The following is a 121,896-nucleotide window of genomic DNA, read 5'->3' on the forward strand; positions in this document are numbered from 1 at the left end:
GAAGTGAAAACAGTCGCTGAGAGCTTCAGGGGAAATTGTGTCCCCAGGGGAGAGACAGGTTTCACTTAGAGCAAAACAAGCAAACGAAGCTTTCGAAAGGATGAGTATTGGGGGGATTTCTTACTCTTGGTAAATAAAGCTGTTTCAGTGGCTGTGGTGCAACTGGATTGGAATGGGTGGGTCAAGGAGCAAGTGAGAAAACAGGTTGACAGAAAAGTGGGTAACGCTTTCAAAAAGCTCTGTTGGAAAGGTGCTGTGCACATGCTTAGTTGCTCAGTCATGTCCCAACTCTTTGTGACCCCATGGCTGCAGCCCACCAGGCTCCTTTGTCCTTAAGGATCCTCCAGGTAAGAATACTGCAGTAGGTAGCCTATCCCTTCTCCAGGGGATCTTCCCGACCCAAGAATCGAACTGGAGTCTCATGCATTGCAGGTGGATTCTTTACCAGCTGAGCTAGCAGTAAAGATGCTGGAGTTAGCCAAATGATTGAAGGCAAAGTTTATGTGTTTGAGATGAAAGGTTATCACAGCGCACTTTTATACCAATGAAAGAAGGTAAAAATTGACAATGCAAGAAAGAAATGGAGTAAAATGTGGGGATCTTTCCAGCGGCAAAGCCCTTGAGGTCAGCAGGTGCTGGGATCCAAGGCGTAAGTGGAAGAACTGACCTTAGAATTCAGTAGAAGGAAAGTGGCAAAGAAGGCTGGAGGCAGGAAGGCTGGCAGAAATGTGAAATGGGGAGATTAGTTAGTTCTTTGAATCTATTTATCTCTAAAAGTCTGAGGAGGTTATCATCTGAGAGGTGATGTGGGAAGGTTGGGTATTTTATGTCAGATAAGTAACACTGTGAGAACTAGTCACCAGAGAGAGAAAGTGAACTTACTAGGGAATTACAGGGCATCCCAGGTGGTTTAGCGGTAAAAGTATCCGCCTGCAATGCAGGAGACACAGGAGATGAGGGTTCGATCCCTGGGTCAGGAGGATCCCTGGAGTAGTAAATGGCAACCTGCTCCAGTAGTCTTGCCTGGGAAATCCCATGGAAAGAGGAGTCTGACGGGCTACCGTCCACGGGGTCACAAAAGAGTTAAATACGACTCAGCAACTACTCTACCTCCAGGGAATTAAAGGTTTGTTTGGCAGCAACAAGTGCCCACCTGAGAGGTGTGGTCAAAAATCTGAAGTGAGATCAGTCAACATACTTGTGCACTTCTTCCCATCAGGCCTTGCTGCTTGGGTACAGGTGCCAAGAAAGTGGGTCTCAAACACCGAGGGTTTTGACAGGGATGATGGAGGGGACAAGATACACCGAGTTAGGATGTTTCCAATAATGTGGTGCAAATGCCATCATCCATGCTTCGTAAGGAAGGAAGCAAGGACGTGAAAGGAGTCACGGACAATGATAAACGGTAGGATCAAGGGACTGGAAGTCTAGATGAGGCTAAAGACTTGCTGGAGAGAAAGAACTGAGGTAAATGAATTCGAATGGTTGAAGATGATCAACTGAGGGGGCTAGTGGATGAGATGATGATTTTGGAGATGGTGCATTATTTTCTCTCCCAATTAAATAACAGTATTAACCAAATAAAACCTTACGATCAAGATGCTGCTGCTTTTGGCTGCATTAAAAAAAAAAGCATTTTCTGATTACATCTCTGGGTTGGTCACAGTTTATTTCATCAGGAGAGTTTGAGTGAATATCACTTGAACTTTACAACTGATCCCACTATAACATGACTGCTCTATGTCACAATATAGGGAAATCTGCACAGCATAAAGAAGAAATCTATAAAACTGATTTGACATTAGCATTGAGTGGCACATCTGGTCTTAACTTTACATGTAAATTTATGTTACCAATATTAAAATAAGAAAATGCTCATTCTTTAATTTCGTGGAAATTTTCCAATGGGTTCTATTATCACCAACAACTTTAAAGGGTAATAGGAATTCTCTGGGAGTATATACAAAAAAAGATTAATTCAAAGGGAAATATTTTGCCATTAAGGGGTTTAGAAATAAACATAAAAAACATTCATGGGACCTCTTGTGTGTTCAGACTCCTCGCTTCCACTCTAGGGGGCATGGGTTCGATCCCTGACTGGTGAACTAGGACCCCATATGCAGGACAGTGCAGCCAAAAAACCCAAAACACATTCATTATAAAATTTTTATTTCATTGCATTGTCATTTAAAATTATAAGAACGTAAGCAAATATCACCCAGTGTCAGAAGATCTGCAGAGTTTAGTGACAAATCAAAAGTTTCATAGATACTTTCAATTCATTTAAAAAAACAGTCATGTCATTTATGTAATAATTAAGATAAACTTTATCTCTCTATACAGTAAACGTCCACTTGACTTATACAATTTCATTTTCCCCAGCGGGAAGCTGTGTAGGGTCCAGCCCTACTTGCTTCATTGATACAGCAACATCAAACAAATAGTCGTAACATTCACACCTGTTTAGAAAAATAAAAAGCAAAAAGCATTAAAAGTGTTTAGTCAGAGTTCACCCCTTCTAATAATCGCATTTTTCCTCTGCATCAAGTGAACCCTGTTCCCAGTAATTTTTTTCCTCTCCTCAATTCTATGCAAAGAATTTCTTGTCTCTTAACATTATTAAAAAAAGGAATCATACCATACCATGCCACCATACTATATACTTCTCAGGAAATAAAAGAGAGTTTAAAATATACTACTTAACTAAATTTAAATTTTTTATTATGTGCCATTTTTGTAAATAAACGTAGCAAATCATTCTAGCCCTCAACTGAGAGAACAAGAGCTGTTGCTCCTTCTTTATATCAAAGACCACAGTGCCTTGCCAAATAACAGCTGATCTGAAAATTATTTCTTAACAAAATAATATAGAATATAAATAAAATATCTAGAAATAATAACGATAAGCTATCAAATCGGTTTAAATTCAGATTAAACCAATTTGACCAGTGACACACCAAAAAAGTCATACTTCTTTAAAGTGTGGTGACTGGCCCCAGTGTTCTCTGGTTTACACTTACATGGTTTTAGCCTTCTCCCACGTCTCTCCCCAGACGTAGACTCCATGCCGTCTGACTAGCACTGCGCAGGAGTCTGGGTAATCATTCATTGCCTGAGCCATGCGCTCTTTGAGGTCCTTCTCCTCAGGTGTATTCTCAATAATAGGTACTACTAACATATCGTCATATCTGTAAGACAAAACATGCCGTTTGTTCTCCTTTTTAAAACATGTATGGATGTGAGAGTTGGACTATAAAGAAAGCTGAGGGCTGAAGAGTTGATGCGTTTGAACTGTGGTGTTGGAGAAGACTCTTGAGAGTCCGTTGGACTGCAAGGAGATCCAACCAGTCCATGCTAAAGGAGATCAGTCCTGGACGTTCATTGGAAGGGCTGATGTTGAAGCTGAAACTCCAATACTTTGGCCACCTCATGCAAAGAGCTGACTCATTTGAAAAGATCCTGATGCTGGGAAAGATTGAGGGCAGGAGGAGAAGGGGACAACAGAGAATGAGGTGGCTGGATGGCATCACTGACTCAATGGACATGAGTTTGGGTAAACTCCGGGAGTTGGTGATAGACAGGGAGGCCTGGCGTGCTGTGGTTCATGGGGTCACAAAGAGTCAGACACAACTGAGCAACTGAATTGAACTGAACTGATTCATATATAAAACTGATAACTTTTTCAAATAATAAGTTAGACATTCTTTTTATATCAGAGAAGCCACTCCAAATTATGAACAAGATGTTGCATGTTAGTCTGTGTATCCTGCATGAACAACTATATCAAAAGACGCCTTGGGATTCTGGCAGGCATTGTTCTAATCCTAAGTAGAAGTGGCAGAAATTTGTACAGGATACCAACACCTAACAAAGAAATTATCAAGATCATACAACTATTTCTGTGAAGCATAGAGAATCATAATGTTTTGAACATAGGAAGGATTAACAACTGAACTACTTAAAGCAGGAATTTCCCAACAGTACGAAATCATTTTATTCTATCTCTGCAGGACCCCAAAGTGTATTGGATAGGCAAATAAATAAATAGATGTGTGGTTTATGGTCCTGGGATAGCAAAAACCTTTGGAGAGAACCATTAAGGGTATGATAACATTTTTAGAAAGTTCTCAAATCTGTGATGTTAGAACTTATTTTTACCTTATTTTTAGTAAGTACATGTGATGAAATCAAAATATGCAGTTTTCATTTTTTGTTTCTGTAATAATACTTAAGCAAATAATTTGTCACTGGTAAAGTTACAACTATTGCTGAGATCATTTACAACCAATCAAAACTCAGACATATTTTCCTTTAAACATGAACTTCTCTTGCCTTGTTAATGTATCATCTGCTTTTTCACCCCCTCTGTAATGGCTACATTTAACCAAAATAAGTTCTATCAATAAACTATCAGAAATTACTACTTTAGGGAAGGTACAGAATAAATAGCTGCTGCTGCTGCTGCTAAGTCGCTTCAGTCGTGTCCGACTCTGTGCAACCCCATAGACGGCAGCCCACCAGGCTCCCCTGTCCCTGGGATTCTCCAGGCAAGAATACTGGAGTGGGTTGTCATTTCCTTCTCCAGTGCATGAAAGTGAAAAGTGAAAGTGAAGTCGCTCAGTTGCATCCAACTCTTAGCGACCCCATGGACTGCAGCCTACCAGGCTCCTCCATCCATGGGATTTTCCAGGCAAGAGTACTGGAGTGGGGTGCCATTGCCTTCTCCGGAATAAATAGCAGTCATGTGATAAAGAACTTGGCCAATCATTATCATTAACAGAATGAGGTTGCCCATTATTTCACTTAAATAAAACAGAGGTAATTATAAAGTATCCTTAAACATGGAAGGAAAAATTGCTAGTTGCAAGTCTTTCCTAGTATTGGCCATGAAAACCACAAATTTATATTTTCCTCTACCACACACCAAACAGTCAGAAATAGCTCCAGGTGCAAAATAATTCCACAGTAAAAGAAGACCTGAAAGCTAATCCAGTCCGATCTACTCCTTTTACTGGAGCAGAGCTGGGGGTAGTCCTCCAACCAAAGAGTGTTCTTTTCACCCTTCCATAGGCATTCACTTTCAAAAGGGAGAACAATTACATTTAACATGGTCACCTCCCCAGTAAGAATTAGGCATTTGAAAGTTACCATTATTTTTAAGATGCACTTAAAATTTTTAAAAAGTAGAGAATGTAAAAATTCCATCCTTTTTCCTACTTCATCCAGTTTTTTTTGCCCCTTCTTTTGACCAGATACTTAAGATTCTACCCAAAACCTGATGAAGTACCACTGCCCATGAACTGTGATAATGATCCTGTTACTGATTTACCAGCCAGGGTCAAACAGAATTGCAAAAACATCTCAAAAAACTTTGTACTCTTTAAGTTCCAAAACATTCAACATAATACACAAAAAGTATATATACTGTGATGCATAACAAATGGCATCTTTGCATTTGCATCATTCTTTTTTCCACAAATTCCAAAGGCTCTCTGCTGTGCTCCGCTCCTCTACCCACCGTTTCATGTTCTTCTGACCTATTTTTATTTCTTCACTGAAGCAATCAAATGCCGATGAAATTGATAGCACACAAATGCCTCTCCTTCAAGACCCAGATGTGGAAAAGGCAGTATGTGGCTATGCTTTAGAATGTACACTTTCATAATTTAAATATTTAACTTCTGTAAGTAGGTGTTTCTCAGTGCTGAGGAATGCTTTAGGTGCACAATAAATATTAACTAAAATCAAGTCAAATGAACTTCTCGGCACACTAATTTAAACACGTACTGTCTATTACGTGCAGTAGCAGTAACATACTGCTGTAAGAACACTTTAGTGAAACTGGCACCCTTTTCCTCTCAACAAGACAAAGTGGATTCAGCCCCTTTAGGAAATTAAGAAGGGTGAAGGTTCATGAACAAGAATGCCCAAACATTCAGATGAAATGCTGAGCCTGTCCCTGAGTCCCAGGAACATGTTTCTTCATGTCACTATATTCTAGATTGATGAATAATGGCTACATTTTTGTGGGCTGGTAGATTTAGCTGATTTTGTCTAAAGGGCCTCTGTTCTATATTATCTATGCCCCTTTCCACACTGAAAATTATAAGCATATAGAGATCTAAATTAAAATAATTATACTTTTTTAAAAAATGAAAATTTTACAGAAATACTGCATGAAATCCAAATGAAGCATAAACTTCAGTTAGAGCTGAAACTTCCTGAAAACAAAGTGGAGGTGAGGAGCACTTATTCTTGGGTTGTTTCAACAGAGGAACTCAGTCTTTCCGTCTCTACAGAAATCGCAGCCAAGGCCTTTTCTTTTCACTCCAACAAACATTTCGTTATTCATATTGGCAATAATTTACCAAGGCTGGGTTGGGAATGGGGAGAAGGAAGGGAGGCATCTGATATGTGTCACTGAGAATAGATCAGCAAGTATAATATTAAGTGGGGTATTAACTAACACAGATCCATAACACTGCATTAAATACATACAAAGATCAGGATCCCGTTTATCACACGAAGGGGAAATACTGTTCAAATTATTTAAGCAAAAAAAAAGGGGGGTGGTGGAAATACCTGTAATACCCTCCTGAGGTACATTTCTTTATTCCTTTGATCATCTCTTGATGTGTAATTTTAAATTCCTTTCCTGGGAAGACAAGGGTGGCCATGACAGCAGCTTTAGAGTGGGTATGGATCACAGCGCCTGCTCCTGGGGTGGGGGTGGGGGGGAAGATTATAGTCACATGCTCAGTGAAAAGTAAATTACCTTTTTTAAAGAGTTTATATACACACACACACACACACACACACACACACATTTATATATGGTTATGGACTTGTTTTTTTTGGCATGGAATAATAAGTTGGCAGTGGGTAGGAGAGGAGGAAGGGAGGTAGGAAGAGAAATACTAATAGACGAGTCAGAAAGAGAAAAGAAACATTCAACTTTATCCAGCAAGTGGACAATGCGTGCAATATTTTATACATGCTCAAAAGCATTTTTCAGATGGTCTGAAGTACAGCTATTATAATAATGGAGATCATTATCATAATACTATGACCACTCAATTAGGGATTCCTATGTCTCCTTTAATGGAGAAGGCGATGGCACCCCACTCCAGTACTCTTGCCTGGAAAATCCCATGGACAGAAGAGCCTGGTAGGCTGCAGTCCATGGGGTCGCAAAGAGTTGGACACGACTAAGCGGCTTCACTTTCACTTTTCACTTTCATGCATTGGAGAAGGACATGGCAGCCCATTCCAGTGTTCTTGCCTGGAGAATCCCAGGGATGGCGGAGCCTGGTGGGCTGCCATCTCTGGGGTCGCACAGAGTCGGACACGACTGAAGCGACTTAGCAGCAGCATGTCTCCTTTAAAGATGTTTTCTCTTTGTATCATCACAACAACCATCTCTCTCATTTAACGGTCAAGACTGTGAGGCTCAGAGATTGTTAAATAACTTATCCACAATTATTTAACTACACTGTCCAAATTTAGACAGTAGTTGAAAATTTGGATTTGAACCCAGGTCGGTCTGACCCTTGATCAAGATAGGCTTTATAGTGTAGGCCACATCTTGGTGACGTAAGGGATGATTGGGATTTTAAGATACAGATGCAATGGGTTTACCTAAAAAAGAATTTGTATGTTATAAAACTCAGTAATGGCCATTTTTGCAACCGGAAGTTTATTTAGCTTTTCTGCTAGGAAAGATTCTTCAGGCTGGCAGAATCTGCTGCTGAAGTTTCACTCTGTCAATAGTAGCTGGTGATGTCTGGCAACAGAACATAGCATGATTATTCACTGTATACTGATTTCATTCAGGGGCTATACTAAAGCATGGTCTTTATGACTTCGTTGCAATGGCTAAGTCATTACTTCAGTTATACTTTCTTATTTTTACAGTGTCCTTTAGGTTCAACCTTTCTGGGTTAGTTTTCTACCACAATTTGTGGGAATTACTAATAAAATGAGCCGTACTTTTGTCATAGAGTAAATTTTTCAAAAAAGAGGATCACTCCCACTGAAGTGAAGGAAAGACCATGATTTTCCCTCCTTTGTAGTTTGATTAACTTCTGCTACAAGTTCGCAGAGGTATAACTCTAAGCTCAGAGTAGGAACTGGATTGTATATATAATAGTTAGTTGGTTACTGTGACAATCTAGTGGAGTCATACTCATCTAGATTGGAATTCTGGCCCCAATACTCACTAGCTGTTTATTTTGGGAAAATCTTCCCAGAGCCTCTGTCCTCTCATGTATAAAATGAAGTACCAATGGGCCTTCCATGGAGGCTGATGTGAGGACTGAATCAGTTTACACATTTAGAATTCTTGCACATAGCAGGTATTTAAGAAATTTGAATTACAACAATAATTGCCATTATTTAGGGAGGAGTTTTATTGTTTAGTCACTAAGTCATGTCTGACTCTTTTACAGTCCAATGGATTATAGCCTGCCAGGACTATAGTCCATGGATCTCCCAGGGAAGAATACTGGAGTGGGTTGCCATTTCCCTCTCCAGGGCATCTTCCCTACCCACGGATTGAACTTGTATCTCCTGCATAAGCAGGAGGATTCTTTATCACTGCGCCAACCAGGGAAGCCCATTTAGGGGAGCCTACTCTGCACATATTCTTTATGTTAAGTACATTTTCTACCGACCTCTCATTGTGTAAGCATTCATGAAAAGAGGAGTACACTGGCTTTTTTTAAGATTCTTAGATGGTGGAGGTCCACTTATGTCCTTTTCATTGATGTCACAAACAAACATGTCTTCAGGCTTTTTAGAGAAGGAAAAAGAAAAGAAAAAGGTTCATAAAATATCAATGAGAAATGTCTTCTTTCTTGTTTTATATAGTGTATATACAGAGTGTTAACATGCGTGTAACTCATTTTAAATATTTATATAATTATAGTTTCTTCCTCAAAAATATGTAGCCATTTTGAGAAATAAAAAAATGTTTTCTACTAACCAAAATAATCTCAAAAGAGTTAAAAAAATCCACCTTTAGAATGTGAAGAAAAAAACTGATATGGAAAATTTAATATGCAAGTATGAGGTTATCATTTCATTGATTTAATTTCTCAGTTTTGCCATGTAATTTCACAACTATATTTCAGAGAGACTATATAATCACTATTTTAAGATGGGTATTATAATTTTTTTTCATATTTCATAATATAAGAGGAAAAATAGAGAATAAAATTTTCTTATTCCTTGAGAATCTTACCTGGTACTCAGAAATGCTAATCTTGATGAGGCACATTAGTTTTTAAGATCTAAGGAATTATGTAGATCCACAGGTTTTTCCTAGTAATACACGCATATTTCTGACTTGTAACTTTCATTTGCCAGGGTTTACTATAAACTACAATATAAATTCTTTATTAATGAAGCATTATGCCTTAGATACAATTAAGTATTATGTAGTTGTTTTAACTCTATTCTGGGTATCATTCTAGGGTTAATACAGAAGGGGTCTTCTCAAAATTTTGCAACGAAGTTTTATAACTCTGGAAGAGCTTTGCCATTATTAAATATGAGTCAACTTGGTCCATTTGGTCCAATCTGATTACCCTATTAGCCTGATAAAGATGGTGTTATAATCCTGCAAAGTTATAATCATTTTTTATTATGACTTAAGACTGCACTATTCACTTTTGCCCTCTAGAGGCTGAAAGAAAATTTAGGACACTTGGTGACACGCAGGATCATTACCACCTTAAAAAAATTTAGTAGTTACTTAACAAATGTTTGTTGATTAGTTATTTAAATTATCACAATATAATTTCCCTTCAAAACTAAGATTTCTTTTAATATTAATTCCGTTTCACAAAACAATAATCAGGTAGAGAAGAGCAGACATTTAGGCTTAAGAAGGATCCCTTTACCATACCTGAATCCGTTCCTTTTGCACTCCTGAAGGAGCAATGTAGATTTCATTGCTGGTGATACAAAATATAGAAATTGGTATTTATTTAACTCTAATGTTCTGCTTTTGCAAAAAGAAAAGTGTATCCTTGCAGTCCAATCGTTAATCATCTTTATAAATCAAGTCATACAAATAGCAGCTTTATTCAATCAATGGAATAGGCTATGTAGCAAGAGCAGCAAGCTACTTTAATGTCTTTATAACACTGGTGACACAATAAAATGTTGATAGTTGCTCTGTCTTCTACATTTTCATATAAAGTTCTTTATTTCTTTTTATGGTGTAAAATTAATGGTAACCAAGCTTTCATCTAGTTAGGATAAATACAAATCTGAAAACACAAATCTTTAGCATCTTTAAGGATCAATAAGCAGAGTTGATCTTGCTAGACATGGAACACAGTAATTCTAAAATCCAATCAGAGGAAAATATGCTCACTCAAAGTCTTGCAAGGAATCAGGTTTAATTTTATTGTTTGAAAGCCTCTTATTACAAAACATGAAGTTCAGAGACCTCTGCTGGATGGCTGGTTAAATTACAGCTTTAACCCTGGGCTACTTTTTGGGTGGAACAGGATGCTTCCTAGTTGAAAAATACTTCTATCTTGTGAAAACACATGGTAACAAAGCTAAAACAATTGCAGAAAGTTAAAAATGTAAAAGGCATGGTTACATCTGGAGATCTCTGTTATACAGACGTTATAAGGGAGGATGCTACAGCATTACCACAAGGTGCTTTCAAATTAGATTTAGAAATTAATTTCAAAATCTTCTCTAAATTCTCTCCACTCTCAACAAAGGTCCTCTGGCTTGTGTATCAGTTTCAGTTGCTGCCAGAGGGTGTTAAAGAGCTGCCACATAATGCAAACGAAGGAAATTATCAGCACCTGCATGCTCCAGCTTCTGCCACTGAGGCATGGACTAGGGACACTAAATAAATATTCACTGTTTCTGAAGGAGACTCCCAGGGCTTCCCAGGTGGCACTAGAGGTAAAGAGCCCACCTGCCAATGCAGAAGATGTATGAGACCCGGGTTCAATCCCTGGTTAGGGAAGATCCCCTGGAGGAGGGCATGGCAACCCACTCCAGTATTCTTACCTAGAGAATCCCATGGATAGAGGAGCCTGAGGGGCTACAGCCCACAGGGCTGCAAAGGATCAGATAGGACTGAAGCAAATTAGCATGAACACACAAAAGAGACTCACAGACTTAGAGAACAAACTTACGGTTGCTGGGGGAAAGGATGGGGGAAGGGACAGTTAGGGAATTTGGACATGTACACACTGCTGCTGCTGCTGCTAAGTCGCTTCAGTCGTGTCCAACTCTCTGCGACCCCACAGAGGGCAGCCCACCAGGCTCCCCCGTCCCTGGGATTCTCCAGGCAAGAACACTGGAGTGGGTTGCTATTTCCTTCTCCAATACATAAAAGTGAAAAGTGAAAGTGAAGTCGCTCAGTTGTATCCAACTCTTAGCCCAACCCCATGGACTGCAGCCTACCAGGCTCCTCCGTCCATGGGATTTTCCAGGCAAGAGTACTGGAGTGGGGTGCCATTGCCTTCTCTGCATGTACACACTACTGTATTTGAAATGGATAACCAACAAGAACCTACTGTATAGCACATGGAACTCTGCCCAATGCTATGTGGCAGCCTGGATGGGAGGGGAGTTTGAAGGAGACTGGATACGTGTATATGTATGGATGAGTCTATCTGCTATCCACCTGAAACTATTACAACATTGTTAATTGGCTATACTCCAATATAAAATAGTTAAAAAAATATCAACTGTTTCCCACAGAAAATGAGGATGACTGGCTATACTGCATCAAGCTGCTGAAGCTGGGGTTACAAATAAAGCTATAGTCTTGGAACTGACAAAATGTAAGGAAGTTCCTTTAAGGTCTACTCATAAATTAAGGTCTAGAAAATAAATGCCGGATATGAAAGTGAAAGTGTTAGTTGCTCAGTCGTGTCTGACTCTTTGTGATTCCATGAAACTGTAGTCTACCAGGCTTCTCTGTCCATGTAATTCTCCAGACAAGAATACTGGAGTGGGTAGCCATTCCCTTCTCCAGGGGAATCTTCTTGACCCAGGGATCAAACCCAGGTCTTCAGCATTGCAGGCTAACTCTTTACTATTTGAGTCACCAGGGAAACCCAAAATGCCTGATAAAGGGAGTAAAATCCAAAGCACAGTAAGCTTTGTTCAGGCATTCATTTTCACAAAGTAGTTACTGCTTTAGAACTTTGTTGGCTAAGAAAATCATACAGTGGCATTCCTCTGGAACCAGCGGCAATGCATAGGGATCATATTGTTAAAAAGGACTCCTTATAAATACCAGAGATCCAAATCTTTTGTCCTCATGTAACATGAAGAACATGAAAGAGACCCTGGAATCATGTGTGGTACATAGTCCAATCACCTCTGCTGGTAAGTGGACTTGTAGGTCTTCTCATGCAGGAAGATATTTTGCAGCCCTGGGAAGAGACCCAGATAAAGTTTACAACAGTCTACTGTAAATAAGCCCTCAGTAGTGAAAGCATGGAATCCTAACCACTGGACTGCCAGGGAATTCCCTGGTATGCTAAATCTATTTTTATTACTACCTTTGTAAAATTATGGCCAACCTAGATAGCATATTTAAAAGCAGAGACATTACTTTGCCAACAAAAGTCCGTCTAGTCAAGGCTATGGTTTTTCCAGTGGTCATGTATGGATGTGAGAGTTGGACGGTGAAGAAAGCTGAGCGCCGAAGAATTGATGCTTTTGAACTGGTGTTGGAGAAGACTCTTGAGAGTCCCTTGGACTGCAAGGAGATCCAATCAATCCATCCTAAAAGAGATCAATCCTGGGTATTCATTGGAAGGTCTGATGTTGAAGCTGAAACTCCAATACTTTGGCCACCTCATGCAAAGGGTTGACTCATTGGAAAAGACCCTAATGCTGGGTAGGATTGGGGGCGGAAGGAGAAGAGGACGACAGAGGATGAGATGGTTGGATGGCATAACCAACTCGATGGACATGGGTTTGGGTAGACTCCGGGAGTTGGTGATGGACAGAGAGGCCTGGCGTGCCGCAATTCATGGGGTCGCAAAGAGTCGGACACGACTGAGCGACTGAACTGAACTGAACTTGTAAAATAGAAATCAGTTGAGACTTTGGTCAATTTTGATTAAACAATTAGCTAAATGGATTTTAGAAAAAAATATATTTATACCTACAAGGAAGGAGATATCCGGATAAAAATACAAAGATGATAGAGCTTTTATTTTGGGAAGGACACATGCTAAAGACTAAAAGTAAAGTATTTCTTGGGACTGTAAGCCACAAACAGAAAGCATGTGGAGTTTCAAGGTATTACGTTGGGAATTTATTTTCTCCACACTCCCTGCTCTTTCACTATGTGGTGAGCAGGGGGACAAAAAGCAAGGGTTCATAATACGTGTACATGTACTCCTTCTACTCTTATTTACTTAAAAAAGTCCTGTAAATCTTACTATGCTTCAGTTATCTTGTCTACAATATGGGTTTATTCACTTTAATTCTAGTAGCGTACAACAGGGTTAGTGTTTCTGACACACAGAAACATTATGCTGTGAGAACAGGAAATGTTAACTGTGAAAGGTAGGAGCCCAACCTAAACACCATGGCTGCTAAGTATTCTGGAATAGCCTTGACTATTGTTATTTTCTTGGTCCTCCATTTCTTCCTTCTGATTTAACACTCATCTGTGTCTTAAGCTGTCTTTTCTTGTTTGGCACCATACATCAGGAGCATATAAAACGGACTGATAGCAGCCAAACCTTGGAAATGTAAATAATTTCATTTTCTCCAAAGGGCTTATCGCCACACTTACTATGGAAACATAATCTATTGGGTTTGTGCTTCATTCCAAATATAAGTGCTCTGAAGCATCAGAAAAAAACTTTCACTAACATGAGAATATTAATATCATTGATAAAATTATTGATATGGGTCTACAAACTCATTTAAATATTAGGGAGAAAATTCAACATTTTACTACAAATTACCCATTTTACTCTATAAAGCACAAATTTAGTAAGATCCCAAATGCAGTGCGGAGAAGGCAATGGCACCCTACTCCAGTACTCTTGCCTGGAAAATCCCATGGACAGAGGAGCCTGGTGGGCTGCAGTCCATGGGGTCACTAAGAGTCGGACACGACTGAGCGACTTCACTTTCACTTTTCCCTTTCATGCACTGGAGAAGGCAATGGCAACCCACTCCAGTATTTTTGCCTGGAGAATCCCAGGGACGGCGGAGCCTGGTGGGCTGCCGTCTATGGGGTCGCACAGAGTGGGACACCACTGTAGTGACTTAGCAGCAGCAGCAGCAAATGCAGTGACATACAATAGTGGCTGTTTTCACCTGTGACCTCCAGGCGGCGCTCCTCACCTATTAAGAATCTAATAACAAGCATTTTACAAATACAATGCAACTTCCCTACAAATTGACTGCAATGCTACAAAGGCAATTAATTTTAAAATGTGCCCCTCAGTGCTTTAGCATAACCACACACAATTTTAGTGAATGGTTCTACATTTTAATTACATAGTCTTTTATATCTTTATGATAAAAAAAATTTCCTCTTGAGATCTGCAATGGCCCCTTGCTTACATTCTATTTTTAATTTTGCTATTTTTTTTTAAAGAGCCAGTTGGAAGTTATTTTAATTCAGTTTGGTAGAAAGCTCTGTTTCTTACATATGTACGTGTGTATGTATGTGTTCAGTTGCGTCCACCTCTGTGACCCCATGGACCGTAGCCCACCAGGCTCCTCTGTCCATGGAATTTTCCAGGCAAGAATACTGGAGTGGGTTGCCATTTCCTAATAGTGGGGATCTTCCTGACCCAGAGATCTAACCCGTATCTACTGTGTCTCCTGAATTGGCAGGCGGATTTTTTTTTATCACTGTACTGCCTGTGTGTGTGTGTGTGCGCGTGCGCTCAGTCATGTCCAACTCTTTGTGGCTCCATGGACCTGCCAGGCTTCTCTGTGCATGGAATTTGTGGACTGCAGTCTGCCAGGCTCTTCTGTCTGTGGAATTTTCAGGCAAGAAATACTAGAATGGGTTGCCATTTCCTACTCCAGGGGATCTTCTCGACCCAAGGATCGAACCTGAGTCTTATGCACTGGCAAGTGGATTCTTCACCACTGTGCCAGCTGGGAAGCCCTTATTCGTACATGTACAAACTAGTATTTCTGCCAATGCAATTAAAAAGCAGGTTACTAAAGGCAAGGTTTAGAATATGATTTATTATAAATAATACAGCTCAAAAACAAAATTACTAGGACTCAACTCCTAAATGAAAAAATGAAACAACTATAATACAAACAGGCTTCCCTGGTAGCTCAGATGGTAAAGCATCTGCCTGCAATGCAGGAGACCCAGATTCGATGCCTGGGTTGGGAAGATCACATGGAGATGGAAATGGCAACCCACTCTAGTACCCTTGCTTGGAAAATGTCATGGACTGAGCAGCCTGGTAGGCTACAGTCCATGGGGTCGCTAAGAGTTGGACACGACTGAGCGACTTCACTCACTCACTCACTCATAATAAAAACAAATGTTGTTACAGGACTTTGTTGTGAACAGGTCAACTTGAAAGTTTTGGCAAAATACTCTGAAAACCTGTGAAATACTGATTGACACACCAGCACTGGGTTGATGGTAAGAGGACCCATGTAATGGAGGTACCATGTACTACGCGGAACGGGACCTTTCCAGACCAAGAGCCTCCCTACATGTGAACTCTGACAGCTGTTGAGTAAGCCCTCTCCTACCGTTTCCCACAATTTAATTATATTTCATGAGTTTCTTGGTAATTTGAAGCAGATGAAGTTTCAATGGTATCATCTTGTGGTATGCCACAAAGTCCCTTTTGTCCAAAATATTCTGATTATGGAAACTCCCCTGGTGGTTCAGTGATTCAGAAGCCGTGCTTCCAATGCAAGGGGTGAGAGTTCAATTCCTAGTTGGGGAACTAAGATACTGCATGTTGCAAGGCCAAAAAAAAAAAAATGTTTACTGATTACATTACACATTTCATTCTTTTCTAAACAATGCAGCCTCCTTGGACGTGTTACTCTATATATTCAATATCACATAAATATTGTAGTAGTCCAATTTTGTTAAAGAAAGTGAATTAGTAAGGATAAAGAAATAAATCAAGTTACTCAATTTAATATTCAGCCTCCAGACAATTAATATTCCTAAAACATTTCAGGAGGAAAAATATTAATCCTGTTCCAGAAACACTTAAGGGAATGAGATTCTATAACCTTTATTTTCACTGTAAGTACGTTACTTATTTTTTCATCCTCTTAAAGGAATGACACTGAATAAATCTAATGAACAATTAAATATTATTTATTCCTTCTAGTTCAAGTCAAATACCTCTTGTTTTGTCCTGTAAGCAACATGGACCTGCAGGTATTAAGTCCATTAATTAACAATACATGCAAGTAGAAAGGCATATTGCCTTTTTTTACTCAAAATGTAATTTTTAGCATTTTTGGATGGTTAACAATCTGTATTTAAGTGATTCTGAAATATGTATCTGAACTTTTGAAACAAATCCTGTCTACCCAAAGGGGATTCTTTATAGTTCCAGACATGAACATATCCAGCAGCATGTTAGTTAACTTTGGTACTCCAAAGACTGAGGACCAAATTATTTGCATTACAAATTGTGGTTCTTAAGTCCACAGGTATTTATTATATATGCAACATCTGGAGTACACTTACTCCATTCGGTTATGCAAACACCTATTTCTCTATTTAGAAACTAAATACCTTGAGTACCATAAGAAACTGAACATCAGCTGTTCTTTGACATAATACACGTTAGGCTCTTGGTGGTCTACTTATATGGAGAATCAGCCAGGAACTTACCCATGCTTCAAGCTAATTCCTCCTCCGGTCCCAGTGACCCAGCCCAAATGGTAGAACTGCTTGCAAAGCTCTGGGATCAGGTATCTTGGATGTTCCTTGTCCTTAAAAAGAAGATAATGATTTCTAAATAGACATTATTTTATCAAGTAACTATTACAGTAAGTTACTTGATATCTTACTATAACATATATAATATATACTTACATACTATAATATACACTATATAATATATACTTACTATAATATATACTAGATATCTCTAGTAAAAAACCAATTTAAGGAAGTTTAAGAAAATCTACCACAGAGAGGGTACTTGTGAGGGAGAAAATTATTACAAAATATACTTTGTTTTTAATGTTTGGAAAGTGGATCTACCATATTGTTTGGCAAACTAGAATCATTCAGTCAAGGGCCACACAGTCCAATACTATGGAACAAGTTATAACAATGAGGTGGGGAAATGCCAGATTATGTTACAAAGTGTCTTACTGAAATGGTTGAAATAAAATAGAATCTAGTGCTGAAAGAGGCACATTTCAGTCTACCCAGAAGATTTCTTTAAACAAAACATCTTATTCAAAACACCTCATTAAAACATGATATACATGATATATACTATGATAGTTATTTGTCCATCTTCTCTGTGTTGGTTCAATTTTATCTTTTTTTCTAAAAAAAAATGTCCTTTTTCCATAGTAATTATACTGTTTTCTATTATTACAAAAGTGATGTATACTCATTATGGAATATAAGTCAAGAAAATGACATAAAAAGCACTCAGAAGCAATCATAATTAATATTTTCTAGGCCCCATTCTATGAAGATATATGTTGGGATAACATCTTACTGTTTAAGATGTTATATAAGTAATATATGAGATATAATTGACACATAACATTATGTTTCAGATGTACAACATGATGATTCCACATTTATATAGATGGTGAAATTACCAGCACAATAAATCTAGCTGAAATAAAAGCCCCACTTTTATATATGTCTGGTGATTATTTGTTTAGAAAGAGAAAGCATTTCCCCCTCTTTGGTAAAGCTAAAATGAACGAAAACAAAAACAATAATAAAGAAATACCATGCATTCCATTTTGGCAGTAATGATTTACAACCCTTACCTTGAAAACAACTAAAACAGCTGAATAAATTATTTTAAAAAATATTTCAAAATATATTGCTTAGCTGGCTTGAAAAGAAGGTTTCACAGGGGCCACTGAAGAAATGAGTGAGTCTACCTGGGAGGTAAGTGAGCTCTTATAACTTCCTTGAAGGCATTTGCAAAACTCTGGTGACCTAGTGCTTCAATTTTGATAGGTATGCAAGTCACTAGAAGCACAAGATAAAACTAAGGTGTGCTTAAAACGTGGCATCCAATAGAAAATCCCTTCATACACATGGGACCCCAAGGGACTACACTCTCCAGATTAAAGCGAACAAGAAAGATGCACTGTGCAGAAAGCACAGTCAGCAAACCTGCCTATAGAGATCTCAGCACTGGGTAAAGGGGAAAAAACATCTCTGAGTCCAAAGAGGGGTTTTTATTGAACAGACTACATTTTCAGCTACTTACATGGACATCTGAAATTATGGTATTTTCCCATATTCACTGTTAATATTTTACATAACGTATTTTATTTTAGATAAGTATTGCTAATGATAATTTGATGGAGCAGACTTAAGAATATAAAATTAAGGATATGGGAAAGTTGACATTTTTTAAAGTTCTGATTCAGCACAGGCTTCAGGGTGAATTGCTTACATGACCTTGGGCCTCAGTTTTGTTGTTGTTTAGTTGCTCAGTCATGTCTGGCTCTTTTGTAACCCCATGGACTGTAGCCTACCAGGCTCCTCTGTCCATGGGATTCTCCAGGCAAGAATACTGGAGTAGGCTGCCATTTCCTTCTCCAGGGGCTCTTCCCTACCCAGAGATCGAACCGGTGTCTCCTGCACTGGCAGATGGATTCTTTACCACTGAGCCACCAGGGAAGCCCAGTCCTCAGCTTACTCATCCTTTAAACGAGAACATGCTGAGGATTAATGGATATATCTGATCCCAAAGAAAGATAATGCCAAAGAATGTTCAAACTACCACACAACTGCACTCATCTAACACGCTAGCAAAGTAATGCTCAAAATTCTCCAAGCCAGGCTTCAGCAATACGTGAACTGTGAACTTCCAAATGTTCAAGCTGGATTTAGAAAAGGCAGAGGAACCAGGGATCAAATTGCCAACATCTGCTGGATCATCGAAAAAGCAAGAGAGTTCCAGAAAAACATCTACTTCTGCTTTATTGACTATGCCAAAGCCTTTGACTGCGTAGATCACAACAAACTACGGAAAATTCTTAGAGATGGGAATACCAGACCACCTGACCTGCCTCTTGAGAAATCTGTATGCAAGTCAAGAAGCAATGGTTAGAACTTGACGTGGAACAACAGACTGGTTCCAAATTGGGAAAGGAGTACATCAAGGCTGTATATTGTCACCCTGCTTATTTAACTTATATGCAGAGTACGTCATGCGAAATGTCAGGCTGGGTGAAGCATAAGCTGGAAACAAGATTACTGGGAGAAATATCAATAACTTCAGATATGCAGATGACACCACCGTTATGGCAGAAAGCGAAGAGGAACTAAAAGCCTCTTGATGAAAGTGAAAGAGGAGAGTGAAAAAGTTGGCTTAAAGCTCAACATTCAGAAAACAAAGATCATGGCATCTGGTCCCATCACTTCATGGCAAAGAGATGGAGAAACAGTGGCAGCCTTTATTTTGGGGGGGGGGGGGCTCCAAAATCACTGCAGATGGTGACTGCAGCCATGAAATTAACAGACGCTTGCTCCTTGGAAGAAAAGCTATGACCAACCTAGATAGCATATTAGAAAGCAGAGACATTACTTTGTCAACAAAAGTCCATCTGGTCAAAAACAGAGAGTCAATTCCTAGGCAGATTGATAAGAAGTCCAGGGGGTCCCCAAGGAAAGAGGGGTCTGGAATTCTCAAGGAGGAGGAAAGGACAAACTTTGGGTTTTTTTCTTTTTTCTCTCTACATTCCTTAGTCTTAGTCACATAAAATTTTCTTTTTTCTTTAAGCCTGGAACTGATGATTACACAACTCAGTTTAAACTGCACTAGGGATTATATAACAACAATGTATCCTACTTGAGGACAGTTTCCCCTTCATGAAAACCTTCTGGCTAATCCTGTTATCTTAAAATGCAAACTATAGAAGTGGGTCTAGTAAGATCTTTACAACCTTGAGACATTCTTTGGTTTATAAAGTATATAACTCCCTTGCTAACACTAGTGAGGGGGGCACTCCGGCCCCCTTCTGATGTCTGTGTCAGAAGCTTCCTCTGTCCCTTTTCTCACTTTAATAAAACTCTGCTACACAAAAGCTCTTGACTGATCAAGCCTGGTCCCTGGTCCCGAAGCTAAATCTTCTTCGGAGATCACGAATCTGCTATCGTTCACCAAAAGCTATCAAAGCTATGGTTTTTCCAGTAGTCATGTATGGACGTGAGAGTTGGACTATAAAGAAAGCTGAGCGCCGAAGAATTAATGCTTTTGAACTGTGGTGTTGGAGAAGACTCTTGCGAGTCCCTTGGACTGCAAGGAGATCCAACCAGTCCATCCTAAAGGAAATCAATCCTGGGTGTTCATTGGAAGGACTGATGCTGAAGCTGAAACTCCAATACTTTGGCCACCTGATGCAAAGAGCTGACTCACTGGAAAAGACCCTGATGCTGGGAAAGATTGAGGGCAGGAGGAGAAGGGGATGACAGAGGATGAGATGGTTGGATGGCATCACCGACTCGATGGACATGAGTTTGAGTAAGCTCCAGGAGTTGGTGATGGACAGGGAAGCCTGGCGTGCTGCAGTCCATGGGGTCGCAAAGAGCTGGAGACGACTGAGCGACTGAACTGAACTGATAATGGGTATAAAGCAGGCAGCACAGTGTCACCATGTTCACTTCCTCTCCACTTCAATAAATGAAAAAGTCCTCAATTAAAATGAATAATAAAGCTATGTTGTTTTTTCTTATATTTTTCCTTTTTAAATCCAGTCAAAATTACTGATGCCTTGTATAATTTGCTATTTCCTTTTTTAGGTATATAAATGATATTTTAATTACATATTATAATGCAGCCAATGAGAAGCCTCCTGCAGTTTTCAATCCTTAAAACCATCAATTTGGATAGCAAGTTGCAAACATTATAGGAAACAGCCTGTTATTAAGGGCCTCCCATTTCTCTTTTGTCTTTCCAGTACTGAGGTATTAGAACCATTAGCCAGCTTCCTGTTACAGGAATAACAATAAGGCAGTTTTGTTAGTAGAGCTTCATTCAAACCCACAAAATTACAATTTCAAAAAAATAATCACTTAGCAGCAGGAACCAAGAGAGGTATATTTACTAAAAATGCAGTCATTTAAGTTGCCCAGAATGGTAAGAAAAGTGAAAATCAGAATACATATTTTAATAAGAATTGGTAAGAAAGAAAAGATTTAGTCAATATTTAGCTTTCCCCTGAATGTCAACTGTATTACTTGTTTGTTATTGTTAAGTCTGATTTTTCACTTAGAATAAGGATTTTGAAAGATATGTTTAAAGATAGGGTGCAATCAACTTCTTACAGTAGAGCTTCCATACAGTTAGGGGGCAACATTTAACAGTATTTTGTAAAAATATATATATATGTTTTAAATTAATTTATTTAATTGGAGGCTAATTATTTTACAATATTGTGGTGGTTCTTGCCATACATGGACATGAATGAGCCATGGGTGTACATGTGTCCCCTCCGTCCTAAACTCCCCTCTCACCTCCCTCCCGACCCCATCCCTCTGGGTCGTTTTGTATATATATTAAAAACTAAGGCCTAAATAGTTTTTCAATCAATATTTCATTTCCCCAATTTTTCAATCTAGTTATTGTTGTGACCCAAGGACGAAAGAGCAGATAAAACCAAGGAAGATCTTGGACTGCAGGAACAGAAAAACCAGACCCTTATTGTCCTTCCCTCCTCCATGTTTTAACTATTAATGGATTTCAGGTCCTCCAGAGCAGTATAACCTGTCTCCCCTCCTGCCCCACAGGGAGAAGGTGTTTGCCTTCTCTTCGCCCCACCCAGTATACGTGCCTCATCCAATCAGCAAAGGACCCGCAAGACCCTTATCCCACTCCTTGTACCCTGGGTATAAAAGTGGACTAAGGACCCCGTTCAAAGTTGGTTCTCCCTTGACCTGGCCGGCTGTTCTAATAGCGTCTCCCACTCTAATAAACTTTATTTCCCTCTCAGTCTGTCTCATGTCTGGAAATTCTTTTCCAATCCAAGCCTAGACCACAACAGTTATTTTAAGGAAATCAGCCTTGAATGTCACTGAGATACCTGCTCACAACCAGCCATGGCTCTAATCTCCTCCATCTTTTAATTTAAGCATAATAGAAGCATGTATTTCTCAGAGGTTTTCCTGGGGGGGGACTCTCTTACAATCATAAAATGAACATCTGTCAAAGGCATTTTAGCCCATCAACTAATGAGGGAATCAAAAAGATGGTACAATTGTGTGTACCAAGGAGAATTCAAAACACATATACAGGAAAATAATCAGGAATCCTGGATTTACAAATAAATAGTAAAGAGAAACTGGATAATATCCACTACAGCAATAAGTTGAATCTCTCTCAGTTCAGTTCAGTCGCTCAGTCGTGTCCGACTCTTTGCGACCCCATGGACTACAGCATGCCAGGCCTCCCTGTCCATCACCAACCCCTGGAGCTTACTCAAACTCATGTCCACTGAGTTGGTGATGCCATCCAACCATCTCATCCTCTATCATCCCCTTCTCCTCCTGCCTTCAATCTTTCCCCGCATCAGGGTCTTTTCCAATGAGTCACTACTTTGCATCAGGTGGCCAAACTATTAGTTTCAGCTTCAGCATCAGTCCTTCCAATGAATATTCAGGACTGATTTCCTTTAGGATGGACTGGTTTGATCTTGCAGTCCAAGGGACTCTCAAGAGTCTTCTCCAACACCACAGTTCAAAAGCATCAATTTTTCATGCTCAGCCTTCTTTATGGTCTGACTCTCACCTTCATACATGACTACTGGAAAAACCATAGCTTTGACTAGATGGGCCTTTGTCAGCAAAGTAATGTCTCTGCTTTTTAATATGCTGTCTAGGTTTGTCATAGCTTTTCTTCCAAGGAGCAAGTGTCTTTTAATTTCAGCGCTGCAGTCACCATCAGCAGTGATTTTGGAGCCAAAGAAAATAAAGGCTCTCATTGTTTCCCCATCTATTTGCCATGAAGTGATGGGACTGCATGTCATGATCTTCGTTTTTTGAATGTTGAGTTTTAAGCCAACCTTTTCACTCTCCTCTTTCACTTTCATTAAGAGGTTCTTTAGTTCCTCTTCGCTTTCTGCCATAAGGGTGGTATCACATGCATATCTGAGGTTATTGATATTTCTCCCGGCAATCTTGATTCCAGCTTGTGTTTCTTCCAGCCAAGCGTTTCTCATGATGTACTCTGCATATAAGTTAAATAAGCAGGGTGACAATATACAGCCTTGACGTACTCCTTTTCCTATTTGGAACCAGTCTGTTGTTCCATGTCTAGTTCTAACTGTTGCTTCCTGACCTGCATACAGATTTCTCAGGAGGCAGGTAAGGCTGTCTGGTATTCCCATCTCTTGAAGAATTCTCCACAGTTTGTTGTGATCCACACAGTCAAATGCTTTAACATAGTCAACAAAGAAGCAGTAGACGTTTTTCTGGAACTCTCTTGCCTTTTCCATGATCCAACAGATGTTGGCAATTTTATCTTGTGTTCTTCTGCCTTTTCTAAATCCAGCTTGAACATCTGGAAGTTCACAATTCAGGTACTGTTAAAGCCTCTCATTGAAAAGATTAACACAGTCCTTCTGAAGGCTGGACATTCCCTTGGAGATTTTTGCAAGACTGAAGACCCATTCACTTCACTTCCCCACTGCACCTCCCTCTCCATTCTGCCTTTCGACTTTAGTTCCTCCTTGCTTCTTTCTCTCTAAACTATAAAAGAACCTGGCATCCAGACCCCAATAAGATGGTTATTTTGAGGTGCTAGCATGCCATATTATCAGGCTGCTGGCTCCCCAGTTAAAGTCTCTTCCTTGCCTCAACACCTTGTCTCTCGATTCATTGGCCTATTGTATGGTAAACAGAGCAAGCTTGGACTCGATAACACAAGGAGCCTGGCTTTAACTCTTGATATCCACTAGCTGAGTGCCCTATGGCAAGTCAGTGACTCTTTCTGGGTATCGAGTTCCTTATATTAATAATCTGGATGAGTGATTCCTAGACTTCTGAATTTCAAGACCAGTAGCTTTCGTTGCTGTTGTTCTTTAAATTTTAGGGACTGACATAAGATTGCCAAGTTACGGTATTAGTTATAATCATCTATTATCAAATTCTTCAAAGAAGAAAGTCCATGTTTAACATAAGAGTAGGAAGGATAATGTCAGAATAAAAGGCAGTCCTTTAAATTGAATGCAGTTAATTTTGTGGAATTCACTTTCCCATCATCCTAGCTTTTCTTACTTTATAATAGTAGAGTGTAAAGCTCTCATGGACTCATATTTGGCAAGGATGAACATTATCTTACTTGCCCTCTTTGCCTACCACTTCTCTGTTTCCCTCCAGCTTACCCTTCACTCTGTTTTTAGTACTAATATCATACACGACTTTGATGACTTAAAACTCCCTTCCTCAAATCATTTAATGCTCAAATACCATGTCCTGGGTCTGTTCTTTAAGTCCTTCTGCTTTCTTGCTCCAATTTAACTTTCAAATATTTTCTTTCCATTTTTTTACATAAATCTCTCAGTTCTAGTCCAGCTATGTAGTAATCAACCTCCAGGATGGCCCTTAATGATGATCCCAGCTTCCTGGTTTCCACATACTGGTGTAGAGTTCCATCCCAAATTGTATGGGGCTGGTCTGCGTGAAGACAGACTGAGACGTGATAGTATGTCACTTCTGATATCAGGTTACTAAAGACTACAGCTTCTGTCTTCTGTGCTCTCCTCTGGATCACCAGCTGCCATGTTACACAGTATTACCTACGCAGAAGATCATTCAGGGAAGAACTGAGGCTTGGGCCAATAAAATGGGAGGAACAGAGGCCTGCCAGTAACTTTGTGAGCTTGGAAGCACATCCCAGCTGCAGTCAAGGTTTGAATGCCTGCAGCTCTAGCTGACAGCTTGACTGACATCTCATGAGAAACTTTAAGCCAGAACCCTGAGCTAAATTCTCTTGCATTCCTAATTGTCAGAAACTGTGTGAGACAATGATTGTGTGTTATGCCTAAGTTTTGGAATACTTGCTATGCAGCAATAGATGACTAAGGCACATTATCTTGACAGCCAAGAATACATCTTTTTCTCTTTGCACTGTTATTGCTCATGCTGCATCTCCAATTATCCCAATTCTAGCCGTCAAATTCTTGCTTATCAGCCTTCACATCCACTTCCCCTACGATTCCTTCTCTCAACCTCAGGCAAAAGTGATCCTTCCTCAAACTCTGTGTCATGGCAATTGCCCTTTGTACCTTTTTTGTGTACCTACTGAATAGCCTTCTCATTCATTCACTTAACAAAGCTTTACTGAAGGCCCCAAAGAAATAAACATGAGTAAGATGAAATTCTTACCCTTGAGGGCTCAAACTCTAGTAATGAAATCACAAAACAATATATAACAAGATGGTCCAGGGCATTATGGGAGTAGAAGCTACTGGTGGAAGGGAGCAGGAGTTGGGAAAGACCACAGAGGAAGGGATGCTGAGCTAAGTTTTAATAAAGGATGTGGCAGAGTATGCAGGTATGTGAAGAGGAGAAAGGGCATTTCAGTCGGAGAGAACTCTAAGTACCTGCAACCAGAATTAGATACAGTGGAATGGAGGCAGGTAGGGATAAAGACTGTAAGGATCTTTCATGCCATGCACTGGAGTTTGGACTTTATGTTACATATGGTTGGTAACTGCTGAGTCATTTTAAGTAGAAGATGATTGGATCACATCTTGTTTTTGAAACATTTCTATAGGGGTAGTAAAGAGAAAAGGCTGAAGGATGACCAAGGAAGCAAAAGACCAGACTAGACCCAAACGGCTGTGCAAAACAGTTTCAAAAAGAAATTTTAAAGTGTGATGGTGGAGAGGATTTGGAAGATAAAGAAGTTCAAAAGGACAGGCTTTGGGTAAGAAAACTTAAAAAAAAGAGGCTTCAAGGAATTCTAAGTTTTCAGTTGGCTGAGTTGCTAAGTGGATAGTGATACCAGTTTTAAGTATTCCTTGCCTGTGTACCATGCATGAAACACTTCTGGGAATTCAGCCATGAACAAAACAAAGTCACTGAATTAACGGAATTTATACTCCAGGGGATAGTTTTTAAAAAGCTATGTTGACTGAAAAAAAAAAGGCACAACCTCAAAGTTAAGTTTAATTGGGGGCAAAATGAGGACTACAGGCAGGGAGACAGCCTCTCAGTTCTGAGGAACTGATCCAAAGTGGTGAGAAGGGAGGTCAGTAGATAAATTATTTTAGTGAAGGGGAGTTACACGGAATCAAGCCCACATTTTGGCCAAGGGTTGATGTTAATCACCAGAAGGTTGATGCTAGTCACGAGGAACAGACGTCTCCGTCAATTCTTTTAGTGCTTTTCTAGACAGGAGAAAAATGCAAGAAATTAAGACTCAAAAAATGTTCTCTTGAAAACAACTGTCTGACAGCCTGCTCTGCCAGTTTTTCCTAGAGTATCTCATTCCTGATCTCCGCTCTCTACTCCTTTCAGGGTGTGCTGAAAGTCAGTAACTCCAGCAGGTACTGACCAAACCCTTGTAGAGGCAGACAGTGGGCAAGTTTTTAAATGGCAGTGAAATGAGGAATAAACAAACTGTAGTACGCGGGAAGGAAAAGGCAATGGCACCCCACTCCAGTCTCTTGCCTGGAGAATCCCATGGACAGAGGAGCCTGGTGGGCTGCAGTCCATGGGGTCGCAGAGAGTCGGACACGACTGAAGCGACTTAGCAGCAGCAGCAGCAGCAGTACGTGGGAAGAAGAAAATAAGCGACTTTGCTAATCTGTGTTACGTCACTTATTCATACAATAGTGGATGCCAAGAATTTCCCAATAAAACCTGCCACGTTACTACTTTTTAATTGGGACCTTCAGTCCCAAGAGATAATAACAGGAGAAATAAAGGGGCGAGTTTCGGGGCGGGGGGGCTTTCCCTCTCTCCTCTTAATTAAGCAAGGCTTCTCACATTGTAATTGTTTATGCCTCTAGATCTCCTCCATACCCAAGGCCAAGCCCTTAATCATCACCCTGAGCACGTGGGTGTTCCTGAATGAAAAGGGATGCGCAGCCCAAGGGTGGATTTTCCTTTTTAAGATCATTCCATAATCAATCTAAACCGAGGCAGTCAAAGAGCAACTGCGCGAAGTAAAAGTGCTGGCTACAGTCCGAAGAGACGGCTCCGCGGACGTTTTCCCACTGCCTACTGAGCGGCAAACGAAGGGATGGATGGTCGCCAGGTCGCAGGAAAACAGCTGTAGAGAACGGTCCTAGCTCCAATTCCATTCCAGAGTTTCGCGTTTCCCCGAAGGTCTGTCTTTATGTTAAATGGTTTTGAAACACACATTAAAAACGCCCAATGCTCCCCCTCAGTTATTTTTCCCTTTTCAACGTCTGGTGCCCAGCCCTTGCCGCCGAAAAAACCCCAGCGCTGGAGCAGAGCTCGCCGTGTAGGCCGGGGCCTCAGGTCCACCCGCGGGGGGCAAGCGGCAGCGCACGGTGGTCGCGTGCGATCCGGCGCAAAGCCCCACCCGGCCGGCGCCCCGCTTCCGCCGCCGCCTCGCCTCCTGGGAATAGAGGGCACCGGCGGTTCCGCCCCTACCTGCGCGCCGCACTGCCATGAGCAACAGTCTCCCTCTGGAGCGTGAGAGCCAGACATGGCCGGGACTAGCGGTACCCGCGCCTGGCAACCTTCGCACGGCTCTGCTTCTAGCGCTCCGCCTGGGCCAACGCGACGAGGCCCGAACTGCAATCAGGCGGCTCTGAGGGCAGCCTGGGGGCGGGGCGGACAAGATGAAAGGCGGGTCTGGGAGGGCCTCACTGACCCAACCGCGCAGCCTCCGGGCCGGGAGGCGGGGCCAGCTAGGTTGGAGGCGGGGCTAGAACTTGGCTCAGAGGCGCGCTGGCCTCTAGGGGGGCGTGTCCCCGGATGGGAGGCGGGGCATGGGCGGGCCTTGATGACTGGGCGATCAGGCTGTGCTGAGGGCAGCCCAGGAGAAGGCCGGGAAGATGGCGGCCTCCTGGAGGCTAGGCTGTGACCCGCGGCTGCTGCGTTGCCTTCTGGGCTTTGGCAGTCGCAGAAGCCCAGAGCTGGTTAAGGGGGCTGCTAGGTGGTCTGTCGGCCGTGGAGCTAGTTGGAGATGGTTTCACAGTACGCAGTGGATGCGGGGTGAGTGGCCGGGGCTTGCTCAGCTTCTCTGTACCTGAGCAATGGGCCTGGGGCAGGGGCTTTTTGATCGAGGGCCTGCATCTCGGTGTGGAGGCGCCCGGAGGTCACCGTTCCCTAATCCTTTTTTCTGGGAGAGGGCCTGCTGACGTGGTCTAGTGCTTGCCGCAAAGGGCTTTCTTGGAAGCTAGGAGAACTTGACTCCATTACTGGCCGCCTGGCTTCTTCGTGACCTTGCCTTGGAATTTGGGTTGTGAGGCCTGTCTCAGGCCCCTTCCCAGTCATATTTCAGGTGTCTTTCGAGTTGACTAATTGCCCAAGTTTGCTGACATTCAGACGTCATCGTTAGCTGCTTTTATTCATTCTCCTGATCCGTCTCAGTTCGGAGACCTTCGAGGCCACTGGGATTGCTCTACGCCAGGACTGGTGAAGGACCTCATTTGTAAATGTCTAGACATCATCAGACATAGGTCCAGAAGAATGTTTTAAGCAAAACATGAGCTTGAAAGAGTGAAAATTTAGGGGGGGAATCTTACGAAGGTGTCGACTTAAAGACACAACGTAAGAGTTGTGAGTTTAAGTTTTATTCGAGGTCTTACTGAGTTTTATAGCCCGGGAGACAGCCACTCAGCTCTGAGGAACTACTCTGCAGAGGTGGAGGTGGGGGGGTGGGGGTAAGCCAGATTGCATATAAATGTTTTTGGCTAGGAAATGCATGCAGTCAAACGTATACCTTAGCAAAGATTACTGCCGATCATAACAGATATGTCAAGTTAATGATTTTAATGTTTATTATCTTAGTGTTTTTCTATGGATGGGGAGATGTAAGAATCTAGGGTTATTTAAATTTTTCCTGGGATGTGCTTTGAACTATGCCTGTTATCCAAAGCAGAGTGCTTCATCTTGAATTCCTCTCAGGTCTCACTGTTGCTGGGCAACTGCAGTGAGTTGTGAATTAACCCTTGTGGAACTTGGGTAGTCCTTGAAATTCCTTTTTCATCACAAAATTTATTATAGAAAGTTGTCATTAAACACAACACAATTCTCCCAGTATTTAATAGTTTCCAGTGTAGTGTGCCAGGCATTATTTTTCTTTACAAGAGGGGGCGAGTGCATACTGAGCATGATGTATAATTATTACCTGCTGACCATTCAATTCCTCCATATGATGAATTGTAATATAAAAAATTTGGCGTAGGCATTTGCCTCCATATTCTGAGCTACTTGAGGCCCAGAAAAAAATGTTACATGAAGTTAATGGCATGGTGAGTGCACTGAGATTTTAAGATTTAAGAGAACAATTTTAACTTCTTCAGCCTAATGTTTCATAGCATTCCCTGTCTTCTTTTCCCCCAGTTGGTTAAATAATGAACTTTCCTACAGCTGCCAGAGATTCTGTCTGGGGTGGAACTCAGCAATCTACATTTTACAAACAACCTTTGGTGAATTTTCATGTACAAAACATCAACGTTTAGTGTTTGATGGGCTACATTTTGCGATTTGCTCTCTTAGAAAATCATGAAATGTTAAAAGCTCACTGTTAGGAATAACTGAGAAAGAATGTTCTTATTAAACAGTTCCTTTTGAGAATCTTTGAACGTTTTAAACTCTACTGAGAAAGGGAGCAAGTGTTGCATTCTCAAAAATGTGCATGCCATTTCAGGGGTTTTGCTTAGACCCTACTCGACAGTCCTTATCTGAGGCATCATGACATTTTACCTACCCCCCAACACACTGTGAACAACTTGTCTATCTGCTTGAACTTCATCTGTAAAGAATCCTAGGAAAGCTGTGTTAGCTTCCTAGCACCTCCCTCTTTGATGTATACAGGACCCTGGTGATTATATTGGGCCTGCCTCAGTGATCTTATTTCCCTGTTTCAAGATCAGCTGTTCAGTGGTGGTCCTCAGGAGTTTACCTGGTGAGCCAGTGGTTAAAGGACTTCCCCCGTGGCTCAGCGGTAAAGAATCCACGTGCAATACAGAAGCTGCAGGAGACACGGGTTCTATCCCTGGGTCGGAAAGATCCTCTGGAGGAGGTCATGGCAACCCATTCCAGCATTCTTGCCTGGAGAATCCCACGGATAGAGGAGCCTGGTGGGCTGCAGTCCATAGGATCACAAAGAGCTGGACACAACTGAAGCGACTTAGCATCCACACATGCACACACACCGGTGGTTTAGACCACGCTTCCACTGCATGGGGTGTGGGTTCGATCCCTGGTCAGGGAACTAAGATCCCACATGCTGTGCAGTGTGGCCAAAAAATAAATGAATAAAAAAATATGCTAAAGTCATTTAAATTTTTTTGGAAAAAAGGTCAGCTGTTGAGCAATTCTAATCTCTTTTTCAGCCTTAATTCCCTCTTGCCATGTAACATAACATATTCATAGGTTCTGGGGTTACAACATCTTGGGGGTGGTGGGGCACAGGCATTAGTCTGTCTACAGGGAAGCTGATGACTATGTTATTGGATAGCTGTAGGTTATTTGGAAGCCTTACATTTTCTTTCTAATGCTTAGCCAAAATTTGTTTTCTGACTTTTCACATACAGGTTTTTGTTTTGCTATGATAAATATACATGACATTCCTTGAACTATTTGCTTTACAAAGCATGGATTACGAGGTGTTTATTGGTTTTTCTCGAGCTTGGTAGAAATTGTAGTTTCATAAAACTAAGCAACTATTTGGTAGTCTATAGACTATGAATTTGACACAATTATTGAATTATTTCCTCTTTCACTTAACTGTCAAGGATTTAAAAATCAGTTGTGAAGTCACTTGGAGTATTGGTTTCTTTAAAAGGTATTTGTTGGCAGCATATATATGAATTATAGCATATGCCATGTGCTTAGCCCTTCTTAGAATTCCTTATTCACTTCTCACAACCGCCTAGTAAAGTTGGCATTATCTGCGTTTTTATTGAATAGAAGATACTAAGGCTCAGAGAAATTAAGTGGTACTCCCAAAGCCACACAACTATAATGGTAATGAACTGAAAAGGAGCCATGTATTTTTTGATTCTGTGTTGAACAAATCCTTAATCGTTTCATTCTCTGAACTACAATGCAGTGTGTACTGAGAGGGTAGAGACTCATTCACCATACTATTATTGAGTGAAGAAATGAGCCCTAGTTGCAAGGTACCGGGTAGCTGCTAAGAAAGTGGTTGGCCTGCTGAAGGAACAGATTCTGTGTATTCAGGCGCATGGCCCATCTGGTCATGCTTCTGGAGATGGAATCCTGTGTTCTGTATAGGCTTCATCCTTTAAGTATGGGGAGGTAAACAACAAGGGCATGGTTTCAGGAGTGTGTGTAGTGAGCTCTGAGGGGCTAAGTTCAGGATGATAAGGGAGAACATAAGAAGGCTTCTGGAGGCGGCAGCCCTTCCAGGCTGAAAGAGTAGCAGACATCAAGGCCCAAAGGCTAGCTATGATATTTACAGAAGTGGCAAAGCATTTGTAAACCATTTTTCATCACACCCTAGGCATTTAACTTTGAAGAGTTTCCAGTGCTGCCCTTTCAGAGAAAATGGCTTAGTTTGGAATTAATTAATAATTAATAAGATGTTAATACTGTTGGTTTTAAGTTGTTTCTGAGGAATAACATGTTGAATGTAGAATAACATGAGAGGAGGAAAATAAATGAGGTTCAGTCTTTGTAGTGCTTTGCCCAATATCTGACTATAGGCCTTGCGTATATAGATGTTAAATAAACATATCTGGGGAAGCTAAAAATCTCGGAAGTTACATTAAAAAAAACAGGTCTACAGTATTGCACGTTTGCAGCCAGTGAACCAGTCTGTGTCATTTTAGGAGAAAATTAAATTTATTGACAACATTTAAAAACTAGGAACTTTTAGATAAACAGTCTAAATTTTTGTCTTCCTTTGAAAATTTAAAGTGAGGACCTATATGGTGACAGACGATTGAGACTGAGTAATGACTCTTCTCTTCAGGTAGGAAATTATATACTTTCTAGTTGACCATTTTCTCTTCTCTGTTACCTCTCAGCCAGCAAGACTGAATGTCCTTTGAAATTTGTCATCACCTCTAGTTGTTCTTTTCTTGTACTCTTATCTCCATGGAAAGCAGAAAACGAGAGATAGTTTAGGAAAAATGGGAAAGGGCAGTGCGTGCGTATGTGTGTGTGTGTGTGTGTGTGTAAAGGAAGAAATTTATTGTAGATTTAATATGAAAAGCACGACTGGATCTGAAGAAACTCACAAGGTGCTGCTAATCCACTTCTTTCTCCTGTTTCTACTAAGCGTCTGAGTTTTTGATGGTGGTTCTATAACAAGGAGAGGACTTCTTTGTTAAGAGTCAGTGGTTTGGCATGTTGACCTATAGTAGACTACCAGACATTTCTTAAGCAAAGATGGATTTATTTGGGATCTGCGGAGAAGAGCAGTTTGGGGTCTGCAACCATGGGGAGCCACATGCTAATCCCTACAAGCTCAGGGAGGAGAACACCTAATACAGAGGGGCAGAGGAAGGTGGGAGGCTACAGTAAGCAAAGAGTCCACGGCTTTTCATTGGCTGAGTACTCGCCAGGAAAGAAGAGGAATCAGTCTTCTCCCTGTTGGGCTTTGCAGTTATCACAGGGTATGAGAGGTCCCCCTTCTGGTCTCCCAACTCTATTTAATTGAAGTTTCTGTTTATTAATTTTGACAGTTATTTTTGCCAGAGTGTAAATACTGTTTTAGGCCTGGCTCTAATTAAATCTTTCTACACTTATATTGATGAGACTATTACTGTTCTTTGAGTTGTTTAACCATGGAAACAAGACATACAGACTTGCTGAAATAAAGATAGGATTTCTTAGAAGGGTACACCACCAGAGTGTCTGGGCCATATCCATTTCTTGTAGGGCTCCTATTGTCTGCTGTCTTTCTCTGATTTATGTTGGTTTTCTCCACAGACTTGCCAATCTACTTACTCATGGTTTTTCTTTCTGTCGTGTCAATTTGCCTTGCCTTCATGCTGATGCCGTTCCTTACATTCGTTGCTCTTTCAGTTTGGTTTAGGCACACACCACCATTTTTGTGATCTAATTCCAGATCCCCTGGGCAGAGAAGCTGATGACCCAATGTAGGTCAGTTGTGGTATAGAACACAGGGTTGATTCCATCAAAGACAGCAGTTTGGACATTTTCTTCAAAAAGGAAGTGTGAGTTGGGAATCAATGCTATCTGTTATTCTGACTACTTGATTAGAGTAGAGTAGTGAAGTCCTTCATTTTAATTGTTTTGGGGTTAAGTATTGACTAGAGAAAATGGATGATCAATTAAACAAGCAGAATAGCCTACTCAGTAGTTAAGATCTGTGGTCATCTAAGGAAAATAAAAAGGGGATGAATGAGACCTTAGTAGAAGCAGCAGCAGGAGAATCTGGTAAGATTTGGATTATCGGGAAGTACTTAGTACGCATTGCTTTAAAACTTTTCATTCACAATCTGGAAATGTGATATTCCAAGGAACCATTACATACTGAACATTCACTATTTGCCAGGCTTCATTTTAGATTCTTTTCAAACTTCCCTGGTGGTTTGGTGGTTAACAGTCTGCACACCAATGCAGGGGACACAGGTTCGACCCCTGGTCGGAGAACTAAGATCCTACAGGCCACACAGTGCGGCCTGAAAAAAAAAGATTCTTTACCTCTATCACTTCTAATCATAAGAACCATGCAAAGGTTAGTTGTGTTTTATGGATGAAGAGATAGTCTGTGAGGTTTAGTGGTTTGTCCAAGGTTAGTAAGTGAATGACTACTTTGGAACTATGCACATGATAATATACAGAGGAAGAAAAGAGAGCCTTGCTTGTTGGATATCTTGGAGTAGACTGACTTTGACTAATCATGAAGTTGGGAACTATAGACTGAATATTTGTGTCCTCCCCAAATTCATACACTGTAACCTGATGGGCAATGAGAGGGTATTAGGAGGTGGGGGCCTTGGGCAGGGGCCTGGGTCAGAGTGAGGGGCGCCCTCATGAATGGGGTGCCCTTATAAAAGAGGCTCCAAAGAGCTGCCTCACCCCTTCCACCACGTGAAGACACCATGAGAAGGTGCTCTCGGTGCTCCAGGAAGTGGGCCCTCCTCAGCCACTATACCAAATTGGCCAGCATCATGATCTTGGACTCTCCAGCCTCCAGAATCGTGAGAAATAAATGTTGTTTTTAAGCCACCAGTCTCAGGTATTTTCTCATAGCAGTCTGAATGGACTAGGACACTAGGCATTGGGCTCATCAACTCAGGGCACGTGTTTATAAGAAAGGGTTACAGCCAAACAGAATCGGGTCTCTGCCAGCCAGAAAAATTGGTAAAGTGGGTTTGGAAATAATACGTAGCATTTATTGAGAGCTTACCATTCCCCTTTCTCAGCCCTTTATGTGAATTCACTCAGTACTTACGACAGCTAATGCTGTGCTCTGGTGATAGAAATCTAGTTTCAACCCAGGCTGCCTGACACCAAAGCTGGTTCTTTCCCTAACCACAGCCTTCTTCAGTGCCAGGTAATAACTTGACTGCAGACATCAGCAGAACAGTCAGCGTGCTGAAGTTTTGTTCACTCTGTATGTTTTAGCGAACACCTGCTTTTTTTTTTTTCGATAGGTGAGGCATTTGAGTAATATCTACATTATGAAATGTTATTTCAGTAACAGTTGTGATGGCTTGCTACTGCTGCTGCTAAGTTGCTTCAGTCGTGTCCAACTCTGTGCAACCCCATAGACGGCAGCCCACCAGGCTCCCCCCCATCCCTGGGATTCTCCAGGCAAGAACACTGGAGTGGGTTGCCATTTCCTTCTCCAATGCATGAAAGTGAAAAGTGAAAATGAAGTCGCTCAGTCATGTCTGACTCTTCACGACTCCATGGACTGCAGCCTACCAGGCTCCTGCGTCCATGGGATTTTCCAGGCAAGAGTACTGGAGTGGGTTGCCATTGCCTTCTCCTGTGATGTCTTAAGTTATTTTAAATGACTTAAGATACTAACATTCTAGACTGTGTATAAAGGATATTAGGACCATTCAAGAGTTAAAGTATATGTCAATGCCCTCTCTGTAAGTTTCTAAGATGATCCACTCTTGAATATACATTATTGTTGTCTTGAGCATCAATTTGCCTTTATGACAAAATGTGTAAATCCCCAAATGAACATATTAGTCATATGTTCATTCTTCCACTACACTCTGGAGTGGTGATTTCTTTTTGCCTTTGTTCCAAGATTGCAAAATTAAATGGGATTCATGTAGAATTTAAATTATCTAGTTTAATACCAGGAAGACCAGTGCTGCAAGCTGAAACCTCTTCTGAAGTGTTTGGTTTATTTCACTCAGGAAATGGTTCTTCAGCCATACTGACATACCTTCAAATCACTGAAAGTGAAGTCTCTCAGTTGTGTCCGACTCTTTGTGATCCCATGGACTGTAGCCTACCAGGTTCCTCCATCCATGGGATTTTCCAGGCAAGAATACTGGAGTGGGTTGCCATTTCCTTCTCCAGGAGATCTTCCCGACCCAGGGATTGAACCCGGGTCTCCTGCATTGTAGGCAGATGCTTTACCATCTGAGCCACCAGGGAAGCTCAAATCACTGGGTGGGTACTAAGTGTTTGAAGGAATCAATAGGTTCTGTAAACAAAGTGGAATGTATCATGCCTCTTTATTTTTTGTACTTGGTAAGCAGTCCATTTACTGTAGCTGGTGGTCTACTAGATATTTTCCTGCAATCACGGTCTGTCTTGTATTAGCAAAACATTTCTAGGGAAAAATTAAGGTTGGTAAATTTATAATTCAGGAGTATTTCTTTGGGAATCTCTTAGCACTGATTTTTTTAGGGGGGTATAAATCTATTTGAAAACTGAAAAACTCTATCACTTCTTCAGAAAAATACATAATTTTATATGTGATTCCAGGGAACTTGTAGATCTCCCTGTAATTTATGATGCCACCTGGTCTCCAACCTGTTACCATGAACATTTTGATTATTTCCTATAGAAAATATTTGTGCTACTTTGCAAGGGTATTTATCATATCTGAGAACAAGAAAGGTGTTAGGCAAGAATACTGGAATGGGTTGCCATGCCCTTCTCCTGGGCATCTTCATGACCCAGGGATCGAACCCAGGTCCCCCACATTGCTGGCGGATTCTTTACTGACTGAGCCCCAAGGGAAACCCAAGAATACTGGGGTGGGTACCCTATCCCTTCTCCAGGGGATCTTCCCAATCCAGGAATCAAACCAGGGTCTCCTATATTGCAAGCAGATTCTTTACCATCTGAGCCACCAGGAAAGCCCCCCTCTCTGCTCGTGCTGTTCGTTCAAATGGAGTGACCTGCCTGTGGTTTGAAATTTTTCTTGTTACTTAATGCCACCCTCCTAAATCTTCTTATATGGTCCTGTCAGGGCATGGATGACACTCCAAAAATGGGTAATTTGAGTGGAGTTTAATAAGTGAAGTTGCTCAGTCATATCCGACCGCATGGACTATAGCCTACCAGGCTCCTCCATCCATGAAATTTTCCAGGCAAGAGTACTGGAGTGGGTTGCCGTTTCCTTCTCCAGGGGATCTTTTTGACCCAGGGATTGAACCCAGGTCTCCCACATTGCAGGCAGATGCTTTACCATCTGTGCCACCAGGGAATAAGTGACCATATTTGTGAACTTAGGGTATAGAGATGGCACGGTACTAAGGGGCTTTTTGAGTAAGATTCTGTGATCACCCTCAGCTTGAAGAGGCATGGACAAGGAACACTTCATGGACTGGGAAGTGGGGAGCCTTTGTGATCTCCGATGGAGCTGTGCCCTTCAGTTAAAGGATCCAGCCAGGTCAGGCGACCCATAAGGAGGAAGCTGAGGAAATAACCTGACCTCACTCTCCTCTCTCCTTTTCGGTCTCCTTATGCTGCCTATTGGTGGAACCCAACTGGAGGCCAAAGCAAGGAAGCCTATTAGTGTGGGGGAGGGTTGACGAATAGATCTGGAAGGGCAGATAGGAGACACCTCGCAGGCCCACCTGACTTACACCCGTTAGTCATTACACCTATACCTCAGGTTTAACACTGATGCCATCAAATACTGGCTCATGTGTATGTATGTGGCAGGTCTCATGCTAAGAGGGGAAGAGAGTGAGTGTAGTTTCTACACTTGGAAGAACCAAACGAGGTTTCCTTGGACTGTTTCCCCGGCCAATGCTTTGCCAAGAGCAAGGACAGGCTCTTCATAACTTACCTGATTTTTAACAGGATTTTTCTGTCTACATTTGAATAGCTGAATAGGAATCAAGGCTATGTAGGCTTTTAGGGCACTTTTTATAGGAAGAAGAATGTTGTTTTTGAAGAAGAGGCATCTAATTTGGATTTCTGTTTTGTTTTGTTTTTTTTAACTGGTACTCCTAAATCAAGTCATCCTTGATTCCTAACTTTGCCATGCCACATCTGAACTACCAGAAATTCTCACTGGCTCTACCTTTAAATGTAACCTGACCACTCCTCACCACTGTTCCACCAGCTAGCCTGACCAGGCTACTAGCACCTCTAATCCGGTTTATTGCAGGAGTGTCCCAGTAGATGTCCCTGCCACACCCTTCTTGGCCCGGTACAGACTGTTCTCCCTGCAGCTTTCAGAGTGTCACGTTTAAATTATAAACCAGGTCATGTTACTCTTCTGCTGAAAACCCTCCAAGAGCTTCTCAGTAATCTCAGAAGAAAATCTGAAGTCCTTACTGTGGTTTACAAGGCCCAATATGATACAAACCCTCCACCTCTAGGACTTCAGCTCTGACCATACCTCCCCTGACACTGAGTCCACTCTAGCACACCGGCTCCCTTGGTGAATTCTGAACATACCAAGTATGCTCTCGGCTCATTGTTGTGCTTGCACTTTCCTCTGTTTAGAAGGCCCTTCTGTCAGAGATTTGCATGGCTTCTTCCATTTGGTTCTGCTCACTTTGTCAGAGAAAGGCTTCTCTGATCAACCAGGAAAATTGTTCCTCCTCGGCAACTGGGTCCCCTTACCTTCCTTACTTTTCTTAGAAGGATCTGGTCCTTTACATGCTTTTTCAGTCTCAGGACAAGTATTCTAAGTCAGTAAAGGAGAACAGGTAACACGTTCATGGATATCTTCACTTAGTATTTAAAATCCCATTATTTTAGCTTTATAGTTGTGACCATCTCAAAGCATGTGCAGTTTTTCTTTTCTTGTCAGTTATATCCTTGTGAACATAGCTATGCCTATGGCACTGCAAACAAGTTCAGTATTTTTATTGTGTTTATTTCTTTTACTCAAAATATTTTCATGCCTTTTCATTGCTATTTATATAATGCAAACCCATTAACCATGTACTAAAGTGTACTGGAAGGTACTGTGGCTATGTACTATTAGGTAGTAGTCCCAGCATACTTTTTTGAACTTCCTTGACCCACTTTTCATTTTCATTATGTCCTACTCTTTAGCCAGACTAAGCTATGTTTCCTTCCTCTTTGTTTACATATGATGTTTCCCTGTCCTGGAATATCTCTGTTGGTCCTTCACCATTTTTTATTTGCCTGGCAGATTTTTTTTTAATTAAATGTTATTTTTTAATTGTAAAAAAATATATTAAATTTACTATTTTAACTATTTTTAAATGTATAGTTTCCAGGGCATTGAGAGTGTTTACACTGTTATATGGCCATTACTGTGGTCTCCAAAACTTTTTCATCATCCCAAACTGAAACTTTGTACCCATTAAACAGTAACTCTCCATTCCCTCTCCACCCAGCCCTTGGTAACCACTGTTCTACCTCCTCTCTGAATTTGCCTGTTCTAGGTAGGTACCTCATTAAAAATGGAATCATAAAATATTTGTCTTTTTGTATATGGTTTATTTCACTTAGTATAATGTCTTCAAGTTTCATCCATGTTATTGCAGGTATCTGAATTTCATCCGTTTTGGAGGCCGAATCACATTTTATTGGCTGTATATACCACATTTTGTTTATTCATTCATGTATCAGTGGATACTTGGGTGGTTTGCACGTTTTGGCTACTGGGAATAGTGCTCCTGTGAACATGGTTGTGCAAACACCTATTCTTGTTCCTGCTTTCATTTCTTTTGGGTATATAGCCAGAAGTGAGATTGCCTCATCAAATAAATGATCATTCAATGTTTAATGTTTTGAGGAACCATTGGGTGGTTTTTCCACAAAAGCTGCATTGTTTTACTTTCCCTCCGGTAGTTCACAAGGGCTTTTAATTTCTCCACATCTTGCCAACATTTGTTTTCTGTGTTTTTGATAATAGCCATTCTAATGAGGGTGAGCGGTACTAGCACACAGATCAAGATTTCCTTTCCTGATCAGCTAGAATCTCGTCTCTCAGCTCTTTGGCATTCTGACGGCACGGTTATCTACTACCCTCTAGTGCTTGTATGAGAGAAGGCAATGGCACCCCACTCCAGTACTCTTGCCTGGAAAATCCCATGGACGGAGGAGCCTGGTAGGCTGCAGTCCATGGAGTCGCTAGGAGTCGGACACGACTGAGCGACTTCACTTTCATGCATTGGAGAAGGAAATGGCAACCCACTCCAGTGTTCTTGCCTGGAGAATCCCAGGGACGGGGGAGCCTGGTGGGCTGCCATCTATGAGGTCGCACAGAGTCAGACACGACTGAAGTGACTTAGCAGCAGCAGCAGCAGTGCTTGTATATTTGTCTTGACTTCCCATTCAAACTATAATCCTTTGAGGTCAAGATTCTGGTCTTCTATGGGTTGAGGGCTAGGACAGCAGGAGCTCTGTAAGCATTTGTTAAATGCCTCGTTTGCCCTTTCGCTTTAGTAGGCAGTATTATGACAGCACCACAGGAGGTACAACATCTTCCAATGACATTAATGAGAATTTGGTTTTCAAATGCACCATACAGTTAAAGAGTTCAAGAGTTAGTGTACTTTAGCAATGAGGACAAGGCTGGATAAGGTAAAGAATAGAAAGGGAACCTTCAGGTTTAGGTTGGGAAGGTGAGAGGAACCTGTAAATCTGTCTCTCCTTACCTGAATGAATTGTGAAGTAAGATATTGTCGTGTGTGTGCTGGGGGCGGGGGGGGTGGTGGTCACTTCAGTCATGTCCAATTCTTTGCAACCCTATGGACTGTAGACCACCAGGCTCCTCTGTCCATGGGACTCTCCAGGCAAGTATACTGGAGTGGGTTGCCATGCCCTCCTCCAGGGGATCTTCCCGACCTAGAGATGGAACCCATGGCTCTTGTGTCTGTGCACTGACAGGTAGGTTCTTTACCACTAACCACCTGTGAAGCCCAGGACATCATCATATATCTAATCAACTGCATGCTTTCAGAGTTCATCCTCTTAACCATCTCTGTGTTGCCTGTTAACAGCTAACATTTTTTGAGACTTAACTTTTTGCCAGGCCCCATTGTAATGACATATGTAACCTTATTTAGACCTCTTTATTTTATAGAAGAGGTAAGTAAGGCACAGAGTGACTGGGTAACTTGAAGGTGGAGGGTTGATAGCTTGAACCTAGGCGTTCTGGCTCCAGTGCTTCTCAAAATCACACCGGTATGCTGCTGCTTGTTGCAGTTTTTTTTTTTCTAATTAATCATTTTATTTGGGCTTCCCTCATGGCTCAGATGGTAAGTAATCCGCCTGCAATGTGGTAGACCTGGGTTCCTTCCCTGGGCTGGGAAGATCCCCTGGAGGAGGGCATGGCAACCCACTCCAGTATTCTTCCTGGGAGAATCCCATAGACAGAGGAGCCTGGTGGGCTACAGTCCATGGGGGTCTCAAAGAGTCAGACATGACTAGCAACAAAGCACAGCTGCTGCATGTTTTAATTAATCATTTTATTAAATAATAACTTATTTTAATATAGTAGTGCATATGTATAGTTTAAATAGGCAAATGATACTAAAAGGCTTATGGCAACACAGTGGATCTCTGACCCATCTTTTCCTACTCCCCTAGTTATCTTCCTCCTTAGAAGCAACAAGTTTTGTCTCCTAACTGTCCTGTGGCATTTGCTCATCTCTCTATGTTATATATTATCTGTGGATGACTTCTGATCAGTCATCCCCCTGTTTTACCTCCCCTGTTCTCCCAATGTAGTTATTTTGCAATTCTTAATTAAATCTATATTTAGTATTTACACCAACCAAGTATGCTTAACTGAGAACTGTCTTGTATCATCCCATATTATGACTGTTACCTTTCTTGGCTACCATGTGAGATGAGTGCAATTGTGCGGTAGTTTGAGCATTCTTTGGCATTGCCTTTCTTTGGGATTGGAATGAAAACTGTCCTTTTCCAGTCCTGTGGCTACTGCTGAGTTCCAAATTTGCTGGCATATTGAGTGCAACACTTTGATAGCATCATCTTTTAGGATTTGAAATAGCTCAACTGGAATTCCATCACCTCCCTTAGTGTTTGCAGTGATGCTTCCTAAGGCCCACTTGATTTCACATTCCAGGATGTCTGGCTTTAGGTGAGTGATCACACCATCGTGGTTATCTGGGTCGTGAAGATCTTTTTGTATAGTTCTTCTGTGTATTCTTGCCACCTCTTAATATCTTCTGCTTCTGTTAGGTCCATACCATTTCTGTCCTTTACTGTGCCCATCTTTGCATGAAATGTTCCCTTGGTATCTCTGATTTTCTTGAATAGATCTGTAGTCTTTCCTATTCTATTATTTTCCTCTATTTTTTTGCATAGATCACTGAGGAAGGCTTTCTTATCTCTCCTTGCTATTCTTTGGAACTCTGCATTCAAATGGGTTTATCTTTCCTTTTCTCCTTTGCCTTTAGCTTCTGTTCTTTTCTCAGCTGTTTGTAAGGCTTTGTCAGACAACCATTTAGCCTTTTTGCATTTCTTTTTCTTGGAGATGGTCTTAATCACTGCCTCTTGTACGATGTCACAGAACTATTCCCTCCATAGTTCTTCAGGCACTCTATCAGGTCTGATCCCTTCAATCTATATGTCACTTCCACTGTATAATATTTTTGCAGCCAAAGATGAAGAAACTCTATACAGTCAGCAAAAACAAGACTGGGGGCTGACTGTGGCTCAGATCATAAACTCCTTATTGCCAAATTCAGACTGAAATTGAAGAAAGTGGGGGAAACCACTAGACCATTCAGGTATGACCTAAACCAAATCCCTTATGATTATATAGTAGAAGTGAGAAATAGATTTAAGGGACTAGATCTGATAGACAGAGTGCCTGATGAACTATGGACAGAGGTTCGTGACATTGTACAGGAGACAGGACAAGACCATCCCCAAGAAAAAGAAATGCAAAAAAGCAAAATGGCTGTCTGAGGAGGCCTTACAAATAGCTGTGAAAAGAAGAGAACTGAAAAGCAAAAGGAGAAAGGAAAGATATACCCATTTGAATGCAGAGTTCCCAAGAACAGCAAAGAGAGATAAGAAAGCCTTCCTCAGTGATCAATATAAAGAAATAGAGGAAAATAATAGAATGGTAAAGGCTAGAGATCTCTTCAAGAAAATTAGAGATACCAAGGGAACATTTCATGCAAAGATGGGCTCGATACAGGACAGAAAAGGTAGGGACCTAACAGAAGCAGAAGATATTAAGAAGGGGTGGAAAGAATACACAGAAGAACTATACAAAAAAGATCTTCATGACCCAGATAACCACGATGGTGTGATCACTCACCTAGAGCCAGACATCCTGGAATGTGAAGTCAAGTGGGCCTTAAGAAGCATCACTACGAACAAAGCTAGTGGAGGTGATGGAATTCCAGTTGAGCTATTAAAATCCTAAAAGATGATGCTGTGGAAGTGTTGCACTCAATATGCCAGCAAATTTGGAAAACTCAGCAGTGGCCACAGGACTGGAAAAGGTCAGTTTTCATTCCAATCCCAAAGAAAGGCAATGCCAAAGAATGCTCAAACTACCGCACAATTGCTCTCATCTCACACGCTAGCAAAGTAATGCTCAAAATTCTCCAAGCCAGGCTTCAGCAATACGTGGACCATGAACTTCCAGATGTTCAGGCTGGTTTTAGAAAAGGCAGAGGAACCAGAGATCAAATTGCCAACATCTGTTGGATCATTGAAAAAGCAAGAGATTTCCAGAAAAACATCTATTTCTGCGTTATTGACTCTGCCAAAGCCTTTGACTGTGTGGATCACAACAAACTGTGGAAAATTCTGAAAGAGATGGGAATACCAGACCACCTGACCTGCCTCTTGAGAAACCTGTATGCAGGTCAGGAAGCAACAGTTAGAACTGGACATGGAACAACAGACTGGTTCCAAATAGGAAAAGGAGTACATCAGGCTGTATATTGTCACCCTGCTTATTTAACGTATATGCAGAGTACATCATGAGAAATGCTGGGCTGGAGAAAGCACAAGCTGGAGTCAATATTGCCAGGAGAAATATCAATGACCTCAGATATGTGGATGACACCACCTTATGGCAGAAAATGAAGAAGAACTAAAGAGCCTCTTGATGTAAGTGAAAGAGAGGGAAAAAGTTGGCTTAAAGCTCAGCATTCAGAAAACTAAGATCATGGCATCCGCTCCCATCACTTCATGGCAAATAGATGGGGGAACAGTGGAAACAGTGGCCGAGTTTATTTTTCTGGGTCCAAAATCATTGCAGATGGTGATTGCAGCCATGAAATGAAAAGACGCTTTCTCCTTGGAAGGAAAGTTATGATCAACCTAGATAGCATATTAAAAAGCGAAGACATCACTTTGTCAACAAAGGTCCGTCTAGTCAAGGCTATGGTTTTTCCAGTGGTCATGTATGGATGTGAGAGTTGGATGGTGAAGAAAGCTGAGCGCTGCAGAATTGATACTTTTGAACTGTGGTGTTGGAGAAGACTTTTGAGAGTCCCTTGGACTGCAAGGAGATCCAACCAGTCCATCCTAAAGGAGATCAGTCCTGGGTGTTCATTGGAAGGACTGATGTTGAAGCTGAAACTCCAATACTTTGACCACCTGATGCGAAGAGCTGACTCATTGGAAAAGACCCTGATGCTGGCAAGGATTGGGGGCAGGAGGAGAAGAGGACAACAGAGGATGAGATGGGTGGATGGCATCATCAACTCGATGGAGATGAGTTTGGGTAAACTCCGAGAGTTGGTGATGGACAGGGAGGCCTGGTGTGTTGCAGTTCGTGGAGTCGCAAAGTGGGACACGACTGCGCAGCTGAACTGAACTGAACTGAACTGACTGTATAATCATAGGGATTTGATTTAGATCATACCTGAATGATCTTGTGGTTTTCCCTACTTTCTTCAATTTAAGTCTGAATTTGGCAATAAGGAGTTCATGATCTGAGCCACAGTCAGCTCCCAGTCTTGTTTTTGCTGACTGTATAGAGCTTCTCCATCTTGGCTGCAAAGAATATAATCAATCTGATTTCGGTATTGTCCATCTGGTGATGTCCATGTGTAGAGTCTTCTCTTGTGTTGTTGGAAGAGGGTGTTTGCTATCACCAGTGTGTTCTCTTGGCAAAACTCTGTTAGCCTTTGAGCTGCTTTGTTTTGTACTCCAAGGCCAAATTTGCCTGTTATTCCAGGTATCTCTTGACTTCCTACTTTTGCATTCGAGTCCCCTATAATGAAAAGGACATCTTTTTTGGGTGTTAGTTCTAGAAGGTGTTATAGGTCATCATAGAACCATTCACCTTCAGCTTTTTGCATTCCTGGTTGGACCTATCTCAACGCTATTGAATAGCTATAGAGCTCTTTCAGCGGGGCTATTCAATAGCTATTGAGCTATTTCCATGCTAGCAAAGTAATGCTCAAAATTCTCCAAGCCAGGCTTCAACAGTATGTAAACTGTGAACTTCCAGGTGTTCAAGCTGGATTTAGAAAAAGCAGAGGAACCAGAGATCAAATTGCCAGCATCCGTTGGATCATCGAAAAAGCAAGAGTTCCAGAAAAAAATCTACTGCTTTATTGACTATGCCAAAGTGTTTGACTGAGTGGATCACAACAAACTGGAAAATTCTTAAAGAGATGGGAATACCGGACCACCTGACTTGCCTCTTGAGACATCTGTATGCAGGTCAAGAAGGAACAGTTAGAACTGGACATGGAAGAACACACTGGTTCCAAATTGGGAAAGGAGTACATTAAGGCTATATATTGTCACCCTGCTTTATTTAACTTATATGCAGAGTACATCATGCAAAATGCCAGGCTGAATGAAGCACAAGCTAGAATCAAGATTGCTGGGAGAAATATCAATAACCTCAGATATGGAGATGACACCACCCTTATGGCAGAAAGTAAAAAGGAATTAAAGAGCCTCTTGATGAAAGTGAAAGAGGAGAGGGAAAAAGCTGGCTTAAAACTCAACATTCAGAAAACTAAGATCATGGCATCCAGTCGCATTACTTCATGGCAAATAGATGGGGAAACAATGGAAACAGTGACAGACTTTTATTTTCTTGGGCTCCAAAATCACTGCAGATGGTGACTGCAGCCCTGAAATTAAAAGATGCTTTCTTCTTGGAAGAAAAGCTGTGACCAACCTAGATAGCATATTAAAAAGCCGAGACATTACTTTGCCAACAAAAGTCTGTCTGTTCAAAGCTGTGGTTTTTCCAGTGGTCATGTGTGGATGTGAGAGTTGGAGTATAAAGAAAGCTGAACACCGAAGAATTGATGTTTTTGAACTGTGGTGTCGGAGAAGACTCTTGAGAGTCCCTTGGACTGCAAGGAGATCCAACCAGTCCATCCTAAAGGAAATCAGTCCTGAATATTCATTGGAAGGAGTGATGCTGAAGCTGAAACTCTAATACTTTGGCCACCTGATGTGAAGAACTGACTCACTGGAAAAGACCCTGTTGCTGGGAAAGATTGAAGGCAGGAAGAGAAGTGGACGACAGAGGATGAGATGGTTGGATGGCATCACCGACTCGCTGGACATGAGTTTGCATGATCTCTGGGAGATGGTGATGGACGGGGAAGCTGGCATGCTGCATTCCATGGGTCGCAAAGAGTTGGACACGACTGAGCAACTGAACTGACCTTTCTTTCTACCTTTTTTCAAATCTTTTCCTTTAGACTTTTTTCTTTAGTTTTTCTCTTTAACTTGCCTATTTGTCCCACACCTTCTAATAGCTACTCAGCTCAGTTTCTGGTGTCGTCAGTGTCGCCTCAGACACTCTGGTGTCTGGAGTTTTCAGTTAACGTACTTTTGTAATTTCTGTGTTTCTCTAGGTGTGTAGGTTCAGCCTGTCTCCCAAAGGTCTTCTCTTTTACCTCTACAGAGGAAACAACCTTCAGTCTTCTGCTGAAGGATTTTGGTGTTACTCAGCACTTAAATAGTATTTACCCAAGTCTTCAAAGGGCCAGTATTGAAAAAAGGGAACCCTCTTACACTGTTGGTGGGAATGCAAACTAATACAGCCACTATGGAGAACAGTGTGGAGATTCCTCAAAAAACTGAAAATAGAACTGCCATATGACCCAGCAATCCCACTGCTGGGCATACACACTGAGGAAACCAGAACTGAAAGAGACACGTGTACCCCAGTGTTCATCACAGCACTGTTTATAATAGCCAGGACATGGAAGCAGCCTAGATGCCCATCAGGAGACAAATGGATAAGGAAGCTGTGGTACGTATACACAATGGAATATTACTCAGCTATTAAAAAGAATACATTCAAATCCGTTATAATGAGGTGGACGAAACTGGAGCCTATTATACAAAGTGAAGTAAGCCAGAAAGAAAAACACCAATACAGTATACTAACACATATATATGGTGTTTAATTAATCGGTAAAGATAACCCTGTATGCGAGACATCAAAAGAGACACAAATAAATAGAACAGCATTATGGACTCTGTGGGAGAGGGCGAGGGTGGGATGATATGGGAGAATGGCATTGAAGCATGTAAATTATCATGTATGAAACAAATCGCCAGTCCAGGTTCGATGCATGATACAGGGTGCTCGGGGCTGGTGCACTGGTATGACCCAGAGGGGTGGGATGGGGAGGGATGTGGGAGGGGGGTTCTGGAAGGGGAAAACATGTACACCCATGGTGGATTCATGTCAATGTATGGCAAAACAAATACAATGTTGTAAAGTTAAAAAATAGATAAACTAATTAAAAAAAGGGGGGCCAGTATTTCCAAATGTCCTCAGTACTGCCAGTTCTTGGACCTTTGGGAAATTCTCATATAAATCAGGTTGATTTTCTCAGTTTTTTCCACTTCTGGTTTCACATTCAGCTTTCTTAGACTCTCTTAGTCAATTATTTGTCAGTTTAGTCAGTTATTGACTAAAATCAATTATTACTATCTACATTATTCAGTTTTCTGCTTCCAGAAGTGTTTTCTATTTTTCTTTCTTTTCTCCCTGTTCTTGTGGGTTTATGTCTAAAACTAACAAGAAACAAAGAGACAAAAAACACATATAATAAAGCCATCAACTAGAGACAGGTACTGTTGTCATTTTGGAGTGAGTCCTTTCAGTCTTTATGTACATACAAGCTAAATAGATAGAAATTGCATTATGCCGTTTGTGTGTATGTGTGTGTGTGTGTGTTTGTGCAGTTGCTAAGTTGTGTCTGATTCTTTGCAACCCCATGGGCTGCAGCACTGCTTCCCTGTCCTTTACTTACGCCATGTGTACTGTTTGAGGGACATCTTTCATTATGTTTGTTACTTTAAATACTGTGTTCACACAAACCTTTATGCATATGTTTTCTGTTGTTGCTCATTGACATTTTCAATCTATTCTTATATCAAAATAAGTATTTGAACAAAGACCCATGTGACATCTTTACCTTTCTTTATTCAAAACTCCAATGTTAATATTACTTTGTGCCCTTGTACTGATTTTGAAATTACTGGTACTTCATATGGCCTTGTTTCATCCAGCCTGCAGGTGGCAGAATTGCTTTATTTAAGCAGAAATTTTAAAGGTCAATTTTATGTAATGAGTTCTTGCATTGGAAAGAGAAGTGATTAAATGAAAAGCTTTTCTATTAGGAAATAAGCAAATTAAGGAACAAAGAGCTGTGCTAATAAAGTACTAGGTAATTTATTTCTTCCGTTTGTCTATCTTCATTTCATGATTTTTGTGTTTGGATTATAGTCATATTAATGGACCAGAGCATGACCCTCAAGCAGTACCATATGTAAATTGTAGAATTTCCTTAATTGTTAGAGTAATGGAGCTTAGATCTGCTTCACATTAGCCACCAAGCTATTTGTTCTGCCTTTGTATTTTAAGAGTTTGCTTATAGTAATCTTTTTTTAAAAAATCTAGAGGCCTTTTAGAATTGACGTGTAGATCTTCCATTTAAAACTTTTTTTTATAGGTTTTGCTCATCTGTGAGTGTTTTAAAATTAAAGACATGCTTTAGAGAATAAGGATTTAGATTAATGCACTATATATGAAGTTGAAAACTGAATTATGCTTTAGAAGATTGGAAGATCAGATTTGAAGAAATTAGGAGTTGTTTGGAAAAACTCCTATAGATTCAGTGAGTGATCTATTGCTCATATGCCTGATGAAGAAGGTAAAGCAGCAATATAGTAAGAAAAAGTGTATACTAAAAATATAAAATATATACTAAAAAATGACAGTGTCATTTTATTGAGGCAGAAAAGAGATTAAAACAGTTGTGATGGATTGATGAGACTCTAAAATCAGTATATTTAAATATAAACTGGAAATGTACATTACTCTAGTTACCTTAAAATATTTTAAATATTGTCTTTAACTGCTACAGAAGGGCAGACTTATAAGCCAATAGATATACTTTTTAGCTTGATAAAAAGAAACAACACTAAAATGATTACAAAAAGGTTAAAGTCTTAAGAAAATCTGGGGTATTTTTTGAGTACTAATTGAAATAACCTGTATGACCAGGGGAATAAAAAACCACATTTCCTTTATTATTACTATAGTTGTGCCCAGTTATGAATAAGAACTGTAGGTGGTGCCCATTTCAAGGCCTCCTCAGTTTGCTAGGAGAAAGGTAGAATGTACTGCTTATTGAAATGAGAAGGGAAATGATATATAACTTGTAGTGAAATTAAGCAATGTTTTGTATAGGTTAAAATTCAAGGAGTTTACAAAAGCCCATACTATCTTCAAAAGAATGACGACAGCCATAAAGGTCAGGTATTAGTTATGTGCAGCCCTTCATTCAAAACTGATATGATTATATAATTACCTTCACACTGGAAAAAATATATTTGGAGAAGATGTGTATCATATTCAGGGAGAATGAGGATATAGAATGATATATTAATTTTCATTAATAAACTAATACTTCCTTTTTAAAATGATTTTCTAGCATGAGAGTCTGAGGATAGATTGGTTAGATTAATCAGAAAACACATTGCACATTTTACTCTCCATAAGTCAGTATAATCAATCAGGAGATAGTACTGAATAATGGAAATGTCCAGAATGTCTGTTTTTTTGTCACCTTCATTTCAGAGAAGGATAGTGATCTGTTAACAGAATTTTTATATTTTGTCATTATTCAGAGAAGCAATTCCAGTTCACCCATGAAGGGTGGCTGTATGAGGAATGATGTTTTATTTTTAAAATATGAATATTTTTGTGGTTCTTAATGTGGGAATTCATAAAATAATGTGAAATTTTCATAATAAAGTACTTAATGTCAGTAATAATGGAAAATGTGATAGTCTCATAGGTGAGAGATTATAATAGGAGAGAATCATAAAATAAATATTATTTGTATCATGGCACCTAGAACCAAGGTATGAAAATATTGAAGAGAGACTTTGTTTTGAGAAAATCGAGTTTGTGTTTGTCATACATCAGAATCTGGACGTAGAATCATTGCTGTTCATTTAGTTTGCCTCCTTGTATTGAAACTCTGTTTGATGTGTAAATTTGCTATGTACGTGATTGTGAAGTATTCCATCTCATAATGTCAGGCTTGAACTTTTAATAGAGAGGGATTGTTAGGCTATTTGATTAGACACATGAAGAATACTCACATGGATTTGCTACGTTTGAATTTCTGAGTGAATAGTCTATAAATAACCATTGATTAATTAATTGATAGTCCATATTGGTAAGGATCATCAATTAATGATGAGTGGCAATACAGTGTAGGAGAATACAGCCTTTAGAGTTAGGCAGAACTTAGATCCCTGAATCAGGGGCTATATTTTTCTCATTGATGAAATGGACATGTTGACTTAGAATTTGGTTTGGGCTCTGTCCTTGTTGGGGTATTATTAAGAGTGATGATTCTACATTTGTATCCTTATAGTTTAGTACCAGTTGAGAAAGAGGCAAAAAGTCAAGATGGGTGGAGATCAGAGTTAACAGTTGTAACGCTGATGCTTTTGTTCCATTGGAAAATGTGACTTAGATCTGTAACTGTCTACAGCTGGACTCCTCAGTACATGTAGACTTTGGGCTTTTGTTTGAGAGAGAGAGTTTGTGTATATAAACTACACATCTTGAGTAACTTTCTAGCACCCACTGGGCCTGCTGGCAGGAACAGAGAGAGTTGGACTTGCTCTCTGCTTTGAAGGGCAGGTCCATTTATGCCTAGTGCATAGAAGAACTGAAGGGAAAAATGCAGGCTCCCTATAGGCAGCCAGGTCTTAAAATGAGGAAAAGACTGCGGCAGGTGTATTTGTTTGGGTCCTTTTCCCAGTCCTTTAGAGGGAGTAAATGAAAAGTGGAGAGAGGACAGAAGCTTCCTTCCAAGTATTTCAGAGATGGAACTCCTTTACCATGAAGCCATGGGAACTCCCCATTTGAAATTACATTAAAATTATTTGTTTCCCAAAGAAAATGTTTAACTTCATTTAACATTAGTATTAAATTTCCTTATTTCTAACCCCAAAATATCAATAGGGAGAAAAAGTCCTGTTCTACTCTTTGCTGCGCTTGAAATATGCTAGATATGATATGTTTTGCTTTTTTATGTCAGAGTTGAATAATCTAAGGGGAGAACAAGTTTTGTGGAAGATTTCAGGGAAAGTAGTTTGGTTTGTTACTGTGAAAAAAGTGAAAAGTGGAAGTTAGTCAGTCAGTCGTGTCCGACTCTTTTGTGACCCCATGGATTGTAGCCCACCAGTCTCCTCTGTCCATGGAATTCTCCAGGCAAGAATCCTGGAGTGGGTTGTCATTTGTTACTATGGCTGCTGCTGTTGTAATCTAACAACTGTGTGCTCTGGTCCTGGACAGGAGAACTCTTGGGAAGCACATCTGGAAAATTATATAAAGTGTCTTTCTCTTTTGATACCTAAGGGAAAAGTAGCTCTGCTTTATTGAGAAGTCACACTGGCTTGAGTCTGTCTTTTTGGATCCTTAATCGAGTTGTGGTATAGAACACAATCGCAGATTAATTTAACTACATAAGTTCACTTGCCAGATCATCCTTAACAAAACAAACCTCTCCTTTTCACACTTTGCAGCAAGAACCCTTGATTCTTGAATAGTATATGATATTAGATGAAAGTAAAAACACAACCAATTTCTTAAAGTTTAATCTTGATTATTCTTTTGTAAGTGTAACCTTAATTATTGTGTTGTAGGTTATCAGAAACCAGTTTATTCCCTTTTTATTTGTCTTTTCCTTTGGTCGTTTTACCTGTAAGTATTTTTTTGTACTGACAAAAGGAGAAGGAGAAAAAGATGAAACATAAATCAACATTTATTTTTTTAAATCTTGCAAGCACTAGAGGACTTGGGGGAATGATGAGAAAGGAGTTGAAAATATTTGGAAAAGATTACTGAACACTTAGTTTGACCAGTTGAGTATCTTTCAGACTGGAATATTTTTTTCCTCAAATTGAATTTCATATTAATTTACTTGAACTTTTTGTTGATGCCTTATGAGGTTCATTACTTCTTGTGTTTAATCTTTCCTTTTTTCAATTTCAGCTGATCCTATTAAGATATTAATGCCATCACTGTCTCCTACAATGGAAGAAGGGAACATTGTGAAATGGCTGAAAAAGGAGGGTGAGTAGTGTATTACTAATACCTGTGTTATTTGATCATTTTTATTTTTTCCTAATCTGCTGGTTTACACAATACATGATATACATGATCAGTTCTTATGCTTGTTAACCTTTATTGTTTAAGTAAAAATTTCTCATGGTAATGTAGCAAAGGTTTTCTGGGGTTAGCCTGTATCTTTTCACAAGCAGAGAATGATCAACTATTTTAAGGCTTTTTTGCAAGTTGTAGTTATTAACAGTTTAGTTTCAACATCATAAAATTGTCAATTCCCTAAAGTTAGTTTGTTACTTTATAATGACTGTGTATGTTTGTTTTCCTGTAGCTAGGCAATCTGATTATAAACTTCATTGGAAAGAACACATAAGTAAAAATACTAAAAAAAAAAAAAAACTTATAGAAGAGCAGCAGAGGAGAGTTGTAGACCTACTAGATTTTGAAACATGTTATTAAGCCTTTGTAATTAAAACTGCAGTATTGGTACTTAAAAAGACATACTACTAGAACTGAATAGAAAATGAGGAAATAGACACAGATGCTCACCATTATTTAGTGTTTAAATAGTGAAGGAGGATGATACGAGATTTAGTCCTTGTACTGTGCCAATGATAAATTACAAATGACTCAGTCACTTAATGTACAAAAATGAAAGCGGACAAGTACTAGGAAAAAGAAGCTGGTGAATTCCTCTGGAAGTAGATAAATACCCTAACTACAACTCAAACTCCAATAATAAAGGAGATACAGATAATTTGATGGTAAAAATAATAACTTTAATATAGCTGAAAACATAATAAATAGAGTAAAAAAATGACAAATTGGAGAAGGGTGTTTGCAGTTTTTAACCACAGAGGGTTAATATTTCTAAAAAGTAGAGAATAAGAAAACTGTCAGCTCAGCAAGAAAATGGGCAAGATATAGGAGTAGATGATTTGCAGAAAAAGAGCTACAAACTACCTTTAAACACATGAAAAGCTACTTAATATTTTGTACTAATAAATATACAAACTAATAACAGTGATTTCTCATTTCTTACCAATCATTTTGACAGAAATTTAAAAGTTTGATAAGTTATCCTGTTGATGAGAGGGAATGGGAGGAAGCAGGCACTCTCAAACCCAGCTGGAAGAAATGCAAAATGGTACAAGCCCTGTTGTTTAGTGGCTCAGTCATGCCTGACTCTTTGCGACCCCCATGGACTACAGCATACCAGGCTTCACTGTCCTTCTCTGTCTCCTGGAGTTTGCTCAAACTCATGTCCATTAAGTTGATGATGCTGCTAGGGAAGAAAATTTGTCAATACCTAGAAAAATTACATTTATATTTACCCTTTGGCTAGGCAAATTTCTAGAGATCCTATCTCAAGGCAAAAATAAGAAAAAACACACATAGGAGGCTATTTATTACAGCAGTGTTTGTAATAGCAAAAGGTAGAAACAATCCAGCTGGGGTCAACACAGAGTTTGATGAATAACATATACTAGATCCACAACTATAAAAGGAATGAAGAGTATCTGTGTACACTATTGTAGTGTGATCTTCAGGGCAGAAAAGCAAGGTGGAAACTGGTAGATATAGTATGTATCATTCACTGAAGAAAGAGATGGGAGTACTAATATTTGGAAATTTTAAAACAAAAAATCTAACAAAAAAAAGTGGTTGTCTGTAGTGCAGTTGAGGAAACAGTGTGGTGAGTGGAGAGAGAAAGTAGAAGCTAGATTTCTTTGAATGTATCTTGTTTGTCTCCTTAACTTTAGAACATATACATATTTTGCATAATTTTAACACAATTTAATTTTAAAAGACTCCTAACCATGGAAACCAGATGAAGCAGAAGGGCCTAATTATATATTGACTAACTGATACAACAATCATGCAGAGAGGGGCTATTTCAAATATCAGTAAACTTAACTGTATATACCTACTAAATTGTAATTGAAAGACAATGACATCTCTAAAAATATAAACTGTTTAGAGTAATTGTATTATAGTGGTTATGTTGGTTGTCTTGTTACTCTAAGGTTTTTTTTAAAATGTGTTTTATGGGATAAAGCAGATGAGTGATTAAGCTGATATTATTGGGAACTCAGCCTTTGGGTGTGTTTTAAAGGAAAACAGATGAAAGATAGCTAGGGTTAAGGAAAGATCCTGTGATGATTAATTTTTTAGCTCTTTTCTGTGGCAAGGCTTGGAGAAACAACAAAACTGCTAGCAGTGAACACCCCTAACAGTGAGACTATAGTCTCTAAATGCCATTTCCTGCTAAAGTTAACCAGAGCTTCTTGGAAAATAGCTGCTTCCAGGTCTGTGGCAGGCAGTGTACAAGATAAGCTTGGAACGTGCAAGTAAAAGTCACTCAGTCATGCCCGACTATTTGCTACCCCATGGACTGTACAGTCCATGGAATTCTCCATGGAAGAAGAGTTCCCTTCTCTGGGGAATCTTCCCAACCCAGGAATTGAACCCAGGTCTCCTGCATGGGCAGGCAGATTCTTTACCAGCTGAGCCACCAGGGAAGTCCAAGAATGCTGGAGTGGGTAGTCTATCCCTTCTCCAGTGAATCGTCCCTACCCAGGAATCAAACTGGGGTCTCCTGCTTGAACATATTGTCAATTTAGAAAGCAAAGCAGTTATCAAAATCTCCTGAAAGTGAAGTCGCTCAGTCGTCTCCGACTCTTTGCGACTCCATGGACTGTAACCTACCAGGCTTCTCTGTCCATGGGATTTTCCAGGGAAGAATACTGGAGTAGGTTGCCATTTCCTTTTTCAGGGGATCTTCCCGACCCAGGGATCGAACCTGGTTCTCCTACACTGCAGACAGACTCTTTACTGTCTGAGCCACTGGGGAAACCTTTCAAGCTAAGTTCCCCCAAAACTCCTGAGGGCATCTTAACAGACTCAGGAATCAAAAATGGGCCAATTTGAGGATCAGTAAGAATAGTATCTATGGTGTATTTTGAAACACATTAAATATATTTGAATTCAAAGTTTTCAGTAATACTAAAGAAAAACATTAGTGGTTGGTCTCCTTCAAGGGATGCCAGTAAAGTAACTCATTTTGAAAACTGACAATAAGTGGAAAGAGTTAAGTATTGTCTTTGACTTTCTTATACGAATTGTAGCTCAGAGTAACCAAGTAGTTGGTGCAAAGAAATTTCTAATTAGTGTCATATTTCCCCATTCTTAAAAGATGGAAGAATGATAGAATGTCACTGTATCACAATTTTGCAAACTCTAATGAATTAAGGGATATTGCCAGTGATCATCAATGGTGTGCTATTATCACAAAAAGAGAGAAAGCCAACTAGTACACCCCACCAACTATAAGATTGTCTTGCTAGAAACTTGAGCCAATTGTGATCAAGCTTATAGTTCTAACACCAATTTCCAGGAAATACAGAGGATATATTCGGTGGCACCATGAGGAGTATATCAGCATACTCCAGTTCCAATGTAGGGACCTTATTTTGTTTATGACTCAAGTAGCTAAAACATTTGGGGACATTTGAAAATTACATGTTTAATGAGATTAAGGCATTAATCATTGTAGAGGTTTAATGATACTGTGATAATCATTTTAAAAATCTTATCTCTAAGAGATATGAGTTGAAATACTTATGTATAAAATGATAGTATGTCTGGCATTAACTTCAAAATACCTCTGGTGGGAGGATGAGTAAAACTGTTCATGAGTCAGTTGACAGTTGTAAAAGTTTCTAAGTTGGTTTATAACTCTCTTCATCATTTCTGAGATTTTTGTACTAATCTTTTCTAAAGTTGTACAGTCTGTAGCCTTTGGGATATAATTTGGAGTGAGAAACTACTCTTTCTTCAGCTTTTTATAAGCTCAGGGTGAATTTTGAATCTTGTTAGTAAGAGGATATTTGTTATAATACTACCTAAGCTGTATTAATCTCTTACTTATGGCAACCATGTTACCAGATTTTTAAAAATTTGTTTACTGAAGTAACATTGGTTTATAACATTGTGCATTTCATGTGTACAAACTCATATTTCTTCTCTATATGCTGCAGTGTGCTCACCACCAAAGACTTAAGTTTCCATCTGTCACCATGTGGTTGATCCTCTTGACCCATTTTGCCCTCTCCTCCTTCCTCTCCCCTTTCCCCTGATTACCAGATAACCACTATTCTGTTGTCTGTGGCTGTGTGTTTGTCTTGATTTGTTGATTTATTTGTTTTGTTTGTTATATTCTACATATGAGTGAAATCATACAGTATTTATCTTTCTTTGAATTATTTCATTTAGCATAATACCCTCAAGGTCCATCCATGCTGTTGCAAATAGCAAAATTTCATATTTTTTATGACTGAGTAGTATTCCATTAAATAGTGTATTTATGTATATATCTCACATCTTTATCCATTTGTCTGTTGATGATCACGTAGGTTGTTTATGTACAACTTAAGTATTACAATAATTATTGTAAATAATTATTTTGCCAGATTTTAAATACTTAGTATGGTGCTTAAAAAAATAAGACTAAGTATAAGGAGGCCAAAGAGATGAGGATGCTACAGTGCTCATGGTACAAAAGAACAGAGGAAAAATTACTGTGGAGGAAGTTGGAGAAGGAGACTTTTTATTTTTCCGGCAGCTGCTTTCTTTTCCTTTTTCCTTTCGGTTGTCATTGCCATGTACCAGGTGTTGACTGTGGGATGGCTTCTTTTAGCCATCTCCCTGTGCTTTACTCCTTCTGCAACATATTAAACTTTTGGGGAGTTGAATTTCCATTAGGGTTTATTGAACAGGTGTATAGAGATATTGACCAAATGAGTGCCCCATAGCCATTATTATGCCTCAGATTGAGAAATGATAAACCAAGCATTAAACATGTAAAGAGAAGAGGAAAGAGTGAGCTGAGAATGAAGGACATGGTCTGGGAGGACTGACCCCAGAGAGTCGCCCTGAAAGGACTTCCGGGGTCTCTATGTGATTCAGGGGGCACAGATGTCATCCAGACAAACGCTGGTATTGAATGGTCCAGCCTAGTGCTTATGAAGTGGTATAGAGAGAGGTTAGGCAGTGGCTAGGAGTTCAGAGTATGACAGGGCTATGCTGTGATTCTAGGAAATGAGCCATTCATGGCAGTGACGACAAGTGTTGGGGTTGGGGAGAAGGCTGCAAGTGGAAGTACAAGCTTGGACGTACGGGAGAAAAGTACCCAGTTCTTGTGGCTAAGGGGCAGACTGGGGTGCTAGAAGGGCAAAAAGACAAATGATAGAATGGACCTTGCAGCAGCAGTTTGGATCTGTGGATTGGGCCAGTATAGGAGATGGGAAGATGACACAAGGAGGCTCTTTAGTGACCCCATGGACTGTAGCCTGCTAGGCTCCACTGCCCATGAGATTTCCCATGCAAGCCTACTGGAGTGGATTGCCGGTTCCTTCTTCAGGGCATCTTCCCAACCCAGTGATAGAACCCAGGTCTCCTGCATTGCAGGAAAATTCCTTACCACTGAGCCACCTGGGAAGCCCTCTAATGCCATATGCTAACAGACAAATATATTTGTTTGACTTGGAATTAAAAAATATTCTCTCATAGGCCTCTTCTCATGCGGCTTTGGGGGTTCAGATTTGTAGTATTTGCATTTTCTGGGAACACACAAGTAGAGGTGAAGCAGTCCTGAACTGATAATCTTCCTGGGTTCCTTGGCAGATGCCATTATTCTGGAAAACATAGTCTCTAAGCCAGTTCACACAAGATTCCCAGATAAAGTTCCACTTTAACTACAAATTCACAATTCCAAATTTAGTAATTGACATGGAAGCTGCCTTTTAGGAGCAAAAGTTATTAGATATAACAAGCAGCAGAATTAGACCTCCAAGAACTTTAGTTAATTGGAATTACTGCATATATCAAAACATATGTTTGAAATGATGAAACTTGTAAGAGAAGGAATTGAAACTATGAAAAAAGACAAACACAGTCCAGACAAATTTGAAAAGGACAAGTAGAACTTCTAGGAATGAAAAATATTGTTTCCAAAATTAGAAAATGTAAAACTCAGGTTTGGGTTAAAGTGTAGACGTGACTGACCAAAGGTTTCATGAAGTCCAACCTGAGAAAATTAGTCTGCATGCAGCAGTAAGATAAAGTAGTAGAAAATATAAAAGAGAAGCTGAGACATGAAGAATAGAATGAGAATCCTCTACTAACCCAATAGGAAGAATTCCACAAGGACAAAAAGAGAGAATGAGGAAGAGGTAATAACCAAAAAAAAACCAACTGACAGACTTTTCTAGAATTTGAGAAAGACAAATGTCATGTAAATGAAAGAACCAGTGCTTCATTAGGAAGCATTTTGAGCTATTGGCTCTGCAGGGTTGCTGCCACCTTTTAAAATAATTATCAGTATCTAAGAAAGTTCCACCTTTATTAATAATGCAGTCAGTTGGAATCTATTTTTAAGTTTCTTTTTTCCTGATGAATTACAGAGCTTTGGCTATTTCCATATTCAGCATGACAGAGTGTTGGTGTCATTAAATAATGATTCAGACACAGACCAGCCTTTTAAGATTATTATAAAAAGATTAAATTTCTTCACACTTGGAGACCTGAGAGGCAAGTATTAATAGACAAGAGGGTTCTTTGGACTACATTTATCTCTTGGTGTTTCAGCTCACTGGCAGTCTGATAAGTTATTCATGGCCATTAGAATATGGTGAGTATGATGAAGAGCCAAGAGACAAATGGTTTCATCATTCTGTTCTTTTTTTATTTTGATTACACGTGCTATTTTCATATAGGACAAGCCAGGATGTACTTGAAGCCCTTGGAGGCTGTTTCCTTGATGGTTGCTTTTAAAATTCTGTGTTCTACCAACTGAGGAGAAACGTTTACCAGTACACATAAGGAATAGAAGGAAGTCTAAATCCTTGGTTCTCCATAATTCACTGGCTTCTTTTTTAAGTTCATCACCTTTGTGATTTTTTTTTTTGGTGTGTGTGAGCATAATTTAGTTCTTTATGTATTGTACACATGGGTAGGATTATATATGGCTTAGTGTGTTTAGTGCTTGATACACAACTGGGTTCTATCATTATGTGTTAAAAACATTTATATTCTGTAAGAAAACTTTTTATATACTTTTTTTCTCACTAGCTACATTTTAAAAAAATTTTATCTTGAGATCTTTATTGTATGGTTACTGTTATTTAAGACACTGAGTTTAAACTTTCAGACATTTAAGAGGATTGAAATTTTTTTCATGAAAAAGAATAATGTGTCTAATTTTGAATCTAGCTTATTTTTAAGCTAAGGTTAATGATATGATAACCTTTGGTGGATGGCGGTTGGGTCTTACAAACCAACATTTCTTGAAAATCAGAGACTCTAATTCACAACTGTTACATGCGTGTGTGTGTGTGGTAAGCCAAGGCAATAAGGGTGCAATGGAAAAAACTCTGGCCTGGATTTGTCCTTTGGGGTTCCCACTCTGCCATGAAATATCTGGGAGTGAGTTGAACTAGATGATATCTAAGATAAATCCTTGACTTCAGAATTCTGTGATAACTCAGCTTCTTTTTCTTTTTTGAAGTCATAGTGTTTCATAACCGCCTCAGGAGTTTCCTGAGTGTAATCTGAAATCGGCCTCATACATGGAGGGTAGGGAGAAATGGAAGAAAGAGGCTCCAGTTTGATAACATGGCAAGTTTAATAAACAAGGGGATTTTCATGAGAGGCCACAGGCCGGGTTGAACCCCACACCACCAGCAAGAATCTTAAAAGTGTACAGAGGTCTTGACTGGGCTCAGTCACATACACTGTCCAGGTGATCTCAGCACCAGAATTCTATCTCATGTCTATGTCTGTGGGCAGCTTCTAGGGCTGGGAAAGCAAGCAGAGTGCACATTTCACGGGCAGGGAGTGGGTGAGGGATTTCCATTCACTCTTGTACAGCCAAGTGGTCACAGCCTCCTGATAACCACTATCATCACATGGAAACATGCAGTAATACCGCATATAAATTATTCCCATCTTTGTTGATCTAATGAGTGTTAGAAAAGTAGTTTCATAATGAATATTACAATACTTAATTTCAGTCTGAGGATTAAGTAAAGAATATGCATCATTAAGTTAGTAGAGAAAACAGTTCAAAAGTGCTAGGTAACATGTACAATTTCAAAATCTGCTGAAAGGTGAATTGTACTATAATTCCACATTTTTATTACAAGCTTGTTATTTGATGGGGGAAATGTGCATCAGATATTTTTATTTAAAGTGTATATAGATTATTTTTTCATCAATTTAAAGATCAAATCATGGGATCGCAAAGAGTTGGACATGACTGAGCGACTGAATGGAACTAAACTGGAAGGTCAAATCTGTTAAAACAACAAAAGAAAATATCCTTGTATTCCCTCCTATTGTGAGAGCATATTTAAGGGTATGAAAAGCATTGTTTTCTTTCTTGAGACATTTAAGAGCATATCCCGAAACACTGGAACAAAACTAGGCTGAGATACTAACAATTTTGTGAGATACTTGGCCACATCTGGAACCCACGTAACTTGCTTCATCAGCCATGTTACTGCTGCCGCTCTTGGTGTGTGTTACCTGTCAGAAACTGTCATTTTATGTGGGCTTTCCTTCTGTCATGTGACTGGGAATCTTGAATATTTCAAACAATTTTTGAGCAAACCTTAGACTGTGCCTAACTAACATAGTGTATAGAATTCAGAAATAAAACTGTCTTGGATGAGTTGATCACTGAATTGTTATTACAAAGTGCTACTGGAAAGTTAAATGGGTCTCTGGCTTTTATTGTAGATGGCTTTGGTTTCTGTTTTTTCTGGGGATTTGTATACATGTTTGGATGCTAAATGGAAAATTTTTTAAATGTGTGTTTCACAAATAACTTCAGTGTTGTTTCAGTATCCTACTGTTTTAACAGCTTTTGAGGTATAATATACACACTGTAGTCTTCACCTATTTTAAATGCACAATTCAGTGATTTTTAGTGAATATATAGAGTTCTGAAACTGTCATCAAAATCCAATTTTAGAACATTTCTATCACCCCCCAAAAATCCCTAATGCTTGATCACAGTCACTTCTTTTCTCTTATCACTATCTTGATCTGCTTTTGTCTCTAAAAATTTGCCTTCTCTGGGCATTTAATGTAAATAGAATCATGTTTTATGAAGCCTTTTGTGACTGGCTTCTTTGACTTAGCATGATTTTGCATTTCATCCATGTTGTAGCATGTATCAGCAATTCATTCCTTTTATTGCTGAATGACATTTCATCATTATGAATAGTATTTCACATTTATTGTTAATATTTCTATTATGTCAGAATTCTAGAGTTGGTGAGTGGAATTACAGATTATTATTCAATAGAGCTTTCTGTGGTGATGGAAGTATTCTGTGTCTGCAGTGCCCAGTGTAATAGCCACTAGCCACATGTTTGATGGGCATTGCAGTAAAATTTAAGAGCCAGAGGGATGTAAGGGAGGTTAACTTTGCCCAGCAGTTTCCTTCTCAAACAACTATTCATGCCTTCAGCCCTCAGAGTAGGACTTCAGATGGCCTAGGAGCTGAGTTGCTCGGGGTCGCGGGGCATACAAATGGTATCTTTTCATGTGTGATGGAAAGAGTTGGCAAACCCTGACTAGGGGCCCCTTCTCTATCCTCCTACGCTGCGTTGGCACTGACTGGATGGGACTTCTTGGCCTGCTTGTTAGTCTTCTTCCTCAGTCAGACTAGAAACTTCTTGAAGCAGGTCTGTCTATTATTATTTACCATCAGGCCTTGCGCAGTGTCATTCACATAGGGGCAGCAAGTAAATATTTGTGTTGATAAACAATTATTTTGTCTCTCATCATAGTTGTCATCATGGTTCAATTTAACACTAAGAGGAGGTGTTTTCTTTAATGTTCATGTAGAGGAGACTTACTCGGTCTCCCACCGCTACCACCACACAATAAAGACTTTTATTCTTAACATTGGGCAGAACAGAATTATTTTGCGAAAGTCATAGAATGTGCTTAGTTGATACAGATCACCATTAACTGTCTGGTCTGGACACACCCAGAATCTGAAAGAGAAAGGGATGCCTGCGTGTACTCCAGTCCTCAGCCGCCCACCCGGACAAAGGCTCAGCATGATGACCATGCTGGCTTCGGTGCTGGGGAGCGGCCCCCGGGCGGGCCTCTGCTCTGGCCCCTCCTGGGGCCCGCACTCTCGCTCCGGGCCCGCTCCACCTCGGCTGCTGACCCGCACCGCGAGGCGATGGCGCAGGGACACGCAGGAACACGGCGAGGCCGCTGTCTGCTTCTACAGCCTGTCAGCCCTCCTCCTCGCGGCAGCTGAGGAGCCGTCTGTCGCCTCACGCCGGCCGTGATGCTCTGTACTAGCCTCTCAGGCTTCTGCTCTAGACTCTGAACTCCTTGTGGACAGTCACATCTTACTGTTGTGTTTACGTGCCGTGCTTCCTGATAGATGCCTTATGTACTAAATGTGTGTTGAATGATCTGTCTGAAATGATACACATGCAGTAGGGAACTAGAGTGAATCTTGGTTCTCAACGGTCATTCATAACATTTCTAACTTTTTAATCTAAAGATGTTGTGAAGTGTTTTTTGAAGAGATATGTGAAGAGTTAACATTGGCAGTTTCATGACTTTTCTTTCCTAATGGCTGTACATTCAAAATCTTCCTTAGAGTCAGAGAGAGAGTAATAAGTAACTTGGTCAAAATTACCAACCAGTAAGTGTCCGGGCTTGGAATAAACCTGTGTCTGTGTTGGAAGAGCTCCTTGTAACTCCTGTGCCTTGCAGGCTCTCCAAGTTATGGCACTAAATTGTTGACCAAGGCTGAAACTGAGTATATTTGGAATCCTCATGGCTCAAAATTTTTCTTTGGCTTTTACTTTATCTTTGATTATTGATGTGTATGTAGAAGCTTAGTTGTGTGATATTAGGGGTGATGTGCCTTACATAATACAATGTTTTAAACCTTGCTGTGGTTCCTGGGGAAAGTTCACCACATAATTAGATGCTTCTCTCCGTGTTTCTTTACATTTTATCTCCCTCTCAGGACTCTCATATAGCTAATATGTATGTCTGTTTTTTGTGAATGGGTGTACATTTAATTAAAATTAAAAGGAGACAGGATACATAAGTTTTTAAATGTCAGAAACATGCTACAAATCAAATGTGGAACTGAAAGAAACAGTTCAGCTTTGTTTAAAGGACAGTTTGATGTATACTTTATAAGGAAATGAGGAATTGTGATATTACTTCAATTTTTTCCTGAAATGTTTTAATCTCACACTTATTATGTATGAGGCACTACCTGGAGTCTTGGGAATGAGGCAGAGGGTGAAACACCTGAGGTTCGTCCTATTCCTATTGTGAAGTTCATAGTTTGATAAATAGAGGAAAACCCATTTTTAAAAAATAATTAATAGCAGGGACATAACATTTCATAGTGCAACTTGTGATTAATTACAACTACTCTAGGGATTCAGAAATAGGAACAAAATGATCTAGGTTCATCTATGGCTGAGATACAATTTGTGAACGATTCTCAAAGGGTGTTTGGAATTTGAACCAGGCGAGCACAAATGGCAAAACACTATTTTATAGTTTTCCTATGGGCAGAATGTCTTTCCTAGGTGTCTAGAAGGATTTAACTGCTAGGTTGCCTCTTTCAGTTGTTTATTCCATGGTTACAGCAGAAACGTATTAGGGTGTGATTCCTTTCCCTTTGCGATGTGTCAGATGAAGAAGTAATGTGAGCTTGTATAATCTGGCACAGTAGCTTTCTCTGAGTGACAGACAAGATTCCTTTTTGAGTCTGATTCCTGCTTACTTCACCAGCCTCATCTCTCGTCACTTCTGTCAGGTACTATTAGCCAGATCCTTTGAAGTTTCCTGTTCTCTTTTGCCTTGAGGGCTTTGAGTATGCTGTGCTTTCTGCCTGGATCACTTGCCCCTTTACTAGATTGCCTCCTCCTCGTCTTTTCAGGCTCAGATTTTTTTTTTTTTAAAGAAAGTCTTCTCCCATCTACCAAAAACTGAATTAGATGCCCCTCCTGAATGTTGCCATAGCATCCTGACTTCACCTAATCCCACTGTAATTTCCACTTAATTTGTCACAAGATAGTAAGGAAGCTTCATGAGGTCAGAAATCTTAACCGTTTTGTTTTTTATTTTCCCCTCACTGTTGAATCCTCAGTGCTGTAATATATTTTCAGTAAATATTGGCTAAGTAGGAAAATATCTCTGGGGTTAGACAGAGAGAGCCTATTAGGTGTTCAATAAATATCTAACAGATAGTTTATTTCATTAAAATAGTTTGTATTGGTTGTTCTGAACTATTTTAACTGAGGTATATTATAACCATCTATGTGAAAATCTTGGTATACAGTGAAGGAGTTTTAGTACAGTGAACTTCTAGAGCATATTTGTTATTTCAGCATTTTAGATTTTCCTTCATGTTCTTTTATTGAGTATGCCTATTCATATTGCTATGCCAGCTATTTTTGGTGTGTATGCAAGGGGGTGTGTTTCTGTGTTTTATATTTTCTTTCTCCTTTTATTCTATTTTTGTTTTAGGTCTGTTTCTTATAAGCAACATTTTCCCAGATTTTATTTTTTTTTATTTGTTTTGATAATATCTTACTTTCAATAGGTGGTTTTAATCCATTTATATTAATTGCAATTACTGGTATGTTTGAACTTCTGCCATTTTTGTGTTTTCTGTTTTTATTCTTTTCATGCATCTGCCTTTAATTAGATAATAAATTTTATTTTCTTTATTTCCTGCTTTTATGAATGCTGTAGGTTGTATTTCCATTTTTATATTTTTGGCATACACCATTAAGTTTTTAGGATACATATTTAATTATGTTTTGCCAGTGGAATGTAGAGTTATCTGGTATTTTTTTCTCCTGTCTATATCAAAGTTCTGTATGTTTTATCAAGCCAAAAATAACCTTATCCATCTTAGTATTTTTTTAGTGTTTGAGTTGTAAACTTTTTTAATCCCTCAGAAATTACCTTTTAAATGATTAATAGTTGACACTTTATCACTTCCTGTGCTAACTTGTTTTGCATAGGCCATGAGTCTCCTCTGTCTACTTTTCTCTTTGATAAACTGCATTTTGTAGTAGCTCATCAATAAGTGGTAAATTTTCTTAGCCTTTATGTATCTAAAGAATACTTTTCCTTCATTCTTGAATGGTGGTTTGGCTGTATATAAAATTCTAGACAGTTATTTTTCCTCAGCTTTTTGAAGATATTACTCCATTGTCTTCTGACCTCTATTGCAGCTGCTGAGAAGTGTGCTCTCAGTCTGTCATTCCATTGAGGTAATCTATTTTTTTTCCCTCTGATAGCGTTTAAGATTGTGTTTCTATTGTTGACTGTATGCAACTTCTGTGCAGTGTATCTACAATGTGGAGTCATGTGTATGCAGTGATTGTTTTCATCAAGGTATTACCTGCACAAAGTGTAAACTCAGTTAATTTTTATATGCACGTGTATCCAGGTTACCAACACCTAGTCACAATGCAGAATATTTCCAGCAAGTTCCAAGACTCCCTATGTCCCCTTCTAGTCAATACATCGTGGATCACCACACTGTGAACTCACTCAGTACTCTTTCATTTTGAAGATACGTATCTCTTTTCAGTTCTGGGAAATTCTCAGCAATTATCTCTTCAGTTACTGTTTCTCCACTATTCTCTCCCATCTCTTCCCTTGGAACTCCTTTGGACAAATGTTGCAGCCTCAATTTATGTCCTTAACTGCTCTTTTCTCCTTAACTTTTTGTCTGCTCATGTTAAGTTCCAGGTAGTTCATTGAAGCTATCTTTAATTTACTAAATCATTCTTTCACTACCTCACCTGTAGAATATATCCATTGACTGTTTTTTTTTTTAATAAAATTTCATTCACTGTATTCTTCATTTCTAAAATTTCCAGTTTAGTTTTTGTTTTTCCCTTTCAACCTGATAATGTTTTGTTTCTGTACATTATTTTTCTTTTTAATCTCTTGTTCTTGTGATGGATCTTATACCTTCATTTCTGTTTCTGAACATCCTTAAGATACTTATTTTAAAATCTTTGGTGGGTTGCACTAAACATTACATCTGAAGTGAATTTCTGAGTCGATTCATGATTTCTGTGATTTTCTTTCTTGGCATTAAATTTCTTCATGTTTTGGAACTTTGTTTTGCCATTTACTTTTGAGGGGAATGTTTTTGTTTTAATTTCAATGTCTTCCCACCTGTTCCCTGAGTCTCCCCTTCCTCACCCCTCAATCTAGGGATTTTGTTAGATTTTGTTGATATTTGGTATACTGGCAGATGCACTAATGGAACCAGAGGGTGGCTTGGCTCTGTTCCTGGTCTTTAGGTAGTTTTTGTTCCCTTATTAGTACCTTATTAGACCCACAGTTCTGCTTTAAAGCCATAGTTCTAGTCAGAGGTTTGGGTTCCTCGTCTTGTCAGTCTCCTTTTGTAAGTAGAGCCATGATCCAGCCCTAGCCTTAAGGAAAGAATTGATGCCTGCTTTTAGTTCCCTTTGCGCCAAAGAAAACCACTATACATCACCCTTCCTCTGTACCACCTGCTTTTAGATCCAGAAGCCAGCAGGTCAGGTTCTGCTCGGTAAATTTGAATATCCATACCATATCTGTTGCACAGAAACGTTTCTTATTTGACCTTGGCTGTGTCTTTGATTTTCTCTCATCATGCTTCATATGTTTTTATTCATTTTTGCTCTGTGCCAGCAGGGTTTCTGAACTTGCTTAAGATGTTAAGAGGTGCTATTAATTGTAAAACTGTTTTCTTAAGGAATGATAGTCAAAATATATTCAAAAGAAAGGACTGTTGGGTCTGGAATTGATTTGTTCAGAGGAGGATATGCATCCCCTACTATTCTCCATAAAATGTGATTTAATATTTGCTCAATAATCTGTGATCACTTTTTTATTATAAGAGATATAACTTATGTCATTATTGGGCTTTTGGAAAATGTGACAAAGCATACGTATACATATAAACAGAAACACACAGAAACATACACACAATATAAGAATTATTTGTCATTCCACAGCCCAGAAGTAGCTGTTGAGTATTTTGATACTTATTATCATGTTTTAAACACTTTACACCTACCAACTCACATAACTAATATTCATATGTAAAAAACAAAACAAACCCAGTCTTGTTTTGTAGGTGAAGCTGTGAGTGCTGGAGATGCCTTATGTGAAATAGAGACTGACAAAGCTGTGGTTACCTTAGATGCAAGTGATGATGGCATCTTGGCCAAAATAGTGGTAAGTTTTTATTTTGATTGTCTTCAACAAGATGAAGGTTTCTTAACTGTCAGGTTCTTTGAAATTGAGTTAGTGTTTATTTGTACCTCTTTGTTCATGTTATTGCGGTTGTATGTTGTATTATATCTACATAATACATTTTAAATTCAGATGTTTAAAATATTTCAGTGTTAAGGTCTAATAATAATCAGTGATGATCAGACAACATAGAACTATTTCAGCTGTGATAAAGGTGCTCAGTATTTTGGGTTCTCTAGTGGAAAATGAGAAGTATTCTGACCTGAGGGATGAGAGAAGTCTTCAAGGTGAAATTTAAAGACAAAGAGAACAATAGTTAAAGCTTGAGCTTGCAGTTTCCAAGTTTGTAGTTGATAAATTCTTTTTTAAAGAAATGTTTTACTATAATCTCATGACAACGAGAAATCTTGTCTTCATCTATCCTCAGGACTCCCAGGCCTGAAAAGTGTATAAAGTTAGCTCATCTCCTTTCGCTAGACAAGAGTATTTGAAGTTGTCCTGTGCAGAGTCTTGCATGTGGGTTTCATAGCCACACTAAGTTTCCTGGTACTTCCTCATCCTTACAGTTGTATTCATCCTTTATATTTTTACAATTGTTTAAAATATAATTGCATAAAAATGTACCTGTGATTATGTGCTCAGTCGTGTCTGACTCTTTGTGACCCCATGGACTGTAGCCCGCCAGGCTCCTCTGTCCGTGGGATTTCCCAGGCAACAATACTGGAGTGGGTTGCCATTTCCTCTTCCAGGGGATTTTCCCGACCTAGGGATCAAACCCATGTCTCTCCTGCATGGGCAGGTAGATTCTTTACCACTGTGCTACCTGGGAAGCCCTAAAAAGATATGTGTATGGAATATTTCACATCCTTGCATGTTGTTGACAGTCATATCTTTTGATAGCATATATTCTGTTACATGAGCAAAAGAAAATATGCTGTGGGTCTAGTAAAACCAAGGTCATTTCCTTTTAGATCTAAGTTTTAATATACTGTAGTAATTTTGAAAACTTCTCTGAACAGTCTTTGCTTTATAACTAATTAAAAATATGAAGCTGTTACTTGGAAAACTTTAGTTGTATTATTACATGCTGAAGTTAGTATAACCCTTCAACAAAAATGTGTAGCAATACAAGAGAGGTTACTTAATTAACAGAAGGAAATATCATGTAGCCATTAAAAAATAGTTCCTAGGAGAAAATGTGATTTCATTATAAGTTAACAAAAATTCAAAAAATTTTGGAAAAATGCTTTTATAATTATGTATAGATGGTGATTACAGTCTTACAGAACTTTAAATAAAAATATAAATATAGACATGATTAGAAAAATGTTATAAAAATTTGAGGTTTGTCTTTGAGTAGTAGAACTAAATGATTCTCTTTTTTTCTGTTTTTCTCTATATTCTTAATTTTCTATAATAGGCATTTTTTTTTATAATGGAATATTAGAGTTTATGTGAAAAGTAAGTGAAATAAAATGCATAAAGCCTATCTGCAGTTACATGGTATACTCACTGATAGAGTGTGTTTGTTTCTTACCTTCTAGGACAGTTAATGGATAGTGTGGTACAGCAGCTAAGATTGTAGGCTCTGGAATCACACTGTTACCTGATTCATACAGATGATCACTTCTTCCAGTTATTAGTTATGTCATGATTAGCAAATTCTTTAGCGTTCCTAGTAAAGTGGAGGTAGCTGTAATATCCTAGGTTATGGGGTAATAGTAGAGATTGAGATAATGCATATATGCTCATTACAAGGCCTATCACCCACCAAGTGTTGGTAAACATCACTGTTCGCATTTTTATTACACTTATTCATTCAGTCTTGATGACCATACCCCCATTTCAGCCTGCATATTTATCTCATAATTTGTGTTGGTTTTTGTGACTAGACATTAAGCATCCATCCGTGCCTCTGTAGCGTGATTTGTACAGACACGCTGCACATCTCTTAGTAGTCCCTTAATGTGGCCTCACTTTTGAGCCACCAGCTCACCTCCACTTTGACCATGGATATAATGCCTTCTTTTTGTACATTCTATCCAGAGACTGTACTTTGGAATGTCATACTTAATATTTTATTTTTTGCATTCTAATTTGTCAAAATTCCTTTCAATTGTTGTCTTCCCTATTGATAGCCATGTTAAAACACATTGTTGAAAATACTTCCTAGGAGGAAATATGAATGGAAGACTAAAAGTTCTGTACCTTTATAACTAGAAAAAAGTAAATGTTTGTACCAAAAATAGTTTCTTTCACTAATTTATGCAGCATTTTGAAAAGGAAAAACGTTGTTTGAATTAGCACATGTAATAAGCCCAGCTGTGTGTGCTTTTGTCAAGCTGTGTCTTTGGCCTCAGTTCTGGATTGTTTGGCTATGAAAGTCTACCAGAATTGATTGCATTTTTCACTCAGGTGCTCATTAATACATTTCAGATTAATAATGATGTCTTAGGTCAGGAGTACCTATTCATCTGGGCCCCAAAGCTCTGAAAAGGTGGTGTGAGGTGGTATGATTGATAACATCTTTAGTTGTACAAATAGCTATTTCCTTGCCAAAGGCTGTATGTATGTGTTTTAGAGCTCTGTGGCTTTATTGGATAATAGGAATAGGAGTATATTCATATCACAGTATGTGCAATTTTATAGGGGGAAAAATGGAGGGAAAATTAAGGTGTATTACTGATACTTTTAAAGCCTTTTACCCCCCTCCATTCTTAACCTTCCCATTTGCAAGTTACACCTTTATCTTTCATTCTGGAATAATTCTCATATTAGCACCCATAATAAAATGATTTTTATAGGAATACATGTAAGAGAATCTTACTTTCAGAATCAAGGAGTTGGTTAATTGAGCTTATTAAAAGGCAGGTGATGATATAAAACTCCAATTTTTAGTTTGCCCACATATTTGAAAGATTAGGAATTATAACCTGTTTTGCTCTTCATAGGGATTTATTTCCATAGTCTTCGAGAGTTTTTTATTTTCTCCTCCACCCCAAGTTTATTCTTTTCTTAGTACTCATAATTTTTACATCTGAGTTCCATTTTAAATCTAAAATATTAATTATTGTATTTCATTTAGAGCCAGGAAAAAAGCTTGAAAGTAAAGTCGCTCAGTTGTGTCCAACTCTTTGCAACCCCACGGGCTGTAGCCTACCAGGCTCCTTCGTCCATGGGATTTTCCAGGCAAGAATATTGAATTCTTATTCTTGATGGGAAATGGGTTGCCGTTTCCTTCTCCAGGAGATCTTCCCAACTCAGGGATTGAACCCAGGTCTCCTGCATTGTAAGCGGACGCTTTACTGTCTGAACCACCAGGATAGTCCTGGTGGCTCATTTAGAGCCAGAAAAAAAGCTTAGACACTTAATAATATTAATAAAGAATAACTGCTGCCAGTATAGATAATTTTATGATTTATTTCCAATTAAGCTACTGAGAGAGTTGTTAAATTCTCATTTAATCACACTAGTAAATTGTCATGTAAAAACCTTAAACTGTTACACTTGTATCAGTTCATAAGTTTAGTCTTAAATTTATTATTCAGCAAATTAGATAGCAGATGTTTTAAATGGTAAAGTAATAAAATGGAGGGGATTCTCTGATGGCTCATTGGTAAAGAATCTTCCTGCTAATGCAGGAGACACAGGTTCGATCCCTGGGTCATAAAGTTTCCCTGGAGAAGAAGATGGCAACCCACTCCAGTATTCTTGCCTAGGAAATCCCATGAACAGAGGAGCCTGGAGGGCTACAGTCTACGGGGTCACGAAGAGTTGAACATGACTTAGTGATTAAATAACAATAAAATAGAATATTAAGATGACTTTTTTTGGAGAGTTTAAGATTGGCTTCAAATATATTTAGAGTTACTCTATAATTTGAAAAGGTTTTTAAGAGAATTAAATAACTTAATACTGTGCAAGAACAGTGCCCAGCACTTGAGCGCCAGGCAAACCGGTATTCAAGGACTTAAGTGTTTCTTCTCCCCTCTGCATTTTAGCTTGTAGTTGATTTGTTTTCTGCTTCATTGTTTCTTACGTATCTTCCTTTTAAACCACTGTTCATTGTGCATATAAGTTAAATATATATATATATTAAAGAACAAAAATTTCAAACTGTATAATGGTTCAAACTATGATGGGAAAATCTGGACTGGTTTTAAACCAACTTTTAAGTCAGTCATGTGACTCAGCTCATTTCTACTAAACATGGTGTGTGCTCCTTCAGTCCTCACTTAGCAACTCTCAAGCTCTTCTGTTTTAAAGAAGAAAACTATTTAAATAATTTCTTAACTTACTGATTGTTTTTTAATGTCAGAATCAAAACAGACAGTATTTATGAGCACCTTTAATGGAATGAACCCCCTCAAACAATTTCTCTCCTGGGAAGTACTGCTGTAGATATATTGTGTCTTCAGTATCTCATATCCTTGGATAGACTGGTGAGCTTATTAACGGGACTGTCTTTTAGCACTTTTGCAGATAAAATACATTTCAGCTTGTGGGGATGTCTCTGGTAAAGAGAACTCATACTAGGGGTCTGGGCCTATGGATAGAATTCAGACTCTGTATGTATATGTATATTGAGAAATAGTTTGTCATAGGCCTCACCACCTCAGTGTCTCACTTGCTGCTATTTACACTCTAGTGCTGCCAGCCTCTGGAGAAGGCAATGGCACCCCACTCCAGTATTCTTACCTGGAGAATCCCAGGGACGGAGGAGCCTGGTGGGCTGCTGTCTGTGGGGTTGCACAGAGACACGACTGATGTGACTTAGCCGCAGCAGCAGCAGCTGCCAGCCTCAGGGCTGGGCCTTTTTGTATGAATTTCCAACCTTTAGCAATGAGGGGCACTTCCCTGTAGTTCCTGCTTGATCCATGTTGAGTATATTTTTTGTTTTAAAAATAACCCTAACCCTAACTTGGTAAAGTCCTTAACATAGGTCTCAGCTATGATTTTTTGACACAAAAAAGTGAAAGCAACAAAAGCAAAAATAAACAAGTGGGACTATTATCAAACAGAAAAGCTTTCTACAGCAAAGGAAACCATTAGCAAAATGCAAAGGCAACCTACAGAATGGGAGAAAATATATGTAAGTCATGTATCTGATAAGGGGCTGATATCCAAAATACATAAAGAAGTCATACAACTCAATAGAAAAAAAACAAACAAGCAATCCAATTTAAAAATGGGCAGAAGATCTGAATAGACATTTTTCCAAAGAAGACATGCAGATGGCCAACAGTTACATGAAAAGATGCTCAACATCATTAATCATCAGAGAAATGCAAATCTAACCACAATGAGGTATTACCTCACGACTGTTAGAATAGCTGTTATCAAAAAGATATGCGAGACAGAATAAGAGACACAGATGCATAGAACAGTCTTATGGACTCTGAGGGAGAAGGTGAGGGTGGGATGTTCTGAGAGAATAGCATTGAAACACGTATATTATTGTATGTGAAACAGAACACCATTCCAGGTTCGATGCATGAGACAAATGCTCAGGGCTGGGGCAGTGGGATGACCCAGAGGGATGGGATGGGGAGGGGGGTTGGAGGAGGGTTCAGGATGGGGAACACATGTGGACCCATGGCTGATTCATGTCAATGTATGGCAAAAACCACTACAATATTGTAAAGTAATTAGCCCCCAACTAAAATAAGTAAATTTATTTAAAAAAAAAAAAAGATAGGAAACAAGTGTTGATGAGGATGTGGAGAAAAGGAAATTCCTGTATACTCTTGGTGGGACTGTAAACTGTTATGGTACAGCTACTATGGGAAGCAGTATGGAGGTTCCTAAAATTTAAAAATAGAGCTATCATATGATCCAGCAATTCCACTTCTCTGATATTTACCCAAGGAAAAAGAAAACACTAACTCAAAAAGATATCTGCATTACCATGTTTATTCCAGGATTATTTAACAGCCAAGATATAGAAACTACCTAAGTGTCTATTAGCGAGTGAATGGATAAAGAAACTGGAGTATAAATACACAATGGAATACTATTTGGCCATAAAAAAGAATGAAATCTTGCCATTTGTAACAACAAAGATACACCTTGAGGGCAATAAGTTGAAAAAAAAATGGAGGAGAGAAATAAATAAATAAATATGTCCATAAGGTATGAATTTAAATAAATACATATATATATGTTATACAAAGAAAAATAACTTGGAGAAAGACACCACTGTAATCATAATAATAGCATCTTTCCCATCTATGTAGCATTTCCTAGATGTCTGGTACTATTCTAAGTGTCTTATACATAACTCATTTACTTCATACAATAATTCTGTGAAGTAGTTACTGTTATTATTTCCATTTTACAGTTGAAGAAACAGGCAGGGTGAGGTAAACCTCACCAAGGTCACATAGCTAGTCAGTAGCAGAGCCAGCATTGAAACCTAAGGAACCTGTAGACAATTGGGAGGGGAGCCTATTAATTTAAATGACAGACTCTAGATCCAATATTTGAGCATTATTGAGCTGTTTTAGCAGAAATAAGTGTAAAACTCATTCTTTTAGTATTAAGAAATCAGTGACACAAGAGTAGGAGAGAGTTTTGATCAAGGAAGTCAAGTGCCTGGGAAAAGACCTGGGCCTCTGAGGTGTCATTAAGCTCCAGATGCTGTCATAGAGCAAAGCACATCCACAGTCCTAACTCGGGGAGCAGTAACAAAGGCTCGTTTGGTTTCTCAACACAGCTTTGAAAAGAGCATAATTTATTCTTTTGTTACTAAGTCTTCATCAGTTTTAAATATTTTCTGACTACACCGTCGGCAAATATCTACAGGAAACTAACACACCTCTAAAAGATCTCTTACTGCACTAAGGGAATAGAAAAAGAGAAGTGATCTTTAAGTTTGTATAGTGTCTTTAGTGTGGCTTTAAATGGAACTATAATAGACATTGTTTTATTTTACCTTCTATTAATATATTCAAGTTGTGTGGTAGTATACCACTGTTCATTGCATTTGGGTTTCATGTTCCATCATGTCATTTTTTAATGGAAAAATATGAGTAGTTAAAAATAAAATTTACTTAATACTTAGATATGGTGAAAAGGAGAATGATACTAAATGCTCATTATTCTGAAGATATCAATAGGTAGGGTATATACGGAATCATTTATATGATTTATTGCAATAAATGAAACAGAAGGTGAGGTGTCAGTTTCAGATTCAGTATAATATCTGGTTTCAGAAACCTGTTAATATCTCTAGGATAAACCTCTTTTTTTAAACATGCTTTCTATTTGAGTGGTGTTCTTTGAACTTGGATATTGATCCTGTTTCTGGTTCAGTTTTGATAGGAATTAACATCAAATGGACTTCATATCACTTAATACTTTCTTCTATCAATTTTTTAAGAAGATTGGTCATTTTACTTTGTGATTTTGAGTTAGCAGTTCATAAGCAAGCAAATCAGAGAAAGCAATGGCAACCCACTCCAGGGTTCTTGCCTGGAGAATCCCAGGGACAGGGGAGCCTGGTGGGCTGCTGTCTACGGGGTCGCACAGAGTCGGACACGACTGAAGCAACTTAGCAGCAGCAGCAGCAAACAAGCAAAGAGACATTTTTAAAAGAAGAAAAAATGTTAACCTATTAGTAATCTTAACTCATCTTTTTGACATAGTCAAAAAAAATGAGCAGTCCAAAGAAGTAAACCATGTTAGTATGTGACAAACAAACAAATTGTTCTTGGATTGTTTATCATTTTTCCTCAGCTGCTATTCATTAAACATCTTTATTTAGTTTTTTATACCAGTTTTTTATATGTATTTTGCTCCATCAGTAATTAGTAAGTTTAGGAAGCTTCCTAACTCTAAAAACTTATTATTTTAATAGTGCACATACTAATAAGCATGAAAATTAGTGTTACTTAGAAATGTCAACCCCATTCTGTTAACACTTTTACTTATAATTACTATATTAGTGAACATCCTACAGTATATTATTCATTAAAGTATGTCTCTAATGAACCTTATTTAAAGTAATTGAAAGAGAATAATAGAAAATTTTAAAGGAATGACATTTTCTTCCAGTACTGAACTTACAATATCATCCGAAGGTTCTCCAGGGACTTCTTTTAATAATTAAATAAGAATCAACCTTTTCTTTATAAATTAACCCTGCCAAAATGCTTAAAATATATTTGCATTAAAAAGTCATCTTGTCTTTATTTATGCATTTAATTGACATTATCTATATGGCAGAAAGTGAAGAGGAACTAAAAAGCCTCTTGATGAAAGGGAGAGAGGAGAGTGAAAAAGTTGGCTTAAAGCTCAACATTCAGAAAATTAAGTTCATGGCATCTGGTCCCATCACTTCATGGGAAATAGATGGGGAAACGGTGGAAACAGTGTCAGACTTTATTTTTGGGGGCTCCAAAATCACTGCAGATGGTGATTGCAGCCATGTAATGAAAAGACGCTTACTCCTTGGAAGGAAAGTTATGACCAACCTAGACAGCATATTAAAAAGCAAAGACATTACTTTGCCAACAAAGGTCCATCTAGTCAAGGCTGTGGTTTTTCCAGTAGTCATGTATGGATGTGAGAGTTGGACTGTGAAGAAAGCTGAGCGCCAAAGAATTGATGCTTTTGAACTGTGGTGTTGGAGAAGACTCTTGAGAGTCCCTTGGACTTCAAGGAGATCCAACCAGTCCATCCTAAAGGAGATCAGTCCTGGGTGTTCATTGGAAGGACTGATGTTGAAGCTGAAACTCCAATACTTTGGCCACATGCGAAGAGTTGACTCATTGGAAGAGACCCTGATACTGGGAAGAATTGGGCCGGGAGGAGAAGGGGATGACAGAGGATGAGTTGGCTGGATGGCATCACTGACTTGATAGACATGAGTTTGGGTAAACTCCAGGAGTTGGTGATGGACAGGGAGGCCTGGTGTGCTGCGATTCATGGGGTCACAAAGAGTTGGACACGACTGAGTGACTGAACTGAACTGAGCTAAACTGATGAAAGAATGGTTAGCTAAGACACCACCATGTTTCTCATATACTTACAGAAAACTCACAAGGTTTTACTCTATGTCTTAGATTTTGTAATTATACGTACAAGGGAAAAAGAAATGTGGAAAGGACACTTACTATGGACTTCCCTGGTGGCTCAGATGGTAAAGAATCTGCCTGCAATGCAGGAGACCTAGGTTCTATCCCTGTGTTGGGAAGATCTGCTGGAGAAGGGAATGGCTACCCACTCCAGGATTCTGGCCTGGAGAATCCCATGAACAGAGAAGCCTGACGGGCTGCAGTCCATGGGGTCGCAGAGAGTTGGGCTCAACTGAGAGACTAAGTGCACACACACACACACACACACACACACACACACACACACACTTATTGTTAACCAAAGTAATTAACCAATTCCATCCATACAATGGGACATTTTTTTCCAGAGATTAAGTTTACTGAAAAGATTTTACTTTAATTTTGGTGCATGTGACTTATTTGAAGGAATTAATCCCGTATGAGGTGGTGGAATTCCTAAGCCATTGTGGAAACTATCTGGGAAAGACAAATAGTTAAGATATGTAACTACAGCTCTTATTTTAGATTTGTACTGAATGACATCAAAAGGAAGATGGTAATGGTAGCTCTTATGTATTTGAAGCCTGTCAGAAAGAGGAGAGATGCTCCGTTTTTTTTTTTTAATTTCAGGAGTTAGCATTAGTAACAAAGGAGGAGAGTGGTGAAGGAAGGGGTAAGTGGGGGAACATAGGCAAGGAACATGTTGAGTGGAAGGGAGGAGGTAGGCTAGCTCAGATGTAGGTTTTAGCTCATTTTAAGAGAGATTTCTAACAGGTACAGAATTATCCAAAGAATAAACTGCTTCACGAAGTCATGAATCTTTCTCTGCAATTATTTTCTTTTTGAAATATAGGTGGCGGAAGGATCTAAAAATATACGGTTGGGTTCACTGATTGGTTTGCTAGTTGAAGAAGGAGAAGATTGGAAACATGTTGAAATTCCTAAAGATATAGGTCCTCCACCACCAGCTGCAAAACCATCAGTGCCTCCCCCCTCACCAGAACCACAGATTTCTACCCCTGTCAAGAAGGAACACGCACCAGGAAAACTGCAGTGAGTACGTTCAGTTGAATAAATGACAGTGAAATTCACTCGGTCATGTCCAATTATTTGAGACCCCATGGACTGTAGCCTGCCATGCTCCTCTGCCCATGGAATTCTCCAGGCAAGAATACTGGAGTGGGTTGCCATTCCCTTCTCCAAAATGGTACATTCTTTAATCTATTTTCTGATCTAAATGTGAACATGGTAAGTATTAGTTGCTCAGTCATGTCTGGCTCTTTTGTGACCCCACGGACTTTAGCCCGCCAGGCTCCTCTGTCCATGGGATTCTCCAGGCAAGAATACTGGAGTGGGTAGCCATTTCCTTCTCCAGGGAATCTTCCTGAGTCAGGGGTTGAACCCAGGTCTCCTACATTGCAGGCAGATTCTTTACCATCTGAGCCACAAGGAACACTTATTTGAATAATGTTTGTGTTTTGTTTGTTTTTTTAAAAAAAGATTATGCAACTTTTGAAATATTTTAATCATTATCCTATTTAAAACATCTTTGTAGATTAAGTAAGAAGTTGCTGATCTTCCCTTTCTTCCCTTAGGAAACTGAGATCTAGGAATGATTATTTTACCATCATCGTTTATTCCACAGACAAATAGTATTGAGTACCTAAATATTACAAGTACTATGAAGGCCCTATACATCCTGTGGAGAGCAAAGCAAATATTCAGTGTCAGCATTGAATTTCTGAGTTAGGTTTTAAGATTCCAGAATGGAATTGAGTGTACCAAACTTCATATTGTATTCCTATTTATGGAATCCTAATTACTGCAATGTGAATTCCAATTTCAAATGTATAACTGGTATAAAATGGAATTAGAACTTTATAACGTTTCTTTTCTAACTACCCTGCATTTGAGTTTCTGACAGGTGTTAGAGCTCGATATACAATATATATGTGTGTATATATATTGTATACACATATATATATACACACACACAATGGAATGCTAGTCTTAACAAGGGAAGAAATGCTGACACATAATATGGATGAATCTTGAAGATATGTGGGTAAAATAAACCAATCACAAAAAGACAAATAATGAATGATTTCACTTAACGAGTTACCTAGAGTAGTCAAATTAGTAAAGACAATAACGTGATGGTTGCCAGGGGCTGGTGGGAGGAAGGAATGGAGAGTTATTGATTGGCGTGGAGTTTCATTTTGGGAGGATGATAAGGTTCTGGAGATGGATGGTGGTGATGGATGCACAGCGTTGTTAGTGTACTTAATCCACTCAAAAACACCTAAAAATGCTTCAAATGGTAAATTTTACACATATCTTACTATAATAAAAACTACACGAAGGAACAATATAGTTTCTTTTAATATTTTAGAATAGTAATTAAATTTGTATGAAAATGTCTTATTAGTAAAATAAACCAGATTAGTACAGATTAACTTATTTGACTGTCACTATCTGTAGGAGTTGTTTTAGCTTCATTATATAAGTTTTTATTTTTCTAATTATCAGCAAAGCTGTTGATATTTGGAATCAAATGTAAGTGTTAATTGGTTCCTTTAATTTTATATTTTCTTCTTAGGTTCCGTTTAAGTCCAGCTGCCCGCAATATTCTGGAAAAGCACGCACTGGATGCTAACCAGGGCACGGCCACTGGTCCTCGAGGGATATTCACTAAAGAGTATGTGTGCACTTTCTGTAGTTCCCAGTTCCAGAATTTACCATGACCATCTATTTCTGAAAGTGTTTAAAGAAGGACTTACTCAGTGTAAGATTTAAAAGGAAATCCACTGTTCTTTTGTACTTTTAATTGCTTTTGTCAGCATAAAATTGTATTTTATGCAAAGGTTTTTTTTTTTAATAATTGCAGCATTACTGAAGAACAGTTCTAATTTGATAACTAAGCCAGAACCTTAGAAATGATGATAAATGGAGAAAATTAGTGTGCAGAGTGGTGAATCTTATTGTTTTAAGTTCGTATGAGCTAATGATGCAATCACATGTGTATGATCAAAGCAATTTCCATCTCATTTTAGATTTTCTTTTCTATTTTCCATTTTTATTTTCTATTCCATTCAGTCTATCCATGAATTAGTACCTTATTTGTTTTTTGAACCACACTCCTAATTAGAAATATTTTACAGTATGCTTTAAAATCTGATCAGTTCAGTTCAGCTGCTCAGTTGTGTCTGACTCTTTGCGACCCCAAGGTCTGCACCACACCAGGCTTCCCTGTCCATCACCAACTCCCGGAGCTAGCTCAGACTCAGGTCCATTAAGTCAGTGATGCCATCCAACCATCTCATCCTCTGTCGTTCCCTTCTCCTCCTGCTCCCAATCTCTCCCAGCATCAGAGTCTTTTCCAATGAGTCAGTTCTTCACATCAGGTGGCCAAAGTATTGGAGTTTCAGCATCAGCATCAGTCCTTCCAATGAATATTCAGGACTGATTTCCTTTAGGATGGACTAGTTGGATCTCCTTGCTGTCCAAGGGACTCCCAAGAGTCTTCTCCAGCACCATGGTTCAAAAGCATCAGTTCTTTGGCACTCAGCTTTCTTTATAATCCAGCTCTCAACATCCATACATGACTACTGGAAAAACCATAGCTTAGACTAGACAGACCTTTGTTGGCAAAGTAATGTCTCTGCTTTTTAATATGCTGTCTAAGTTGGTCATAACTTTCCTTCCAAGGAGTAAGTGTCTTTTAATTTCATGGCTGCAGTCACCATCTGCAATGATTTTGCTGCTAAGTTGCTGCTACTAAGTCACTTTAGTCGTGTCTGACTCTGTGCGACCCCATAGACGGCAGCCCACCAGGCTCCTTTGTCCCTGGGATTCTCCAGGCAAGAATACTGGAGTGGGTTGCCATTTCCTTCTCCAGTGCATGAAAGTGAAAAGTGAAAGTGAAGTCGCTCAGTCGTGTCTGACTCTTCGAGACCCCATGGGCTGTAGCCTACCAGTCTCCTCCGTCCATGGGGTTTCCCAGGCAAGAGTACTGGAGTGGGGTGCCATTGCCTTCTCCGAATGATTTTGGAGCCTCCAAAAATAAAGTCTGTCACTGTTTGCATTGTTTCCCCATCTATTTGCCATAAAGTGATGGGACTGGATGCCATGATCTTCATTTTTTGAACGTTGAGTTGGAAGCCAACTTTTTCACTCTCCTCTTTCACTTTCATCAAGAGGCTCTTTAGTTCTTCTTCACTTTCTACCATAAGGGTGGTGTCATCTGCATATCTGAGATTATTGATATTTCTCCCGGCAGTCTTGATTCCAGCTTGTGCTTCATCCAGCCCAGCATTTCACATGATGTACTCTGCATATAAGTTAAATAAAATATGATAGCGCTGTCCTTTCTCTTATTTTTCAGTAAGCCAGTTTTCTTGGTTTTTTTTTATATTCTTCCAAATGGATTTTAAATAATTTATCTAGCCCCACTGGCAGGGTTGGGCAGGAAGACTATGATATTTTCATTGGGACTATATCGTATTTCAGAGAAGGCAATGGCACCCCACTCCAGTACTCTTGCCTGGAAAATCCCATGGACGGAGGAGCCTGGTAGGCTACAGTCCATGGGGTCGCTAAGAGTCGGACACGACTGAGCGACTTCACTTTCACTTTTCCCTTTCATGCACTGGAGAAAGAAATGGCAACCCACTCCATTATTCTTGCCTGGAGAATCCTAGGGACGGCGGAGCCTGGTGAGCTGCCGTCTATGGGGTCGCACAGAGTCGGACACGACTGAAGCGACTTAGCATAGCATAGCATATCGTATTTTAAATTAATTTTTAAGTTTTGTGTCTTTCAAGAATGTATTAAAATAGATGGCACCTGCTCTATTGAAAATTAGTCTAGTGGGGAAGACAAAGATTAATCAAATAGGCATATGAACTAATGTGAAATTGGCTGTAGTAGTGTGTGCCACACTTCTATTAGAGTAATATTAAATTTTCAAATTGAGTTAGCATTTTAAAGCAATAAACTTTTCCCAGTTTATCTAATATTGATAAGAAGTGATCAGTAATGTTGGCTAAAATTTTTACCAGTTGAGATAGAGCAACGTTATTAAATTATTAAGTGGCAGTGCCTGACCAGGTGACTTTTCTTTCTTTTCATTGGATTATTTTACTCTTCATTAAAGCATTGGTTTATTGATGAATATTTCTTTTAATGAAAGCTGTATGGCTTTAATTCTCAGATATCCTGTTATCTGTACTTTAGCCTTACTGATTGTTTCTTAAGCACATAATGTGAAGTTTGTGCCATACTCACATGAGTTGGAAATAGCTGTTCTGACCCCTGGCTGAAAGGCAACAGTAAATCATTCGTTAAATGACTTGCAAGTTTCACTTAACCATTAAAAATTAAAGAATCCTGATAGGTAGTTAAGCCTAGGTTTTTCCCCACATTAATCCTTATTTAATATCTAGTACTTGTATGTTAATTTTATTAGTCTTCTGCCAACCTATACCTTAATAAAAAGTCTCTGTAAAAATGGGTCAAAACAGCTTCCTTTATAACATGATACGCTTACCTGTATATCTGAAGAAGATACAGAGTCTGTATTAATTTATTAATTATTGAAGACATGATGAAATGCCAAATAATAATAGAGGTACCATAGAAAAATCAATTTTGCAAATTTGTAAAAGATAAGTTGGAGCAGAAGAAGACTTGAGGTAAGGAGATAAGTTAATAAGCTCATAAAGTAGTCCAGGTAGGAGAGAATGAGTACCTGAACACGGATGAGAATGTAAATGATGGAGACAGCATTATGAGGAGAAAATCCAGAAATCTGTTACGAATGGAGCAGGAGAGCAGCGACTCATGGAGTGTACTTAGGATCCTGGGCCAGGTGATGTTTTGGTCCCATAAATAGAAATAAGGGACTGGCGGAATCATTTGTCATGATGGAGTAACTGACAAATAATGTGTTTGGTTTGAAGTTTATTGTCAGTGCAAACAAGCCAGATTGCAGATATCAGGGTCATTGAGGTGAAGATGCATCTCAGGAGATAGTTCGGGACTAGAGATGTAGGTTTCATAATAAAGTGATAAAGTTATGACTGAGATAATCAATAGGGAAACATTTTAAAAGGCACAAATTTCTGTGTTGGAGGGTATCTAGGAGATGGATGTAAGTCAAAGAGGAAGGGATCTGAGAAAAGGCTCTTGAAGTTGGTGATTAGTGACCTTTTAGAGGGCAGATCAATGGTGTGAGAGCAGTGGGATAAAGAAGTAGAGTTTTCTTCCTCTTTCCCATCTCTCCGTATGTGCTTAATACATAAATGATGAATAAAGATCTTTTTTAAACCCAAGTTGAAAGTCATCTTAGTAGGTCTGACATTTCCTAAGGAGGACAGAATGGTGTTATTTTATTGGGTACCTTAAGGAAGCACTATTGCAGAGTTATGTTTTTGATATCTTTGCCATCTTTGTCATATTACCTGATCCTTTCCCTGCCCTTATTCTTTAACTCTCTAACGTAAGAGAGTCAAAACCTTCAGTCTTCAAACTGTGACATATTACAAAGGATTTTATGAGAGAAATAGATCCTTAAAACATGCTCGTATACCAGTAAAGATGCCTATAGTTTGAGTTAAACACTGAGATGAGCTTTGGAAAAAAATTTGTCTTCATGTCATCTACAGAAAGGTTATCTTCTGGTAAGACTGAGAAATTGCAGGCTTTGGCATAAGCTGCCCCCCAAATACCTTAGTACACATTGTTGAAATAGTGAGGAGCATCCTTTCTCCTTACTTTGTCAACTAAAAATTCAAGTAGAAGAGAAAAGAGGGAGTTACTTCTGATCCATTATCTTCATGAAGAAAATCAAAGTGTCATGGTTGATATTTTAATGTTGCGTTAAGCAAACATATTGCTCAGAATATATATTGTGCAAAAGCACATAGACTTGACTTTGCCTATACATGTAACATAATTTTAAGAAAGCAAGTGCCAAGGATGCTGTTGGAGGCAGAACACACTTACATTCTTGGCCTGCAGCCTGGCTTCTTTGGTGTATATGTGTCTTAAATCATAGTTGTAGCTAATGCTTGTGTTCATGTCACAGTGTCACAGATACAATATAGTAGGCATGATAGTCATGTCATATGTTTTCAGTGATATTTCTCTTTAGAACTAATTCTTAGCACACCCAGATGAATTAAGGGGTCTGGTAGAGAAGGTTCTACCTTAGTGAATGCCCAAAGCTTCCTCTACCTTTCTGCAGAAGTGGGTGATGTATCGGTTTTTCTCTTAATTTTTTTAATGTCCACCTAATTCTTCAAGCTTAGACTGATTATTTAATGGACAGAAATCATTAAAGTAATTCTCTGCATGGCAGAAACTGAATTATTGGCTGTTATTAACCAATGATTAACATTCATCCTTTATGAGGTATATAAGTGTAAAATTAGCAACAAAAGTTTACTGTGAGTCTGCAGCCAGAATTGATTTTCTGCTACTTGTTTATGATTAATGACTCTTAGAGATGAACTTAAACTGCTTTTTCTTGATGAAAATAGTAAGTAATAGTTATGCTGATAGTGAAATAAAAGTATATCTATTTAGTCTGACCAACTCTTTTTTAAGTAGATGTATTTAGGCATTATTTTAGATTAGTTTTAGTTTCCTCAAGTATTCGTTTTGTTGTTGTTGTTACTTTATTTGTTTTTAACTGATTACTGAGGGTGCACTAGTGATCCCTGAATGAGAAAATCAATGTGTTTTGTATATGCCATTCTGATGCTGAACTTTAAATTAAAACCCAGATTAATAATATATTTTGTTAGATATATTTAATTACCTTAGGTGATGAAAAGGGACTAGTAATGTTAGACTGTGACTTGTAAGAACTCTTAAAAGCAAAATATCTTTTGTTAAAGGTATTTTTTTAAATCAATAAAAGGTCTTATTTTATATCAGTGCTCACACTTTTATCTATGTGGCCAAAGTTTTGGCTCATGACATATATCCCTAGCGAATATAGGGCAGTCATTTATTTCACATATAAATTGTCACAATTAACTGAAAAAATGGCACTTCTGGTTATAAATATCATAAGTAAGTTAAAGTGAGTGAAAGTCGTATAGTCGTGTCCGACTCTTTGCGACCCCATGGACTATATAGTCTGTGGAATTTTCCAGGCCAGAATACTGGAGTGGGTACCCGTTCCCTTCTCCAGGGGAGCTTCCCAACCCAGGGATGGAACCCAGGTCTCCCACATTGCAGACTTTACCAGCTGAGCCACGAGGGCAGCCCAAGAATACTGGAGTGGGTAACCTATCCCTTCTTCAGCGGATCTTCCTGACCCAGGAATTGAACCGGGGTCTCCTGCATTGCAGGTGGATTTTTTACCAACTAAACTATCAGGGTAAATTAAAAGTTAACTTCTAAACAGGAGTAAGCTTGTGGTCAAAAGCCTTGAGAGTACATAAGCTCATTCCCTGGGACACTCAGTCTTTCTGTCATCACCACCATGGTGTGGCTCAACCTTGGAGCACCAACATTGCTTCCAGTTATGTTCCTGCTAATTTTGTGTGACGGGTGAAGGGCCTTTGTCAGGAGGTCCTACTTTTAGCTCCATATATAGACGAGGTAGGTAAAACATTTCTTCATTCAGTCCCAGCACGCATGCATGCTTCGTCACTCAGTCATGTCTGACTCTACAACCCTATGGTCTGTAGCCTGCAGGCTCCTCAGTCCAAGAATTGCTGTCAGTCTGAGGTAGACTTATTTCATTCTATTCTAGTCTTTTCTTATGAGAAAAATTTGTTCTGACTCTGCCTTAGTTTAGTTGACATACTCTGCATAGGTATTAGAAAAGTAGTAGAAAATATGGAGGCTTAGGAGTTGGTCATGCCAAGGTTTGGTCCCAGCCCTGGGAGCTCCTAGCTGCCTACCTCTTCAGCTTCACCTGTAAAGCCTCTCCGCTGTGTTCGTTGCGCTCCTTCTACACTGGGCTTTGTCTGTTCTTAGAAGCCCTAATTTCCCTGCCTTTGCACTTGGCTGTTCTTTGCCTCGAAACATGCTTTTCCCAGCTATTCTTGAGACTTGTTCCTTCACGTCCTTCACAGAAATAATATGTCTTCAGGCCTTCCCTGACCACCTTGTTTTAAAATAACACCTCCTCTCACCCATGACTTTCAGCCTCATTACTCTGCTTTATTTTCTTCACTTAACTATCTATACATTTGTTTACTTGATTAATGTGTGACTCTCCTATAGAATAACACTCCTTGGTGGGACTTGTCCATGTATTTTCAACACCTAGGATAATAGTAAGTGCTTGACAAGTACTAACTTAGAAATGGAATGGAACCTGTTTGTTTTTTTGTTTTAGTTTTTATTGGAGTATAGTGGATTTACAATGTTATGTTAGTTTCAGGTGTACAGCAAGGTGAAGTTAGACATATACACATATCTAGTCTTTTTTAGACTCCTCTCCCACATAGTCCATTACAGTAGAGTTCCCTGTGCTACAGCCTCTTTGAACCTACTTACTTATTTATAAACTGGGAGTAATATCCTCTCACATGGGTGGTATAAGATTATGCAATTAACATAACCACAATATGTACACAAGAGGCTGATTTTTCCACTTCTCTTCCCTCTTTCCTAACCTAAAGGTCGAGGATGATTATAGATTGCTTTATCAGTCTGACCTCTTATCTTAAATGTCAACTCTTTAACTTTGAACCAAGTTACTTGCACTTAATGTTAAGTTCATGCATCCCTTTCTGGACCTGATATAAAAAGCATGGACTCTCCTTCCTTAAAAATGTGCGTGTACCCTGGGAGATCCCTCCCATGGTGTCTCCCAGGCTGGAGCATTCCTATCTGTGTCACTTTTCTATTGCTGCATGACAAACTGCAGCAAACTTAGTAGCTGTTTAAAACAACACCCACTTACTGTCTGACAGTGCTGTGGATCAGAAATCCTGGCCCAGCATGGCTGGTGTTCCGACCCATGGTCTCACAAGACTGAAATCAAGGTGTCAGCCAGGAGTAGGGTCTCATCTGCAGGTTGGAGCCCTCTTCCAGGCTCACGTGGTTGTTAGCAGGATTCAGGTCCTTGGGTAGTAGAACTCTTACCCTTGTTTATTTGCTAGCTCTCATCCAGGGATTGCTCTCACCTCCTGGAGGCCTCCTTCAGATCTTTTCCATGTGGTCATCTCCATAGACAGTTCCTAAATGCCTGTTTGTTTCTCCAAGGCAAGGAAAAGAATTTTTCTCCATTCAGATTTCTTCTTTTAGCAATTTTCTCTGCCTTTTAAAGAATTTACCTGATATGTCTGAACCTTGGATAGGTTGCCTTTTGATTAACTCAGTGTCACTGATTTAGGACCTTAATGGATATGTCTACAAAATCCATCACTTTGTCCTCAAAGGCAACCTAATCATGGGAGTGACGTCCATCATGTTCACAGACCCAGCTACACTCAAGAGAGATGATGTGGGGTGTATACACCAGGAACAGCAATATTGGGCTGTCTCAGAGTTAGCACTCTTCCTACCATGTGATAATATCAGATCACTAACTGCATTTAAGAAATTTCAGAAATATAATTTGCCTTTGGATTTGTGTCACCCTGAAGTCATTTTTAGATTATGTAAAATCTCTTTTATTTAAAAAAATTTAGGTTTAAAACATTTTTAATGTAAGACATTTTTAAGTACTTTTAAATTGTCAGATTAAAATTTTCAAAAAAGCTGTTTAGTATAAGGAAATACATGACTTTATGCCACTATAAGTTAGAATGGATTGAGAGCTTGACATGGTAATATAATTATATCCTTTTAATAAACAAAGACACCTTTGTTTTGAAGAATAATACAAAGGCAAGTCTGTTACTTGTTTAGTTATTTTTTCATTCTAAATGCTTTTATGGGTTAGGTTTATTACATTAGATTGTGCTGATAACATTTGGGCATAATTTTAAGTGGTATGATTTCCTGGCCATAAACAGTCAAATTTGTACCAATGCTTTAGTAAATATCCTAATGAAAGTCATAAGTACAGTAAGCTTAACACTCTCTGAATGCTATGTGAAAATTATTTCACAAGTACTAAGAATGAGGGTATGGCTTATTTTATGAATTGCTCATCTGCCAAAAGACACCTCCCTCCCGGAAAAAATACTCATTTCCTTTATCTTCCCTTCACATGTAGCCTCCATTGTCTGAACGTTCTTATATTCCTGGTTGCTAATCATGATAATCCAACTCCCTTCTTATCTCCAGGGATGCTCTCAAACTGGTCCAGTTGAAACAGACGGGCAAGATCACTGAATCCAGACCCACCCCAGCCCTGCCAACCACTCCCACAGCGCCTTCGCCCCCACAGGCTGCAGCCACACCATCTTATTCCCGGCCAATGATCCCTCCTGTGTCCACTCCTGGACAACCTAATGTAGAGGTAATGTCATCTGAATAGATTTTTATTTTTCAGATTTAACTGAGAGAAAAAATAAGAACCATTACTCTTATGTTTTATGGGTTCTTTTACTAGTCCATTATGAGCTACTAGTAGTAGCTCAAAGTGATAAAGACAGAAATACTCTGTTTTGCACATTTCAGTAAACAAAATTTGTTTATACAGTGCTAACTTCCAAATAGAATTATGATTCAATTTAAATTTGCCACAGGTGCCAGTGTATGTGCCATGTATCTGCCCTATAATAATGATACTTTTCATGTCTTTTTTCCTTGGGTGTGGTTCTAGTTATTAATAGCTGACACCAGCTCCCTTTTGTGGATGTGTTTTATTTTTGACTCATAGTATTGATAGTCTTACAGTGAAAAACCTATAGAGATTGTATAGGTAATCATTCTTTCCCTCTTAGATACATGCCCTTTTTTGTTTTCAAATTACTCTGTTTTACCTCTCTGTCTCCCTTTCTTAGTACCTTTTATATCATTTGCTTCCTATCAGAAGAAATGCAGGATAATCATGTTTGTTTAAAGTTGAATGGGCACTGAAAAAATAAACCTACAGTGCCTTATCTGATGGAGAAATATATGCAAATGTAATATTGTCAAAGAATTAAAAACACTACAAGTTTCATGAGAAACAGATTTTTGAAATGTATATTAATGATTCATGTCTACATACACAACAGTTTATGAGTAATCAGATCATATTTCTTTAAAAAATAAGTTATTAAAATTTGGCAGATAAACTTTAAAATTCTTTCAGTATATAAACACCATTTATTTTATTTGATCAAGTGTTTTGCTAGCATAAAATGTTTGATTCTCTTAGAAAGCATTTGTAAAAAAAAGTCACCTGTACTTTTGACATTTTTTTGTTATCCTAAGTGATGGTAATCCTGCCCCAGAATGAAGGACAAAAAAGGAATTAGCCATAATTTAAGGCCCATCATGTTTTTGTTAGAGATTCAAGGGACAGAATTGAAAAGCGACAGTAAAGTTATAGGAAGACCTTCTTATCTATAACATTCATACTTTATGAGTTTGTTGAAAATCAAAATCACAGATCTCATGATTTGTTTTATTCTTAATTACAAACCAAAATAGAAATAATTTGGGAGATTATCTAGTATTTTGGATTATCTTTTTCTCATGTATGCCATTTTAATAAGTAAGAATTCCCTGTAGTTGATTTGTTGATATATTGATTGCTTTGAGTTTTAAGAAGTGACGTTTGTAACAAAAGCTACTTACAGGCTTATAGGTAATATCTCAGTAAGCACACCCATTAGGGGATTATTTATGATTTGGTATGTTTCCTTTTTTTTTTTTTTTTTTTTTAAGAAAGTGTGGTCTTTATTCCTGACAACCATTTTTGGCTACGCTGTGTCTTCGTTGCAGTGCTAGGGCTCTCTGTTCTGGCACACAGGCTTTCTCTAGTTGCAGCCTGTGTGGGTTTCTCTAGTTTGCAACACACAGGCTGTCTAGTTGTGGTGTGTGGGCTTAGTTGCCCCTCTACAGAAAAGAGCCTAGTTCTTTCTTATACTAAGAATTTTTAATAATATTTTTACTGTGTTAATCTTTGTTTTCTTAAGTTAGGTCATTGAGACCAGATTTCAGTTATACAGTTTATTTGCTTGTGTTTTTCCGTTCTGTTTATGATTTAATGGACACATTATCATTCTTTGCAGGGCACATTCACTGAAATCCCTGCTAGCAATATTAGAAGGGTTATTGCCAAGAGATTAACTGAATCTAAAAGTACTATACCTCATGCATATGCTACTACTGACTGTGACCTTGGAGCTGTCCTAAAAGCTAGGCAAAATCTGGTCAGAGGTTAGTAAAATTGAGTTTATTTAATGTCATGCTAAACTGTTATGCTATCCTTTGTTTATAAAATGTACATTGTGTATCTTTTTACTTCAGTTTCATCATCTGAGCATATTTTAGTATTAGAAAAGAATTCCCTTTTCCTATAAGAAATAAATTGATTCCGTAGTATTGAATACATCATACTTTTTGGAATGATATCTGAAGAAGCAATTCTTAACATTTTAGAAAGTAAAAATATCCAAAACTGATTTAAGAATATTTTAAAGATATCTTAAGATATCACTCTTCTTTATACAATTTAATTTTTAGTTCATATTTAAAATGTACTTTCATGGTATTAAATTTGTATTGTTCCTCTCTCAAATCTCCTAAAACTAAGGTTGTTGAGAGACATAAACTTTTTAGTATAAACTGATGTTATTTTCTGTGTTTTGACAGTAGTCATTCTCATGGGTGTATCTCCATTTTTTTAAAGATATTTTTGCTCGGTGTAGAATTTTAAGTAAACAGGTATGGGTTTTTTTTTATTTTGTTTTTGTTTTTTCAGTAATTTTAAAGGTATCATTCCATTATCTTCTGACTTGCAGAATATTGGCTGCCATTCTTTTTCTTTGTTCTCATATATATGTGTATATATATATATGATGTTTTAGCAGTATGACTGTTACGTGCTTAAAGCTTTTTTTTTCTCTTTTTTTTGACCTATTGCATTTATCCTGTCTGGGTTTCTCTTAGCTTATCTGTTTTGTGGTTTGTGTCTTTAATTAATTTCAAAAACTTCTAGATACAGTTATTTGTAACTATATCTTCTACTTCATATTTTTTCTCCTTTGAACTCTAATTATAAATGTTAGACATAATTCTAAAGCTTAGATATAACTTCAGTTCCCTAATGGGCTCAAGAAAGTTATGATTTTGTAGTTTATCTTGCTTTTCCTCTCACTCTATTTAGATGGGCACAACTTTCTCTTATGGCTTTCTACATCCTAAATGAAAGCAGGACTGGTAAATCAGTTTAGGTATAGACTTTCAAACCTGACAGATTCTAACAGTCCAAGGAACCAAATGGAAAGCTATTTTAGACAGAGTGATTAATAGTCAGAAAGTTAATCCTGGAAGCTCCCCTTGATCTCAAATGAAACTTGTTTAGTTTTGTATGACGTAGAGGTTATTGTGGAAATAATTTTCCTAGTTCCATCCTCTCATGAGACAGGAAGCAGTACTATTTCAGTGGAGGTATGGATTCATATAGTATCTGCATTGCCCAGATTTGGTATGTCCTTTCAATTAGGGACTTTCTGTTGAGTCTTCAAAGAGCCCACATTATTCATGCATCTCCACTCCTCTTATGTGAGGTTATAGTCTATAACATTCTATAAGCATGTTTCATACTTTGTTTTGTAACAATATGCAAATGAGAGTATTTGATATTCCCTCACAATGTATGTCCTACTCAGTTCAGTTCAGTTGCTCAGTCGTGTCCGACTCTGCAACCCCATTGACTGCAGCACGCCAGGCCTCCCTGTCCATCACCAGCTCCCAGAGTTTACTCAACTCATGTTCATTGAGTCGGTGATGCCATCCAACCATCTCATCCTCTGTCTTCCCCTTCTCCTCCTGCCTTCAATCTTTCCCAGCATCAGGGTCTTTTCCAATGTCAGTTCTTCCCATCAGGTGGCCAAAGTATTGGAGTTGCAGCTTCAACATCAGTCCTTCCAGTGAATATTCAGGACTGATTTCCTTTTGGATGGACTGGTTGGATCTCCTTGCAGTCCAAGGGACTCTCAAGAGTCTTCCCCAATACCACAGTTCAAAAGCATCAATTCTTCAGCACTCAGCTTTCTTTATGGTCCAACTCTCACATCCATACATGACTACTGGAAAAACCATAGCTTGGACTAGATGGATGTTTATTGGCAAAGTAATGTCTCTGCTTTTTAATATGCTGTCTAAGTTGGTCATAGCTTTTCTTCCAAGGAGCAAGCGTCTTAATTTCATGGCTGCAGCCACTGTCTGCAGTGATTTGGAGCCCAAAAAAATGAAGTCTCTTAACTGTTTCCATTGTTTCCCCATCTATTTGCCATGAAGTGATGGGACCAGATGCCATGATCTTAGTTTTCTGAATGTTGAGTTTTAAGCCAACTTTTTCACTCTCCTCTTTCACTTTCATCAAGAGGCTTTTTAGTTCTTCACTTTCTGCCCTAAGGGTGGTATCATCTGCATATATGAGCTTATTGATATTTCTCCCGGCAGTCTTGATTCCAGCTTTTGTTTCATCCAGCCTGGCATTTCTCATGATGTACTCTGCAAATAAGTTAAATAAGCAGGGTGACAGTATACAGTCTTGACGTACTCCTTTTCCTATTTGGAACCAGTCTGTTGTTCCATGTCCAGTTCTAACTGTTGCTTCTTGACCTGCATACAGATTTCTCAAGAGGCAGGTCAGGTGGTGTGGTATTCCCATCTCTTTAAGAATTTTCCACAGTTATGTCTTACTCTGTTCTTAATAAAATATTAGCAATGGTCTCCTTTCTATATGTTTGAAAGGAATTTGGGGAAAACGTCTTCTTTCCACATACTAGATTTGGGATGCCTATCAGAAATATAAGTGAAAATGTCATGTGAGAAAGTGTGTATTTGAGACTGAAACTCCAGATATGGAAGGATTTAAGATAGAATTTGAAGGAATCATTGTTGTATAAATGGTATCTGACTGAAAGAGAGTGAGCAGATTGTGAAATAAAACCAGGAGAGTCTGTAACGTAGATACCAGAAAGAGAACGTGTTTCAAGATGAAGAAAGTGGTCAAATATAGGAGTATGATGAGGGTGGGGAATCAAGTGAGGACTGCAGACTAGGGCCCTAGATGTGGAGATCATCAGCTGGTAGGTGATTTGGGAAGTCTTCACTGGGGACACCTATGAATAGTAGGTAAAGTGAGAAGGATGCTGAGATACGTGAGAGACAAGCACAGTGATTTCATAAAAGTCTCTCAGCACTGGAAATCCATTTATTTTTCTGCTCCTAAAGGGGTTTTAAACAAAGATGTCTGTATTTCTGGAAATCTGAATTATAAGAGCTGTGTATTAGAAAAGCAGCTGACAGTTACTGTGACGGTTTGGCAGTACTTCAGTTTATGGCAATACATCTGATCCCTTTCTGAAATCTTGGCGTGCCTTTGGGATGATCTGTTGTTCATGTAAAATTCCATGATACTATAGTAACTGGATTTGTATATCCTCCACATACCATGACTAGATATTGATCTTAAAGTTTTTTTTTCTAGAAGCCCATGCAATAAAGAATCAAATACAGTTTCTGTTTTCCAACACTTTCATACACACTGATAAAGCAGAGGTATAGACCCAATGCCTTTGTTATGATCAGCCCTTTGGGAAAGGAGGGGACCCCAGCTTTATCTTAAAATCATTATGTATACTGGAATAACATTGATTTAATTGAATTCACCGTAAAACTAGTGAGAGACGTCATATCATTCATTGCATTAGGATCCATGCCAACATTGCTTCATCTTCGGCGTTTACTATATCCTGTTTGGTTAAGTTAAAAACTAGCTCTTATTTAATGTAGTAATTTTAAATTTTTTCATTGCATGCCTTGTTAGTAAAAAGAAATTTCTGAAAATCCCCCCACTTGTGTGTGTATGTGTATATATATATGCTTGTTTTTTTAAGGTGATTGTTCTAATATAATCAGTGTATTTTAAGAGTACACAGTATACGGACATTTGAAAAGGATTTGGAAGAAAATGCATTGTCTTGTAAACTTCCTGACTATACATGCTGTGGACAGACCATTTGTCTTTTTAGAGACACAGGACTTGATTCTTTTTTTTTTTGATTATGGTTGTTATATATCTTTCAAGTACTTTTGTATGATATCTGAGCAATTGAAAAGAATTATAATCAGGACTAGGAGTAAACATTTACATTCATGGTTAATATTATTTATCCAGACCTCATATAATGCAGCTTTTTCTACTCAAGGAAACCTAGCAAACAAAGACCTGTAATATATTTTTTTACCATTGTTTGTCAGTACAGTTCATAATTTAAGTTTGAAATCATAATTGTTCATTTTAAAGTTTTATTTTGAATATTAACTATCATATGCTTATTTTTCTTTCAGATGACATTAAAGTATCAGTAAATGATTTTATCATCAAGGCAGCAGCTGTTACACTTAAAGTAAGTAGTAAAGCCCAGATAATTTTGGCTTCTAAAGTAGTCTCTAATTTTTGGGGCCAGACGTTCTTCATTTGTGAGGGTTTGTTTTGATTTATTTTCATCTTTCATTTCATTATTATCTATAAAGAATTCAAAATCCTCTGGGGGTTGGGACTTTATTATTTGGATATAGTGGCATTGTTGAATAAAAGAGTTGAGCCTTGAAAGATGGAGAAGTGAAATGAGTAGCTGAACAGTGATGAAATGGAAATCAGTGTAGCATAACTATGAGAAACCTAAGTGAAAATTCATCTTCGAAGAGTGGTCAGGAGTAAAATTAGAGAGATTGGGTGGAATCAAGTTGTGGATTGCTGTGCTTAAATGACATGCTGGGAGGCTTGGATCTAACTTGGCAGAAAGCGATGAATTTTTGAAAAGAAATTAGTTGTTGATTTCCATTTTTCAGCATCATTTTCTCTTGTGATAGTTGACAGCATTATCAATACCCCACTGTTTCCAGGCATTTGGTAATTTCTTCTGTTTTTTTTCATCCAGTGTAGTTGTATGTATATTAAATATGTGCGTGCTCATATATAGTATATGTTGCTGTTTTAGTTGCTAAGTCATGTCTGGCTCTTTGTGACCCAATGGACTGCCAGACTCCCTGTCCATGGGATTTCCCAGGCAAGAATACTGGAGTGGGTTGCCACGTTACCATTTCCTTCTCCAGGGGATCTTCCCGACCCAGGGATCAAACCATGTCTCCTGCATTAGCAGACAGATTCTTTACCACTGAGCCACCAGCAAAGCCCCATATGTAGTATATAGCATATGTTAATGAAGCCTAGGAAATCTCTCTTAAATAGGGAAGTCATTTATTAAGGGCCTGCTAATATCACCCAGGGCTACACTAAGAAATCAGGTTTGCTTATGCCACAGGAATAATGTGGTTGAATGTCACTACCCCTCTACCTTCTTCTCTTCTCCTCCAAGTCATGTCAGTCATCATATGAGGCAGGAAGGCTCACAAACATTAAATACTCCCTAGCACTTAGGTTTAAGGAAAAAAGCCTTTTTCTTAACCATGATATAAAGAGATCAAAACATGTATATATCATCGGAATTTCCTTAAGCTTGCTTCAAAAAAGATAGTGTGTTTATTCTTCCCAAACATAAAAGTTATTTAATATAGAGGTCCAAACCACTTTTTTTAAATCAAATTTTTCTTTCTTTCCTTCAGTATAGCTATATTCACTTTCAAAAATGTATAACATTAGTTATTTTTCTCTAATAACCTAGTCTAAAGCTCCTTCTTGAATAACATGTTTTTTCTACTTGTGCTTTCTAGCAAATGCCTAGTGTTAATGCAAGCTGGGATGGAGAGGGTGCAAAGCAACTGCCCTGTATTGACATTTCAGTGGCTGTGGCAACAGATAGAGGTCTAATTACACCAGTCATAAAAGATGCTGCTGCTAAGGGTCTACAGGAGATTGCTGACTCTGTAAAGGTAGGTCTTAAGCAATACTATACTTGCAAAATGTTGGAATTTACTTTCTGGGAAAGACTTGACATGATCCGGTCACACTGTGAGATAGATATGTGTGTGTGTGTGAGAGAGAGAGAAAGAGAGATTTTTGGTATTTTGAAATGATTATCAATTATGTATATATGTTTTTAAGTTTTGATCCACATACAACCAATTTTAAGATTATTTTGCATTCAAACGTTCAGAAATAACATGCATATTTAGGGCCAACTGCATTCAAGCTATAGGTGACTGCTTTATTTCCCAAAGTCCATAAGTTGACCCTAAATATGATATTTTAGATAGATTTTAAAGTTAAAGCTGAAACTTTATTTTTATTAAAGTGCTCACTTTTCACAGCACTTTATTCTTGAAAGTTTATTCATTTCCTTTCTAGGGTTGATACCATTAAAAGTACTTAGTATTCCAGAAGCAAAATTTTTGTTTTTTCCCCTGGGCTCTAATATGGAAGAATTAGCTCTCACCAAAATTACTGCGTTGAATAGGCAGGAACATACACAATAGGTCAGCTTTGACAGCCTCGATTAATTCCCAAGGGTAATTTTTGGCAGAAGTATCCCAGGTCTTGAAGTGTTACCTTTGAAAATTTCAGATTCATTTAGATAAGTGATTCTTTTTCCATTTATTAGTGGAAATATATAAATCAATGGAAACATATATATATGTAAAACAAGTTATAAGGGGGATTAAAAAGTAGAATATAAGACTTGTTTATGGAGCTGTGTAAATATGTAGACCTACTTACCCCAGATAAATAAATGAATGGAAAGTGAAAGTTGCTCAGTCTTGTCCAACTCTTTGCAACCCCATGCACTATATAGTCCATGGAATTCTCCAGGCCAGAATACTAGAGTGGGTAGCCTTTCCCTTCTCCAGAGGATCTTCCCAACCCAGGAATGGAACCCAGGTCTCCTGCATTGCAGACAGATTCTTTACCAGCTGAGCCACCAGGGAAGCCCAGAAATACTGGAATGGGTAGCCTATCCTTTCTCCAGCAGATCTTCCCAACCCAGGACTTGAACGAGGGTCTCCTGCATTGCAGGCGGATTCTTTACCAGATGAGCTTACCAGTGAAACCCCAATGAATGGAAGGTAATCTAATTTAAAATGCATAGTCTTGGATCTTAGAGTTAAATACAATTAAAGGTGACCTCAGTGGAATTTGCGTACTTAGATCTTTCTTCCCTCCTCTTTGGAAAGATTTGCAGCGTGTTTTTATATATAAAAAAGGAAGTTTTTTTAAATTGAAGGGCGGTATTCAAAAGTTAAAGTAATAAAAGTTGGATTACTTACAATCTGCACACCTTTTTTTCATGAACAGTTTTCAGCAGCAGTGAAATACATGTAATTTTAGTGTTTTTGTGACGTTCATATGAGATTAAACAGTAGAGTTAGAATTTCCTTTAACTATAGAGTTAAAAATTACCTGTTACAGGGAAGTTTCTTTGATTCCAACCAGTTTATCAATTTTAGTCCTATAATATGGTTCTTAAATCAGCTATGTTAGCATTCGCTGTTCCTTGTATCCTAAAAGAAACTGAGGTGGTGAGGAAGCAGTGTCACCCTCCTGCCAGCAGTGGGAAGGGCCCTCCCAGCCCTTGGGAATGTCCCAGGGCCTCTGGTGGTCCTTGAGCATTTCTTGTAACTCCCAGCAGCTCCTGGGTCTGTTCGCTCTGGCTACCTGTCTGAGCTTCCCATTCTGCCTGCCTCTCTCCTGCTTCAGGGTCGGTGGTTAACACTCCACTAGGGCTTCCCTCATAGCTCAGTTGGTAAAGAATCTGCCTGCAGTGCAGGAGACCCCGGTGTGATTCCTGGGCCAGGAAGATCCCTTGGAGAAGGGATAGACTACCCACTCCAGTATTCTGGCCTGAAGAATTCCATGGACTGTCCAGTCCGTGGGGTCTCTAAGAGTCGGACACAACTGAGCGACTTTCACTTCCTTATCTTATCTTATAATGTACCATACAGTAAGCTAAGCGCTTCACTCAATCTTAATAGCTTTACATCATAGTTGGAACCTTAACTTCAAATTGAAGAAACTGAGGTTTAGCACTTTTAAGAAATTTGCCCACAGTGTTGCATCTAGAAAGCACTAGAAGTTGTTTGTTTAGACCCAGGCATTTCTCAGTTCAAATGCTACTTTCTTAGGCCTTCTGTGGCTTCCATAGCTAAAGTAGGTTCCTGAATAAACAATTACCCTGTTTATTGTCTTCGTATGGTTTATAAGTCTTTGAATGTACCTTGTTTATTTATTTGTCTACCCCTCTGTGTTCCCGACACTGATGTTGACTGTCTTGTTCATTGCCATATATCTAATTCTGGATGGTGCTTAGAAGATAATAGTTGCTCGGTGAATTTATTTAAAAGAAAGGTTTCAATAAAAACTATTCTGTTGGAAGTAGTTTTTCAAGAAATTTGTTCGACTGTGAATATCTATCCATGGACTCCAAGTTAAGAACGCCTGCTCTAAGTACTTCTTGATGCTTAAGAATCGCAAGGTTGTCAGTGTGTGGGACTAAAGGCATGCCTCAGCAAAGTGCAGGTTGATATTTCCTGAATAAAGTAACACAGTAACAAGCCTTAAATTCCATGCTATTCTTCATTAATTACAGTAGTTTTAAGATACAGAAGCAAAGTTTACCTCATTAGTAGCCAGTAAATTTTTTGAATGAATTAATAAGGCATGTGATATATTTTGGGCTTCCCTGGTGGCTTAGTAGTAAAGAATCCACCTGCAATGCAGGAGACATGGGTTCAGTCCCTGAGTTGGGAAGATCCCCTGAAGGAGGGCATGGCAACCCATTCCAGTATTCTTGCCAGGAGAATCTGCATGGACAGAGGAGCCTGATGGGCTACGATCCATAGGGTCACAAAGAATCGGACATGACTGAAGCGAATTAGCATGCACACACGAGGTAATTTTAGAAATAGTTGCTAGTTAGCTTGTATTATGTCCTCTCAACTGGATGGTTCAGGGAACACATGCTTTGATTTTTAAGTTCACATTACCAGGAAATCCCAATGAGGATTAGTTACTTTTAGAACTAGTGATCCTCATCAGAATCTATCCTTACTCCACACGCTCTCTTGAGTTAATTTACATGAATATCCTACTGATATGTTTTGGATTTATAGAGATTTTTTTAAAGTATATTATGTATGCTTGCAGTCTGATTTTTTTTTTTTAATAATTAATGTTTTTTATTTCTTTTAGCCTGATAACTCATCAGGATGTGTTGTGATCATCTGCCTTTAGAGAAAAGCTTTTAAAGTTCATATAATATGTGCTTGTTCAGATCATGTGAAGTTATATTGCTTAAGGCAGGAAGAAATGCATTTGTAAATTATTCTCTCTACTTTTGATATTCCAAGTACAAGTCTAAATTCATCTCTTAATTTTTCATTCCGGATCTATATAGTTTTGTAAGTAACTGTATGCTAATAATATAAATCTGTAATTGATGCATTTGGCAGTAAGTCACAATGATGTGTTGAGATCATTTTTAGATTTTTAAAGAATGTTTTATTTTTCAGAAATTAAATCATCTATGATTTAAAATTAAATAGTTATCAGTGGTAATTGTAAATGTACCTGTTAGCTATGTAGTACATCATATTGAATAAGCCCAAGATTTGTATCATCTACCCAATGACAATAACTTCATTTATCTATACTCTCTAAAATAATTCTTTATTATTCATATGTAATGATTCAATCTCTGTCCCCTTGCTTTTGAAGCATTGAAAAATAAAAATTAAGAGAAGTATGGTTAATTGCAAATACAAATAGAGGAAGATTCAACTGCTTTCCACTCTCAGAGTATTATCTGTCTTTCCCTCTGTAAGTTTTTAGACATCAGCTTTAGGGTGATACGAAGCGACTACATTTTTACATCCCTTGTAGCAGTGCAGACTAGCTCATTCAGGAAATGCTTTAGCTATAGTATCAAAAACAACAACAAAAAGTTCATTTTCTAGGGCTTTGTAATTCAACTTCTGAGAAATCATATGAAATAATTCAAAAGAAACAAATTAACCAAATTACACCACTAGGAAAAATGACTGAATTGTGGCAGATGCAACCTTTAGAATGTTAAACAGACATTAAAAAAATCAGTTATAAGGAGTAACAACACTAAAGCTGCTTATAATATTGTGAAGTAAATATAAAATTCTGGTTTTTTTTAACAACTATTTGCAATTAGTCTGTTATGGGTAAAAGAGAAGCAAATGCTGAAAGATGAAAATCGATGTGCTGGTTGTGAGATTGTTGCCATTGAACAATTTATTTAAAAGGTACTAGATTAATAAAAAGGGCTCTTCTAATACTTTGTCTTGCAAGAAAAAAGGTTTATAGGCAAAGCAGAAAATTGCATTGTATATATAAAGAACACTGAAACATTCTGCATAGTATACAAGATAATTCCAATATTTGAACAGTTTTTAAAGGGAAATGATTTTTCTAGAGTTTTGATTCACAGATTTATAGCTTCTTGGATTAACTGTGCTCTAACGTACTCATTTATAAGTGTGTTAGAGAAAATTATATATGTATATATAATTTTAAAATGTATATGTACATGCATATGTATGTATACTCTTATAAAGTCAAGGCCTATCAAAGATGAGAGTGTACCCTATAAAAATATTTAAAATGACAAAATCAGCTATATAATGTAGTATTGGTTATCATGCTCTGTTTATATTTTTCTCAGACTCTATCAAAGAAAGCCCGAGATGGAAAATTGTTACCTGAAGAATATCAAGGAGGATCTTTTAGGTAAAATTTAAACTCTTAATTATTGGTAGTATCAAACAGACGTAGGATTTATAAAGTCCTTGTCAACCTGTTTTATTTATTTTCTGAAACTTTTTTAAAAATTTAAGCTAAATATTGTACTTTAGACAAGAGAATATGTGAAAATATTCTTCAGACTAATTAGGCTTTCATATCAAAGCTAATAGAAAGCCATTAGGATTAGCTGGTTAGCCCATTCAGATGTTCACAGAATGACATTCAGGTTCTGACATAGAGTAAGTAGGTTTATAAACCTCAAGTATTTTTTTTCTACTTGTGATTTATTTTAAGGTTCCGTGGGGTAAAATATTAACACTCTGACTCTTGAGTTATCATCAGCTCTATTCTTAAGTGTAACTTACATACAGTAAAGTACACTGAATGTAGCTGGAATGTTTTACAAAGTGAAGAAATCTGTGTAACCGACCGAAGCAAGATTATGAACATTACCTCCATGTCATAAGCCTCCCTTTATCCCTCCTAATTCTGACCCCCTAGAGGGTAACCACAGTTCTGAAAGTTATTACCAACGTTTTTGTTTTGCCAACTTTGATCTTAATATAAATACATATTCTTCCGTGTCTGACTTCTTTCATTCAGCATTAATGTCTGTGAGATGAACTATGTTGTGTGCAAGTCACTCACTTATTATTGCACTGTAGCATCTTGTAGTATGCTGTATAAATGCGCTAGTGTCCATTTCACTGTTGGTGGGCATTTGTGTTGTTTACGGTTTAGTGCTTGTACAAATGCTGGTGCCGTGAACATTCTTGTCAGTGTCTTATGGTGACTATATGTATGTTGTTTTTTTTTTTATAAACCTGAAAGTAGAATTGCTGGGTTTATATCTTTAATAGATTTTGCCAGATAGCTTTTCAAAATAGTTCTACCATTTTTTGCTTCCACCAACAGTGTATGAGAATTTCTGTTGCTTCATATTCTTGTTAACTCTTGGTATTATTAGGTTTTAGTGAGTCTTGGGGTTGTAGCCCACCAGGCTCCTCCGTCCAAGGGATTCTCCAGGCAAGAATACTGGAGTGGGTTGCCATGCCCTCTTCCAGGGGATCTTCCCGACCCAGGGATCGAACCTGTATCTCATACATCTCCTGCTTTGACAGGCAGGTCTTTACTACTGACACCACCTGGGAAGCCCAAGGGAAATGAAAATTAATAACGTTGAATACTGTCTTCATTTATCTGTCAGCCATTTGGGTATCTGGTTGCTTATCAGGTAAAATACCTGCTGAAGTTTGTGTCTGTTTTTTAAAATGTTTTATAGGAGTTTCTTTTTCCTGATACACAGACTTTTTAGGATATATATTATTTCAAATAATTTTCCCAGTTTGTACCTTGCCTTTGAAACTTTCCTGTTGGTGTTTTTTAATGAACAGAAGTTCTGAGTTAATAAAATCCTATTTATCAGTATTCTTCTTTGTTGTTAGTACTCTTTTTTTTTTTTATTTCTGCTAGGAATTATTGTCTGTCCCAGAGTCATGCAGTTTTATTCTTCTGTGTTATCTTCAGAGCTTTCTAATTTCTCACATGTAGATTACTATCTATCTGAAATCAGATTTTGTCTGTGATATAGAGGTAAAACTCAAAGTTCTCTTTTTTCCCCATGTGGATAGTTAATAGACTAAATCTCAGTTATTGAAACCATCACTGCCCTATAGCACTGAGAAGGGAACCGTGTGTGTCTGACTCTTCTCTGTGTTCCCTCTCCTCTTCAGTTGGTCTGCTTGTCCTTTGCTTGCTTAATACAAGCTAACTGTGATTATTGATCTGTGACAGTGAAAGTCTTGCAATTTTGTTCACCATCAAGATTGTCTTTCCTGGCTTTGTATTTCCAAATAAATTTTTAAATCAGCTTGTCTTTTTTCATACACACGTGCACTAATCTTGCTGGGATTTTTGCTGGGATTGCATTGAATTGTTTGATCGATTTAAATTTAAGGAGAATTGACATCCTTATAGCACTGAGTCTTCTAGTGAATGAACATGGGATAAACCATTGTTTACTTAGTTCTTCGATTTCTTTCAGCTGTATTTTGTAATTTTTTGTTTAGGGATGATATATATGTTTTATTAGATTTAGATTTTTTTATACTATAATAATGGAGAAGGCAATGGCACACCACTCCAGTACTCTTGCCTGGAAAATCCCATGGACGGAGGAGCCTGGTAGGCTGCAGCCCATGGTGTCGCTAAGAGTCAGACACGACTGAGCGACATCACTTTCACTTTTCACTTTCATGCATTGGAGAAGGAAATGGCAACCCACTCCAGTGTTCTTGCCTGGAGAATCCCAGGGACGGCGGAGCCTGGTGGACTGCCGTCTATGGAGTTGCATAGAGTCGGACACGACTAAAGCGGCTTAGCAGCAGCAGCAGCATACTATTATAAATGGTATTATTTTAATTTTTTCTAATGAAAGTAACTTGTATATAGATACAAATTTTTACATTGACTTGTCTAGTGGTTTAGCTAAATTCACTTATCTTACTCGTTTATCTGTAGATGCTTAGATTTTCTTTGTACACAGTTCACCTGCAAACAAAGTTTTATTTCTTTTTTCTAGCCCTGATACTCTTCTATTTCTTTTTTTTTCTATTTCTTTTTCTTGCCATATTTCTCTGCCTGGGGTTTACAGTTCAATGCTGAATATATGTTTATATTAGATACAGTATTCATGTGTTGTTGCGTGGTTTCTTTTTGATACTACAGTAAATGGTATTCTTTGTCTTTGGTCTTTGAGTAACTGGGCACAGTTTTTCAGTAAAGTAAAAATGTATGGCTCAGGGAAAGGGTTCTTTGGTTAAAGACATACCACCTTCAGAGCTTTTTGTTTTCCCCTAGTATTTCCAACCTGGGGATGTTTGGCATCGATGAATTTACTGCCGTGATCAACCCTCCTCAGGCCTGCATTTTGGCTGTAGGGAGATTCCGACCTGTGCTGAAGCTCACTCAGGATGAAGAGGGGAATGCCCAGCTGCAGCAGCGTCAGCTCATAACGGTCACCATGTCCAGTGACAGCCGCGTGGTAGACGATGAACTGGCCACCAGGTTTCTGGAAAGTTTTAAAGCAAACCTGGAGAATCCTCTCCGACTTGCCTGATCCTCAAAGATAAGAAGTTGGTCTTTGGCTTAGTTAATTGTATTGCTGTTACTGAGAAACATACACTGTAGGAAAACAGTTAGGTATTTAAGTGTGAAGTGGATGAAATGTGTATTTATTTAAGGTGAAAGAGTTTGACCTGAGCTATCTTCATTTTCATTTGGGTTTGATGTTATGGAAGTAAATAACAAACTGTAACTAATAGAAGAATGAAAACATTTGGTTAGTCAGATGCATTTTTAATTTAACCACTGGTGCTGTACTACAGGGATGTTAAACTAGATGTAAATTAAATTAGATGTTTGGCTCAGTGGAGCATTTTAGGATATTTGAGGATGTATGATAAACTGTAAAATCAAAAAATTTTAGAACTCTACATTAATTGTGTTGGAATTAGGAGTGGTCTTCAAAGAGATACCCATTCTTGTAGCAGTGGGACCTCACTTTTACAAGCACTGCTCTAGATATACTTGAACAATTTAATATGTACAGAAGTTTATTCTGGATACTAGTAAATAAATAAGAATCACACTGCATTAGGGGTTGTGGCAACATTATTGAATTTTTTATGTATATAAAGCCATATGTTTTAAAGTGGTTTTTATCAGTCTTATTTTACACTTCCATGACACTGTGAACTTAAAGAAGAAGAATTTTTTTAAAAAATTAAAGATGAAGAAAGAGACCAAAATATTTGTTTTGATAAAATTATAGTTAAAATATCTAAAACTTCAGAAATAAACTGCTCGCTCACCTTCGTACTGAGTTGGACTATATTAAAATAAATCATGCTATTTCCTGCCAAACATTTTAATTCAGTGTTGATTTGCACACAATGTGTTGTTAATACATTTTAATCAAGTTTATATTGTACAATAAAATATAAGAATATATAAAAATTTCTATTGTATTTTAAATGTTAGGGCACAGAAGTTTAGTACCTTGAAATAGATGAGTAATTTCCCTGGAACAGCTTCATTGAGATCCTATAGAAGGAGGGAAGGAATTTAAAATTACAGTTAACCCTTGAACAACTCAAGGTAGGTAATGGTGGCCCATGCAGTTGAAAATCTGCATTTAAGTTTACAGTCGATGCTCATATCCCTGGAAGTCAACCAAATGGGAATTGGGTGGTACTATAGTAGGTACTTACTGAAAAAATTCCATGTGTTAAGTGGACGTGCACAGTTCAAACTCATGTTGTTCTGGGGTCACCTGTAATATGACATTAGGAAAATAATGGATGTGGAATGTAAAACTTCAGAAAGAGGAGAAGAGAAAACCTGTCAAGCAAGTGAGAACTAGCCCTTTTGTTCCATTGGTAATATGAAAATTTGACTATTTGTTGTAAAGGTTAGAAGAACTTCTTTTAACAGCTCTGCTACAGTAGACAAACTAACTATAACTGGAATTGGATGGATTTAATTAACAAGTGACTACCAGTTACTTGTGTTATAAATTGTATGCTGTGACATGATGAACTGCTTATGCTGTAACAAAAGAGCTTTCTAAAATAATTAGAGCCCCAATGTATCAATTGCTAAGATGCTTAATCCATTTACTCAGTTTTAACAAGCCATTCTTTAAAAATAGTTTTCAAAACTTTTGTCATATCAACAGTTATACAAAAAATTGTAACCAAATGTTATTTTCAAAATAACTTTCATAAGTCACATTATTTTCAGTTCATTTTAACTGAAATTGTTTCATTTTTTTTTTCTAATTTTTATATCTGAGGGATAGAGCATGAGGCAGCCATAAGTCACCCTTGGCCTGGAGTTCTGCTTTGCCAATGGACTGACACTCTTGATCTATAGTCACGTCTGTTTCGTGGTAGGTGAAGTGAGTGATGATACTTGGCCCCGCCTGCCTTTCAGAGCTGTCCTGCCTTCCACAGGAGAGATGCTCCATAAATTCATACATTTTAATTCTTTATGGACATCACAGCCAAGCTTTTCCTATAATCAGTTGCTTCTCATGGCTTGAGTTCTCAATTGTTGGTATAGATGCTCATTCATTCTGACTAAAAGTGTTTTCTCTAATACATCTATACTGCCCAGGTTTATGGAAGGGTCAGAGAATAACACTTATTTGAGAAAGAGGTATGGTGTCCCTGATTGGGATGGTTACAGAGAATGAACTGTGTGCTATATAAGCAGGCTATCTTTCACATTTTAAATTTACATTTATTTGTAGCACTGACAGGATGTGAAAATGAAACTTTATACCTGTTTTTTTTTTTTCCTTTTTAATTTAAATAAGGGAAATGACCAAAATATTGGGAGGACTGCTAAGGAAAAGGCAGCACACATTCTAGTTCACACTTGGGCATGAAAATATCAGTGAATATTAGAATTGATAAGTCAAAATGGCCCTGCTTCTCCCTGACTGCAACTTGTACTTAACATTTTCAGGCATAGTTTGCTCACTGACTATCTTGTGGCAGATTAAAATCTTTAGTATGCTGCTGGCCAGACTCCTTTGAAACATTGCTAAGAAATTGATATGTACTGGTCTGAGTGTACATGTCAAATGGAACTTCCGCGTTTAGATTTTTTTTTTTTTCTTTTGGCATTTTGGACTTAATTTCGCACTAAATTATAAAGGCCAGATATTTGGGCATTATGCTAAAAGTAAAACTAGTTTCCTAACCTTTATTCAAAGATAGGTGGTGCTGTGAGTTAATATATTGTACTGAGAGTGTGAGAGAAAAATAAAAATAACAATTCTTAGTTTTCAAGGAAAATTTGTCCTCATTACACATTGCATCATGGTCAGGTGAAGTGAGGAAATAAAAGAATGAAGTGTGTTGCAGGTAAGAATTAACCATTATTTTAAATGTGACACTATTAATAGGAAACTTGTTGACTTTTAGAAAAGAAAGTAACAGTGCAGAATCACTTTCAAGTTAATCTGGCCACAACATATAAGATCCATTGATTAGATTCTCTGCCAGGTCAGGGGCTTTAATGAACAGAGACCTTAAGAATATTCGACATGTTCATTTGTGGTGGGATGTTATGAATATTTCCTAAAGGAAATCAACCCTGAATATTCGTTGTAAGAGCTGATGCTAAAGCTCCAATATTTTGGCCACCTGATGCAAGAGCCAACTCATTGGAAAAGACCCTGATGCTGGGAAGGATTGAAGGCAGGAGGAGAAGGGGCTGACAGAGGATGAGATGGTTGGATGGCATCACTGACTCAAGGGACATGAGTTTGAGCAAGCTCCAGGAGACAGGGAAGGCTGGTGTGCTGCAGTCCATGGGTCACAAAGCTGGACATGACTTAGTGACTAAACAATAACAGCATTATGAATATGTGGGGTAGGTGTGTGCTGTCAGGTAATGCAGTAACAATGATGCAGTTTCCCAGTCCAAAACTGAACCTTTCATGGCCCTCATCACCAGTGTACAAATGGTTAAGATTCTGATAAGTTACGTACAGCAAATGCTATATTTCAGGAGACATTTTGAGTTTTTATAAGTGGGAAATGCAGCAATCTTCTATTAAAATCATTTAAAATACTTCCGTGGATTTTTAAAATTTGTTTTCTAGCATCTGTATTGATTTCAAGAGAAGGGGACAGCTGGGTTTTGAGGAAAGTGTGGTTTGGCTACTTGTAATATTGAAGACACTGTTTAATTGAAATTTAAGGTATAAAGATGTATTTTGAAAAACCATTAGCCTCTATTAGTAGCAATCTTTTACTTCTTTGATCATATAAAATTTACTTTGACATTTTATCACTTACCAGTTTTTTTTTTTTTTTTTTTTAATTTATTTGCCAGTGCCAATGTCAGCTGCAGCACATGGGATCTTTGATCTTCATTGCAGCAGGCGATATCTGTATTCGCGGCATGCAAACTCTTAATTGCGGCATGTGGGATCTGGTTCCCTGACCAGGGTTTGAACCCTGCACTGGGAGCTTGGAGTTTTAGCCACTGGACAACCAGGGAAGTTCCTTACCTATATTTTTTGCAACAAATCCAAGCAGCCTTTTCCTTCCTAGCAAAGTGTTAATAGCTACTTTTTAAACCTCTAACATATGTATGATATATACAGTTAAGAGAAACTTGGGCTTTTATTAAAAGTTGAGAAACTATTAGCAAAATCATTGCTTATTCCTGATTTTTCTTTATTCACACCTGGAGTATTTTTTCTGAGATTTCTTAGTTTATGAAATTATTACTCCAGTTTTTTTTAGTTAAAAAAAAATGGATCTTTAAAAGACAAGGCTACTGTGGTCAGATTAAGTTATATTAGTCATAGCGCTTTATAAAGTATAAAATATTATATAAATGTGTTAAATTTTTAATCACGTGAATTACACTCATTCTACACTTCTAATGGCATTTTAGCTATAAGATGTGTGTGTGTGTGCGCTCAGTCACTCAGTCGTGTCCGACTCTGTGTGACCCCATGGACTGCAGCCTGCCAGACTCCTCTGTCCATGGGGATTCTCCAGGCAAGAATACTGCAGTGGGTTGCCATTTCCTTCCCCAGGGGATCTTCCCAACCCAGGGATCCAACCCAGGTCTCCCGCATTGCAGGCGGGTTCTTTACCGTTTGAGCCACCAGGGAAGGTAGTACTTAATAAATTACCATCCTTCTCGGCAGAGCTACTGGTCTTTAGTACATCATTTCCCACGTTTGCATCCTTAAATCAAGAATATTTTAAGCCTAGTTTCAACTTTATCTGTAAATTACTGTGCTGTTGGTAAAAACCCTCATTTCTGTGCCTCAGTATTCTCTTACCTACAAAATGAAGAAATAAGAGGGAAAATGAATCACATTTATGGTTATTTATCTTGTTTAATCTTCTCAGTTTTATGAGGTAGGTATATGCTACTTTATGACCATCATCCCAAGGCAGACTAGGGAAACAAACTCAGGAATTACGTTTGTGGCACACAGCTCAGAAGTGCCACAACTGGGATTTGAACCTAGGTCTTTGCAGTGCCAAAATTCAAGCTCCCCACACTGCAGTATATAACCTTCTAGGTTGTGTTATTGCAGCTGGGATAGTTCTGTATTCAGATACCATTTTCCATTTGCAATAGTTGTTATCCAGCAGACAGCAAAACTGTAGGAGCAGGTAAAAATCAAGTTTCACTTTTACAGTTTGGTATTTCTAATGCTAAATATCAAGCTAGTTTGTTCTTTCAATGTATTAGTTCATAATGAATGTTAGCAAAGTTGAGGCTAGCTCTATTCATCTTCCAGCACCATGTAGCTTTTCCCATGTTACACAGCTCTCAGTAAGGTTTCATTACTTATTAAATAACATACTATTTGTGGGTATTTCATTTTGACACCAAGATTAAATTATTATCTATTATTGATGAATTAGCACGAATATACTATATCTCAACTGTTAATTAAATACTAATCAAAATTAGAGTTCCAAGGTATTCTCTTTATGCTGTGCTTTCATGCAACTTTAGAATGGAAATGGATGCTAAGGTTTATAAATGTAGCTGCTCTTGAGAGCAAACTCTTTTTAAATTTTTCAATTTTAGTCATTTTTTTAGAGAAAACTTAGAGTCATTATTCCTTTCAGCTGAGAGTATATGAGTCATCACAACTTTGGAAAATATTAGGAGAAATGGCTTCCTAAAAAGCTTTAAAAATGGAAAAACTGGTAAAAATAAACAAATGTTTTAAAAGTATCATTTGAGAAATTCTTTACAGGACGCTTATTTTCTAGGTGAAGTGAAGTGAACTGAAAGTCTCTCAGTGGTGTCTGACTCTTTGTGACTCCATGGACAATACAGTCTATGGAATTCTCCAGGCCAGAATACTGGAGTGAGTAGCCGTTCCCTTCTCCAGGGGATCTTCCCAACCCAGGGATCGAACCCAGGTCTCCCGCATTGCAGGTGGATTCTTTACCAGCGGAGCTACAGGGCAAGCCCATTTTCTAGGTAGATACTTCAATATAATATTCTAATTACCTAGTTAATTTCATTCCCGTTAAGTAAGAGACAGACCTTTTCTTCAAACTATACATATGCTCACCCTGAGCTATTGTAATAGCTAGCTTATTGTGTTTTAGTCATTGTTCTCAGTTTTTAAATGTAAATATTGTTAACTCAAGTTTCATCACGATCTCGTAAGGTCAATATTCATATTATGCATTTCACTAAAGACATGTTGAGTAACTTCAGTGGCAGGATTCAAGGCAGACGGCTTGGTCCCAGAGCCTCGTAAGAGATTCTTCTTTCAAAAAATATCAATTTAGTAGTAAATCCTGGAGGTTAGCACGTTAAAGACTTATAAGTTGGGAAAATGCCTGTTAACGTAGTGAAAACACTTGCTGAACTTCTCAGTAGCCCCTGCTACAGGACTATAGAAATAAGAATATTACAGAAATAAATCTGTAGCTAAAGCCACAGCAATCTTACTGTCCTCTGGATTTTAACAGTAATGAATGATGTATTCCTTTAACCCTCTGATTCATGAGTGGTGGTAGATGGTATGAATTAATAATTAAGGGTCCACCAGAAAAACACGTTGGGTTCTTAATTAGAGGGCAAGTTATTAGCTGAGGACCAAAATAATTCTTTAGTTTTGCTATGAGGTAACAGGCTATGGAAAAAGAAATGTCTAATAATTTTTTTAAGTTAATGAATGTCTTTGTGGTTGAAAATACATGTTCTTTCTGTGCAGATACCAGAGCTTGGTACGTAGAAATAGCTCCGTGATTTTCCCCAGCTTGTTTGGCAGGTGTGTCTTGAATGTGTTTCTCCTTGAAGTGTATCGCCTCTCCTCCCTTCATCCTTGCCATCACCAGTGCAGTTATTAATCTGTCAGATGACACAGGGGTCATTCTTGGAGGGTGTCGGGCTGATTGAGTCCCTCCCGCTCTTCATCCCTCGCCATCCCTCAGTGTGTCAGTCTGACCCTTACCAAACACATTCCTGTTTTAAGGACCTGGGGAATCTTGTTGGAGCAGTTCTGTACCTAGGTTTCAAGAACATAACCGATTAAGTAAAACTGTTACCATCTGTCAGGACTAGCCCGTAACATTGTGTTATCTCTAAGATGTTCTGAGGCCAGTTTCCCTTTTATGGTGGGTAAATATGTGAACATTTTTGTGATGGTAGCATTGACTTATCTTTTATTAGGAGATCAGGTCTTTTTGTCCTTTTATATTTTCAATATTGCAAGACTTTCAAAAGCAGTTTACCTGAAGACCCCTTATCTGCATCAGTTGTGTTTTTTTCATAACTGAAAAATTACACTTTAATTGGATTACTTTAGCAGAAGTTTCTGCCACATGGTACTCAGATAAAAATAACAGATATGGAGAAAGTAATGGCAACCCACTCCACTATTCTTGCCTGGAGAATCCCATGGACAGAGGAGCCTGGCAGGCTACAATCCATGGGGTTGCAGAGTCAGACATGAGCAACTAACACTTTGGCTTTCAATAGGAGCTATAATTTGAGTGCTTCTTGCCAGATGCCTTACTTAAATTATTTGTATCTTTTAGGCAGCCTGAAAACAAAGTAAGCATTGCTGTCCTATTTTATGAGAAGAAAGGTGTCAAGACTAGTAATTCAAACTTGACAGCATTTATGGTGGTGTTGTGCTTGTCTGATTCCATGTGTTCATTCCCTCATAATATTTTTTATAGGAATGTTGTGAGGATCAAAGAAAATCAATGGGAAAACAAAGCCTAGTTACAACTAATGAGCATACTAATACTAATTTAGGCAAAAAATAAGGATGCAAAGTTGTCTCATAGACTCCCAAAGCAGGATGAGATTGGATCCAGGAACTAGAAAGCCATTTTGGACTCCTAAAACTGGCATTGTCTGTATAATCTACATCACTCTAAAGGCTTCTGCTTTTCCTCTCCGCTACCACCATAGCTCTAGGTGTTACATGTTAACTGTCCCAGACACATGTATAGAAAACCCAACAGACCCTTGGGACATTATGATTGGTACAAATGTGACTGTGGGGGGCTTACCCCTGTGGATGAAGAAGCATATCTTAGAATGTTTTGCTGGCTTGTACATCACAAGTGTCCTCAACAACACCAAAATGCCCTGAAAGTTTTCTTTTTAAATAAATGTAAAGAGTTTGTACATGAAAAAAAAAAAATAACAGATATTTGGTGGACTTTTGCTTCTTTGTATTTAAAGAAAAATTAAGAAGTTAAAGGGGGGATAAGATTGTGACAAATGGAAAAGTACTCGTGTATTGAATAAATTCATGGACTAGGACACACAAGTAACATGGACAGTCAGAAATCTGATTTGATTAGGGACAAATTTTGTTAAAAGAAAACTTTAAAGTTTCATTGCAGTTTCCCCCAGCACTGAAGGAAACTTCTTAGTGGTGAATGTTAGCTATTGGCATTGGCCTGAAGTTTCAAAACAATAAGATTACCAAGCAACAGAGTTTTAAAAATTTCTATACATCTTTTTGATGCATGAGTGCTACATGCTAAGTCGCTTTAGTCGTGTATGATTCTTTGTGACCCCATGGACTGTAACCCTCCAGTTACAGCCCTCTGTCCATGGGGATTCTCCAAGCAAGAATACTGGAGTAGGTTGCTATTCCCTCCTCCAGGGGATCTTCCCGACCCAGGGATGGAACCCCACATCTCTTATGTCTCCTGCATTGGCAGACGGGTTCTTTACCACTAGCACTGGCTTGGTTTGATAATTGCATTTTATTTCACCTTTAGAAAGATATGTTTAAACCATAAGCAGTGACAATGTGTAAGAAGTCATGATGTTTGTGTACACTTTGCTTGGTGAAAGGTGGAGATACTCACTGACCCTTGTGTACCAAATGTGTCCCAAATTTGACAAAAAGATCAAACTCCTGGTTTACTACTTTGACACCTCTACCCACCTGTCCTCTGCTCCCAAGGAGACACTGATGTGGATTAAAGGGGAAGGACATTTGTTAGGCCATGGTGTCCATACTCCCTGCCATCAGTTAGAATTCTCCCTTATTTTTCCACATGGCAGGTGTGGTCAGGTCAGCCTAAAGCTGTCCCTACTTGGAAGACAGCCTCCGTAGGAAGGGCCGAATTAGGCAGGTTCAGTTGTCTGCTTTGCATCTTCGGGAAAATCTCTTTTCCTTTTGACTTGTGTTCTTGTACAATTCACTGTGTACTTCTTGACTGGGGAATGGTAAACTGAAGGGCTGAGATAAGGGCGTGGACCTGCAGGATAGAAGGCACAGAAGCCGTTCAACCTGTTTTTGTTCTTGACTTAGGCCACAGTGCACTGGTAAATGTTTGAACAGCCAGCTCTCTGGAAAACAAATGTATATACATATAATCAAAAGTGAGTCTATTAGAAATTTTACTGATACGCAAAAGATAATATATACAATTTGCAAATTTAATAGAATATACAGTGCCATTAAATACAAATGCAGTTCAGTTCAGTCGCTCAGTCGTGTCTGACTCTTTGCAACCCCGTGGAATGCAGCATGCCAGGCTTCCGTGTCCATCACCAACTCCCAGAGCTTGCTCAAATTCATATCCAAGTCAGTGATGCCATCCAACCATCTCATTCTCTGTCGTTGCTTTCTCCTGCCTTCAATCTTTCCCAGCATCAGGGTCTTTTCTAATGAGTCGGTTTTTCACATCAGGTGGCCAAAGTATTGGAGTTTCAGCTTCAGCATCAGTCCTTCCAATGAACATTCAGGACTGATTTCCTTTAAGATGGATTGGTTGGATCTCCTTGCCATCCAAGGGACTCTCAAGAGTCTTCTCCAACATCGCAGTTTGAAAGCATCAACTCTTTGGAGCTCAGCTTTCTTCACCGTCCAATTCTCATACCCATACATGACCACTGGAAAAACCATAGCTTTGACTAGACGGACCTTTGTCGGCAAAGTAATGTCTTGGCTTTTTAATGTGCTGTCTAGGTGGATCATGGTTTTTATTCCAAGGAGCAAATGTCTTTTAATTTCATGGCTGCAGTCACCATCTGTAGTGATTTTGGAGCCCATGAAAATAAAGTCTGTCACTGTTTGCGGTGTTTCCCTATCTATTTGCCATGAAGTGATGGGACCAGATGCCATGATCTTCATTTTTTGAATGTTGAGCTTTAAGCCAACTTTTTCACTTTCATCAAGAGGCTCTTTAGTTCCTCTTCGCTTTCTGCCGTAAGAGTGGTATCATCTGCATATCTGAGGTTATTGTTATTTCTCCCAGCAATCTTGATTCCAGCTTGTGCTTCAAATACAGTACATGTATAAATACAGTAAGAATTCAATAAAAGTATGCAGTTCACACACAGAACATACAGTACTCTTTATTGAACTTCATATAGCTCACTGATTCTCAACGAATGCTTCCGTTGAATGCAGTTGATGAGTAAGTGGTTCCCAACATGAATGTTGGCTGATGTTTTTCTTAACATGAAAGAGTAAGGTGAAGGACTTCCCTCTTGGTCCAGTGGTTAAAACTCCATGCTTCCACTGCATGTGTGATCTCACATGCCGCATGGCATGGCCAAAAAAAAAAGAATTAAGATGATAGTTAAAACAACAAAGATGTCATATTTTGGAATTTGTTCGTCAATAAAGAGAGTAACATGTTTTCTAAAATCGGACAATTTTTAAATACTTATTAACATTTCCTCAAATTTTGTGCTATTCACAATGTACCAGCTACAAGCATGACATATTTTTAAGTTTAATCTGCATTATTTGCATTTTTCCATCACTTTCTTAAGTCTAGAGACAGCCATATATCAATTTCCAGTTTTTTAGCATTTGCTGATCTCCACGATAAAATGTTCTAATCTCAAGCTACCAATGTGTTGTCACTGACAGTGGAGCTGGGAAGAGATGCTGGCTCTGCACCATTTTACTGTATTTCTCACCAGTGTATATACAACAGATGTAAAAACCTCAAGAACATAGAGAACAGTTAAATGTAGTAAGTGATTAGGACATAATGAACTTTGCATATTAGCTATGGTTTTGATATAATTTACTGGTGGCTCAGTGTTTAAAATAAAAAAAAAAAAAGTCCGCCTGCCAATGCAGGAGACCCAAGAGACACTGGTTCACTCTCTGGGTTGGGAAGATCCCCTGGTGTATGAAATGGCAGCTCACTCCAGTATTCTTGCCTGGGAAGTCCCATGGCATCCATGGGATCGCAAAGAGTCAGATATGACTGAGCACACACACATTTAATAGTAAGCTTATATAATCTAACTTTTGATAAGTGTTTGCAAAAGTTCCTGAAAATTATAAACAGTTGGCCTTGGGGAGCTGGTACAAGCCATCTTCAGGACATCACTGAACCTACACTTTACAACTCAAATCAGTGGTTCCCTAATACCAAGAATGCTGGGGACAGGAGAAGACATGCCGGTCCACCATGCTTTTTAAAGTACAGAGTCCAGGGCCCCACCCCTGGAGATAAGTCTGAGATGAGACTTGAAACTATAGAACGAAACCATACCTCCCTGGGTGATTGTGATGTGTGACCAGATTTAAGAACCATTCCTCTGGCAAGAGTGTTTACAGTTCAAGCCAGCTCACCAGGATCCATCATGTCAGGGTTTGCAGCAGGAGTCCCATTAACAGTCATTTCTGCCTTTGCCTCGCCTTGTTCTCTGCTCATGTATTATGTCCCTTTAGAATCTTCTAGTGGAGAGAGAAGAAAGCATGGAGGCCGAGGAGAATGAGTTCTCGTGTTTAGGATCCTGGGGTTCAGCCACTTTTCCTACCACTGTTAACACAGGGAATCTTGGCAGGAACCCTCGTGGATCCTACAGAAGTAGAATCTACCCCACTTTCTCAGTTCCTGGCTAGAAATCAGACTCTTAGAAAATACTGAAAAAGCAGAACTAGATATGAAAGGCTGTGGGCTAATTAGTTGGAACTAAGATCTTTGGCAAGCTACTGACTCATGGGTAAGTTCTATCGCCTATAGCCCGTATTTTCATGTCTTTGTTTAGTAAACCTTAGCAGCAAAGCTCGATTGGCTCTTGTGTTGGTGTGTAGGCTGTTCAACAAATGTAAGAGAACAGTAGCCTCCATCCTTTTTTGAAATTAATTTTTGAAAACCTGAAATTAGAACACAGTAAGTGGGGAATGATGTCATCTTTTCAAAAGGACTTTTGCTTTACAAACACCAGAAAGTCACCTAAAAAATACCCTTCAGATAATTTTAAATGGTGCTTGCAAGATCCTCATTGATACATGTATTAGTAGAAATACTCCTATTGCATTAAACAGACTAAACGTATATTCATTGTGCAGTACCCAGAACCTGTCTTCTTGTGTGTGTTTGTGTGTGTGTGCGCACGTTCAGTCGTGTACGACTCTTTGCAATCCCATGTGCTGTAGCCCTCCAGGTTCTTCTGTCCATGAAATTTTCCAGACAATACTGGAGTGGGTTGCCATTTCCTACTTCAGGGGATCTTCCCAACCCAGGGATCCAACCTGCCTCTCACGTCTCCCTACGTTGGCAGGTGGATTCTTTTACCACCAGCACCACCTGGGAAGCCCCTGTCTTCTTACAACTGTGCAATAGAAAATATGGGCCAATTGGGACAGAGTTGGGGAGAGAATTGGGGAATTACATACTATCCTAAGTGTCTTTGGCAACAGTCAAAACACTAAAACCTTTTTCTTTGCTAGACTGAGAGTAATTTGCAGGCAACAGGATGAGCCAGCAATTATGAAACTGCTTTTGTCCCTGTAACACATCCTGGCCAATGAAATTACTCATGAGAGTTAAGGAACCTTAGCTTGAGTGAAAGTTTTAAATTCTTGAAATATCCATCATAAAGCATATATATATAGGGGAAAAATTTATGGGTTGTGGAGCAGAGAGGCCAATGCATGAAATCAGATAAACCTAAAGTTGCATAGACTCATAAAATTCTAGTATTTATTCAATCATTTTACCCAGAATTTCTCATGGAAAATTTAAAAAGCCAGTGCCCGGGGATGGAGGGGGGGGGTGATCTTTCAGGGTTCATTAGAAGTCAGATCATTTTCCTGAGCAATTTGCAAGTCTTCTGACGAGCATTAAGTACATTAGTGCATATGAGCTATGCTACAGATAGAAGAAAAAATAGGAGATGATTAGGGCATTACTTGAGGTTTTTTTTTTTTTTTTTTTTTAAGGAATGACATTGCTATCTAAAAGCTTCCTTAAGCTCTATGAATGTATAATTTCAAATATACTTGATATGACAGGCGGGCTGCTGTTGGGTGTGGAGAACAGAGGTTGGAAAGAGAAGCAAGCAAACCATGAGATTTATTTTACTAATTTTCTAGTAGTGCTTCATGTCTGTGCCAAGACCATTTACTCTTGTTTTCTTCTACCTTAGCTGCTCTGACTTGGAAACCTGTATTAGTCTTTGCAGCCGCGTGCTCATAGAACACAGGGAGCCAGCAGATCTGACCCCTTTCATGTCCCCTACCTCCTCCCCTGGGCTTCCCAGGCAGTGCTAATGGTAGAGAACCCGCCTACCAATGCAGGAGACATAAGAGACCCAGGTTCCACCCCTGGGTCGGGAAGATATCTGGAGGAAGGCATGGCAACCCACTCCAGTATTCTTGTCTGGAGAATCCGATGGACAGAGGAGCCTGGTGGGCTACAGTCCACGGGGTTGTGGAGTCAGACATGACTGAAGCAACTTAGCACACAGCATGCCCACACCTCTTCCCCTACCCCTGTCTATCTGACATGTCACGTGTGAAGCTTACTGACTCGTGTCTCTGCCCCTGGGCACCCACTGTCTTTCTATCTACAAGTGCTGTTTACATTGCTCTTTGCCACCTGGATCCCTCATTTCATGACCTTATACAAAGAGATCCTGTTCTAGGGAGGCTTCCAGGATGATCACCGCCCTGTAACCTTCTGCAGACCAGACTACAGAACAAGCACCGCTGAGCCTAAGGTCACTGCTGTAGCTCTCTTGGAGCGGTAGGCTGATGCCCTGAACTGGCACTAACTCCTGACTAGCCTCTGTGTAGTCTGTATGCTGTCCCGGGGGCCAAGAAGCAATGCCAGATGGAGCTAATGGGCACAGAATCTGACTTTCAAGAAACAGAGCCCTTCCTGACCTGGCCATGACTCTCCAGCCTCTCCCTTAATCATGTCCCTCTGCTGCATCCACATGGATCCATCTGTTGTTTGGCCTCCCCCGAAATGACCACTACTTGCCTTTTAAAGTAAGGCTCAGGTCAAGCATCACTTCTTGGCTCTGCGATGTATTCTGGAATCTTCTAGATAGAGTCAAACAGCCCTCTGCACACCTATAAATGCCTTGTGGATCTTTCCTTAGGCCTTTATCTAATCATGACCTTTCTTATTTGCCATATTGTGAGCTTCCTAAAAGCAGACCATGCTTGTTCAACTCTATCTCCCGTACCCAACAAAAATGCCTGACACGTAGTAATTCCTCAACTAGTGGTTGAATGAATGAATGAATGACCTGTTGCATGCCTGGGAATTAAAATTAATGAATACGAAGAGAGGAAAGAAAGAAAAAAGATTGTCTCTGAGCTCAAATTCTAACACCATCCTGTGACCTATATGAGTGACCCTCGCCTGTGATTGATGCGGGCTGGCAGTCTGACAACATGTGACTCAAGTATTCCTAGCAATATAAAGCCTTGAGAGAGGGCAAACATACCAGTCAGGAAGAGCCTGAAATAAAAATTATCGTTAAACAAACACTGAGGGAGAGCTGTCTTTGGTAAGAAATAATGCCATAAGAATGCCTCAGGATTCAGAACAAATAAATCTAAATAAAGAAGAGATTGTATCAAAAGGAAACCTATTTTATTAAATGGGAAGGTAAGAAGGGTGATTCATAGCTCTCCTGGGTTAACAAAGTCCAGTAGGTAAATCAATGACATGGTAGTAAAGAATCTACAGCTTCTTAATACAGTGTGCTTTTAGCTCAGGGGAAGAGGTGTTTCATTCAGCATGACAGCATGCATGCCACACAGCCATTTGGTTGATAAGGTCAAAGAAAGTATCAATATACTTTCCAAGTTGATGGTAGTACATATCGATGACCACTAACAGCCTAAAGCTGCATAAACAGCATAGTTGTGTTGGTTTCCCCCAAAAGGTCATGTGTAACTCGTGGATGTGCTATGTTGCATAAGGACAGCTGCAACCAGAGTTATGTGTTGTTTCCAGCCCAGCCCCGCCCTGCTCCAAAAGGATTAATGATGGAAAAAGCCTGAAGGGCACAGAATCAAACAACACTCATTTTAATGAAACTGTTCTATAGTCATTAAGCATTGAAAAGAGGCTGAATTCAGGATCTCGGGCCGTAGTGCTATAAGCTTAGAATCAAGATAGTATTATAAATTCTCATCAGTATCATTCTGCAGTGAACTGGCAAGAACTTTCCTGGTAGAGAGTCTTGTAGGGTTTGGGGTTCTTATTGTACCTCTTTTTAAAAATGGTCAAGCATGTTGTCTTTTCCCCTGCAAAGATCTTGCCTGATTGGTGCTGGGCTCAGTGAAAAGCACTTGCTTTTGAGGAACCTAAAGCTGGGAGTCCAGAAAAGGGAGGTCAGAACCTCAGTGGCTTTGTTTGAAAGACCGCTAGAGACAGCTTATTTTTCTAAACTAGTCTTGAAAGTGGCTCTCTTTGGTCTGGCCTCTTGTGTTCCCTCATCCAATATCATTTGACTATTTCAGTGCACTGATAGGTGGCAAAGAGATCCCAAGCTGATTGATGTTTCATTTTGTTTTTTTTAAATGATTTTAGGCTTTACTGCCAGGATTTACTGTAAATCCTAATTTACACCATTGCCATGAAGTGCTTGTTTGTCTATGGTGATGTGTACACTAAATAATGCAGGGAAATCTGGCAGGTGGTAGGTAGAGAGAGCAGGCACAGACTACCTTTCGTCTTGGCTCTTTGTTCATGCTGTTGACTCTGTTGACTTTCAGGTAAACTGTCATCTTCACACTTCCTCTCTTACCTAAGCATGTGAAGAGGAAGTTGAGACCTCTGATCTGCCTGTTATCCTGTATCCATGGTGGTTACAAGCACTTACCTCAGAGCCAGACTCCAAGTTCCTACCTCAACTCCACCACTGCTGTGTGACACAGGGCAAGCTAAATCCAAAGAAAAGACAGAACTTTTCCCAAAGTCACATGGCTGTTAGGGATAGAGGGAGGTCAAGCATTTGAGCTCTGCCAACTGAGGCATCTTTTTAGTGGTCCATGGTTTGTGGGCAGTGAGAGGATCAGATTTCCATATAGCAAGCTGGCTATTTCTCAGATGAACTAGTCTTATCTGCTTAGGATTTCTGAATGGGCATAACAAGGACGACTTTATAGTTTAAGAATATAATGCCCGAGTCAGTGTGCAAACTCGGGAGGAGACACAAGGATTTCAGAGGACGAAATTACAAATAGCCAGGGGCCGGAATGCCCCTATTTAGGGGGCCCTGGGACTCTGATGGGAACTGATGACTTTATGGGGATCAAGGGTGGCTGCACAGGAGGAGGGGGGAAGGGGATTTGCCAGCCAGGACTTAAAAAAGAAAAGTGGTTCATAAACCTATTCAGTTGGGCAGCCAGGCAGTAAAATGGGCATCTTTTATTATATAATCCTCTCTCACACAGTACCAACTTAATATTCTCACCATCTCTCCCCCAAGATCCTAACTGTCCTTATCAACCAGACAGAGTAGGGCCCCTCTTGACTGCCTCTTCTGCCTCCTTCCCCCGTTGGCTCCTTCTTGACCACCCTTAACGTCCATTTCATTGTGACTGAACCTCAGTCTAAAGATCAGGATGAGGCAGTGTGAACTGCCATGATAGGAAAGAAAGAAAAGTCACCCTTTGGATAAAACTAGTCCACAGGCCTAAGTTGCCATGGTTACAAAGGTTATGATTTTGTGTAGGGGGGAGCAGAGTGGGGGGCAGCTGTCAACCTTGCTGGTCAAGTGGTCTCCCAGAGCCAGGGACACAGGGTCACCCCCAGGATGAGGAGGAGAGCTCCTCTCCAAGTCTGCAGAGCACACACTTCCTTTATTTTTTCCTATTCTTTTAACAAATTTGTATTTATTTAAAACAGAGTTTTGGACTCAGTGGGAGAAGGAGAGGGTGGGATGATTTGAGTGAATAGCATTGAAACGTATACATTACCGTATGTAAAATAGATGACCGGTAGGAGTTTGCTGTATGAGGCTGGGCACCCAAAGCCCACAGTGCTCTGTGACAACCTGGAGGGATCAGGTGGGGAGGGAGGTGGGAGGGAGGTTCAGAATGGGTGGACACATGTATACCTATGGCCAATTCATACTGATATATGGCAAAAACCATCACAGTATTGTAAAGTAATTGTTTTTGTTCCATCAAGATAGATTCTTCAGTCACCTGAAGGGTGAGGATAACTTACTGTTTATCTGTTGGGTTCTCAGGAACTGGCAGTTACATGTTGTCAGTTAATTTACTTAATTGAATCTTTATGCCTCCCTGAGCCCTGCAGGTTGGGAAATAAGTGTAGTGTTTTCTTTTAGGACTGACCTTCTGAAATAGCTGAGGGTGGCCCTGGTGTTGGCTTCCGGCAAGAGGCACGGACCTCCTTCCCTCTGAGGTCTGGCCACCTCCAATAGACCTGTCTCCCCCTTTCCTTCTGACTAGGATGTTGCAGTTAATGCTGGTGTGAAAATGATTAGCCTGAGAAAGCCCAGCAGGATGTGAGTAAATTAAAGAGTTGGGTTTTTTCCCCTGGGTTTTTAAGCAAAGGGAACCTACAAAACTAAATAAAAAGTACCAACATTAATGAATGTAGGGGCAAGTCCAAGGCCCAGATAGCATTTTTGCTCTAAGTAAATCCACAAAGGGAATTTCCTCCCTTAAAAAAAAAAGCAAGCAAACTGTTAGAAACTACTGCTTTCACCATTCTCTCCATGCCTATTTTTCCACTTTCTTCTGGGGTAGAGTGGAGAGGGGGTGGGGACTGTCATTGGGTTAGATGGTTCAGAAAATTCATGATTAGATACTCAGAGCCTTTATTAAAGGGGAAGCAACTTGCTGCAATTGATATGGGTCAAAGGACTTGAATACACGGCCAAGGGGACACAATAAGGATGAGACTACACTGAGGGAGTATGCTACTACATTACTAAAAAGTCTGGTGACCCCAATTTCTTAGAGGGAGAGGGCCAAGCTTTTGAGTTGCCTGCCTCAAGCATTAGAAAATGTTATCTGCTGACTCCTGTCCAGAGCTATAGAACTGGCTGTCTCAGCAGCCCAAAGTCTAGGTCCCTGTTTGTT

The 121,896-nt window shown here is 38.9% G+C and overlaps 2 protein-coding genes and 2 long non-coding RNA genes across 10 annotated transcripts; 3 read left to right on the top strand and 1 right to left on the bottom strand.

The window, feature by feature from the left end:
- Positions 1–2,152: 2,152 nt before the first annotated feature.
- APIP (APAF1 interacting protein) lies at positions 2,153–27,964 on the bottom strand. 2 transcript variants are annotated; one of them, XM_081543451.1, is made up of 7 exons: positions 27,803–27,964; positions 16,859–16,959; positions 9,908–9,956; positions 8,673–8,790; positions 6,583–6,655; positions 3,021–3,188; positions 2,153–2,459 (listed from the first exon to the last, which is right to left on the bottom strand). In XM_081543451.1, exons 1-7 carry the CDS (start codon positions 27,857–27,859, stop codon positions 2,360–2,362), a joined length of 666 nt encoding a protein of 221 aa, XP_081399577.1. In that variant the 5' UTR covers positions 27,860–27,964; the 3' UTR covers positions 2,153–2,359. The 2 variants fall into 2 exon arrangements, with proteins under 2 accessions (XP_081399577.1, XP_081399576.1); XM_081543450.1 differs by having other exon boundaries at positions 6,583–6,718.
- On the top strand, positions 8,849–12,575 carry LOC145526836 (uncharacterized). The gene is made up of 2 exons (XR_014069223.1): positions 8,849–11,256; positions 11,909–12,575. It is a non-coding gene; the product is annotated as an uncharacterized LOC145526836 (long non-coding RNA).
- Positions 27,965–28,181: 217 nt separating the features above from the next.
- PDHX (pyruvate dehydrogenase complex component X) lies at positions 28,182–104,534 on the top strand. Of its 6 annotated transcripts, none has more exons than XR_014069220.1 (12): positions 28,182–28,369; positions 52,242–52,322; positions 67,531–67,631; positions 77,559–77,758; positions 79,305–79,403; positions 87,965–88,139; positions 89,845–89,992; positions 94,139–94,197; positions 95,525–95,683; positions 98,937–99,145; positions 100,438–100,502; positions 103,377–104,534. XR_014069220.1 is itself a non-coding variant. In XM_081543448.1 (11 exons), exons 1-10 carry the CDS (start codon positions 28,210–28,212, stop codon positions 100,504–100,506), a joined length of 1,251 nt encoding a protein of 416 aa, XP_081399574.1. In that variant the 5' UTR covers positions 28,182–28,209; the 3' UTR covers positions 100,507–100,527; positions 103,357–104,534. The 6 variants fall into 6 exon arrangements, 4 of the variants coding, with proteins under 4 accessions (XP_081399574.1, XP_081399572.1, XP_081399573.1 ...); XR_014069221.1 differs by having other exon boundaries at positions 67,531–67,628; XM_081543448.1 differs by lacking the exon at positions 98,937–99,145 and having other exon boundaries at positions 100,438–100,527; positions 103,357–104,534.
- A 7,663-nt stretch (positions 104,535–112,197) lies between these two features.
- On the top strand, positions 112,198–118,387 carry LOC145526835 (uncharacterized). Its single transcript, XR_014069222.1, has 2 exons — positions 112,198–115,982; positions 117,191–118,387. It is a non-coding gene; the product is annotated as an uncharacterized LOC145526835 (long non-coding RNA).
- The last annotated feature ends 3,509 nt before the right edge of the window (positions 118,388–121,896 follow it).

This window comes from Giraffa tippelskirchi, chromosome 11, assembly GCF_054371585.1.
Source record: "Giraffa tippelskirchi isolate mGirTip1 chromosome 11, T2T-mGirTip1v1.2.pri, whole genome shotgun sequence".
Classification (NCBI taxonomy): Eukaryota; Metazoa; Chordata; class Mammalia; order Artiodactyla; family Giraffidae; genus Giraffa; species Giraffa tippelskirchi.

Bases quoted from the DNA above. Each gene is read 5' to 3' on its own strand.
- APIP (XM_081543450.1), bottom strand. From the start codon at position 27,859: ATGTCTGGCTCTCACGCTCCAGAGGGAGACTGTTGCTCATGGCAGTGC. The intron at 6,719-8,672 runs GTCGGTAGAAAA...CCCCCACCCCAG, and splicing joins GAATGCTTACACAATGAGAG to GAGCAGGCGCTGTGATCCAT. The intron at 3,189-6,582 runs GTATTTCCACCA...TTTGTCTTACAG, and splicing joins ACCTCAGGAGGGTATTACAG to ATATGACGATATGTTAGTAG.
- PDHX (XM_081543446.1), top strand. From the start codon at position 28,210: ATGGCGGCCTCCTGGAGGCTAGGCTGTGACCCGCGGCTGCTGCGTTGC. The intron at 67,632-77,558 runs GTAAGTTTTTAT...TTTGAAATATAG, and splicing joins GCATCTTGGCCAAAATAGTG to GTGGCGGAAGGATCTAAAAA. The intron at 88,140-89,844 runs GTAATGTCATCT...CATTCTTTGCAG, and splicing joins CTGGACAACCTAATGTAGAG to GGCACATTCACTGAAATCCC.